Source organism: Neltuma alba, unplaced genomic scaffold (assembly GCF_004799145.2).
Source record: "Neltuma alba isolate B1F8T4 unplaced genomic scaffold, ASM479914v2 tig00010231_pilon, whole genome shotgun sequence".
Classification (NCBI taxonomy): domain Eukaryota; kingdom Viridiplantae; phylum Streptophyta; class Magnoliopsida; order Fabales; family Fabaceae; genus Neltuma; species Neltuma alba.
This window is the reverse complement of record NW_021635163.1, coordinates 3,219-131,442: the sequence shown is the minus strand read 5'-3', so window position 1 is coordinate 131,442 and position 128,224 is coordinate 3,219. Positions and strand designations below refer to the sequence as shown.

General features: G+C 32.8%; 14 protein-coding genes and 1 long non-coding RNA gene across 23 annotated transcripts; 7 read left to right on the top strand and 8 right to left on the bottom strand.

Annotated features, from left to right (window-relative positions):
• The first annotated feature begins 16,311 nt into the window (after positions 1–16,311).
• LOC114755156 (zinc finger protein WIP2-like) lies at positions 16,312–37,202 on the top strand. Of its 2 annotated transcripts, XR_003741278.1 has the most exons (3): positions 16,312–16,924; positions 19,050–19,709; positions 37,189–37,202. XR_003741278.1 is itself a non-coding variant. In XM_028944037.1 (2 exons), the coding sequence occupies exons 1-2, from the start codon at positions 16,340–16,342 to the stop codon at positions 19,497–19,499; spliced, it is 1,035 nt and encodes a 344-aa protein (XP_028799870.1). In that variant the 5' UTR covers positions 16,312–16,339; the 3' UTR covers positions 19,500–19,799. The 2 variants fall into 2 exon arrangements, 1 of the variants encoding a protein (XP_028799870.1); XM_028944037.1 differs by lacking the exon at positions 37,189–37,202 and having other exon boundaries at positions 19,050–19,799.
• LOC114755151 (E3 ubiquitin-protein ligase makorin) lies at positions 22,011–25,567 on the top strand. 2 transcript variants are annotated; one of them, XM_028944028.1, is made up of 5 exons: positions 22,011–22,186; positions 22,858–22,942; positions 23,192–23,940; positions 24,316–24,385; positions 24,800–25,567. In XM_028944028.1, the coding sequence occupies exons 1-5, from the start codon at positions 22,176–22,178 to the stop codon at positions 25,214–25,216; spliced, it is 1,332 nt and encodes a 443-aa protein (XP_028799861.1). In that variant the 5' UTR covers positions 22,011–22,175; the 3' UTR covers positions 25,217–25,567. The 2 variants fall into 2 exon arrangements, with proteins under 2 accessions (XP_028799861.1, XP_028799860.1); XM_028944027.1 differs by lacking the exon at positions 22,011–22,186 and having other exon boundaries at positions 22,208–22,942.
• LOC114755155 (putative RING-type E3 ubiquitin transferase C3H69) lies at positions 27,612–31,907 on the top strand. Of its 4 annotated transcripts, none has more exons than XM_028944036.1 (7): positions 27,612–27,743; positions 28,634–28,721; positions 28,820–29,637; positions 29,939–30,008; positions 30,518–30,786; positions 31,151–31,230; positions 31,460–31,907. In XM_028944036.1, the coding sequence occupies exons 1-5, from the start codon at positions 27,733–27,735 to the stop codon at positions 30,656–30,658; spliced, it is 1,128 nt and encodes a 375-aa protein (XP_028799869.1). In that variant the 5' UTR covers positions 27,612–27,732; the 3' UTR covers positions 30,659–30,786; positions 31,151–31,230; positions 31,460–31,907. The 4 variants fall into 4 exon arrangements, with proteins under 4 accessions (XP_028799869.1, XP_028799865.1, XP_028799868.1 ...); XM_028944033.1 differs by lacking the exon at positions 27,612–27,743 and having other exon boundaries at positions 27,765–28,721; positions 30,518–30,606; positions 30,726–30,786; XM_028944032.1 differs by lacking the exon at positions 27,612–27,743 and having other exon boundaries at positions 27,762–28,721.
• A 5,655-nt stretch (positions 37,203–42,857) lies between the features above and the next one.
• LOC114755109 (malonyl-coenzyme A:anthocyanin 3-O-glucoside-6''-O-malonyltransferase-like) lies at positions 42,858–44,277 on the bottom strand. The gene has a single exon (XM_028943985.1). The coding sequence runs from the start codon at positions 44,275–44,277 to the stop codon at positions 42,895–42,897; it is 1,383 nt and encodes a 460-aa protein (XP_028799818.1). The 3' UTR covers positions 42,858–42,894.
• Positions 44,278–48,659: 4,382 nt separating this feature from the next.
• LOC114755157 (arabinogalactan protein 23-like) lies at positions 48,660–48,907 on the top strand. Its single transcript, XM_028944038.1, has one exon. It carries the CDS (start codon positions 48,660–48,662, stop codon positions 48,903–48,905), a length of 246 nt encoding a protein of 81 aa, XP_028799871.1. The 3' UTR covers positions 48,906–48,907.
• Positions 48,908–53,664: 4,757 nt separating this feature from the next.
• On the top strand, positions 53,665–67,383 carry LOC114755150 (clustered mitochondria protein). 2 transcript variants are annotated; one of them, XM_028944025.1, is made up of 29 exons: positions 53,665–53,820; positions 54,383–54,610; positions 55,650–55,711; positions 55,836–56,025; positions 56,115–56,252; positions 56,374–56,530; positions 56,625–56,818; positions 56,899–57,000; positions 57,381–57,516; positions 57,626–57,754; positions 58,175–58,559; positions 59,344–59,448; positions 59,736–59,854; positions 60,083–60,191; positions 60,270–60,362; positions 60,741–60,878; positions 61,074–61,244; positions 61,416–61,502; positions 62,207–62,341; positions 62,589–62,744; positions 63,119–63,187; positions 63,618–63,776; positions 64,500–64,556; positions 64,632–64,672; positions 64,937–65,056; positions 65,273–65,582; positions 65,655–65,762; positions 65,967–66,038; positions 66,373–67,383. In XM_028944025.1, the coding sequence occupies exons 2-29, from the start codon at positions 54,388–54,390 to the stop codon at positions 66,844–66,846; spliced, it is 4,239 nt and encodes a 1,412-aa protein (XP_028799858.1). In that variant the 5' UTR covers positions 53,665–53,820; positions 54,383–54,387; the 3' UTR covers positions 66,847–67,383. The 2 variants fall into 2 exon arrangements, with proteins under 2 accessions (XP_028799858.1, XP_028799859.1); XM_028944026.1 differs by having other exon boundaries at positions 60,744–60,878; positions 66,373–66,846.
• A 535-nt stretch (positions 67,384–67,918) lies between these two features.
• Positions 67,919–70,657, bottom strand: LOC114755154 (transcription factor bHLH130-like). Its single transcript, XM_028944031.1, has 7 exons — positions 70,580–70,657; positions 69,853–70,429; positions 69,437–69,765; positions 69,175–69,348; positions 68,709–68,774; positions 68,562–68,630; positions 67,919–68,286 (listed from the first exon to the last, which is right to left on the bottom strand). Exons 2-7 carry the CDS (start codon positions 70,418–70,420, stop codon positions 68,230–68,232), a joined length of 1,263 nt encoding a protein of 420 aa, XP_028799864.1. The 5' UTR covers positions 70,421–70,429; positions 70,580–70,657; the 3' UTR covers positions 67,919–68,229.
• Positions 70,658–82,725: 12,068 nt separating this feature from the next.
• LOC114755152 (SURP and G-patch domain-containing protein 1-like protein) lies at positions 82,726–88,743 on the bottom strand. 2 transcript variants are annotated; one of them, XM_028944030.1, is made up of 9 exons: positions 88,548–88,743; positions 87,329–87,757; positions 85,699–85,825; positions 85,505–85,611; positions 84,370–84,528; positions 83,997–84,131; positions 83,681–83,860; positions 83,179–83,357; positions 82,726–83,078 (listed from the first exon to the last, which is right to left on the bottom strand). In XM_028944030.1, exons 2-9 carry the CDS (start codon positions 87,729–87,731, stop codon positions 83,052–83,054), a joined length of 1,317 nt encoding a protein of 438 aa, XP_028799863.1. In that variant the 5' UTR covers positions 87,732–87,757; positions 88,548–88,743; the 3' UTR covers positions 82,726–83,051. The 2 variants fall into 2 exon arrangements, with proteins under 2 accessions (XP_028799863.1, XP_028799862.1); XM_028944029.1 differs by having other exon boundaries at positions 87,329–87,761; positions 88,548–88,742.
• A 1,943-nt stretch (positions 88,744–90,686) lies between these two features.
• LOC114755108 (putative tRNA (cytidine(34)-2'-O)-methyltransferase) lies at positions 90,687–94,129 on the top strand (the record flags this gene model as incomplete). Its single annotated transcript, XM_028943984.1, has 7 exons — positions 90,687–90,885; positions 91,006–91,115; positions 92,589–92,657; positions 92,769–92,827; positions 93,197–93,257; positions 93,342–93,395; positions 93,697–94,129. Coding segments are annotated over 7 exons (831 nt in total), but the record flags the coding sequence as incomplete, so codon positions are not given.
• A 1,060-nt stretch (positions 94,130–95,189) lies between these two features.
• On the bottom strand, positions 95,190–96,214 carry LOC114755158 (uncharacterized). 2 transcript variants are annotated; one of them, XR_003741280.1, is made up of 3 exons: positions 96,166–96,214; positions 95,864–95,961; positions 95,190–95,509 (listed from the first exon to the last, which is right to left on the bottom strand). It is a non-coding gene; the product is annotated as an uncharacterized LOC114755158 (long non-coding RNA). The 2 variants fall into 2 exon arrangements; XR_003741279.1 differs by having other exon boundaries at positions 95,864–95,958.
• A 3-nt stretch (positions 96,215–96,217) lies between these two features.
• Positions 96,218–99,684, bottom strand: LOC114755099 (uncharacterized). Its single transcript, XM_028943974.1, has 4 exons — positions 99,323–99,684; positions 98,174–98,268; positions 97,859–98,091; positions 96,218–97,644 (listed from the first exon to the last, which is right to left on the bottom strand). The coding sequence occupies exons 1-4, from the start codon at positions 99,335–99,337 to the stop codon at positions 96,611–96,613; spliced, it is 1,377 nt and encodes a 458-aa protein (XP_028799807.1). The 5' UTR covers positions 99,338–99,684; the 3' UTR covers positions 96,218–96,610.
• Positions 99,685–101,393: 1,709 nt separating this feature from the next.
• Positions 101,394–105,486, bottom strand: LOC114755107 (peroxisomal membrane protein 13). Its single transcript, XM_028943983.1, has 5 exons — positions 105,345–105,486; positions 103,679–103,912; positions 103,283–103,593; positions 102,590–102,682; positions 101,394–101,923 (listed from the first exon to the last, which is right to left on the bottom strand). Exons 1-5 carry the CDS (start codon positions 105,367–105,369, stop codon positions 101,702–101,704), a joined length of 885 nt encoding a protein of 294 aa, XP_028799816.1. The 5' UTR covers positions 105,370–105,486; the 3' UTR covers positions 101,394–101,701.
• A 4,892-nt stretch (positions 105,487–110,378) lies between these two features.
• Positions 110,379–111,872, top strand: LOC114755106 (DNA damage-repair/toleration protein DRT100-like). The gene has a single exon (XM_028943982.1). It carries the CDS (start codon positions 110,426–110,428, stop codon positions 111,521–111,523), a length of 1,098 nt encoding a protein of 365 aa, XP_028799815.1. The 5' UTR covers positions 110,379–110,425; the 3' UTR covers positions 111,524–111,872.
• Positions 111,873–114,778: 2,906 nt separating this feature from the next.
• Positions 114,779–116,173, bottom strand: LOC114755088 (60S ribosomal protein L31-like). The gene is made up of 2 exons (XM_028943956.1): positions 116,088–116,173; positions 114,779–115,058 (listed from the first exon to the last, which is right to left on the bottom strand). Exons 1-2 carry the CDS (start codon positions 116,171–116,173, stop codon positions 114,779–114,781), a joined length of 366 nt encoding a protein of 121 aa, XP_028799789.1.
• Positions 116,174–124,576: 8,403 nt separating this feature from the next.
• Positions 124,577–125,511, bottom strand: LOC114755093 (zinc finger A20 and AN1 domain-containing stress-associated protein 5-like). Its single transcript, XM_028943964.1, has one exon. The coding sequence runs from the start codon at positions 125,384–125,386 to the stop codon at positions 124,862–124,864; it is 525 nt and encodes a 174-aa protein (XP_028799797.1). The 5' UTR covers positions 125,387–125,511; the 3' UTR covers positions 124,577–124,861.
• Between the last annotated feature and the right edge of the window lie 2,713 nt (positions 125,512–128,224).

Here is a 128,224-nt window from a genome sequence, read left to right as displayed (position 1 = left end):
TCTTTTTTGGCCAGAAACCCAACTTTTCTTTGAACCATGGTTTTACCTCCTAACTATGGTTTCTAGTTCATTAATCACCTTTTTTTAAAATAATTTTTTCCTTTTTTGTGTGTGTTTGGATTGGCTTGTAAAAATGGTTTTCAAATGGTTAATGTTCAACCTTCTGTCACAAATGCATATATATAGTATGTATGTGTATATTCTAAAATCTTATATGGTAGTAGTACATATAATTCATAAATATGCAGTTAACTTGTAGATTTTAATGATTTGGGGTGGAATGGAATGAAGATGATGCTGAAATAATAAGACTCTAAAGAAAACTTTGTCGTCGTATTACAAGAATTTTGTAATCTGATTATAAAGGTTTTTTTTTTTTGGGCAATAGCTGATTGTAAAGTTGAACGATTGTTATATATATGTTTTATATACCCTTCAAGGTATCTATATATGGAGTCACAAGGAGACATGGTGGATCTATTTTAAAAGGCCAATTCATGAACTCAATAATGTCTTGGAAAATTACTACTCGCACCTGAAAGAGGGACATGTCTAAATCTCCCAAATCAACTCCACTTTTGCCTTTTTAAATTTTATGTTTTGTACATCTGAAGATAAAAAGAACTGAATCCTTTGGTCCTATTTTTGGGTTAGAGAAAGAAGATTTTTTTATAAGGTATTAAAAAATTTTTGTATGGATGTATGACTTTACCCTTTATTTATTATTGTGTTGACTTTGTTTATACAAGGCACAACATATATTAAACAGGATAAAACTAAAAAATTGTTGAATTTTGAATGAAGTTAATGAAATTTAATATTTTCTTTGACATGTGTGAAATATATTAAAAATACTTTATAAATAGAATCAAAAGAGTATATACTCCTTTGTTTTGGTATGTACTACCAACTCTCCCTAGTCCCCTAAAAACTAGTTCATCTTGAGGCATAGAAATCCCTGAAGCAGACACTGTCTTTTCCAACAAAATCAGTTTTATACATGTCAAATTAAAAATTGAGAGAAAATATAACTATCTCCAAAATATTTTTCCCAACCGAAAACAAATAAGTTAATTGCATAAAATTAAAAAAATAAATTAGTTTTTCTTGATATAGGTAATATATGTTTAAAATGTTTTATATTATAGGCGGGAGGGATATAATATGCCTCGATTAAATGTTTCTGGATGGCATAAATAAAATAAAATAAAATAAAAAGAAAGAAAGAACGAACGTGGGATGAAAACCTCAAGGTCTTCGAATGCATTAATCCTGCATTAATTTAAGCATTTAAATCACATTGAAAGCATAAACTATTTTGAGTATAATAATCTAAATTCTGTACATTTTGCTTTGTTCATTGCACGAGTGGCTTTGAGATAAGTGTTGAGAGATTTTCAATAAAATTCGACTGTGTGTTTTTTGCTTTGACTATTCAAAGTTTATGATCTTAATTTACACCTTCATATTATAAAATCACTTGATTTTGGAAAGAGCACTTTGTTTTTGTCAATTCGAATTGAGCCGTATCATACTATATGAATTTGAATATATTTTTTTTATTATCATAACATTCGAGCTTAATAATTTTCTTGAAAAAAGTATCAAATGAATTGACCAATTGTCCGCGGACAAAATATAACAACCGTTCAATTTTAATTCTATTTAATACTCATATAATCCTTAATATAAAATCTATTTAACTAATTTGATTGGGTTAAAAATGTTATGATTAATTATAATAAATATGATATGTTTTTATAAAATACTCTAATCATCCTTTCTAATACCTTTCATCTCCTTTCTATTTAGTTATTGTTGAGAGAGTATCATTAAAGATAAATTGAGAAAAATTAATAAATATAAAAAATAGGTTTTAGATTTATAATTAAGATAAACTCCTCAATTATGCGTCTAGCAAAGGAATACATGCATTTTGCAGCAAAATAACAATTTATATAATGATAAATACTTTGGTCCTATTTATAGGGCAGAGAGAGAAAAAATTTTTGTCCTATTTATAAGTCACTTCATTAAATTTTTACTATGAATATACTATATTGTCCTTCATTTATTATAATGTAAATAATTATTTCTTTTACAGGGAGTATATATTAAATAGAGATAAAGTTAAAAAGTTGTTATATTTTAATAAAGAGTTAATACAATTTAAAATTTTTTTAATTTATATGAAACATGTTGAAAGTGTCTTATAAATAGGATTAGAAGAGAAAATAATAGTACTCGTACATTTATGCTACAAATTAATAATAAATTTTCAAAATTTAATGAGTCAATACATCTACGGCGCTTCAGTTCCAAAGCTTCATTGACCAGCAGTTCAGGATGAAAAATTACTTCACATTGTTTTATTATTTTATTTGTTTTGTTTTAATCTTCCAAAAAAATAAATTTGACCTGCTCAGTTTATTCAATCGATATTGCCTCGTTCAAAAGTAACATAATCTTACTTTAACTCCTTTTTTATTAAATAAGAAAATAAAATATATTATTTTTAATTCTAATTATAAGACCTCATTTATAATTTATAAACAAAGTTTTATAATTAAGATTGGAGGTAGTAATAATTTTAAATTCAGTCGCATACATCATGGTTGGAGCTGACAGAATATTGCATGCATAAGCTTACGGTGCGTGATACGTGATAGAAGAGTTAGTTGACTAATTATAATAGATTAAAAAAATTAATTAAATTAATTATTTATAATAAATAAATATTTTTTTAAAATACTATTACTAATTGTATGTGTTAACTAAAATTACTATTTGATAGAATTTTTAAAATTTGTAACTATTACAAAGATTATCTTTAAAAAAAATAGATAAATATAATAGACAAAATGGATTGTGATCTTATAACTAAGACAATATTAAATGTCAAACTAATTCTTATAACAAGTAACTCTTATAATAAGAATAAGAGACAGTGTTTTTTTTTTTTTTGCCTCATCCTAATCTGTTTTCATAAAAAAGAATGCCCACTATGCACACCTATACATACTTATTTCTCCTATATTATTTGAGATTTTTTTTTTTATTAAACACACATTCTTTGGTTGAAAACTTGTTATAGTTGAATATTAAATATGAGCATTTCTTATTCAAATTAATTTGTCATATAAAATCTAATAGCCTCTATTGGTATAATATTTGAGATCTTAATTCTCCTACAGGCATATTCAATTGAAAAATATATTTTTGATTGTTGAACCTTAAAATTATTAGCATTCCATGATGAGTTTAGTAACTTTTTTTTTTAATTTTAATATGTCAACATATAAGAATATTTATCAACATCTAAAATTTCAATATCATCATTTATTATTTAACAGTTTTATGATTAAAAAGTCATAATGTATTTTTAAAGAAATTAATATTTTAAATTGAAATATTATGTAAAGTTAAAAGAACTAAAGTATATTTAGCTAAAAAAAAAAAAAAAAAACTAGGAAACTAACGTGTCTTCGCAACTTGCCGGAAATCGCGGACTTACTCCGATTATTAAATTCCTAAACAAGGACCAATCTTTCTCAGACATTATGTGACGCCCCGCGTCAATTCTTGTAATATATTTATATAAACATTTTTTCTTTCCATACAATTGGAGATTTGAAGGATAAATTAACATAATTTATAGCTGATTAGAGAGAGAGATATATATATATATATATATATAAAGCTATATTTTCTAATTGAAAGCACACAGGGGGGCAAAAAGGAAAATTGAAAGCACACCTAATTTTCAAAAATTAGTTGAAGGGGGTGTTTGGCATTTGAAAAAAACTAGAAATGTCTTCCCGTGCGATGCACAGGGTGGTGTGTAACTACATATGATTAGATTTGAAATAAGTGAAACATCTTTATAAGGTTTATTTCATATTTGATTCAATTAGGATATGTTATTCTATTTATATTCTTTGCCACTTCTTATTGAAACAATTATGATATGTTTTTCTTGAAAATTTATAAAAAATTTATAACTTTCTATGTATTTTCAAAAATATAACATTTCTTTTATAAAATAAAATAATACAAATAAGCCATATGTATATGGATTGTATTCACGGCCCCTCTTATTTCAAGAAATTCTCATTTCTCCCCATCCCAAAATATTCTTCTTTTGCTTTGTATTTTTTAAAAATATAAATTTTTATAAAAAAATAAAATAATAAAAATAAGCCACGTATATATGGAGAGAGAGCATATGCACATATAAATTTGGGTTATCTGGCCATAAAAATTATTAGTTCTGTATTACTGTATAAAGTTGAATGGATTAAATTATTATTAATAACTCACTATAATTACATGAGAAACTGATACAGAAGACAAAAGGACGCATGAAATTGAAATAAATCTAGATATGGATCTTCAACCCGACCCATTTAAGCATTAGCGGGTATTACAAGACTTCATAAATACATTAGATAGATACTTTTAAAAAGCATTTTTCTGCAAACTAAGACAAATTCATCCACATATTTATTTTGTATATCATAAAATCATTTTTGAAATCATAATTTAGATTCGATCTAAACACCCCTGAACACCAAATCGAACTGAGCAAATCTTTTTTTATTTTAGTTTTCTAAAGAGCAAAAGTCAAACCCAACCGGGTTTATTTTATGAGAAATTTGTCTTCAAGTATGGAAACCGACTTTTCAATATCCAAAGAACAAAGAGGAGGGCAGGAGGCCAATCGTTTCTGCGTCCCAATAATGCATGTCTATGGTGATCAAATCAACCATATGGGGATTCCTCTAAATAGCAATATTTAGATAGAAACTAAATCATAATCTTAAAAGTAATTTCACGGTGTATAAAATAAAAGATTAAGGTGCAATCAGTACCCTAAACTATTTTTGAAGGTACACTTAGCATTCTAAACTATTTACTGATGCAATTTTGCCCTCTGTGTATTAAAAATGGAGCAATTTCAACCTCCAAACTAACGGAAGTTAAATAACTGTTATGTGCACTGTTGATCATGACTTGAGACACGCTTCTCTTTTACTGAAATAGAAGGGCTACTAGTGGCATAGGAAGCAAAGACCACCAACAGCTATGGCATCCTTGGGTCTTCATGCATTGTTTGGAAACTGAGCACAAAATTTTAACCAACACTTGTAATCTCTTTACTTTTCCTGCTACACTTCTAGTAACCGATTAATTAATTGGTTATATTATTGTTAGCCTGAGCCATCTATTTACGCTTGCTCAGAGATGAAAAATAAATTTGACCAACTTATTAATTAAAACGCACTCGATAGGATTTTTTATGAGGACTCCATTTTGATTTTCAAATGGAACAATTGTATCCAAGGTTTAAGAGGCGATGAGAAATTTCTCCAAGCAAGCAACTCCAGCAGCCCTCATGAGTCGCCACTTGTTGGCAATTGCACTTTATGCTTGATTAATTTTCTTAAAATTGTCTTTGTCTAGCTTCAGCCACAGTGCCGATCTATCCTCTCTTCCATGCCGGTGGCTGTTATGAAGAAGACGCCATGAGGAGAAAATGGAGGAAGACCCCAAGGACACCATCGCTGCTACTGGTCCTTTACCCTTGTGCAACTCTTAGTGCTTCTATTTCAGTAAGAGAGGGAAAGAACAGAGGCACAATTAGATTGGGGGTGTACATAATGGTGTTTTACTCTGTTAGATTGGGGGTGGGAATTGCTCCATTTTTTTTAATACAATGGGGGCAAAATTGCACCAATAAATAGTTTAGAGTGCTGGTTGCACCTCTAAAAATAGTTCAGGGTGCTTAGTGTACCTTAACTCTTAAAAATAAATATGTGAAAGAGTTTGTCTTAATTTGTCAAAAAATACGTTTTAAAAGTACTTTTAGAATGTTGCAAACAACTCACTAATCTAATACTATATTAATCTTCAATATAAGATCCAGTTAACTAATTTGGGGATATTAAAAGATTAAATAAATTATTTTAAAATATTATATTTATTTTTTTTCCAAATTAATTTGTCTAGCCTATAAACTGGTATATAATCTAATAATATACATTCCGAGAGATCATGTAACACATATTATAATTAAATGATTTTTTTTAGCTTCTTTAATTTTTTTCAAATTAATCAATCAAATCTTATATTAAGGACCGGAGATAGTCTAATAATTTGACTAGACGAATAAGCAACATTTTAATGCATAACTGAATTCAGCTATATTATGCCAAATTGTCAATTGTTTAACCGACTAGTATCATCAAATGAAGGTTAGAGTGGATATTTTCCTTATAAATTTAAGAGTCACTTTCTTCAAAAATTTCAGTCTTAGGTGACTAGAGACAGTATATAAAGGTTAAATTAGATAGTTTCTTACGTGGCTTTTTATTCCAAAACAAAAACATATGGGCATGTAGATATGATCGGAGTAAGTATTCAGTTTTTCGGTTCGGTTATCGGTGATAACCAAATTAACCGAATAACCGAATAGAGTAAATTTTAAACACCAAATCGAAACCGGTTAATCGAACTAACCAAAACCGAATTAACCAAAAATTTTGGTTCGGTTAACCGATTAACCGAAATATATAAATATGGAAAATGATTTTAAATTAAAAATAATAATAAAACACAATTACAACTATTAATTAATAAATATTTCATCATTCAATGTGATTATTATAATAATATTTATTATAACCATATTTATTGAATATAAATATATTTAAAAAGCTCACATATACCCACATATATATTTATTATAATAATATTTATTAAATATAAATATATAATATATTTATTTCAGTTATTCGGTTATAACCGAATTTTTTTTTCTACTAACCGAACTGAACACCGAAACCGAATTGTTTAAAAAATAAAAACCGAATATAACCGAAAACCGAAATAACCGAACCGAAAAACCAAAATTAAATTCGGTTCGGTTCGGTTTTCGGTTACGGTTCAGTTTTGCTCACCCCATAAATGGAACTTCCTAGAGTCCACTTATGGATATTTTTGATCCGAACTATTACATTTGCGATGAACAAATCAGATTTAATTATTATAGTTTGGCACTTTATGGATATTTTTATAAAATTAAATATTAGGAAAAACCAATCATTTAATTGTTGCACTTTTGATTTGGTTATAAATCAGATCCTAAAATTTAACTCACTGAATTCCTTTTTATTCTGCCAGATAACTCAGGGAGTATTTGAATTAACCGTGACAAAACTGACTTTTGTAAACTTATGTTAGAGTAAAAGTCAGTTAATATAATGTGATTTATGTTTAAATTGACCTTTATAAAAAGTTTGTTAAAAAAGTTTAAACTTATTTAAATGATTAATAAAAAAGTAAGTTTAGATGTAAAATAACTGAAAATGACATGAATTTTATTGAATATTAATGTTTTATATTATATGATATTAATATGATAATTGTCAAAAAATAATTAAAATTATAATTGTAAAATAAAAATATCTGTTAGTGAGAAAATTTTGAACATACATAGAATATAATTAAATATATATAATTAATTTGATAATATTAAGAAAGTTAATAAATTATTTTGAAATATGTATATTTATTTTTTTCTTCAAATTAATTTGCTTGACTTGTAAACTAATATAGAATCTAATAATATATATATAAGTATTTTGGAGAGATCATGTAACATAACAAATAATTAAGTAATTTATTTAGCTTTCTTAATCTCTTCAAGTTAGTCTATTAAATCTTATATTAAAAGGCTAAAAGTATTCTCTCTCGGGCAAAAAACTAAAAAATAAAAATATCTTATCATTCACCTATGTGTATCCCATTGAGTTGCGGTGCAAAAGGCAAAAATTACACTTTGGGGCGTTCGAAAGAGTAAATGCATGTTTACTTAAGTTACTCAACAGCAAACCAAACATCTGTAATCTTTAAATTTTTTTTCTAACTTACGGTTTATATTGTCCAATGCATGTTTACTCCTAAAAACGCCATACCAAACATGCACTCACTCAACTCAATCTCCCTAGTTTTAGTCACATAATATATATAAATTAGTTCCTTCACTTTTAAAATATATTTAGTTTCCCCATACAATATAATAACCAATAGATTAAATTTCTTATAAGAATTATATTAGTAATTTTTTAAAAAATATTATATCTGAATAATTCATTATAGATCTGATTAGTGAGTGTTGAACTGATGGCGAATTGCCTCCCTCGCTCTTAAGTTTCATTAGGATATGAAAGAGAGAATATTATTAAAAAAAAACTTGCAAAATTAACATTTCTGTTATTTTTCCCATGTAATCCATTTAACATTCGAAAGTCAAATATGCTATTTGGATTTGGATATATTAATGCCTCCGTTGATGTAGGGTCATGAATTAATTAGCAAGCGTGATGTGATGGAAAGGGAATTCAACAGAATTTGATCTCCACTGTCGGGCGCGGCTGTATATGGTATTTCGTGTTAATCTTAATATAAAATCCGATCAACTAATTTTAAAAAAATTAAAAAAATTAATTTAAAATATTATATTTATAATTTTTTAAAACTAATTTGTCTGTCTTATAAACTAGAATATAATTTAATCATGCATATAAGTATTTTAAAAAATGATGTAATATATACTATGTTAAATAATTTTTTAATATTTTTAATGTTTTCAAATTAAGTAATCAGATATTATAATGGGAAAACTAATACGGCAGTCCTTATAATTTTATCAAGTTTTGAATTAGGTCCTTGTAATTTTTTTCTTTTTTATTAAATCCTTATTGTTTACCCTGTTAATATTGTAAGTCCCTCCGTAACGTGAGCCGTTAGTTTAAGCTAACTTCGTCTTCATCTTGCTCCATGGTATCATCTCCTCTATTGGCTTCTCTCCCCTCTTTCTCACTATTCATAATCTCAGATCCTCTCCCGACCTCTCTCTCCACCGTCATCGTCTTTGTCTTCTCTGGTAAAACCTTCACCTTGTGTTTCGGAAAATTTTGTTCTTGCGGCTATCAAAATCACGAGTAGGTATTTGACATTTTAACGAATACCCACGACACCAGACAAGGTTTTCGAAGCTGGACTTGCAGGATGCCATTATCAGTGACGTTGTAGGATTTGACATTATTGAGAAGACGACCCTTGCGAAAGCCATGTTTGGCGAGCAACTCGGGCGCCATCGACTTTATCATCAAATCGCAAAGGCAAGTTCTAGAGAGGTAATAAGGGGGCATCATATAAGCTTCAGAAAGGGATATCATAATCAGCAGAAGTAGAAGATGAAAGAAATGCGAATCGATGGAGCCATGGATAACATAACACTCTTTAGAGCTGGAATCAACCTTCAATCCATTCTACAAACAGACGGTTTTCATTGTGAATCTGGATCTTCTGATTGAGGATCCGATTTGAAGAGGGAGACGTTCAATTTTGCACTATTCTTTCCCAATCACTCCATGTTTCTCGCTAAGCCTAGATTAGATTCTATGTCGATGATTTGTTTGTGAGAGATTGTTAGAAAAGGAAAGGGTTTGAGAAAATGATGTGCTCGGCAGTAGCCAAGCAAGCAATGGAGATCGGGTAGGGAGGAGTGGAGTAGGTCCTGCTTGATTGGAATGTCAATGCCATCAAGTTTTATGAGGATATGGGGGCAAAGATCTTGCAAGAATGGAGAACTTGCAGGTTAACTAGCGAGGCTTTCCAAGCTCATGAAAAATGCTGACTAATGTTTAACCCAATTATATTGTGTTGAAATATTTTGAGTTGATTTCCTGTTGAAGACAGTGCTTGAAATCAAGTTTAAATGCGCGAATCTAAGGTTGTTTTTACTTTTAGGAGCTCAGTTTAAGATGTTAGCCAGGCAACTATCATCGAGGCGAAGAGTATTGTTAGATGATGATGGGGGAGAGAGAGGGAAAGGATGTAAAATCACGAACAGTGGGGAAGGGAGAGAGAAACCAGTAGAGGAGATGGTGCCACGGGCAAGAGGAAGGAGGAGTTAGCTTAAACTAACGGCTCACTTGACGGAGGGACTGACAATATTAACAGCGTAAATAATAAGGGTTTAATAAAAAAATAAAACTATAAGGATCCGATTCAAAACTTGATGAAACTATAAGGACTATCATATTAGTTTTCCCTATTATAATAAAAACAGAAAGAGGTAGTATCATGTGCAGTGGTCACGTTTTTGTCTTGAAGGCCGCTTTCTTTCTTTCCCTTTCGTGGCTCCATCACTTAGCAATTTGTCCTGCACGCGTCCAAACAGTGTTTTTGCCGACTCTTTTGTGCGTGTCTCCCTTTTCCTCTCCATTTCATTTCCGCTCCCCATGTCCCCAATCACACTTGTAGCCATCATGCAATTCCCAAAATCACCCCCCTAAAAAAAAAAAAAAAGGCCAAAAACCGATTTCTCCAAGTTCAAAACTTTTCAAAGCGATGTGTTTGGATTAACATTAGGTAAGACTTTAGTTTGGTTAAAATTAATTTACAAACAACCAATAAGCTATTGGTTCAAGTGGTAGCACCCTTACACTCGTAAAGGGGAGAATACAAATTCAAATCTTGAAAACACTTGTTGGGATGGCTATTCTTTAACCATTCCAGACTCAAAAAGAATTAGTCTCAAATTCATTATGACTTAGGAATATCTCTAGTTCACCTAAAAAAATTAATTTATAGATATAATTCCTACTATTTTAAAGAAAAACTTTTGTTGCCCAAAAAAAAACTGTCTATGGCCAGAAAGGTTCATAAACAAGTGTTACGAATTAAAAATAGGATATAAATATATAATTATTTATTTATTTCACATGTACAATATTCTAAGTGTCTCTAGATGTGTATTCACATTACCACGCTAACCTGAAAAAATGGAAAAAAAAAATCCTCCCATTAATAATTTCATTAATAACAAATTTTGATACTCCAAATATTTTGTTCACACAGAGTTCTAGGCTTTTTATGTATAAAAAGTATTTGATATTTTACGAATTTTATGCACACAAAACATCAGTATTATAATTTAGATCATTCTCAGCAATAAAACTTTCGACGATAAATTTCCTCCCAATTTCCTGAGTTATTTCCTTGGTGAGTATGAGTTAACAAATTTTAATCTCTTGCTATTTTTTCCTAAATGATTTTTCTTTTGTCATGAAAAATGAATTCTATTATTACTTCTGGTCTTTAATATAAGAGTTAATTAGAAGTTGAATTTAATCTTAAATATAAAATTTACTCTACCTTCTATTTTTCCCAAAATATTCATATTAATTGTAAGAAGTTATCACTAGAAAGTATTTCAATACACATGATTGAATATGATAGTTTAGAAAAACAAACACATATTTATGATAAATAATTAATTTAATTAATTTTTTTAACATCTTTAAGTTGGTTATTTAGCTCTTTCTTGTTAAAAGAGTAGATACAAATAACTTAAAATTATGAGCGAAATTAAACTTATCACTTCTAACTTTTTAAAAAGAAAAATTGTAACAAGATCGCAATCAAAAGAATTAAATATAAATTTTTTTAAAATTATCAAATTATTCTAAAGTCTTAAGGAATTTTATTGTAAGAGATTTTATTTGTTTAATTATTAAAATTATTTTTATTTTTTAAAAATATGTATTGACAACTAAAAAAGCAGTCATTAACAATAATGATTACACTTTCAATTATCAATACATACTTAAAAAAAGATAAAGATAATTTGATAATTAAATAATTGAAATCTCTTGTAATAAGATATTTTGACACTTCAGGATAATTTGATAATTTCAAAAAAAAATTTATTTAATTTTGAGACTTTATTGTATTTTGTCCTTTTAAAAAGCAAAGCTTACGGAATGGTACTATTTATAGGGCATGCCTAGAATTAAAAATTAGTACTATACTATTATATAATTGATGATGATGTATTGATTACTGATCCACCGTCACCTAATTCTGTTCGTTGTCGTTACTACTACGCGCGAGTGGAGTTCATATCAGAATGAAACGACAACCGGCCTTGTCATTTTCTTGTTTCTAAACTATACGGTGGTTCGTTTCATTCAGTACACCTCTTTATCACTGACTCCGTACTGACCCTGTTTAATAAAAATAGGAATTATTATGTGCTTTTAAAAACGACATTTCGTATCAATATTTGGCTGCTTTCCTAATGCTGACATCTCTTAATCCATCCTGTTTATATCTTCAATCTTGAGGAATTATCACATGCATGCACTTTTCATTAATTTTCTGTTCCTACAAAGTAATCTGAATCATTCAAATTTGGTATCAATAGTTTAGATTTAATATTTTTAATTTATATTTTTAATAATAAATTTATTTTTTAAAAAAGTAGTATATAAAGATTATCTTCATTTTAAATTTTGTATCTGTTAAGTAAAAATAGTTTTAAATTTTGAAAAATTAAAATAACTCAAATAATTCAAAATTAATGTTGACGGTCAATTATGACGAGCACTCCGTACTCATCAAAAAGGTGAGGATGAAGTGTGCTCTGAGTTGGCCTTTATTGAAGTCCTCTAATCAATATTCAGTATACATAATGTTAAAATAATAAATAAGATTGTTATTTATATCATGTAAAAAAGCAAACAAAACTTCTTTTATATAATTTAGATTTTGATATTTGTTCTAAAATAACCTTTTTTTGTGATCCTGAGATTCATCTATTCATACTTAGTAGAACTCGTTCTTGTAATCAGATCATTGTGATTATAGGTCGGATGTCTAATTGTCCAGACAGTAATAATAGTATTTTGCACCTGAACTGTTGGCTCACTTTTTCTAGCTAATGAGAAAATGGACCAAAACATGCCATTGAAATATTCTACTGAAACAAAGATAAGTTGTCAAAAACATAACTTCAATTCTAATCTGTAGGTGACATTTTTTTTAATTTCAATAAAGAAGTCACCACATCAACCCAAAGAAAGAATACAATTACTAAAACAAAAATTAACACATTACTCCTTCCGTTTCTTATTATAAGAGACATTTGATGCATATGGCATGTTTTTATATATAAGAGACACTTAAAAATTGTCTCTACTTTTTTGTGTTGATTTCTTATTTTACCCATATTTATTGTCTCCAACTCACACACTCTCTTCTTCCCACTTCTCTTTCTTTTAATAATTTACCATTATTCTCTCTTATGCTCTCTCTTCTTATTAATGAGGGTACTTTTGGAAAAAAAATTATACTTTTTACACATTGATTGTTCTTAACTAATTTTAACTATTTTTTTTATTAACGTAATTCGGTTATTCGTCTCTTATAATAAGGAACGGAAGGAGTATAATATAAGAAAGGATACATGACCGATGCGCCTCACTCATCATTGAGATTTTTTTAAAGATTTTCTTTTTCTTTGGGAATTCATATTAATTTCCCCTTTTCCTCCTCCTTTTGATTGACGTCAAAAGTGTTGTATATTGATAATTTTTTGTTTCAAAAAATATACTCCTCCGGTCCTTATTATAAGACCCAATTTGACTTTTTATTTGGTCCTAATTATAAGACCCAATCCATTTTCTCTCTTATATTTATGCATTTTTTTCCAAGATAATCCTTCTAATAATGATAGTTTTAGCCAATATACTTAATTAGCAAGGATATTTTAGGAATAACAACACTTATTTATTATAAATAACCAATTTAACTTACTTCCTTAATCTCCTCAAATAAGTCAATTGGGTCTTATAATTAGGACCGGAGGAGTACCATTTATGAATCATAAATAGGTTAGCTGATCAAACGCCGTACGATCTGAAAGCTATAATCAGGTCTATGCAAACACACGTGCAAGGAATTGCTGAGTTAAAAGTCCAATGCATATAGATTTTCTTTTAATAAACCTCAAACTAGATTAATTAATTTCGTGCTTAGGAAGATGAACTTATGACTAATTGTAGTCGTAAGCGACACTAAAAAGAGAAGAATTGAAGAAGCAGGTAGTAGAAGCTACTACTACGTACTAAGCCACTAGTGATTTAGAAATCATCAAAACTAATTAAACGGCTCTAAAACCTGTAAACTCTTTAATATATGAGTGTGTCGTTGACTGAAATAGAAGAATGGTGGAATTAACTAAAGTATTAAGAATATGTGTGCAATTGTAAGGAACACTAAACCCGCTTACCCAGGCAAATGCTGGCCTATGTATTAATATCCACATAATCTATACACACACACGCACGCACATATACATACATATATGTATACACACACTTCTTCCCACCATTTTCGTTCTTATTATAATAAGCAACTTTTCAGCATAGTACTCCTCCTATGTTTTAATATTTTAATATTGTTAAGTTGATTTTAGTTTTAAATATTAAACCTATTTTTTATATTTATTAATTTTTTAAAATTATTTTTATTGATATTTCTTCAATCATAATTAAACATGAAAGGGATGGAGGATATTAAAAAAGATAATTATGATGTTTTAGAAAAAACATGTCATGTTTCTTATAATTAATTAACTTACCCAATTTCTTTAATATAATCAAATTAGTTAAATAAGTCTTTAATTAAGGATTGGAGGAGTATTTCATAATATAATAACTGATTACAAAATCTTAATTAACTCACTAAACTACCCTAACTAATATTTTTTATTGAAGATAATTTTAATATTTTATGACAAATAATTAATTTTATTATTTTATACGAAGTTGTTATTGTGCTCTTATAATGAGGATGGAAGGAAATACAATTTATTGTATATATACTTAGCTTAGTCTTGCCAGCTTAGAAGGGAAAGAGCAAAAATTATCATTTCAGAAGTGTTTTTACGGTTTACGAAGTAAATATGTGGAGAAATTTGCCTCGTTTTACGGAAAAGTGCTTCTGAAACTATAGTTTGGAGGTTGCAAAACACCCCCTAAAATATGTGATATAGATGTGTCTTTCTTTTTTATACGCCGTTGCCTTTTACTCCTTGTAACTGTAATGTCTCACTTTCAACAACTATCCTTAACATGATGTTCAAACTTTGAACTTTATCATATAACTGTTCATTTGGGATAGGATATATAATTTCATGCTGAGTCATCTAGAAAATAAAATAGAGACGAATGGTCCCATGAGTCTGGGTTCTGTTGAAATGGTATTAATTTCTTGAAGCATACATAGTAACAAGTCATGAAGACCAAAAAGCTTGGATAAAAAGTTTGATTAGAGCTTTCTACTTCATTTCTTTTAATCAAACCACCTGCTCTTCGGAAGTCACATTTGATTTTAATTAATCTAGCTTGAGTGTAAAACAGAGATATTAACCATTAACATTTTTAACAGTAAGGAATAAAATTATTATGATTTGAAACTTTCAGAATAAATTTGCAACCCACTACATATAAGTAAAAATTTTTAGGGCAAATTTATATATTAACCTTATATAATATTAGATTATTTATATAATTTTATAAGTTAAGTAAATTAGTTTAGAAAAATAATAAATACGAAAGAAAGATAAAATAGATTGAGAGTATTTGAATAGATACCAAACAAGACGTTTTAGAAGTGATTTTACAGTATACAAAGTAAATATGTAAAGGAGTTTGTCTCAATTTGTAAAAAAAAAAGCTTTTAAAAAATACTTCTGAGGATATCCAAACACCTCCTAAAATTTGGTACTCCTCTTGTCCTATTTATAAGTCACTTTCAGCATGTTTTACATAAACTAAAAAAAACTTAAATTTCATTAACTCTCATTTAAAATTTAACAACTTTCTAACTTTTTCCTATTTAATATACATTATACCACATGTAAACAAAGTTAACACAGTAATAAATAAGAGATACAATTGTACATTCATGTAAAAAATTTCTCTTAACACTATAAATAGGACAAAAAAAGATCTTCTTTTTCTGCCTTGTAAATATGACAAGAGAAGTACTTAGATAGCTATTATATTAAGAATAGCATGTTAGAGGAAGAAGCATGTGTTTTTGATGCTGGTCAAGCCATGTAATTAAGGAGTGCGGGTGGTGCAACCCAACAGCCACAATTCTCAAGCTTTTTGGGGAGACAAGCTGCTAGTCTAACCTCTGACTCTGCCCTCCGCTTTTACTTTGTCCCTTTGTTTTCTTTTCCCTTCTTGGTTTTCGCTTTTCCCATCATCGGGTAATTTCTTATTTCCCTCTCTTTCCTTCCCTTCTTCTTTCATCTTCATCATCATCCCTCCCCCCCCCTCTCTCTATGTCGCTGTCACACACACTTCTTACACGCGATATTTATATATAGTCATTATATTATATATATATAACACCTAAAACCATTCATCACCACAACTGGTTGATTTCACCGTTCTTCTTCTTCTTCTTCATCATCATGACAGATCCTCCCTCCAATTTCTTCTCCAAGTCCTTCAACTTCATCCCCCTCCATCCTCACTTCTACCCTTCCAATTCTTACAGTAGTTTCTCCATTCAATTCCAACCCCCTCCTCCTTCTGTTCCTCCTCCTGCTGTAAGAGAAGCCCTTCCTCTGCTGAACAATCTCAGTCTTCTCACAAACCAGTACAAGCAAGCACCAGCTGAACAACCTTCAAGCAATAGTAAGGAACCATTAATTCTAGATAGAGAGGCTGAGACTTCCAGCGATGAAACTGTGACTGTTGCTCTACGCATAGGACTCCCCTCCATTACTGCTACTAATACTACCACTAGCAGTAGCAGTAGTAATACTCAGATTTCAAACTCCTGTTCCTCCATTGAAACGATGACCATGGAGAAAGAAGAAGTTGGTGGTGGTGGTGGGGGTCGTGGAGGTGGTGTCGTTTCTGGGCACTACTCTTTTGATCCCTTGGCCAAAGGCCAATACTGGATCCCTACTCCTTCTCAGATTCTCATTGGCCCTACACAGTTCTCTTGCCCTGTCTGTTCCAAAACCTTCAACAGATACAATAATCTTCAGGTACTCTCCTTCTCCAGTTTAGATATGTGAGAACTGAAAAGTGCTTGCTAGCTTTAAATTTTGATTATTTGTTTCTACTGTTGTGGATACCGTGATGCGAATTATATAATTGTACTTTCGGCCGTATTTTTTCCCACTCATTTACACATACGTCTCCTTTACGACTTCCCGATCACAACCACAGAGTTATATGTTCTAACTGGTATGAAAATACCTATTTTTTACTTATTTTAAACACTACTGTACACTACGGTTACAATACAGTTCCAGGCCATTATTATGTTTTGATTTGTACCCTTTTTTTGCATGTGTTTGTTTGGTTTTCTTTCTTTTCTTTTTTCATATCTAAACGTGACTATTTGTTCGGTCTCACATACCCAGGCTCAGCACTTTGATTACGTTTCATGGAAAGGGTTAGAGTAATTGTTTGAACTTTGAGATGTTAATTTCTTCTGTTTGAAGGTGACCTTGAGAACTGTGCAATATGGGAAAGGAAAACAAATTACTCCCTCCGTTCCTTATTATAAGAGACATTTGATGCTTATGGCATGTTCCTATATATAAGAGACACTTACAAGTTGTCTCTACCTTTTTGTGTTGATTTACTATTTTACCCATATTTATTATCTCCAACTCACACTCTCTCTCCCTCCCACTTCTCTTTCTTTTAATAATTTAATTGTTCTCTCTCATGCTCTCTCTCCTTATTAATGAGGGCATTTTTGGAAAAAAAATATACTTTTTACACATTAATTGTTCTTAACTAATTTTAACTGTTTTTTTGATCAACGTATTTCGGTTATTTGTCTCTTATAATAAGGAACGGAGGGAGTAGTAATTACCAGTTAATGATGATATATATATATATATATATATATAGGGTCTGTTTGAGATGTTACTTAATTACTTCATCAAGCCTTTGTCTTTCATCAGCTCACTTTTCTCTGCCAAAGGCAGTAGTACTACTCCTGCATCTATATGAAGTCATTATTCTTGAAGCCTGTTCTCATCAGAGCCCAGATCTAGAATACAGAAAACCTGTTTGGTTTCTGAACTAAATGAAACTTGTTTCCAAACACCGTACGGAGACTTCAAGTTATCGGTAAAAGCGTATCATGTGAACGTGTGTGTAAATATGGAGTATTATTGACTCATTTACGAAAAAAACAAAACCCCTATATTATCTCATTTCTTTCTAGCTCTACATAACATTATTACTGGTTGGATCAGTTTCTGAATCATTCTTAATCCCTTGAAAAGAAGCTTAAATTTGTGGTTATCTCTTAATTATTGGAAGCAAATAAGAACTATGATATGCGGGTTCCAATAAGCATTACAAGTTTCAACTTATGAAGCCACAAGGACTTAGAAATTGGCTAGCTTTATATAAACACCTTACTTATAAAGCTTACAAAAGCCAACACATTCTATACTGCTTTTGGTAATAATCATCAGACTTCGTTTTAAGATTATAGATGAGGTTTTATAATTAAGACAGGAGGTAGTATATCAGAAACATGTCAGATCATAAACTTGGAAATGTTCTTTTTTTATTATTATTTGAATTGTAAAGGAGGCGAAATTTGCCCTGTGGGGATAGAACACTCTACCTTCCCCCATGCAAGGGGACTAGCTTTACTATTAGAGCAAGGCACCCCGTGCCAAATATTTATTTCTAATTGAAGAATTGTGTCATGTTAATGCAAGCATCTAACATATTTTATCTTTTAAATTAAGCTGGTAAGCGCATAATATATATGGATTTAGAGATGGGAAATTAATTAGAAGTGAGTAAAAAGAGAGAATTAGTAGACTCTAGATATATTTTATTCTCTTTATCTCTTATCTCTAACACCAGTTAGAAAAATATGACTCAGGCGGTATTTCAATGGAAATCAATCCATAATTTCAAAAGTGTTTTTATGGTTTAAGAAGTAAACATGTAGAGGAGTTTGTCTCGTTTTACGAAAAAGTATTTCTCAGAAGCACTTTTAAGGGTTGCCAAACACCCTCTCAATCTTCTACATATCCATGTATAAAACCTGTTATTGGATGCCATTTAGCTTAGACTATGTCTAAAACATGAGAAATGCCACTATGACACTAACACTATAAGGTTTTGCAGATGCATATGTGGGGGCATGGGTCTCAGTACAGAAAGGGTCCAGATTCTCTAAGAGGAACACAACCTACGGCAATGCTAAGGCTACCATGTTTCTGTTGTGCGCCAAACTGCAAGCACAACATAGAGCATCCAAGGGCAAGGCCTCTGAAGGATTTCAGAACCCTGCAAACTCATTACAAGAGGAAGCACGGCACGAAACCCTACATGTGCAGAAAATGCAGCAAAGCTTTCGCTGTGAAAGGTGATTGGAGGACCCACGAGAAGAACTGTGGCAAAATTTGGTATTGCCTTTGTGGTTCTGACTTCAAACACAAGAGGTCTCTTAAAGACCACATTAGGGCTTTTGGCCATGGCCATGGCGGAGCTTTTCCTGGCCTTGATAATTGCAGCTTGCTGGAAGAAGATGAAGCAAATTCTGAGATTGAACATGATGCTGAAAACTCAATGTGAAGATAATTAAAACTAAGGCTCAACTCATTAATTATCCTCTAGCTAATTATCTGCATATGTACATGTTTCCTATTCCAGGAGGTTCTACTACACCTGACTTCTTCTCTCCAAGTTTGATTAAGATCTTGTGAGTTTGAGGTTTGTGAATAAAAAACTGTTAGGAATCAGTGATTTAACTCGGACTCAGACTCCAATTGGTCGGGACTCAGTGTCACTTCTGGAAATAGGAACCAAAAACAATAGAATCATGTATTATATATATACTCTTAGATATTAATTATTGTCTTTTTATATATGTTGTGATATTGCTAGTGTCTAGTTTAATTTCTTCTGCTTAAATATGGTTTTTAAAAAAGGTTTTTTGTACTTTTTCTTCATGCATGTGATTGAATGTACCGTGATTTTTCCTCATGTATATATATGCGTTGATTAATGTATGCTCATCTACACGTTCTTGAGAAAATCTTTATGGTAGATCAATGTTTAATCCCTCAAACATTTTTTTCCTTTTCAAAAATCTTTATGAGCTTGGTTACAAAAAATGACATGATTTCCAAGGGCTGAAGACCTTGGTAATGTTATGTGCTCTCTCAAAATATACATAATCAGGTTTTTATTGCTATAAACTATATATACACTAACTTATTAATATGTAGCTAATTACGTCATTTTTGTGGTATTATATTGTAGGACGTTAATGGGTTATATTCTCAAACTTAAGGGTATTATTATTGCAAAAAACAAACAAAAAAGCTTAAGGTTATAACAATTATAATTTTTTCTGAACATGTATTACAATTACAATTAGAGTATGGAGTCACAAAACCCCATCAATTACGTAACAAACTTTAATCTGCCCTAATGTATGTGTTCCTTCATTTACCTCTATGCATATAACGTTGCAATTCTCGACGGGATGTTTGATTTATTCAAAAAGTACTTTCAAAAATTATTTTCATGCAAATTAAGACAAAACTCTTCTTACGTAATAATTTTCACATCATAAAATTACTTATAAAATCATGGTTTGATTTTCAACTAAACACCCCCATAATCTTGCTATGCACATACTGTTTCAAATAACTAATTTACAGTATTAAAAAATTAATTCAAGTTTATTATTTATATAAAAATATATTTTGATTATTTACCTTAGAAGCATATAGAACCTCTCTTTTAATGTATGAAATCAGTAAGAACAGCTTGAAAAAAATATATTAAGAAATAGAGTAAAATAAAGTCTTCTACATATTTAGAATTAATAAACTTTTATATTTAGGATTAGAAGATCATATTATTTCAAGATAAAGTAATAATACCCCCTATTATTATTAGGAGGAGACATAACATAACAGATCAGGAGAAAGGCCAAGTTCATAGTGCAGGTAGAGTAGTGAATGAAATATACAATAGTGTTCAAAATTCAAACGCTCTCTAATTGGTTGGGGAAAAAACATCTAATTGAAAAGTGCATTGGGGAAAATCACACTAATAATATTTTTCATAAAGAAAATATTTTGGCTTGCTTTTTTTCCTACACATAAATATTTTTTTATTAGATACAATCTTATTCGAAACACTGTCAAAAACTAAATATGAGTACTTCTTCTAATAAAAATTTAAACATTAATTTGTTATACTACGAGGGACTAAATTCTTCTATTAAACTCATCTTCTTGGTTGGCTTGGTTTTTAGCAAACAAGAAAGAGAATATTTAGATTGTAAGTAGACTAAGCAAAGGCCTGATACACCTAATGGGCCGAGGAGCTCCAATTCCAAGCCTTTAAGTATTCTTTTTCTTTCGTGATAAGTTTTTAGAAAAACCATACTTGTGTGTGTATATATTTAGTAAACTTTTTTTTTTGCCAACATATATATATTTAGTAAAATTTCGGTCTTTAATATAAAACCTTATTTAATTTTTATTTTGGTTCTAAATATAAGATCCTAATTCAATTTGTCTCTCATATTTATACATTTTTTTCTAAGATAATCCTTCTAATAATTATAATTCTAACCAATATAGTTGATTAGTAAGGATATTTTAGGAAAGACAACACCTATTTATTATAAATAACTAATTTAACTTTTTTCTTTAATCTCCTCAAATTAGTTAACTAAGTCTTATAATTAGGTCATGAGATAGTATCAATGAAGATAACCATAAATCAATAAGATATCATGGTAAATAAATTTTCAAATCAACATCAAATCGCATTCACTCCGTAACGACGTGACAAATACCAAACAGCCCAGTTTTTATATAATCTGAAAAGAATTAATTAATGCTCGGAAATTTGTATTGAATTTGTTTGTTACGAAAGAAAATCCAGTCCTTAACTTCTTTTTTCCGCCACAGAGCGCGTAGTCTTCACGCGGAAACCGCACGGTGGGGGCGTTTTGGTAACTTCATACGGACGGGAGTGTTCAAGCTTGAAATAAAGCCCTTCTGGTGCTCGTATTTGTATAGGATCCTAACCGCCAAAAACCCTCGCTCATCATCTTTCAAATGGGTCAAGCTTTACTTCTTGCTTAGGTCAAGGCGTCAGGCCTTTAATCTGCGAAATTATCGGCGCTTCATATCCATCTCCATCTCTCTAAGGCCTATTCTTCTTCAATTTTAAACTCCTGATCCTCTTTGCGCTTGCCCGCTCGCTCTTTGTCAGTTGATCATTATGTCTCAGAGGCAAGAGTTTCAATTTATCTTTGTTCTGGTCTTATTTGGTGAAATTTTGTATATAATTGTTAGGTTTAATTGATTAATCCTTCGTTGTTCTCTTGGGAAATGGGGTTTCGAATGTTGCCTACTTTCGTCGCTGTTGGTGTCTTTTCTTGTGACTTTGTGATGTTCATTCGTTCATTTAAGTATTTGCCGTTTATTTTGCATGCTGGCCGTTTGGTTTCTAGGATGATTTAGGCTGCTGATATATGTGGAATGAACCTGGCTTGGGGATATCGGTTGGGCAGTGTTCTCCGAATTCTTGACGGAGGATGGATCCCTATCGATTGACATCATGAACGATGTTGGAAGAAGCGTTTCGTGTAGTTATTTAATTGCTTTTCTTCCACTTTGTTTGATATTAAAAGAATGGATGTCTGTTGAGGGATTATTGTGGGTTAATATATGACCTCATTATTTGGCACGCGTTTGCTGTAACTTTACGTTACTATCGTTGGTTGAAACTTTACAATTTATACTATGTCAGAATTTTCAGCAAGTTCAAAACTGTGAGATTTAATTTGTATGATATCATGTCATTGTGTTTTTTTATATCTTTCCATTGGAATTGCAGACTCCTCTTTGATTATTCGTGCCTGTAATTTATATATTCTAATTCTTTTCTTAATTCCTCATAGGGTCTGTAAGTTCTATGCCCGTGGAAAATGTTTCAGAGGCGAGCAATGTGATTACTCTCATGACGTACAGGATACTCCAGTTGATGTAATTTACTGCCTTACTGGTTTCCTTTAAAGAGCGGATTCTGACTTGGATATGAGACATCATAAAATAAAAATAGTATCTCCGTACGATTGTAATTTGTTACATATCATATTTGATATGTGTCAAACATGCATCAGATATGACATGGTTTCATTTTGAAATATCAGTATCCCATAGCCCATAGTATATGTATCCCATGCAAAAATTTATTTGTATATGTTTCTCACTTGTCTTATTTGCTGAGAGCAGATTTGCACATTCTATCAGAAGGGACACTGCTCTTATGGTAGTCGATGTAGATATAAACATGTCAAAGCTTCTCAGGCAAGTTCTGCATCATCTTCAGAAAATGGTCGGCAATCTCTGTCTTCAAAGTCTGTCATAGATCATACTAGCGGAGGAAAATCACGGTGGATCCCCAAGAATACAAATTCTGCTAGCTTTGGTCATCTTAAGCATGTGAATTCTCCGAGGAGTGGTGATGTTGGTGAATCTAGTAATGCTATGCCTTCAAAGCATATCTTTTGTACCTATGCTGCCGCCAACTGTCCCTTGGGAAAAAAATGCTTGCTCATTCATGGAGACCAGTGTCTGTATTGTAGAAAGTATTGCTTGCATCCTGCTGACCAAAGGGAGAGAGAGAATCATTTGAATTCTTGTGACAAAAAGGAAAAATACAATCAGGCATTAAAAGATAGTCAAGAAATAGAGTGCAATATTTGCTTGGACCGTGTTCTTTCAAAGCCTAAAGCTTCTGAATGTAAGTTTGGGATGCTTCCTGAATGCGACCATGCTTTCTGCTTATCCTGTATCAGGAATTGGCGGAACAGTGCCTCGAACTCTGAAGCGGATGTCTTTCAAATTGCTAATAACAATAATACAGTGAGGACTTGCCCTGTGTGTCGCAAGCTATCATATTTTGTGATTCCAAGTCCTATATGGTACTCCACAAAGGAAGAAAAGCAGGAAATTATTGATAACTACAAGGCAAATTGCAAGTAATTTCTTACCCAGTTATCTTCTTCAACATTATCATTAAACTTATTAACCGCTTAATTTCATTTTCTCTTTAATTGTGGTAACCAATTGTGATTTCTTGTCCAAAAATTTCCCTTCCTATCATGGCTGCTTTATGCCTTTTGCACCCTCTCTTTCAAATGCATGCTTTCTTCTTATCATGCACTGGTTTATATTTACAATGTAGTTCTGGGCACAATATATTAGGTTACCTAGGGAACAATCTGATTACGTGGAACGTTAGGTAAATTCAACAATAAATCATTAAAAGCTAAAGAGCTTTTTTTTTCCCCCTTCCTTTTTTGGGTGATGCGACAGCTAGAATGTTTTATTAAATGTGCTCTTGTCTTGGTCAGGTTGATTGATTGCAAGCATTTTGACTTTGGAAATGGGAACTGTCCATTTGGAGCTAGGTGTTTCTATAAGGTAACAGAGTTATCATCTCTCATCTCCGTGTATGGTTGATTGTCATGATTGCTGACAAGTGCATGAAGCACTCTTCTTTGGACAATTTTTGAAAACCAACCCAACCCCCCCCCCCCCCCGGGGGGAAGGAAAAGATAGGGAATTGTCCACTTAATTAACTGAACAATAATGTTTCCAATCTGATTGTTACTCTATATAAAATAAAAAAAGCCTTTGTGTGGGATTTTTCTGTATTGTTTGTAAACATTTTAGCATGAACCGTTTGTGATACTTGGATCATGAGTTTATGTAATATGGGTTAACGGTACCCATCTGAATCAGGGACTACGGTTTTGCCTAGGATCGTTTCCAATTTCTTATTCATTAGAAGAATTATCGTGGTACCTGTAGTTATTTTGATGGTTGGTCTTGTAGCATACTGTGAAGCCAGGCTCAGTGACATGGAAACATGGCAAGCCACCACGTCGTCGCCGCTCCAGAGCACAAAATAATATGGATATGTATGAAATGATGGATATGCTCAGTGAATTTGATTTACAAAGTGGTGAATTCTATTCCATCATGCGGGAATCAGAGTTTTTTAAAGATATGGATCCTTATGAGATGATGGCTGTATCAGATATGCTGGCTTCCTCTGGTTCAGGACCGAGACTTTTTGATGATGAAGATTCTGATGATGAAATGGGTTTTTTGGATATGGCGGATCTATCAGCATCGCTGGATGACCCTTTTGGGGATGATGATGAATTAAATCCTTCGCAAGCAGCCTTCTTATCAATGATAATGCAATCTAACTTGGAAGAAGATAGTGAAGGGGACGAGGATGACTAGTTTTACTTTATTTAATGTTTATGATTAATTAGGTTTTGGAGGTGATTCCTTACATCTAATGCACGGCATCTACATTTCATATTGGAAAATGTCAGTTGTAACTGAAGGCTTTTGGCTCTTGCACTTCTATTTTGTGGATCCTTTGCCGGTTTGTATATTTTGCTGGTTGCAATCTTTTCGAAGATGTTACTTGTCAGCCTACTTTTACAGGTTGAGATTTCCCATGGCAAGGTTCTTTTGATCCTTACAGCCCTGGAGTTGGTTTGGCATGAAGGAATGTTAAATTTGCTTAATATTTGATGTGAGGTTATATTAAGATTGAAGCTGAAATGGAAAGCTTTTCTTCAGTTATTGACTGTGGTCCTCTTCACAAATAGAACCGATGCATCACGTGAACAGTACAGTTTGTGCTATCTATTTTGAGAGTTATTTAGCATGAAGGAAGTTGGAGTGAAAAGAATAGAAATACAGCTTTATAGAAATGAAGTGTTTGTTTTACTCCTCAATAAGTAAAATCATGCGTAGAATATTTTTAACATTATTTGTTTTTTTTAATAAACATTATTTTTGTCTTTAATCTGTAATATTAGCATGTTCATTTAGAACTGATTTTAACTTTTTGAAAACCTAAAATACTCCTCTGGTCCTTAATATAGAACTTAATTCTTGAGTTGGTTTTGGTCTTAAATATAAGACCCATTTTTCATATTTATCAATTTTCTCTAAATTACTCCTATATATACTCCCTCAACCATAATCAAATAGAAGAGGGAGAGGGGTATTAAAAAAGATGATTATGGTATTTTAGGAATAATGTGTCACTTTTCTTATAATTAACTAACTTATCTAACTTTCTTAATCTAATTAAATTAATTAAATGGGTCTTATATTAAGGACTGGAGGAGTATTAACTATGTTCCCTGCTCCGCTATAAGTCTCGCTCTTTAGGCAGTTTGCATGGTTGACTTGAGTGTTAGCTTATTTTTATATTGCATAATGACCGCACGTCACTTTTTTTCCCCCCGAATTTTTGGGCCAACAAAGAAACAACATTTTTTTTATGACTATTTGATTTTTTTTTTTTTGGCCTGAATGACTATTTGATGATTGTATGAGATTCAAGCATTATTGAACCTAATTAGAATAATTCTTCAAAAGGCAACAAGATATTAATTGCTTAGGCATAACAACACCAAAGTTTAAGAAAAAAGCGGATAAGCAAAACAAAAACATGAAAGAAAAGAGGGGTTAATGTGTATTTAGTATTTTGAAATATTTTTTCAGGTGCGTTTAGCATCCTGGAGTATTTTGTGGTGCATCCAAGCATCCAAAATTTTTTTTGAATGTTGAATGCATTACAAAATACTTTAAGGTATTAGATGCACTCGAAAAAATATTTTGAGATGCTGAATGCACTTTAACTTGAAAGAAAAAGAGACTTCATCTAGCATCTTGAATCCTCAAACATTTTTCTAATTCAATCTACATGACACATCTTCTTAAGTGAAGCCTTGGCCATTTTATCAATAATCAAGTTGCTTTCAGCAAACACTGAATCAAAATTCTGTCACGAGACTCAAATGATTAATTGATTACATTAATCTCGTTTTCAATGGCAGGTAGTCAACGCTAGGTATTAGTTTTGGCATTTCATTTTGATTTTATTCTGTAAAATTTGAAATTAATAGTTTTGATCATAAAATTTAATTTTATTTTGGTTCTGACCCCTCACAATTAAAGCAGGTAATTTTTGTCCTTAAAATTTAACGTTATTTTGGTTTTGGTCCTTGGTTCAAAAGCAAAATTTTTATGCCAAACCAAAATGAATCTAATTTCATTAATCAAAGCTGTTGATTTAAAGTTTTGGAGACTAAAATCAAAATGAGAATAAATTTTATGGACTAAAAATGATATTAATCCAAAAGAAATTTCACTAAAAATTGATATTAAAAATAATAGTTGATGTTTTTATTTTTATTGAGGAAATATTCTTAACCAATAATCAAGTGTTCTACATATCCAATCAATCAATATATCATCAATAAATAATGCACTTGATTTGGTATAATTTCTGAAAAATAATATTTACATATAGATATTAATTTATATGCTATATTAAAAAAATTATGTGCCAGACAGGGACACTGCCCGAGGGAGGAAGGGGACGGTCGGACTCGGGCGAGTTAACCCACCGAGCTGAAACGGCGCTAGATTGGTTTGTTGTGCTTCAACCATTTTTCTGCGACTTGCAGTCACTGAGGCTGTTTTATGCTCACCGTCCAAATCTCTGAGCGCAAATCTATCTTTTCTCATAATTATAATTTTTCTATTTCCTTATCCTTCGCCCCCTACACCGCCCTCCTTCAGGCGGGACTCCAATCATAGTTCACAGAGATTTCTGGATTTTGATTCTTCTTTCTTGTTTTTTATTTCAAAACAACAATAATTTATTCGAGGTTTAGGGTTTTGATCCTCCCGCCTCTCTCGATTAATTTAACGGAATTTCAAATCCCACCATGTCTAAGAGGTGAGGACCTTATAGCTATTAAATGTGTGATTGATTGTTTTCTTGTACGCAGGGGTTTCCATTTTTGTGGCCTGATTCTGGATATTGTGATTTGGCTATGGTTGTTGTTGGTTCTTTATCTGTTTTCGTTTGTGTCATTGGTTCTCTTTATTTCTGGTTTCTGGTGTTTGAAGGAAACACTTTAGTTTTTCTTATTGGTTGGGTAATCTTTCCATATTTCAGATAGAAATGAAAAAGGAGTGAGATTTTGAATCTTTTTATGAACAAAAGAGCGTGTATGAAATGAGTATTGACCATGAAAGTTAGGTTGTTTGGCTTGTTGGATTGTCAAATGCAGGGAAGCCAAGAAACGATGCAAAATGGATAACAATTCGCCCGAAGTTTGTGCTATTATGTTACACCGGGAAAATTTTCAATCGATTTATGGCCCATAAATTATTCCGAAGGCATAAGTTTTTTTCCTTTTATTGTTTTTGATTTTGGGAAGCTATTGTTCGATGCAAATAGCGGTAGGTAAATTGTAGATTTATTGTTGTGTACAATCCGACTTACTTAATTCTTATCATAATAGCCAATGAATATCAAAAATGTTCCTCGGTTGCTAGGAAATGTTCAGAACTCTATACAGGGGTGGAATTTGATTTCGTTGCTCTTGTTTATGAGTTTTATAGTTGGCCTTGGACGTCTTTTTTCGCCATGAATTAATCTTTTAACTAGCGCACGGTGTCTTTCTTTGTGGATATGAGTCTAACTATTTCTAATTCTGACCCTGTTTTCTGAAGTTTATGGGACAATCAATGCTCTTGTTCCCTGTTTTGAGATGGTATGTCGTTCTATTTCAGCTTGCATATTATTCTAACTTCTATACTGTCCTTTTCTGAATCCTCTAGGGTTCTTTGCAAATTCTTTGCCCATGGAGCATGTTTGAAGGGGGAGCATTGTGAATTTTCTCATGACTGGAAAGATCCTCCAAACAACGTATTTGATACAAGTTCTTTGCTTCAGTGATTTCCTTTAAATATTCAGTGATATACATTGCTCTTAATTGCTGCTTGCATCTCGTCTTGTTTTGACAGATATGTACGTTTTATCAGAAAGGAGCCTGTGCCTATGGCAGTCGCTGCAGATATGACCATGTCAAAGCTTCCCGTGAACAGTCCTATCATCCATCTTCTTCTGCCAGTGTACACCCCCTAAATTCAGATTCTTCTATAGTTGGTAGTACTAGAGTTGCATCAAATGGGGCTGCTACAATTCCTGAATTGACTACTCGTAGTGGACTTTCCTTTCCTATTATTCCTGCATGGAATGGAGAATCTGAGCCTCATATTCCTGATTATTTTCAAGCTTGGAATCCAGAACCTGGGCATCAGGATTTTTTAGAGGATAGTGATGCCAGTGAATCCAGAATTAATGATCCTTCTGAGCGTCCTATCTGTTCTTTTGCTGCTGCTGGTAATTGTCCTAGGAAGGAGAAATGCCCTTTTATTCACGGAGATTTGTGTCCTACCTGTGGAAAGCACTGCTTACATCCTTTTCGACCTGAAGAAAGAGAGGAACATACGAATGCTTGCCAAAAAAAGCAAAAGCATCTTGAGGCTTTGAAACGAAGTCAAGAAATTGAATGCAGTGTTTGCCTTGAGCGTGTTCTTTCCAAGCCCACTGCAGCTGAACGCAAGTTTGGGCTGCTCTCTGAGTGTGATCATCCCTTCTGCATATCTTGTATTAGGAATTGGCGTAATAGTAACCCAACTCTGGGAATGGACGTGAATACCACATTGAGGGCCTGTCCAATTTGTCGTAAGCTCTCTTACTTTGTGATTCCAAGTGTCATTTGGTACTCTACAACGGAAGAAAAACAGGAAATCATCGACAGCTACAAGGAAAAGCTCAAGTAATTTCTTAACTACTGAAGAATGCTCTCTCTCTCTCTCTCACACACACACACTCTAAAACCACAGGTTTTTTGTAATCAATCTATGACTTACATCACTAATTAGATTGGGGTGTTTTTACTTCGAATCACAATTGCATATTTCATCTATGGGCGGTTATTGGTAATTCTACTTCACCTCTCATTCTTCATTGGTATGCATGTGTAAGCAAAGTCTGATTTTACATGATGATTCTTGGTTGGAACATTAATATCTCTGTGCGCGCGGGCATGTGTTGTAGCTAATGATTGCTCTTTGTAGATCAATTGATTGCAAGCATTTTGACTTTGGGAATGGAAACTGCCCTTTTGGTACTAGCTGTTTTTACAAGGTAATTTATGAATGTTATTAGTAGTATTTTTTGTACGCTCTTTTTGTTTATTGGCCTTTTCCCCTAAAAATAAAAGAAAAAAGTCATTAAACCTGTATATATGGAATATTGGTTTTTCTTGGTCCTGAGACTTGACATTATTAATTTATCCTTGTGAACAAAGGCCAAATTCAATCCATTTTTCTAAGCAAAACAAATTTGTTTGATTCATGATACAAGAATAGAATAATTAAGTGATTGATATTTTACCTCCTAATTAGATATAGACATGCGGTTTTATTTTGTGGTAGTACCTCTAGTCATAAATATAAAAGCTAGTTCGTAACGTAAATTACACTACAAATTAGGTCTAATGTTTAGGACCTATATGATTTCTACTTCTCCCATGCACCAGTCCATAGAAATGCTTAGATGATGTCCCGACTTTGGCCCATACTAATTCTGATGCTCAAGTTTAAAGTGATGTTTAGAAATTGATGGTAGCCTTCACCTCTGTTCTCTTTTAACAGCATGCTTACCGAGATGGCAGACTTGAGCAAGTAGTTCTGAGGCATCTTGGGGCTGCAGATGGCAACACTGTGATTGCTAAAGACGTCAGGTTTGCTTTTCCATTTTATTACTTATTTTATCTTCTGCTCTGCTCCGTTTGACCTGTCCTCTCTTCCTATAACTTGTTTAATGCAAAAAATTTTACTAACTGAAACATGGGGCGAACAGGCTATCAGATTTCCTTTCTAACATGCATTTAAGATGAAGGGTGATGCTCATACGTTCTCATGTAAGTTTCTAAGCTTGTAGTCTCTCTTCGTATGAAAATGCCTTCTCTAAGTGGATTATGCTTATGATGCTAGTTTAAAAAAAAAAAAAAAAATTCTTTTTTTTTTCTTGGTTATTGTTGAGGATTTTTATGTTTTTCCTTCTCTAAATGTATTTTTTTCCCCTTTGACTTTAATACTCACAGCGGCAACATCTAAACCGACAATTTATTTAGCTCAGATGACTACTTGGTTTACTCTTACGCATGGTTTGAAGTTTGTCTTCACTAACAAATACAAACATCATTTAGTTCCTGCAGGTTTTATAAGGGTCTAGAAGTTTGGCCGCAGTTTGTCCTAATCGCTTCACCTGTCTTGTCTTTGCAGGATACTTGTATAAAGAAAAACGGATAAGCTTCAATGTCAAAGTTCCTTTTTATTCAAGTCAAGCTCTTCTTGTTTTCATGGTTGGTGATTCTGCAGTTAACCGTATATTCTTAAGGACCAAATTTTTCTGAATTATAAGTCATGCTGAAATTGTGTTTTAATTCTTTGTTTTGATTTTATCTTCTTGGATTCTATGTTCTTGCTATCCCTAACATTGCTTAAACAAAAAAAGCTTCACTTGGATGCAAGGCACACTGATCATTTACCAAATTCTGTGAGAGGTTTCTGACTTGTATTGTGACTTTGCAGAAGTATCAGTATGAGGGAAATGGCGAAACCAGCGCATTGTGTGGGCAGCGTAATAAAGTGCACCAGTGTATGATTATGAACGGAAGGACGTATATGACGACTGTAATCTCAATAAGCTCTCTAAAGAAAGCGGCATCATACAGAACTGCAAGTGTGTATTTTTGATGATGGTGTCATGAACTTCATGTGTCCACATTCCTTGTTTAAGCCCTCAGCGAGTGTGAATTGAGAAAATAAGCACTTTGATGGCCCATATATTGATTATGTGAATTGTGAAATAACTGATTTGGGTGATGAATGAAGTTCTGCAGTTATGAGCATCATTTACGTACCTTCTTTTTATGTTGGAAGAAATTCAGGTGCTCATTTATACCTGTTTGGAATGTTTTATGAGTAATTTTTTAGCCGTAATTTACGAAATATGAAGTATGTATGAAGAATTTTATCTCGATTTGTATGAAATGTATTTATAGGTGATTTCAAACTGTGCCTATCGTTGATATATGGCTAGAAAATTGTCAATCATGCAAGTTAAGAAATTTTCAATACTTGAAAAAGTGTTTCGACCCGTCCAAGTTAGGATTGATGGGTCTACACATCGCTTGTTCTGTCACCAACTTTAACGGAAAAATTACTTCAAGCACAGCATCTAAAATACTCCAAAGTCTTACTTTAAATGTAAATAAGTTTTATGTACACTTATCAAAATATCTGTACTTTAAAAAGTTTTTTTTTTTAAAAAAAATCTCTGGTTCATGGTCATCCGCTTCGATGTGCCCCCACTGTTAGCTGCTCATCCTGTCATCCCAAAGCCCTAGTCGTGAGTTTAAGAAGATACTCTTCCGATTTTTAATATAAGACCGATTTAACTAATTTGATTAGATTAAGGAAGTTAGGTAAGTTAGTTAATTATAAAAAATGTGACACGTTTTTCTTAAAATACTATAATCATCTTTATTAATACCTCATCTTCTTCTTCTATTTAATTATGAGTGAGGAGTATCCATAAAGATAATTTAGAGAAAATTGATAAATATGAGAAATGGGTCTTATATTTAGGATCAAAACCAACTCAACAATTGCGTCTTATATTAAGGACCGGAGGGGTAATATCACTTCCAAAAACTAATTGATTAATTTGAGTAAATTAAAAAAATTAGTTAAGTTAATCATTTATAATAAATAGGTATTCTTATTAATTATATGTATTAGCTTAAACTACCATGTAATGAAACATTTAACATATGAACTATTACAAGGACCATCTTAAAAAAAATAAATAAGTATGAGCAACAAAATGAATTTGAGTCTTATATTTAAAATCAAATTGAAAGTTAATTAACTCTTATATTAAGAATTGAGATGAGGAAAATTTTATCTCGTTTTATAAAAATGTCTCTGCAAGACATGATATAAGCAGCTCCAAGTAAACCCATAACCATTGAGTTGCTGATACATCTAAAATTATGATACAAATTATTTTATATGAATGTGTATATGTATACAAATGTAGTCTCCAACCCATTAAAAAAGGCTGACAATTTTATAAAAAAGAGATCATAAATTCTAATTCTAAAAACGTATTTGTTAAGAGAAGCAAAAACTCATTAATGCCCTTCAAATTTTTTTCTTTTAAAATAAAGCTTTAAATTCAATGTCACTTTGAAACGTTATCAGCATGCAGCAAATAAAAAACGATAATGTTCATATCAAAGAAAAGGTGAAAAAAAGAAAAGAAAAAGAGGGGGACAAAAATGGTCGGAGGGAGCAGAAATCACGTGGAGAGAGAGGCAATCCAATGAGATATGCAAGTATTCCAAATAAGTTGACAAACATCATGTGATAGGTTCCGCCAACATTCACGTTCACGCCCCTTTCAACTCTCTCCCCTTTTTTCTTCATATTCGATTTTACTACTATTTGCAGCAGCAGTATTCCTGTTCAAAGCCACAAAAAAAAAAATCCTATTTTTAAATTAAAAAAGAACAAAAAAATAAAAATTAATTAATTTTAAATCAAACTTGGCAGCAATATTTTATTTAGTATTGATAATATTAAATTTAAAAATGATAATAAATTTTTGTTGATATTTTTTATTTGATATATTATAATTTTCAGCTTTTTTGTCAATTTTTTAAAAAACATTTTATTTGGGGTTGACAACACTGAATTTACAAATAGTAACAAATTTTTGTTGATATTTCTTATTTGGTATTTTATAATTTTCAGCTCTTTTTTTGGTTATTTTCTCTTTTTAAATTTGCAAACAAAAATATATTTATTCCTTAATATTTAAAAATTTTAGGATATAATGAAAGAAATAAGGTGTTTAAATACCCATAAATATCTACAAACAAGCACTAAGCACTTGAAGGTTCTTTTTGACCCTTATATATCTTGAAAATTTATTTTCGTAGCAAAAATATCCTAATCATTATCTGTCATTAAATTTGACTATTAAATTATGATATTTGACCAATATTTTTAACAGTTAAACTTAACAATAAATGACCGTGCAAGGCAAAAATACTACAAAATGAAACTTACAGAACATTTAAAAGTCAAAAAAAATTTCAATGTTAAGTGCTCTTTTGTAATTCTATTGGGGTATTCAACTTATCCTTACAATAAAATGTCCCTTCCTTCAAAAGTTTATCTTCTTTGGGTAAAAGAACATTCACATTAAGTCATGAATAAGAAGTAAACCATGATAAAATATCTATCACTTATCACCTTAAAGTATTTTTTCAGGTACATTTAATATCGTAAAATTTTTCTTTTTGCCTTCATGCTCGGTGTATCAAAAAGTATTTTAGGATATTAAACACATCTGAAAAAAATATGTTAAGATGTTAAATGTATAAAAAAAATACTTTCTACATTGGATGCATTTAAAAAAATATTTTAAAATGCTTAATATATTTAAATATTTTAGGATAATAAATACACTTAATAAAATACTTTGCTGGATGCATCTTAGCCTTTTAGTAAATCTATGGTTAAATTTATTAAACTAATATATCTATTTCTATTTATTTATTTACATATTATACGGTTAGTTGTTGCCAGTTGCGTGATAGCTCCTTTTCAACTGTACCACCAAATATCTTACGCATCATGCCGTATGTGATAATATAAATGTTTTCATTAAAGTTTTCTGAAAAATTAAAAAATATATAGTTTAATTAAAAATTATATACTCAACGTCAAAAATTAAAAATTATATACTGCTATGTAAGGTATTGTAATATTTTTTTTCAAAAAAATGTATATTCCATAAATTAGGAATAATTATGTTTTTCAGCCTAAAGATAAATAATTTGATATAGAATGAAAATGTAAGAGAATTTTAAAAATAATTTTTATAACAAAATTTTTTTAGATGAATTAAATCATTTGGGTTCAATGAGTTCAAGTCTTTAGTCTCAATAAATACGAATGGAGATGCTCACAAATTATTCACTGATAAAATCCTTACATTTGTAGCTAGATTTAAAAAAAAAATAGTACTATTTACATTTATATATTTGAAAACCTATTTACAAAAAGATCTTAAAAATTCATGTCTACAAATAAATTTTGAATATATATAAAAATTAAACTTGTATGTTTACAAATAAAATGTAATTAAGTTATGCTTGTAAGTTGTAACTTAAACTTTCGTATTTATAAGTGGAGTTATGTTCTGGTCAAAAAAAAAAAAAGTGGAGTTATGTTATTTATAAATCATGATTATAAAATTGGTAAAAAGAAAAAAAAGGGTTGAATTATTTGAACTCTCTATTTATTTATTTTTTTACTTGAGATTTATGGGTTTTTTTTTTGCAGAAAAAAGTTGTAAAAAAACAAGAAGTAGAAGACTGAATGACGATTGCAATCAAAAGTAGGCAGCCAAAAGAGAGCACAACAAATGCGAAAGGGCATTATTTCCACCGAAAGTTATGGTCCAACATCAAGGTAGGGTCCCTATTTGTCTCTTGCCGTAAAAGAAGCATTCATTATTGCCTCCTCCCTCCAATTTCTACCTTTGTTTTTAGGGGTAAGCATTCGGTTTTTCGATTCGGTTATCGGTGATAACTGAATTAATTGAATAACCGAATAGAGTAAATTTTAAACACCGAATCGAAACCGAATTAACCGAAAATTTCAGTTCGGTTAACCGATTAACCGAAATATATAAATATGAAAAATAATTTTAAATTAAAAATAATAAAACACAATTATAACCATTAATTAATAAATATTTCATCATCCAATGTGGTTTATTATAATAATATTTATCATAATCATATTTATTGAATATAAATATATTTAAAAAGTTCACATATATATTTATTATAATAATATTTATTAAATATAAATATATAATATATTTATTTCGGTTATTCGGTTATAACCGAATTTTTGTTCTACTAACCGAACAGAACACCGAAACCGAATTGTTTAAAAAATAAAAACCGAATATATAACCGAAAACAGAAATAACCGAATCGAAAAACCGAAATTAAATTCGGTTCGGTTCGGTTTTCGGTTACGGTTCGGTTTTGCTTACCCCTACTTGTTTTTGCTTCTCTTTTCGGCTACTCTCTTTTTTTGCCTTCTATTTATGAGAAACCAAAAGGCACAGCGTATTAGAACATGTTTAGATTGCTGTTTCTAACGATAAAAATGTCTTAAAAATGATAAAATTGAGATTGTAAATTGAGTAGGACAACAAATATTATTTGGTTGGGTTAACTTTTCCAATCAACTTATGGCCTTTAACTTCAGTTAAACTCAACAGAGAAAAATTTGACTTTTCAAACTGCAGTTTCAAACGGTAATCATTAAAAATGAACATTCCAGATTTATACTTACATTTCTCCCTCTGCCTCATCTCCTTTGTTAGTATAATGAGCTTTTATTCAGACTAAATGAATTTTAATTTATATTCATATTTATCTATTATATATTTAATTAATTATCTACAATGTGTTTTCAAATTTTTTTCCGTAACAAATATTTTTATTTTATAATTTTACAAATAAACTTTATATTTTATAATAATTTTATGTATTTTTTTAAAAATTATTATCACATTAAAAACATAAAATTTCAAACACTATTATTCAATAAAATCTATATCTTTTTCAATTATTTTTCGTTTTACAACTAAACTAATTTTTCTATTAATTATCTAAACAACTTTTAATTTTTTCAACTGACTTTTTAAAAGTATCTATACAAACATACCCTAACTAACTTTTACTATAACTTTAGTTAGTTATAAAAATCAGTTGAGTTAGAAATCAGTTTTGTTCAATACCAATTCATAATGTACAACCTTCAAATTGCCATCCTTAATGTCCCTAGTTAAGCTGTAAATTTGCTTCAAAGACTCGTATGAAATTTATTTTGTCCTTCCGGATATCCAATGTTGTCGAATAAATCAAGGCAAATTCGTTCAATTCTGATAGACATTCTCTCGTTGGAAAAATAAACATTTTTCTTAATAACTCATAAAATCGTTTATATCTGATACTATTATTTTTAAGTAATTAACAAATTCGTTGATTTTTCACTGTCATGCTCAAGCGGGAATGGATGAACACCCTGCTTGAGGTATCAAAATTTGAAGTGCACACATCGGACTTTTGCGTCAATCCCTTTTGCCACGCGATTCATCCGACCTCACCCCTCCCTACTTCTTTCGATCAAACTGAAGATCCATCATGGTCAAATTCCCGAAGCTCAGACTCTAATTATTATATCTTAAAGAAAGAACATAGCATTGACCGGGAAAGGAGCGCATCAAGACTTCAGAATGTAACAAAACCATCAATCATAATCATCAAATAATATTACATACACATACATATAATATAAGAACAAGCTAGCACAGAGAACAAACTCTGCAGATTATTTCCCCCTAACACCTACAATAAATAATAGAGTATCAAATATAATAATACTGCTAATAGCATCGATCAATACAAATAAAAAACAGTAAAAATCACTCTCTAACTCTCTCTAAAGTATAGGTAGATCCACTCGCTCGCTCCATGAAAACAATATAAATCTCGAGAAAATGAATGGACTAAATCTCCTCCCTCAGATCTACACCTAGTGCTTCAAGATGGCCGCCATTGACATGACGATGGTAGCGCCGATCATGGCCAAAGAGGCGGAGACAGATCCCGCGGCACCGGCTGCGGGAGCTGGAGCAGGCGAGGGGCTGGACTCCTGCGCCAGAGCGGCGGCCGAGAAGAGAACGACGGCGAAGACGACGGCCAAGGCCTTGAATGTAGTCACTGGAGCCATTGTGTTAAGCAAGAGAGAGAAAGTAAAGCGGCTAGAAAGAGAAACTTTGTGAAAACTGCAAGGCTAGAGAAAACAGAAAATTCGGGAAGTGGGAAGGGTTTGATTGGGAATGGTTGGTATTTATAGGAAGGAGGTGGTGATAGGGAGGCGCGTGGGACCCAGTGAAAGCTGGGACAGCTGGCAAGAGGGGCTGGCCACGTGGGTTACAACAGAAATAATAGAGAGAGAAGGTTAGTGTATGTGTGTAGGTGTGGGATTGGTGGGAAATGTGAACAGGTGAGGAAGTGTGTGGGCGTTTGTGTGCTGGGCATGCCTGTGCTGGGACGCGACCTTATTTGATTCCTTTTTCTTTCTTTTTCTCCAAAGTACAGAAAAATAGTTATTAAAAAAATTTAAAGGTGTAACGTCAATCAATCAGTGTATATATAATTAGGACTTTGAAATTTCTGTTGGCTGGCTCTGGCTGGCTGGGAGTCTGGGAGATTACCTGTGCTAAATGTCTTTTTCTTATTTTTTAATTTATATATATAGTTTTTTATTTTAATTATAAAATCTTATTTATAATTTATAAATAAAATCTTATAATTAAAACTGAAATGAGGATATATTATTTTTTTTGCCAACAGGTGTTGAGAAAACAAATAAATCATAATTTTAAAAGTGATTTTATGATATACTCTTCCGGTCCTAAATGTAAGACCCTTATACAAACTAGTATAGGAGTTTTACATTTAGAACCGGAGGAGTAATAAATATATGTGAAAAGAGTTTTGTATTGATTTATATAAAATTATTTCTTAAAAGTGTTTTTTTTCTAAGTTTACCAGACACTTTTTATAATGTAAGATATCCTTAAATTTTGAAAAATATACATTTTTTCACCTAAAAATATATTACACCTGGGAGCCATGTGGTTAATGCAAATGAACACTTCATGTTTGGTGCTTACACCGTGACGACAGGTCTAAGTATTTCTCTTTCAAAGGAATGTACAGGTAATTAAGCAGACATTGTTTAAGAATTAAGAATAAGAATTCCGAAAGTATACGTAATTTGAGAGTGTAGTTTGTTTAATACGATAGGTTGGCGTGTCTGCTTGGCGTTCAAGGAAAGCAAGCTCATGCAGTAATGTGTGAATTTGGGCCCTTTCGCTTTTCACATAAACTCTGTTCTTCCTAATAATTATTCTAAAACCCGACACCGAATTGATCTAACGGAAAAAAATTAATCACTTATACTCTCGTAATATAGCAAATTAAGGTATGATCAAATCCCTATTGAAAGAAATACTCATATTTAGTATCTATCAGTAACTCGAATAAAATTGTCTCTAATAGGAATATAGTACTTCACAAAAAAAAATGATTCTAAAAAAAACAAGAAAGAAAGAAAGAAACTTTTGGTTGGGCGGTCTGCGCAGCATGCAACAGTGTTTTTCTTTTTTGTTTTTGGTTGACCAACTGAAGAAATAATATATGGTGCCTTGGTCAACTTTCGATTCATGAATCTTCCATTTTTAACCACCTAGAAAGACATACGCTTTGTAATGAGATTCATTATATTGACACTATTATTTGAATTCATGGTTTTGCAGGGTGTTAAGTTATGTACTTACCTATTAAACTAAGCATATTTTATGATACACTCCACCCGCAACTAAATATGCAAGTCTGTTAAGAAATTTGTTTTGATTATAAATAAATAAATACATGTAATACATTTTAGACTATATTTCACTCCATATGTGTGTCGTTTGGTCTTTCACTGGAATTATGCGCCTTTGTGGTGAATCATTTCCCCCGAAAAAAAAAGTGCAAAAAGCTTTCACTTCCCATGGGTTTTTCAAGTTACAACCACACACACCCCTTACATTTCTTTTGTAAAAACAAAAAAAGAGTTTTGATATTGTTAATACTATTTTCGATCCTTAATATAAGAGTTTGTTTCACTTTCAATTTGATCTTAAATATAAGATCCTCATCGGTTTTATCTTTCATATCTGTCTTTTTTCTCAAAATAATCTTTATAGTAATTACACATGTTAAAGGTTTCATCAACTAGTAATCCTAGCTAACATAGATGATTATCAAGGGTATTTTAAGAAAGACAATATATATTTATAACAAATAACTAACTAAACTAATTTTTTTAATATCTTCAAATTAGTCAACTAGATTTTATATTAAGGACCGGAGGTGATATCTTCCTCGCCTAGAGATATTTAAGTTTTAATATGAATGAAAGGTCATGGATTTGATCCTATTTTCAACTTTATACTGTTAGTGTTTATTCTTCTTAATTATGCAAAAATAAAGAGCTTTGCTGTCACTAAGCTATTAAGAGTTTGATATTTCCGCTTTGCCAAGAGTTTATTGACACCTAGTTAGGACGTACATGTTCATTCATTTGGGTGAGACTAAGCAAATTTATGAAAGAGGTGAGATTGACGGCACATGGGGTTCATTTATTTGGGTTTTCAATATGAGTCTAAGCAAAAATAGAGGACCACACACTAGAAAATAGAAACACACTTCACATTGTGATGATGCCCCAGAATTGATGGCGCTATAAGTTGTGCTTCACACTCTATTCCTAAATTTAATTTGATGCTATTTGTAAATTTTTATGGTGTTTCTGTTATTGCCCTTGGCCATGCTTGCTTATTGCGGATGCTTAATAAATTAATGAGGGACCATATCGTACACAAGCTTGGGTGATTCTTCTTTACATGGTAGTACGTCCTCTTCACAAGTTAATGGCAACACTAGATTCTGGAAACTGGCAGCCAGACACACACCTATTAATTGCTCGGTATGTATTCCTCAGTACTTAATATAAGAATTAATTAATTAATTTGAATAAATTAAATATGTTAGTTAAATTAGTTAATATCATATGTTTTTTTCAAAATATTATAAGCATCTTTTTAATTTCCTCACTCCTTCTCTTATCTGATTATTATTGAGGAAATATCAATATGGCTATTTTGAAAAAAAATTAATAAATATATAAAATAGGTCTTACATATAAAACTAAAATTAACTTTATAATTAGATCTTACATTAACGACCGGAGGACATACAAGTCATCTTTTATGATTTTCAGCATACAAGTCATCTTTTACGATTTGAGCATAGCTCAAGAGGTGTTTGAAAGCACCCAAAAGTGCTTCTCAGAAGTTTTTTTTTTTGTAAAACGAGATAAACTCCTCCACATATTTACTTTGTATATTGTAAAAGCATTTTTAAAATCATGATTTAGTTTCTATCCAATTACCCTGAGTGAAAGTACTTCCATCCATTGTGCTATGTTTTTTTTGTCCCTTCTGGCAGTTAAAGGGATCGTACATCACTAATCTGCTTGCTGTAATTTAACTTAGTTGTAATTCGATTCATACATTTTAATTCAATATAACTTATTCCCTATTATTTTGATTTGGCTAAAATTTAGTTTCTTAACTTTAAATCGGTGAATTCAGTTCTTGTAGTTTTAATTATTTAAAATATTAGTCTACTGTTTTAAAAAAAATTATAAGGAACAAATTTATTTTTCAAAACGCAGGGTTTATTGCTTTAAATGACTAAAATATAAATATTGAGTTATATTTAAAAAACAAGAAAAGATTGATTTTCTCATTTTCAAACTTATCATTTCACCAAACCTTTATCACTCCAACGGCGCACAATAGAGATGCGCATGAAATCCTGCATTGTTCTCCACTGTTTCAGTTCTCTCAAATGTATGCCTACGAAGGCTTATACATTTATACCTCTCAGGCTCTCACGATCACAATTGTTTGTGGTTTGCTTCTTGCACATTATAGATTGAATTGAGAGGGTTTTGTGTTGTTTGTCTCCAGCAATTACAAGAGCAGGAGTTTCACACATATGGGCATATATTGTTATTTCACTTCTGGACTTGGGCTCAGGCCCACAATCCCATCACGGTCATATACTAACACATACGGGGTCAGTTAACAAGAGCATTGTATGCCCAAAAAAACAAACCAAGAGGATACCAACGTTGTACAAAAGGGGTTAAAAAAGAACAAGAAGAGGATACCTAAGGGATTAGTTATTTCTACGGAGAGGTTCAACCCGGGGGGGGGGGGGGGGGAGAGGATACTAAGGGATGTGTTTGATAAAAAAGGTTAATTGCTCACAACGTGACAAATTAAGATTCGAATCCACGTTAAGAGAAATATAATATTGTCTCTAATAGGGAGATACTTGTGCCTTGTGAAGAAAAAATCTTTGCCTCCAAAAAACAAGAGCATCTAATGTTTTGCCAAAAAGAAAGAAAAAGAGCATACGGTAAAAAGGATTGGTAATAAAAAGCTTTTTAATTCTTTCAAATAAAAAGTTTTTTGCCTGAATAAAATGAGAAGTTAAAGAGAAATAAACCTTCAAATTATTTAATAGTCAAATCAAAAAGGAAAAAAATGAAATTTTTGGCACTCAAAGTTTTACCTTTGGATTTTAAAATATCCAATAAATGGTACTCATAATTTGATTATTATACACGTATATTAAATAAAATTTTAATGAATATGCAATGCTCTTTTGTCGATCATTACTTATTAGAGAATATTACTCTTGACATCAAATTTATTTAATATTTCAAAACCCTTCATTACAAGTTTATTAGAATGGTAAAAATATATCTTTAGCCCTTTAACTTTATAAAATATTTAATTATAATGCCTTACTCTTACGAAGTATTTTTTATTTTTTAAATGCAACGCCGTTAACAAAAAAAAAGTATCACATTAAAATTTTAAATGTTGAAAGAATATTATTAAATGCTAATATATTAAGTTTAATTTTAAAAATAACAATGGTTGATATAAAAAAATAATAATTAGAGATTGAAAATGTTAGGATTAAATGAATAAAACATAATTTTTAAAATTAAAGGATGAAATTGAAACCATATTAGCAAATTTAAATATATCTAAAACATGACCAGTGTTCATTTAACCTCTTAAGATTCTAGAGACCGAGTTCATGCCAAATGAAACGTAAGGATAAATTGTAAATGGGGTGTTTTCCCAATAAAATAAAAGGTCGTACCACTCATTTATTATCAACCACACAATTGAAGAAAATTTAAAAAAAAAAATTTACATTATCTTATTATGAAATTGCATTCAGGCCTTGGTTGAAGAACATGGTGAAAGATTCCATTTTCTTATGAGGCAGGGCCAACCCTATCTCTATCCCACCATCAACTTCTCTGCTGTTAATAAGTGAAATGGCTCTGCTCTTATCAATGGAGATTTCCTCTATCTTCCTTGGCCTCCCCCATCCAAAATCTGTCTCATAAAGCTTTAATTTTGGAGACCATGTTGCAACCACATGGAGCTCCGACCCGTTCATCACCTCCCAATCCGATACCCATTTCTCTGCCCCCACTAGCATCCCATGATCCAGCTTCTTAACTGTGCCTCCAATGGCTCTCGCTGCAACAACAATCCCACCTTCTCCAAGTAACTCCTCCCTCATCGCTGATGCACGGCCGAACCCCACGCAATTCCCTAGGTAATTTGCCGGCACCGGAAATTGCAGCCGGGTCATCCCACCGGCGATAAACCCAAAATAAGCCGGATCCTTGTAATGTACATCTTCATCATTGTCAGTAAGTTGATGAGTTTTGAGCAAACAGACCCATAGAAAAGCGCAAGTTAAGACGTAAGGAGATAGGTGCTCAGGCTGGGACTTTTCTCTGCATAATGAAACAATGAAGCGTTTGATCTTCTCCATTTGAGTAGGATCCATCAAGAACGTGGCTCGAACCAGGTCGCTTAATGACGAAGATGATGACTTGACCTTTGTTTCGTCGATGAAAGACGTTTTCTTGCGGCGCCATTGCTTCAAGAAAACCTCTTCAAGCCCATGAGAATCCACAATCACACTTCGATCATAAAAGGGTGGAGATTTGGGTGGAAACGATGAAGCTTGCTGGGAGGAGCAATACGCAGCCCAGGTGTTCATGAAATTGTGGAAGGTTCTTCCATCTCCAAGAATATGCAGATAAGCGAGTCCAATGCAAATACCAGAATCTGGGAAAACAGTAATCTGAATTGCCATCAAAGGAATCTTCTTCTTTCCAGATTTCAGCTTCGGAACAAGTGAGTAGAAGCGATTGGCGTCTCTGGCATGGTTGCTACATAAATGGCTAAAGTCGTCGGATGATTCAGCGACCACCAGAGAGACTGAGCTTGTTTCGGAGTAAACAATGTGGGGTTTGGAAGGTTCCGGGGAGGGAACGAAGGTTCCGGCGAAGGGGAAGTAATGTTGGAGGGTGAGGGAGAGGGAGAGCTTGAGGTTAGGGAGAGTGAAGGTGGTGAAGTGAGAGAGAGAGAAAGGGAAGGGGAAGAAGAAGAGAGGTTGGTTCGGGGAGAAGAAGAGCCATGGAAGGTCGAGGAAGGTGAGTGGAAGAGAGTTAGGTGAGGCTGAATGTGGAGGAGCAGAGACTCGGCTCTGCTCCATAATCTTCACTCTGAGACCTTCGCACATGGTTGTCACCTGAGGAAGCAAGCCCAAGAAGAAGAAGACGATAATAGGATGGCGGACAGCCTATTTCAGTATCAGTGAAATCTAAACCATACAAAAATTAGATTTAATGGTTTATATTTAAAATTTTTAATTAATAATTTTTAAATAAAAAAATTTATTTTTTAAAAACCTTACTATTAAAAGACTGCATTTACTTTGAATTATGTACTTATTAAATATTAATTTTTGACTGTCCATATTAAATTTAAATGGTTGAGATATACTTATCATTGTGATGAATATTGAAATTGATTTCACTTTTACACTGATTTGATATCAACTGTTAAATAAGGGATTAAGAATTTTTATTTATAAAGTGCTTAAATATCCGGGAAGTATTTATAAATAAGCACTCAATATCTAAGAGTTTTTTAATGGCTCTTATATGCTTTGAAACTGAAAGTTTTATTCCTAACATTTGTGTCATGAACTATAATTTGGCATTAATTTTATGGTTAAAGAGGCAAGATCAAACTTAATAACAGATAACAGCTAACATATTTTTATTACCAAAATAAATTTTCAGGACGTATATGAGCCAGGAAAAACTCAAGGTGATGTTTTCATTTGTAGTCGCTGATTACTTGTTTTCATCATTAATTATATTTTTCCTAATTAATAAAATTGATGGGTGCGAACAAAATGGAACCCAGACGCTACTGGAGAGGGGAGAAGACGACCGACACAGACAAACGGCAAAGCAGAGTCTCAGGACAATGATCCGTTTTTCATGGAGCCGGAAGGGCAGGTCCCTCTGCCATTCAGTGACAAATACATTAAATTAAATTCGAAATATCTTTTCTCCGCTACCCTTTTTTCACAAAATAATATTGCCAATAAAATGAAAGTTAACTAGTGACATGAACAATATCAGAAAATAAAAATGAAGGACCCACCCCTAAAGCTATCTTAGAGAATCTAGATGCCTTTGATATGAAGTATTAAGAATTAAAGGTAAGATAGCTTTAGTTTTAAGGGGGAGAAAGAAGCAGGATTAAGTTTCTTCTTATTAATACACATACTTTTCAGAAGAACTTTAATATCACTAAGACGGTTGCTTTAGAAAATGCTGTCTCCAGTTCAGAATATAAGCTAAACTTTAGCTATTACATTTATCAAGAAACTAATTAAAATCAATTTAAAATAATAAATGTGTAAGGCATATATTTGTTTTTTTTTCTATACTCTTATTAATGAAGAGAATAAGTAAAAGATGTAAGAAATGAATTAAAGAGGAGAGAGAATATACGGGATAAAATTAAAAAAATTTCATTAAATGCTTAAACAAAAATAAATGTTATCTTATAAAAAAATCAACCATTTTAAAAAAATTTAGTTTATATTTTCAAGTAGAGGGAGTACAAGACAAAAAGGCAAAAATGGGTTTGCCCAAACATCAGAGTAAGACGTGACCAGCTTGTTAGGGACCTTTGTCTTTTCTTGAATGGCTCTGGTGGCTATCAGGATATCATTACCAAAGGAGGAAAAAAGAGATATTTTATGTGCTATAGATAACAGACGCAGCAAACTTTAATTTAATCTCGCAAGACTGTCAAAATAATTTAATTAAAAAAAATGCTGTTTTAATAAATTTGAATGATGACTGTGCTGCTGGTAAAAAAAAAATGATGACTGTGCAAGTAAATGCTTATGTTCGAATTTAAAAATAAATGATAATAATAAAGAATTAAAAGTTAGAACATGTTTTGTTAGCACTTAATTATAAAGTCACCATTTAAATTTACTCTGTTATTTTTTTTTTTGTGTTAGGGCTAATACGATTTTTTATCCTTTAAATTTGCATGAAATTTAGCTTTAGTCCTTCAAGTTTTAAATAATGAATTTTGGTCATTTAATGAGCAAAATAGTCTAGATTTTATTAAATTATAGGGACCAACATTTTAGATGGAAATAAACTTGAGATACTAAAACTTATAATCTGAAATTTGATGTAACAAAACCAAAATAAAGGCAAGGCACTAAACATTATATTAACCCCCTTTTTATTAGAAAAATTATATTAACCATTTTAAAAAAAATAAGATTAATGGTGTTAGCATTAAAGGATTGAAAATACACTTCATAAAAGTTTAAGAGAAAAATGATATTAATAAGTTTAAAAGAGATGCTTAGTATCAATTGATATTAAGATCATAGACATAGGATAAAATTTTTCTAACATAAAATTTAAAGACTAGGTTATATTATTTATTGTTAGTGAATAGAAAATTATTATAAATTTTATATTTGATATTAAAATGTGGGTGGCAATAAATATCGAAATAATGTTTGGTTTCAATGGGAAAAAAGTGCTCCATCCAATGCAATGGATGTTGAAATAAAATAAAAAGCGAAAATAAATAAATGAGTAGAAGAAAAGTAAAAGCATATTTGTCACGTTGTGTGCAATTTTTAAATATTTCTGTCATTATTTCATGGTCCACAGCGCAGTTCTTTACATCATGTGTTAAAATCCACCAAACATGTCATTTTCCCTCACGTCCCCTCTTTCTCCTCTTTCTATTTCAGTGGGAGGGACTCCGATTAAAAATTCCATTAAAAAAACACGTTCATTAAATAAAAAGCCACTCAACATTTTAAAACTATTTCTTAGATTCAAATCTGGGGACTGGGGTAATCAGTAATAATCAATTATATAAAACCTCAAATAATTGATCATATTTTATGTAGAATTGTATTATAATTAAAAACAATTAATAAGTAATCATCAGCAAAACATTTTGATCAATGATCTTAAACTAAATAATCATACGTGATACGGGATCATTTCACAATCAGAACATGATACTATTTTAAATTTGTAATATAAGAACTAGTTTGAAAATTAAATTTAATTCTAAATATAAAAAATATCAATCCATTTTATTTCTTATAGTATTAATTATTTTTTAAACTAATTTATCTAATTTACAAATTTATATATATATTATATTATATTATATAAAAGTGTTTTAGAGAGATCATATCATGTTTATTATATATAATTAATGAATCAATCAATCTAATCTATTCAAATGAATTGGCTAACTTTTTATATAATAAATTAAGTATATCATGCGGGAACATATCAAATATGCTGGATCCTGTTGCAATCATGAGTGTATATTTAATTTTGATGAGACAAGAAAAGATTGATGGAACAACTAATCCCACTTCTCATTCGTTTTGTCTTGAGAAAATTAGGAAAAAAATTGTTCAATCAAAATTTTATTAATAAGAGGGGCGGTTAATTTTTATATACGGAAAGTGTTTTACTTTATAAATTTTATATACACAGAATATTAGTGTTTTGATTTAGGTCTTTTTTGTCAATAAAACTTTTAATAGGAGTTTTCCCCATTTTTTTATTATATTTCTAACTATAATGTCTCAACCAATTCTGTATTTTGTACCGTCTGAATTTTATTTAAACTCTAAAATGTAAACTTGTGTATTTTCTTATAGAATGGCAATTAAAAATTATATTTATTTTCTGTCACGTATTTATTAAATAAAAGTTATTAATTTTTTAAAAAAGAATTAGGGTATTTCAGATTTCAGATTTATTCCAGGCGAATGAGAACTGGCGCCCCAGATTTACCACTTTTCTTCCTGTTCAATTTTGTTTCTTTTGCCTTTCTAGCTTATATCACTTAAAAATTCATTTTTCCTAATCACATTAGAGTGCATATATTTTGCATCCATGATTTATCTTTAAACAACATTTGTTAATAATACTTTTATGAAGAGGTGGCTTAATAATCATCCTTAATTTTAGCACAAACCACCAACTGGTGGTGAGGGGTTGGAAAGCTTCTTCCTCTTCTTTTTTTTTTTTTTTTGAAAAGGTATTTTTATCATTTTTTTTAATTTCAAAATGGCATTTTAGTTTTCGAAATTAAAATTTCATTTTTCTTTTCATTTCCCCCTTAACTTTAATATCGTATGCATTTTCTGTTTTTAGTTAAAAAAAAGTAAATAATTATATACGGCCCAAAATATAGTAAAGCTTTTTATATGAAAATATTCTAATTGACTTGAGAGAAATGAGCCCCTGATAAAAGAAGAAAATTTGAGAACCATAAAAAAAAAATCCCAAAATACTCGGTCAATAATAATACCGAAATTGTTTCTCATGCAAAGATAAATAAGCAGAGAATTTTGAGCATTAATTTCTATATCCAAAAATAACAAAAAAAAATCATCCCAAAATTAGTCCCAAACAAACTATAAAATCCTCAGGTAGCTTCTGCAGATTTAATAAAGTAAAAAAGATTAATAATAATAAATTATATATTTATTTTTTTCCCCCTCATCACTACACGATCAATCAAGCCATAATAATGGAGATGAAGAAGCTTGCTTGTGCCGTCATCTTCGTCGCTGCCTCCCTCAGCGCCGTCATGGCAAACGTTCCTCATATCCCTGCCGTTCCGACAACCCCCGTCGGATCTCCCGATGCCTCTCCCGGCATCACCGTCACCAGCACTCCGGCAGCCGCTCCCGGCCCGTCAAGTGGAGCGGCTGGTCTTGTTCCTTTGATTGGTGCCACCATTCTCTCTTTCGTTGCCTACAACATTCATTTCTAAGCCATGAACAGTATGATCATGGCTGGAAATTGAAGGGGGAAGAAGGAAAAAGCAAAAGGATATTGTGGTATATATATATATAAACATTATATATAACATATATGTGTCAAAGACATTTATTTATTTATTTGTTAGACGACGATAGGAATGGCTAGTGAAAGAGAGCTGGAGAAAGAGAGGGTAATGAAAAATCATTCTCTTTTCTCTTTTTTCCGTTTGGTTTTCTTTAAATTTTTCTGTTTTGTTTTCTGATTATATATATGTATGTCTTTTGATCTATCACTTCCCCTCTACAACCATTTTTTGTTGGCTTAATAAATAGTTTATCGACTTACTTATTTATTATGTTATTTAATTTTTTTAATTTTTAAGTTGTGTTATGTATTCTTTCTTCTATACATTGAGAATTGTAATGGAAAGCTAAAGGAACCATATTTTTGAAATAGACTAGTGAATATCATTGTTCAGCACAAACAATCAGCTATCCGTTGATCAGGTGATCCAATCTTTTAATGTTAAACTAATTGTCTAATTATGTGAGTAAGTTTTGTTAATCAGTCCAACAGCCTCAGCCACATTATTTTATTACAATCATATAAGAGAGAATTACAATAAGATCCCAAGTAAAGAATATAATTGCTAAAAATTTGAATGATAAGTGTGTAATTATCATTTACTGTTCTGAAACTTGTTATTGCTAACTGCTCGATTGTCATTAACACTTTTTAGTAATCATGTTCTTTACTTGGGATCTTATTGCAATTCTCCCATCAAATAATTGCAATGATATGTACCTAAGAGATGAACTTTGAGGGAAATCACTTCATGATGAATCTGCAATGGGTTTATGTTAAATGCCTTGGATTGCCTTTAAAGAAACTTACTCTAGCTGCCCGGGAATGGAAATCAAATGGCCACTTCTTTTCAAAAAAATTCATCTGTCATTAGTTACGTGGACGTGAATGTGTTTTTGGTAGATAGCTTACAGCCACGGAAGGTCATGAATAATGAAAGGAGAGAGTTGGAGCTCATAAGCTATCTACTCGGAACAATCAAAAGAACAACTGAGTTGAAGCACAATATACCTTGGATTTGAATTGAAGATGACAAGTCAAATTTGCCAAATCTCACTCCTCTCGTTCTTTCACATGTCAAATTTGAACAGGAAATTAAATCACCACTAGTCTCTTTGTAAATATCTGATACTCCGAGGACCTAATTATTGAGTTAATTTTGGTCTTAAATATAAGATCTATTTTTCATATTTATCAATTTTTTTTAAATTAACCCTATTAATACACCCTCAACCATAATTAAGTGGGAGAGGGAGATGAGATATTAAAAAAGATGATTATGATGTTTTAGAAAATGTCATATTTTTTATAATTAACTAACTTACTTAATTTTTTTAATCTAATTAAATTAGTTAAATAGATTTTATATTAAGTACCGGAGGAGCATTACCCATTTTGATCTCACTATGAATACTCTTTTGAACATGCGATGCTGCTGCAGCTTTTCTATAATCTTCTCATCTTTATGTCCAATTTAATTTGTTCATATGTTTGTTTTACTGTCTGCTAATCAAAAAACCAAACTAATCATGGCTCCTCAAGGAACTCTGTAAATTCAACCTCGTTTGCGGATCCTGCTGGGATTGCTAGCCTTTAATTACCAATAACCCCCATAAGTTATTAAAGCCTTGCTCCGCTTACTGAACCCAAGCCATTCCTAATATGAAGCTTCTGCAGTAACATGATATTTTCTTCTAATTTTATTAGTGATGTCGCAAAATTACAAGAACAAGGGTGATATTAGATTCCCTGCACACTATGGTAACCTTCTCCAGAGAAACCAATTAACCTTCTCCTGACGTCGGCTGCAATGCTTCTAAAAATATTTCATCTTTATAGTCAAACATGTTCCCTTTCATGGATCAGCAACCCCAGTTCTCCTGGAAAACTCAACCTGTTCCGTGTTATCCCTCTGATATTTCTGGTTTTTGATTTGTAATTTCCCTCTCAATCCATTAAGCATTCCCAATTCATGGATCCTTACTCTATTGAGAGTCCTTTAACGGTCCAGTACGAATCATTTCAATGTTTGCAGCTGAGTTAATGACAACCCTCGTGCCATACAAATCAAAGAACTTCATCTATCCTACTAAAGAAGTCTGAGACTTGCCATTTTGTTAATATCTCTTGGCTTTTCTACCAACGCTGGACAAAGGGAAAAAAACGGTTTTAAGGCTTTCAAGGGTGACTACAACGCAACTGATAATGTCTTTTCCTATTTTGAACCTGTCGTCCTTTTCAAAAAGCCACGGAGAGGAAGTTCCGATGATTATTTCTAGACCTGCTAAGGAAATAGACAAATCAGCATCTATGATTCTTGCTTATGTTCCTCCGTCCATCAAAAAGTTTTCCAATTTGAGTCATAATAATTCACAATCTTCATTCCATATGTTATCTTCTTGGAGAATACAAGGCAAGCAAAGGCTTGATCAAAATAAAATTAGGACAGGTTCCTAGCAAACATATAAAGACTAAGCAAACTGATTGCTTATCTTCCAAAAACATGTCCAATCAGCCATTCGATACATACGGTACCATCACGATCTCTGATGTATCGGTGTGTCCTTCGCGAGCCACATAGTCAGCGTACCTGATGGTGTCTCTGGATTAGTGTATCTTTACATACCAATGTTCATATAACGTGTCTCTAATCTCTGTGATGAGGGACTGTAATGGATGGCCAAGATCTCAATCTCTCATTAAGGGATTAAAAGAGCCTAGAGAGTCATCGTACATCAAAACTTGATGACAGCCCATTGCTTGCAAAAAAGACCTTTTTTTGGTAGCTATCAATTCAGCTTCTTCCACCGAGCACACCCTAATATTCCATGTTATCCAAAGTCAAAGCAAGAATCTCTTTCCTTATCAGTATCGTTTCTGAGATCCTATTGCACTTGCTCTATCTCATTTCATATTGTCTGGCCCAGAATCTTCTGAGCAATTTTAGAGGAAAAACAGATTAACCTTACACACGAACGCACATTTTCATCTAAGAATCATGTAGAGCAACCTCATTGCTGCGAACGAGTTGAGCAAGTGTAGTACTTCCCAGTCGTCCAATTCCTCTAAGGAAAGTACTAAGACATTGTCCTGAACACTAGTATCTATCATATACCTCATGATATGATTCTTTTTCTCGTCCCTTCCAATAAATTTCAAATCTTTCATAACTTAAGTGATGTGATCTAGCCTTTTCATGATTCATTTAGCTTGACAAGTCATTTTCAGAAAGCATAAAACTTGGTTCTATATAGAGAAGAAAAATCTGTGCCTCTTCAGCTTCCCCTATTTTCAGTCATCACTCGTCTTCTCAGAGCTTCAGCAGAGCAGACAGATCATCAAACAGGTCATCAGCATCAAGAAACAAGCCTTTCACTCTGTATTATCAAGCACGGAGTTTATTTCAGACACAGTTTACTTCATGGCTTCTAAGTCATCAGAGTAGGACTTACGAGCTGCCTTGCATCAACAATTACTGTGATACTGCTCTCTTCTTGAGGACTGAGTAATCCATCTCCATCATAGAGTTGGTACTTCATTGATTTGTAACTTTCCAAGTAAACAAACACAGGAAACACTTCTAAAATCAGCAAGTTCTTTAATTTTTTTCCCCCTTCCAACTACACTAATAAATTAGTACAAGGGATTCATTTTGCTTCAAAAACTTGCAAGTAATATCATTCAACCACAACTTTCAAGTAAAAGATTACGGGTTCAACTTAAGACAATAATTACGAGACCTTGTGGTGCACTGATGATAATAATATGCAAACATTGGTGAAAAAAACACTACCTCCATTACTTATTATAAGAGCTTATTTGACTTTTAATTTTATTCTAAATATAAAATCCCAATCTATTTTGTTTTTCATATTTATTTATTTTTTTCAAAATAATCCTTGTAGTAGTTATATATGTTAATTAAAAGTTTTATCAAATGGTAGTTTTAGTTAATGTGTATGATTAACAAAGGTATTCTAGAAAAGACAACACTTATTTATAACAAATAACTAACTCAACTAATTTCTTTAATCTCCCCAAATTAGTCAAATAAGTTTTATATTAATGATCGGAGATAGTAATATGCATGCCAAACTTCAATAGATTTGTGATATACTACTTCTGGTTCTTAATATAAGATATAATTGGCTAATTTGAAGAAATTAAAAAAAATAGTTAAATTAACTATTTGTAAGAAATATGTGTTACCTTTCCTAGTTTACTCTCACTAATCATGTGTATTAGCTAAAACTATCATTTAATGAAATTTTTAATATGTGCAATTATTACAACGATTATTTTGAAAAAATGGATAAATATGAAAGATAAAGTGAATTGGGGTTTTATATTTAAGACCAAATTAAAAGTCAAACAAGTTCTAATATTAAGGATTAGAGGTAATACTTTTGTAACCAAAAAATAGTATAATTGTATTTATGTATACATTTAAAACAGTCCAATTAAAAGTAGGTAAGTCATATACATTTTATATAAATTTTAAATTTAAAGTTTGTTGAAGGAAAAATAACATACGAGATTTTCTCAGCCAACAAAAACGGCATTGCGCATGGTTAGAGTGGTTTTTTTGATGAACGATCAAAAACAACAGAAGGCCCAAAGCCCACATTGAGAAAGCTGTTTTTCCCATAAGAGGCAAACGAGCTCGCCGCCCCACAGGTTCACAGCCACTTCCTTCCTGTGCCTCTCTCCGTTAGTCCCTCCAAAACCTCAGCCTCCTCTCATTTTCTGCTCTAAAACCCTCCCTGTATCTGCTAATATTCACTTTGTATGATTCTTCTTTAATCGGTGAATTCAGCTGCCATTGGAACATTTCCTCTTTGGTAAATTGCACTTCCATGACCAAGTGTCTGACCTTCAATCTCTGTACTAATGATAAAACTTTGAACTTGGGTTTGCTTTTTGATTAGGTTTTTATGTGGGTTCTTATTTCTTCTGAGAATTAACAATTCAAGTGCTACTGAGTGGACTGGTGCGGCTGAATGAATTTGTTTTTGTTTTTTATCCCCTGTTCTGTACAAAGGGTGCTTGTAGTTCTTCGTCTCGAAATGTTGCCAGCCTGTCCTTGACGCTGGAATTGATTGTGTTTGTTCATGGGCTTATCCCTTTATGTCATTTTATAGGATTTTACCGGACTACAGAGTTGTTTTAGCTGCTATCTGTACTGAGAATTCCAATATTTGCGTTTTGCTAGAGAGCTGACTTGTGTATCTCCCCGAGTAGTGGTGGTTTTCCTTATTGCTCATTGGTTAATACTGATTCTGAGAGAAGGGATATAATCGCTTACATATTATGACTTGTCAATCATGCTATTTGCTACACCCACCTCTGTGTATCTCTTTACTCCTGTTCCAGATACACTGACATAGTTATGGGATCCAACAGGAAAAATGGCTGGAAAATCGAACAAGGGGAGGGGCAAGAGAGGGTCTCACAACGCTTCAAATTCTTCCAATCCTACAGAGACAGCGGTTCTATCTGATGTTCCTGTAAAGGATAACATTGAAAATGCTTCAGAATCTGCGAAACCTGAGGCAACGGACGTTTCAGCTGCAGATGAATCAACCGTTGCTGATTCTGTGGTGAAGGAGCAAGAATCAGCCCAAAAGCAAGGTGAAATTGGCTAGATAAGTTGTTATTATTACTTTTTGTTTTGTGTGTTTGACATGAAAGACTGGAAACTCATGTTGCAGTGGCATATCATTCTTATATTTCTTATATTTTTTTTACCGGATGTCGTTGGTTTTGGTTGTCCATGTGGCCCAAGTTGCTTCAAATAAATTCCAAGCATTAATGATGTAGATGCCCTTTTATGTTTGTGGAAGTTCCTGAATTTTAATGGTGCCATTTATAACTAAAAATCTTATTTTATTCAAATCGGTTTCACATTTATCCTTGTATTTCTACTGCAAAAGGTCATAATTGCTAACAAAATGTGGGCAAAATAAACCACTAGCAGTATTTTTATATATTATTTCTGTGTGTAAGGCTTATTGTTTCAAAATCATCCTTCTTGAATAAATTCTTGCAAAAGTTTGACTTTACAAAGTTTAGAAGCGAATGTTAATTCTTGATATCATTGTATAAAATTTGCTTGATCTTCGGGAGCAAATCTCATAAATGAGGGATTTTTTTTCATAAATTATTGGTAATAGTTTGATATTTTGATGGTGTGGTAGCATTATGTTCATAAAGAGTTATAGTTGCATTATTTTCAGTTAACCGACTGACAGCTATAAGCTCACCTAGCGTTGCTATGAAGCTGATATATTATTTTGTTGTTGTTTCTGTGAATTTATTTCTTTATTTAACATATTTTTCCCCTTAGGATTGTAAGATGAGACAAGAATTGCCATATCTATGTGATCAAAGACTTTATTTTCCCAGTCGTTGGGTGATTGTGTTTTTTTGGTGAGTTTAATCCTCTGCTGCTCAATTGGAACGGCAGGGGAGCAGGACCCCTTATCAAACACACTGTTGTACATGTGCTATTCAGTATTTTTTTAAATACAGTCCATTCGCAAAGTTTTTAAATATAGTGTCTAATTGTGAATATTTGGTGAAATTTATATCTTTTTGGTTGGTAATTCTAGCAGAATGACATGAACTATGCACCATAAGCAAAATCTTTTTCCCAACCTTAACTGTGCAGGTGATCTTCAACTGTACCCTGTCTCCGTCAAAACACAAAGTGGGGAAAAGCTTGAGCTACAGGTGAGTTATTGGTTCATTGACAGCAATTGAAGATTCAAGAAGTTCTGTGAGCAAACATTTTTCTGCTCCAGTTTTACTTGTGCATCCCATTTGTTCTGAGTTGTTTCTGTTCATTGATTCACAGTTGAATCCTGGAGACTCTGTTATGGACATAAGACAATTTCTTCTTGATGCTCCAGAGACATGTTTTATCACATGCTATGACTTATTGCTTCACACAAAGGATGGTTCTACTCATCATTTAGAGGATTATAATGAAATTTCTGAGGTAGCTGACATTACTACTGGTGGTTGCTCCTTGGAAATGGTACCTGGTATGTTAATAGAGCTTTTGCTCTTGCAGTAATAGGATAATTTGACATCAGAGGAGCAATGAGTTATTGTATTGAAATTGTGTTTGCAGCATTATATGATGATAGATCTATAAGGGCTCATGTTCGCCGTACAAGAGAGTTGCTTTCCCTTTCTGCACTTCATGCATCGCTATCTACATCACTCGCACTTCAAAATGAGATGTTACAAAATAAAGCTGCAAGTTCAGGTGGTATCAAATGGAATAGTTCTTTCCACTTCATTGGATTTTGTTTTATTTCATTGTTGTTTCTTTATTCTTGTCATGGTAACGTGAACATTGGTTGGCTTCTGTATTTTCCTAAGAACAGATAATTTGAAAACTGAAATTCCCGAGCTTGATGGGCTTGGTTATATGGAGGACGTCTCTGGATCACTGGGTAATTTGTTATCATCCCCACAGAAGGATATTAAATGTTTAGAGAGCATAGTGTTTTCATCCTTAAATCCTCCTCCAAGCTACAGAAGGTACAAATATTTTTTCTCTGTAGCAAATCTCATTTTTATAGAATAGGGGCTTAGTCATTTCAAAGTAATTAAACCAGAGTTCTGTGGTCTACAGGCTTGTTGGAGATTTGATTTATTTGGATGTGGTAACATTAGAGGGTAATAAATATTGTATTACTGGAAACACCAAGATGTTTTATGTCAATTCAAGCACGGGGAACACATTGGACCCAAGGCCAAGTAAAGCTAGTTCTGAAGCAACAACTCTTGTTGCTCTCTTACAGAAGATTAGTCCCAAATTTAAAAAAGGTAATCAAGTGTGACTGAAGTACACATTGTATAGGACTTTAATTTGACTTCTCCAGTAATCTAAGCTTCCATTATTGAAGCTTTACGGGAAATTTTGGAGCGGAGGGCTGCTGCTCATCCTTTTGAAAATGTGATGTCTTTGCTGCCACCTAATATGTGGCTTGGATCGTTTCCAGTGCCAGGTGAGCTCAGTCTTTGGAATTTTGTCTACTAGCATTTTTTTCCCAATTTTTTTATGTAGCTATACTTTGTTCTTCTGCATCTAAATATTAGTGTTGCTTTTCCTTTAGTGGTAATGTCATAATTTCTCTATGCATTGTAGTTGGCCAGTTAGCTTTCACATATTCTGTTCATTTATGGTCTGTTTCATTAACTAAATAACAGACATGCCTTTGGGGCAGTTATGATATTTCTTGCTAGAATTGTCAAATATCTACTTGATATTTGAAATCCATAATTTGGTTTATAGCGCCCTGAGTTTGAGTTTTAAGTAAGCGTCATTGTTTGAATCGCAGGGCTTTATGTCTTCTCTAGATTGTAATGTTGTTCCCTTTGTTGCCAGATCACAAGCGTGACTCAGCCAGGGCTGAGGATGCTTTGACTCTTTTGTATGGCAGTGAGCCGATTGGAATGCAAAGAGATTGGAATGAGGAGCTGCAGTCTTGTCGGGAGTTTCCTCATACAAACCCACAGGAGAGGTACCTGAATTTTCTCATCCATGATTTGATGATTGGAACTCTTCACATGTCTATTAACTTGTCTGTTGGTTGACTACTTTATATATTAATGATTTTTTTATTATTGCAGAATTTTGCGAGATAGGGCTCTTTATAAGGTGACATCAGATTTTGTTGATGCCGCAATTAATGGTGCTATTGGAGTTATCAGCGGTTGCATTCCTCCAATAAATCCAACTGACCCAGAATGCTTTCATATGTTAGTTGGACTGCACTTCTAAAGTTTAGGCAATTTTGCTAGGAGATATTCTTGTTTTTGTTGGAAACTCAGATTCTTGAGTATTTTCTTTTCCATCACTTTTCTGATAAGAGTATTTAGATATTGGAAATATGTTTTGTAAGTATGCTAGCCACTGCTTGTAATTATGTTTTAGTAATGCATGTTAAATATTGCCGTGGCTGAGGTGGGGGATCGTCCACAAGTGACATCTTTCCATTCTTATTTTGTGAAAAACCTGGTAGTCTGTCTGTAGTGCGTAATATTTTATCTGTTATAAATCTTGATCAGAATTCATAATTAGATGGTGAATTTGATGTGTATTATTGGATTGGCCAATTTCCTTTACAGTTGTTAGTTGTTGGCTCTGCAGTATAATTTATGTCTGCATTTCTATGATAGGTATGTGCACAACAATATATTCTTTAGCTTTGCTGTTGATGCGGACCTTGAGCAGCTGCCAAAGACCCGTGCAGAGGCTAACTCAAAAACATGTAGCACAGGCACTTTGCATTGTTCTGTTGAAAAATCTTCTGATAGCTTGCCTTGTGGAGGCGTTAATGGGGCAAAAGATGATAGTTCAAGTTCAGAAGTCCTTACCAATGGTGTGGATATCACTCAAGATATTCTTCCTGAAACACAGTTGGCAGAGAATGAGCAGGCAACATATGCTTCTGCAAATAATGATTTAAAAGGCACGAAGGCTTACCAGGAAGCTGATGTCTCTGGACTTTATAATCTTGCTATGGCTATAATTGACTACAGAGGTCACAGGGTGGTAGCTCAGGTGCGTAGCGAAGTTGAATATCACTTATTGATTATATGTATCTTTTCCAAGAACGTGCAATTATTACTTATGGGATCCAAGTCATAATCCATTTGGCTGCTAAGCATCAGAGTCTGATGCACATATTAGAGGATTCTTTCTGGAATATTTGTGCAAGGAACTTTTCTAAATATAACAATATGCATTGCTACTTATCAAAACAGCCTCCAAGACGTTAAGAAACTGCTTTGAAATGCACTGTTGAAACATCCCCGAATATCCCAATTCATATTTTTATTAGCTTTCAAATTGGGTGTCTGTTTCAATGCTATTTCGTTTTAATTCTCCTGAGTCAGTTAAGAAATTCTGGTAATGCGGCATGAGAATACAGAATTAGTATTATTAGATTTCTTACTACGTTCTCATGCAATTATGATTGGCATGATTTAGGATGTAAGTACGGATTCGAACAAAGTGTTTGACCTAGTTATATGTTACCTTACACTATTGTATCATAGTAGATTAGGATATTAGGCATTGATGTTTGAGCAGCATGAAGATTTCCTATTTCATTTGCCTCTAATGGGCATGTCATCAAATTAGATGATTAATTACCTTATTATTGATAGATTGAATTCAGCTTATTCTGAGAGATTTTGTATTTTTTAATCTCATCGCCTGTGGGGTAAGTGCTGGATTATCTGATGGAAAGTATTACTGCATATGTTGTATATTAAACTGTAAATCATATGAACTCTCTTTTACAATTTCGCTTTTGATATTTTTCGTGCATATTTTGCTGCAGAGTGTCCTTCCAGGAATTCTCCAAGGTGACAAATCAGACTCTCTCCTGTATGGCTCCGTTGACAATGGGAAAAAAATTTGCTGGAACGAAGATTTTCATTCTAAGGTAATTAAGCTTTTGTAATTTTATTATATGCTTGTGAGGATAGCTGGTAGAGACCAGCTCTGATATTTTGGAATGTGAATTGAGAACGGGAAAACATAGGTCTGGATTGGATCTGAATTTCCTATGAACCAGTATGTTTGCCCTGATCTTAGATTTATAAAAGTACAACAGCAATGCTGAAAAGAAATTCAGGAAAATGTATGCTCTAGCACAATTTTGGGCTTGTTATATTCTGCGGTCCAGGTCATATAAGTTTCTTTTATATCCCTCATAAACTCTTATTTTAGGTTTTGGAAGCGGCAAAACGCCTTCATCTGAAGGAACACTCTGTCCTTGATGGATCTGGAAATGTTTTCAAATTGGCTGCACCTGTGGAATGCAAGGGCATTGTTGGTGGTGATGACCGGTATTCTTCTGAGTTAATTTTTTGTTTTTATATGACCCTTGTGATTTGGACATAGCTGACATTATAACTTTCTATAGCTCTATTCTGGCTTTCATGTGGATACAGTATATAACTGAATATAAAAAAAGAGAATTCTGTTTAGCATATTTTATTTGTTGCTTGTAATTGTTTATATTATTCTCCAGCAATCTATACGATGATTTGCTCCTTTTTTTGAAACCAAATCAGGCATTATCTTCTAGATTTGTTGAGGGTGACTCCTCGTGATGCAAACTATACTGGACCTGGATCTCGATCATGTATCCTAAGACAAGAATTAATCACTGCCTTTTGCCAGGTGAGTGTTGCGCTAATGTCAAGATTTTTTTGCCAGGTGAACTGTATATTGAGTTTCCTTTATTCTTTCTTGGCATAGGCCCGTGCTGCAGAGACGTCAAAATCTAAGGAGACTAGTCCTCAAGGAGCAGACACAGCTGCTGATTCGCAAAATGTTACTGACGACAAGCAGGTGAGCATTGCAGCAGTGTAACATATTATATACTGAGCTAATATTTCTGAGAATTTTGAGACACAGTTTTCTCCCATCCTTTTCCCTTTGACTACTTTATCTTCAACTCTGTTTGATGCCTGTCTTGACTTCATCTGACGTTAGAGCTACTTTCTTGCTTGTGCATGTGTGCGCACATCACTTCGCACTGGTCATAGACTTCCTCCTTCTAGCCTTAATGAAATTGTGCTCTTAATTGCTCCACTTCTTTTCCATCATGTTTCTTAAGAACTATGTTAACAGCATCCTTTCCCCCTTCTTCTTTCGTTATGAACAATCTCATAGTTTTATGGCTTGACGACCTAACGTTGTTGGTTATGTTCCTTGGATTACCTTCAGCAGGATTTACCAAAGGAAGAGGTGAGTGAGGAAGTCAAAGAACTCACTGCTGCGTCTGCTGAAGTTTCAGACTCCTATGAGGAAATAGTTTTTAACCCTAACGTCTTCACTGAATTCAAACTAGCAGGGAGCCCAGAGGTTTTTTGAATTTATTTTTACTTTGTCTTCGCCATTTAAAGATTTTCTCCTGTTCGCTTTGTGTGTGTCGAATTGTTTATTTGCTCAATGATCTCTTTCCCTGGCTCACTGTGTCTGAGCTTCCTTTGTGAATACATTGAGACCTTTCTGCATTCAGGGTATTCATACATTGCTAAATTTGATCCTGTTCACCAGGAAATAGCAGCTGATGAAGACAATGTGAGGAAAGTTAGTCTGTATCTAACTGATATTGTACTTCCCAAGTTTATACAAGATCTCTGCACTCTTGAGGTTTCGCCTATGGATGGTCAGACATTAACAGAAGCACTCCATGCTCATGGAATTAATGTCCGCTATATTGGAAAGGTATGCATACTAGAATTGGTCAATACTCAGTGCTTTTGAAAGGGTTCCCCTTGGAGATTGTCTACCATAAACTATTGAAAATTAAGTGCTGTTTTGTTTTGTGTTTAAATTCTTATTTTTATCATCGTGGAATGTTTATTTTGATTCTAACTTGTCCTTATATTTTAAAAGGTAGCTGAAGGGACTAAACATCTCCCTCATCTGTGGGATCTTTGTTGTAATGAGATTGTTACCAGATCTGCTAAGCACATTATCAAGGTGAACATTTATTATCTTGCCTGTAACAAGAAATTTATCTCTGGACTACTTTATGCCTTCAATTATTAAATCTGGAAGTGCATTTTCATCTTTTACACTATTGCTCTAGCAATATCTGAATCATTGGAAGCATTCCAAAGTGAATCTCTACTTACCTAGAGGTTTGTTCATCTCTATATATTGATCTAACATGAGTGCTTAAGAGTCTCGTTAGCTGGTCCTTGTTTGGAGCACTGCTTCCTTCCCAAAATGAACGTGTCTAACTTTGGCCAGATGTTCTCTTCCCTCTCACATTGTCAAAGAAGTAGTCAAAGGAGCTCAGTTCTAAGTTGATCTTTTCTTCAATGAGCCAGTTTGCAAATCCGCAGTCACATTTAATTCCTTGAACACTTGAAAGAGACTATGTGTGTCTAGATGGACATATACCCTTTGTTCAACACCTCAACATCTGACATTCCTCTTGTTGAGTGTAATCTTATAAGGGGATGCTTCAATTGCTTCATTAATAGAAGACGTTGAATTAGCATGAAGGACATGATGATTTTGTTGGTTTCAACTTATTTATTTACATCGTATTGAGGATACGCTGTCTCATGAAAAGCACTGAATCCTCTTGCATTGAGAATGTTGCCTGCCTGTATTCCTAGTAGTGTTTTGGTTATGACATCATGTGATTTTCTTTTGCAATCATCTATAATTTGCAGGATGTACTGAGAGACACAGAGGATCATGATCTTGCACCAGCAATATCCCATTTCTTGAACTGCTTGTTTGGAAGCTGTCATGCTCCTGGTGGAAAATTAACTGCTAATAGCACTCACTCCAAACCTCCTAAAAGGGTATGTCCAGTAAGGTTGAGTTTTGTTAAGTAGCCTTCCTACCGTTCAACTGTAATATGCTTTTTCATGCATCAATTTTCTCAGTTCATTTGTTCACTTTACCTTCTCCAAGGTGTTGCGAATCATTTGTATAGCATTTTCTTTCCTCTCTTTCCTGTCAAATTCATTTGATAAAGCATACTAAATGGTTTGTAATTTGTAATGTAGCATCTTAATGGGGAATTCTTGTTTGCATATGGATTTACAGGAACATTCTGGGCATCAGTCATCAGGAAAGCATTCTAGAGGGCAAGCAAGATGGAAAGGCAAGGCATCCTCAAGAAAGTCTCTACCTCCATTCATGAATATGAGCTCTGAAACTCTTTGGTCTGACATTCGAGAGTTCTCACTGGTCAAATACAAGGTATCAGTTATCACCCAACTTGACTGTATATTTTTCTCCGGAACAATGTGATGTTGCTAGAAGGTTTGTTTATTTTCTGTTTGTCTAAAACATTGTGAACTTGTTTACATTGAATCATTTGAAATGCCTTTTTTTCCTTTCATGGGCAAACATTTGAAGCTCTTTTGGCAAAACAAGAACGATAGTTATAGCAGTTCTCATATGGAGTTATCTTAGTACTATACTATAGAGCATTATATGATTTACATTCTTCTATGTGGAATTTAAACAATGTCTTTTCATGCTGTGAACTTTGACATCATGCACTTCTTGTATTTCCTTTATCTCCTAATCTGTATTGTCGGTATAAATTTGAATGATTCACGTCAATGCAGTTTGAGTTGCCAGAGGATGCAAGGTCACAAGTGAAGAAGATTTCTGTTCTTCGTAATCTCTGTCAAAAGGTAAGCATAGCATTTCGCTCGTTGAACTGACTTACTAGTATTTGAATTTTTTAGGGATCCAAAAATCCTACTTCTTGCGATTTGCTCTAGATATATGTGCACTTGGTATTTGTTATTGTACACATTTCATAAAACATTGCTTATGTCATAAAGGAAAGGTCATTTCATTTTTCCATCACCGGAAAAAAATTATCCTTATTATCTTCCAGGAAAAATGTTAGATTTGTCATCATAATCTTGTTTTAATCCTTGACGTTGTATGTGTTGTGCATTGAATGAAATATGTTAGGTTAGTACTTAGTAATTACCGGAAAGGTTTTGCTTTATCCACCCCTATGGTCGATGTGAATAGTTGCTGAGTGATTCTTACCTCAATTTATTAATTGTGCGTGAATGGGTTTCATCACACTTAAAAAATGTTGGTTTACAGGTTGGTATAACAATTGCAGCTCGTAAGCATGATCTTAATTCTACAACACCCTTCCAAACATCAGATATCTTGGATCTCCGTCCTGTGGTCAAGCATTCAGTCCCTGTGTGCTCAGAAGCCAAGGAACTAGTGGAAACTGGAAAACTTCAACTAGCTGAGGTATTTATAGTGTTTATAGTTTGTGATACTAGTTGTAAATGTGATCTCCCCCCCCCCCCCCCAGCCAAAAAAATATTTTAGATGATAAAGTGATGCTGCTTATTTTTTATGCATTTAAATTTGATTTTTTTGGGTGAATCTTTGTGGAAGTTATCAGAATTTAAAAAAAAAAAAGTTGTGCATTATTTCATGGTTGAACCCTAGCAAGTTACTCCCTCTGTTCCTTTTTATATGGGACGATTAACCAAATCACATTGATAAAAGAGTTCGTTAAATTTAGTTAGAGAAAATAAGATGTGGAAAAAAAAAGAAGTAATTCCCCCCCCCCCAAAAAAATACTCTTATTTATTGGAAGAGAGAACATAAGAGAGAAATAAGCAAATTAGTAGGGGAAAAAAAAAAAAAAGAGTTGTGTGGAAGAGATAATAAATGCAACGATATTAATATGAGTAATTGAATGGGGGAGAAATGAACAAATAAAAAAAAAAAAATGGAGATAACCTCTAAATGTCTCTTATAAATAGGAACAAGTTATACCCAAAAATTGTCTCATAACAAGAAATGAAGGGAGTAAAGCATAAGCTATTATGTTACCTGACATGGGATTTTCTAATGTTTGTTAAGATGCTAACGTTTATGTAGCATTAAAATGGTTACGCCTTGCTTGACTTGATTTATTTTCTGACAAACTGCGTTACATTGTGTAATATTTTTCTGTTACAGGGCATGCTCAGTGAAGCTTACACTTTATTTTCAGAGGCATTCTCAATTTTACAACAGGCATGAAATTTGATTTTGTATCTCTCTTGAAATAGTTCCTTGTGCTTAAAATGATGTATCGTTTATTGGCTGCAGGTTACTGGTCCAATGCATCGTGAGGTTGCCAATTGCTGTCGGTGCGTCAATATTTGTTGTTTCCATGTTCTTGTTTTTTCCCCTAAAGAAGGGTTACTTTAAACATAAGTTTGTCTTGTTACTTCAGATTTCTGCGATAGATTTGATACAAATTCTCACATTAAATGATTTTTTATCTACTGAGGCTTATAAATTTGAAGAAGCTAACAAAGATTTGCATTGCTTTGCTACAACGCCCAGCCTCTCAACTAATTTAGTTGTTTGTGGTTTATTAACGAAGTTTTGATGTCTTCAATAAATTTCAGGTACCTTGCCATGGTTTTGTATCATGCTGGCGACTTGGGTGGAGCTATCTTGCAGCAACATAAGGAGTTAATTATAAATGAACGTTGCCTTGGTCTAGATCATCCTGACACTGCTCACAGGTATTCCCTACTACACTCATATATGTTGATTCCCTTGATATTTTAATTTCTTATATTTTCTTGTAGTTTTTTTAATATTTTATTTGCTCCAACTCAAAAGGAATGTTAGAATGGGCAAAGAGATAAATATTGAGATGCCAGGTTACAGGAATCTGAGTTACATTTTCTGAAGTAGTTTTCTCGAACATTTTTTGATCTAATATATTGTTGTTTCAGTTATGGCAATATGGCTCTGTTCTACCATGGACTTAACCAAACAGAACTTGCCCTTCGACACATGTCACGTGCTCTGCTCCTGTTAAGTCTGTCATCAGGCCCAGATCATCCTGATGTTGCAGCAACTTTTATTAACGTTGCAATGATGTATCAGGATATAGGAAAGATGAATACGGCACTTCGTTATCTGCAAGAAGCCTTAAAGAAGAACGAAAGACTTCTTGGAGAGGAGCACATTCAAACTGCTGTGTGTTATCATGCTCTAGCTATAGCATTCAATTGTATGGGAGCTTTCAAGCTCTCTCACCAGGTACGTATAGTGGTACTGCCAGATCCTAGTATTTAGCAAGTAGTTGTCTGATTCTGGCGTTTGGTATGACAGCATGAGAAAAAAACATATGATATACTCGTCAAACAACTTGGTGAAGATGACTCAAGGACACGTGACTCACAAAACTGGATGGAGACATTTAAGAAGCGTGAGATACAGGTATAACTGTGCACTTCTTTTTATTAGGCATTGAAGTGGTGTTTTAGATCCTGGACTTTGTTGAATCCAAATGGCTACGGAAAGGAGGACTTCTAGGATGCAGATAGTAACTAATTCTGGCGTGCCACCTAAATGGCTATGAAAGTAAAACCTTTCATTTCGTCATGCATGACTCATATTTCTGTATCTTTTTTCTTTTGGCAGATGAATGCGCAAAAGCAGAAGGGTCAAAGTATGAATGCTGCTTCTGCTCAAAAGGCTATTGATATCTTGAAGGTTATTCTTTATGATACAGTCTTATGGTATTTGTGGCTAATACTGAAAACATGTTTGAGATTAACCTTATGGGTTAAAATTAGGAATATCAATATCTTCAACCAGCTTACTAGTTTTCTGGTCAAAGCGTGCTTTAAATATGCATTTGCTATTCTTTTCATAGGATTTGATTCTTTCATTTTGATGCATTATTTGACTTGGTAGTTTCAGTGTAATGTTTAAAATTTGTCCTTTTGGACTCACTCCAGGAGGCTGTTAACTTGCGAAGTATATCTGATTCTTTGGTCCATACTTTAAGGATCTACTGACGTCTAGAATTTTCATGTAACAACAGGCAAATCCAGATTTGATGCAGGCATTCCAAGCTGCTGCGATTGCCGGAGGGTCTGGAAGTTCAGGCATGGCTACCAACAGATCCCTCAATGCTGCCATGATTGGTGAGACTCTTCCTAGGGGAAGGGGAGTCGATGAAAGAGCTGCACGAGCAGCTGCCGAGGTCAGAAAGAAGGCCGCAGCAAGGGGCCTGTTAGTACGTCCGCATGGTGTCCCGGTACAAGCATTGCCGCCCCTTACTCAGCTTCTCAACATCATAAATTCGAGTGGTGTAACTCCAGATGCTGTGGACAACAAGGATGGAGATGGAGCAAAGAAGGAAGCTAACGGCCTTCCTCCAAATGATCCAACCGATGCTCAGAGCAACCAATCAACACAACCTGTACAAGAAGCAAATGCTCCTGTTGGATTGGGTAAAGGTTTGGCATCATTGGATTCAAAGAAACAAAAGTCAAAAGTAAAGGCTGGGGCTTGAAATTTTGAGCATCTAACCAATATTTATTTGAGATAATAAATTCATTTTTATGATGGTGGGATTGACCAGGTGCTCTGCTCAGCTATTCAATAATGTTGAGTAGTAGTAACAAGTAATTTTGTTTCTCTTTCCCGTTTCTTACTAGGTTCCTAGAAACAATTAGGCGTTCAGAGTGATTGCAGATGATTGTGTAGTGCAGTATATGAATACACAATTATTTTAGGTGGCCAATGGCTTATCTTTTGACTGCGTGTTTGGAAAAAAAAATTGGCCCAAAAAAAAAGAAACTGTATTTGGAAGTGTTCTTGAATTGTTTGTGCGAAAGATGAGTAGATCAAGTTAATTATAACTAGGCAAATAAGCATGTTAGAATTTTATATATAACATGCCGATTTGTTCATTTGTAAAGCGTGTCTACTTTATGCTGGCTAGGTTTATTTACTCAAGAATGTCATGTGGGAATTCTTGCATTTTGATTTGAATCATTGTATCTGATAAATTTTAATCCCAGTTGGAATTGAGCGAGTAGTCCTAAAATTTTGTTAGTTTTTTTTTTTTGGGCTGCAGTGTATGACTTATAATAGAAAGCCGAGGGTAGTTTTTTCTCCCTGCCAATTACTGAATACCCCCAAAGGCCTATGGCTTTGTATGTTTGGATCATCTGTGGAATATGTATGTTACTGAAGCAATAAAACTCTCTGCATATTAAATGCTTAAATCGTGGAATATGAATTGATTCAGTTGGAGAAATTCTAGAATGAGACTCCTCATTGCTCTCATGATGTTGTAAAGGCCTAGTTTTATTTTGGGTATTTCTTTAAAATAATTTGTTTCCATGCAATGGGCTGCTTTAGTGAGCGTTGAGCCAATCATGCAAAAAATTTGGTTTACCCAAAGCAGTGGTCTTAAGACCTAATGGCACCTTTTGGAGCCTACCTCTGTAATTAAAGAGAAAATTCTTATAACAAAAAAGGAAGTTAATTGCCAACTTGTTTATCAACAATGTTGTTGGACATGGCAATTACATTATGGTCTGTAAATCAAGCAAGAAAGATCAAACATTGAAGCGAGGTTAGAAATTTTCTTCTAATAAATATCGAAAAGACAGAGAAACCAACTAGGAAACATTAATTTCCTCGTTCCTTTTTCAAAGATCATGATGGTCAGGAAGCTAGACGCGTGAAATACAAAATATTTGAAGTACTGACTTTTGGTCGTTGGACTTTTTGTTGGGTGAAAATGTAATCTGTCACGCGCTCTATTTATATAACCTTGGTTAGGTGACATGATCTGAACTATCTTACAAACCCAACGGTTAAAAATAACTACTACGAAAAGCTTTGTAAAACCCTAACTTTCAAGGACCCGCTTCAATTTTCATGATCAATATTGCTTTTGAACACTTGAGCATCTGCATTTTGCCCTTGTATCTGTTAGTATCTGCAAGAGCAGGAGAGGAGGAGACAAAGTTCAGGTTATTTAAAACTCATGATCTTATGTAAGGAAATTTTTTTACTTTTTATCTTCTTTTTTAAAGAATGAATTTCCTTTATAAAAAAAAAAGAATGAATTTTATAATGTTAAGCTATAAAAGGATAAGATATTCATGTGCCATCATTATACTATATAATCTGACAGCAGATGATTAAAAACTACATTTTTTTTAATAATTTTTTTCCGGAGGAAATAGTTATATGTATATATATTTTTTGTACCTTGACTTGTTTTTGCAGGTCTTTAATATAATCAACCGCCAAATCCAACATATCTGCTGTGTTTGTTTGCTGTAAACATAGAAGCAATAAGTTACACACACAAATATATATATATATATATAGAGAGAGAGAGAGAGAGAGAGATACCTTGTCGATTTTTGGGAAAAGCTCTTGCAGCTTCTTTATTCTTTCACTAATCCTTGTTCTTCTTAACTGATAACATGAATAAAAAGGTTCAATAAGTTGTTTATGGTGGAGTGAGGAACCTTTTCTTTCTTTCTTTGTTTTTCTTGGGTGAAAGGAGTAATTATATTTTAAATAGATAAACAGGGGTTTTTACCTCTAAGAAAAGTTTGCCTCTTTAATTGATTAATTTTTTCTGAGAAACCTAGATCTAAATTTTATGCATTTAGTCAGTAAATAATTTCCAAAGTAGATTTTGAGAGAAAATAATGAAGGCATAAAATGAAACAAAATAAAGCACATATACTTTTGTCATTTTGTATTGCAAGGAATCTGAATTGTCAAGTATAACAAAAATGTAATTTTTTTTTTTGGGCAAATATCTTCATGAGAATAACTCGAGTAAAGATTTAAGTTTTGAGATTTTTACCCTCTCTGCAATGCTTCTTGGATGAGTAGCAAACCCTCTTTTGGCCCTAATTTTACAAGGAACAGATCCTTGAATATGCAAAATCCTCTCTATGCCACCTGTCTTAGTTGATGAACTAGGCAGACTCATTTGATGAGTTAAGCCAACATTCTGATATCCAAATTGATCTCTTTTCTGTTAAATACCATCAAAAGAGACATTAATTAAGATCATATGAAGACGATATTGAATTGAAAACCTTGCCAGGTTTTGGTACACCAACCTGAGTTTCCAAGGCATCTGAAGTAGAAAACAAGAATTCATTACTGTCACTGGCTGTTTTATGAGCTGTGAATGAAGAACCTTCCCACAAGTCACTTGTAAAACTGGGCACATAACTTTTTTGCTGGCTTCCATTATCATTTCTCAGGTTTCTAGTTTCAACACAGGTTCTTGCTTCATCTTCTTCTTGTTCTTCTTGGAGTTCTAGGGTTTCATTTCCATTTTCTGCAATCTGTGGCATCCTTCTTGGGCAAGAGGAAGATGGCTCAGATGAGAAGGTAAGGGCACCATTCAACCCACTAGTGGATGTCGCAGCTTGTTCTCCCAGTGCTGCAAATATACGGAAAACATGCATATAGTTTCTAAAATAGTAAAATAATAATAAGATATTCATAAAATAAAGATTAAAAGGAATACCATTTGTGAATGAGAAACTGGAGAAAAACCCAGGAGGTGAGGTCTTCTGCCTGATGAGAAGATTGTTGGAACAATTCACAGAAGCCATTTTGGATTGAGCGGAGTTCTGAAAACCCATAACATTATTCATCATCACACTTGAACATGACCCACTCACTGCAAATTCTTGGAATCTCTCATGAGAATTGTGAATCAGCTGATCAGCCTCATTACAGAAAACAGAACCTCCTCCTCCTCCTCCTCCTCCTTCATGCTTCGCATTGCTCCATCCACTGTCGGAACCAGAATCTAACATTCCTTCCATTTCTGCATTAAAGGATGGAACATCACCTCTTCTCTCATGTTGTTGCCGTTGATCCAAACCTCTGCAACCTCCTCCTCTTTCCACCAGGTTTGCCAGCAGTGAGCTTGGAGCAGAACGGTACCTTAATAGCCCAGAAATTTGCTGCTGCTGCTGATTATGATGATAACAACGTTGCTGCTGCTGCTGCTGTATATGGATGCTTCTAGAATCCACTTCTAAGTAGTTTCCCGAGTATCTGAGAGCAGGGCTATAGACAGCACTCATGGCGCTTTCCTGACAACAAACCCAGAAACATATATTCAAACACAATATAAAATGACCAAGGGCAGGAGTTCAGCTCAATGTCCATGAATGGCGAAAAACACAGGAAGAAGAAGATTAGAAGAAAAAGATGGATTTTTTTTTTTTTCTAGTTAACCTTACAAGTTGGGTAATTCGATATGTTTGAAGTATTGAGGTGGGTGAATATGAGCTCAGAATAGAGTTTACAGAAACAGAAGAGAAGAGAGGAAGAAGGTGAAACCTGAAACAATTGTGTTCACCTTGAGGCATATTTATATATACAGTTAGATATGTAATGTCTTGTTTTGTAATTACCCTTTTCATTCCTCATTATAACTATAATAGAACCTTCCATTTGCATTATTCAAATAAACTTCCATTCTCTTCGTTTTGACCAACAATCAAATCCTTGAAACCGCCAAACTTTAACTTACCTACATCATTAATTTAGAGAAAAATACAAAAATAAAAACCAGCCTTTAGAACGAGGTCTTGAGTTTAGTTTGTATCAGTGGAAATCTAATGAAACTTTTAGAAATTAGTTAATATTTAATTTTGAGAAAAAAAGCATGCATAATTTCTTCTTCTTTTTTTCCTCATCATGCATCTTTTTATAATTATAAAATAATTAATTTATATGATTATATTAATAGGCGTAATAACAATATATCATGACAGTGTATTTCATGCGCTAATTAAGTAAAACAAAACAAAATAATTGGATCGGGATAATTAGTGATGCTTGACTCATCATCAGTCCAGTCATAATAAAATCTTCTATACATCCTTTTACAAATAGATTCATTATGATGGAATCTTTGTATTTTATGTAAAAGGAGGTAGAAAAGTATAGAAAAATATTGCGGTAGATACTCAAAACCTGTGAACTTGGAGGATACAAGGGTTTAAGGACGTGTTTAGATTAGTGGTGAGAGAATATATTTTGCATAAAATTGATTTAAAGTCATGATTTCAAGAGCATTTTTTTTTTAAAAAAAATGATAATATTTAGAAGATATTTTCTGAAAAGTGATATTTTTTTTAGGTGAAAATGAAAAGTGATATTAATAAGTACATTTAGACGTGATTGAAGTCAAGCACTGAATAACATTTTCAGTTGGTGACGGAATAATGATTTTTGTGAAGTATATTTTTGCAATTTTTTATTAAAGAAAAATTGTTTCTATGTTATGATAAGGATTTCGACAGTCAATTTTTTAGTAAGTAAATAGCATATATATATATTGACCGAGTTCCCACATTAGAATATAATTTAAACGAATGATATAAAAAGAAAATTCAAAGATTGTGTTTTCAAACTTTTTTCTGATATTTAATTTGCGTTAAAGTAAAATTGCGTTGAAGATGACCAAAATTTTCACAGTATAAATGGGAAGACAAACAACACTTACTGAATTCGTTAACCTCCTGCAGCTGTATGATTGACCAATTCATCATTTTGCATAAATTGCACGTCAAAACTTATTTATTTATTTTTTAATTTCATATATTCATCAAACAGCAATAAAAATTAATAATTGTCAAATAATTTAATAATAAATTAACAGCTTTAGTCTGTTAAATAGCATTTGAAAGTCCTCATTAAAATACTGTTTTCTTTGATTTGATATTTTAACAAGAAATGTGACGATATTATTTTGAAGAGGTTTCAACTTTCATATGTTATTTTTAAAAAAATAATATTAACATTAATTATAAAAATTATATTATTCGTAAGTTATGAGTCATGAGTTGTTTATTTTTTAAAACTTTAAACAGTGCATGAGTGACCATATTTGAATGAATAATAGTACTATTATTTTTATTATATAAAAAGTCAACAAACCAATAAAATTACGAAGACATGAAAATTCAATGTCAACGGAATTCACATTTACACGCGTTCCTCGTGGATAGCTTTGAAGTTTAGCGTTTGACATTTTGTATAAAAAGTAAAAACTAAAAAGTCAATGTCGTTGTCAACGCAATACCTTCTAAGAGTAATCTTGGACTGAAATTTTTCTAACTTATTTGTTACGCTTCAATTATTCAATCTCAATCAATCATCAAATTTACCATAATAAAATCCGCCTATGTTGCATAGCCGGTCCCAAGCCTGAGTAAAGGAGAAGAGTTGTGTTAGACCCTCACTAGTCAACGTAAAACTCTGTCAAATCTTTTATGACATGGATCAACAAACAAATTGTGTTATTGCTGGGTCATTGCCCAGAAGTAACACGTTGTATGGCTCGAGCACAGTAAGAAGTAAGCAAGAACTGTTGCATTGTTACCCGAATATAGTATTAAATGAGCAAGGGCTACTGTACTCTTATAGACGAAGGCAATTAAAGAAGTTAGCTCAAGCAAGATCAAGTTTGGAACTTAGAACATTGGGACCTTGTGTGGTAAATCAAGGGAGGTGGTGGAAGTAATAGAGAAACGGAAGATTAATATTTTGTGCCTTCAAAAAACTAAATATGTTGGAGAGAAGGCTTTCGAATTTACTAATGGATTCAAACTTTGATACACGGGAAAGGTAGGCACAAGGAATGGAGCCGGTGTTATCATCGATAATGAATGAAAAAAGAATGTGGTGGAAGTTAAAAGGATAGAAGACAGAATCATTTTTTTTTAAGAATAATCGCGGGGAGGGATACTATCAATGTGGTTAGTGTTTATGCACCTCAAGTAAGGGCAAAAGACCATCTTAAGGGGAAATTTTGGACAAATGTGGAGGGTTTGATTCAAAGCATACCACTCGTGAAAAAGATTTTTATTGGTGATGATCTTAATAGACATGTTAGTAAAGAAGCGGGACAATATGCAAGGGCTCATGATGGTATGGGTTTTGGAGTGCTTATAATGAAAGGCAAACTATTATTGATTTCTCCCTCCCGTACAATCTCAAGATTGTTAACACTTGCTTTAAGAAGAAGAAGGAACATTTAATCGCTTACAAGAGTGAAACCCATATGTCGTAGATTGATTTCTTTCTGGTAAGGAATCCTGATAGAAAACTCTACACAAATTGTAAAGTGATTCCTAGAGATGATGTGACAACACAACATAGGATACTGGTCCTTGATGTGCATATTAAATGTATAAAATAAAAGCATCAACAAGTGTCAACCTCAAGGGTCAAATGGTGGCAGTTAAAGGGAGAGAAGCGAGAGATTTTCAAAAGGACTCTTTTAAAGGAAGGGGTTTGGAAGCTATAAGAAAATGCTAATCTTATGTGGATGGAAATTACTAATAAGGTCTAGAAGGCTGCTAAAGCAATCTTGGGTGAATCAAAAGATTGTGGTTGTCGAGATAAGGAGACAAGGTGGTGGACTGAGAATGTGCAAGGAAAAATAAAGCATAAGTGAGATTGTTTTAAAGCGATACATTTATGTAATAATGCTAAAAATTAGGAAAGGTACGTTTAGCTAAAAAAAAAAGACTAGGAGAGTAGTGGGTGAAGCTTGTACTGAAGCTTTTGAGAAGTTATATAAGGATTTAAGAACTAAGATTGGTGAACGCAAGATTTACAAGATCGCAAAGAATAAAGAAAAAAAAAAAGAGATTTGGACCAAGTAAGATGTATAAAAGACGAAAAAGGTAGAGTTTTGTTATTGATGGTGATATTAAGGATCGATAGGAAGCCGACTTTTATAAGCTATTTAACAATGGGGGCGAAGGATTGACTTGTGAGCCTGAAGATTTGATAATTAGAGAAAAGGAACATAATTTTGCTTTTTATCGAAGAATTCGAGTTGGTAAAGTCAAGAAATCTTTCAAGAAAATGGAAAACAATAAACCAGTTGGACATGATGGTATTCCTATTGAAGTTTGGAAATGTTTGGGTGAAGGTGGTGTGCTATGGCTTACTAAGTTATTCAAAAAGATATTGCGCTCCAAGAAAATGCCTGATGATTGAAGAAAAAGTACTTTAGTACCTATTTATAAGAATAAAAGGGATATTCAGAACTGTACTAGCTATAGAGGGATTAAGCTCATGAGCCATACCATGAAATTGTGGTAGAAGGTGATAGAACATGGGCTAAGATTGGAGATTTGTGTTTCTGAAAACCAATTTGGGTTCATGCTAGGAAGATTGACAACAGAAGTAATTCATTTATTAAGAGAGTTAATGGAAAAGTATCGAAGCCACAGAAGAGGCTTGTATATGATTTTTATTGATTTGAAAAAAACTTATGACCATGTGCCTAGAGAAGTGCTTTGGAGAGCCTTAGAGAAGAAAGGTGTGCGTGTCGCTTATATCAAAATCATACAAGACATGTATGAGGGGGTCACAACTAGTGTTAGAACGTTGGGCGGTGAGACAAAGGACTTTCCTATAAGGATTGGCCTACATCACGGATCATCTTTGAGCCCTCATTTGTTTAACTTAGTTTTTGATGTTCTAACTAAGCATATCAAAGAAGAAATCCCAAAGTACATGTTTTTTGCTGATGATATAGTTCTATTGGCCGAGTCAAAAGAACAGATTGTCGCTAAACTTGAGACATGGAAAAGAACCTTGGAATCAAAGGGTTTTTATTTGAGTAGAAGCAAGATAGAATATATGAATTGTATTTTTTATAAGAGACAAGTTAGAACAGACTTGGAGGTCAAATTAGGAGATTAAGTCATTCCACAAGTAAAAAAGTTTAAATATTTGGGATCAATTATACAAAAAGATAGTGAAATTGATAGAGATGTTAGTCATAGAATTCAAGTTGGGTAGTTTAAATAGAGAAAAGCAACAGGAGTTATCTGTGATAAGAAAGTATCTAATAAGGTTAAAGGAAAGTTTTACTGCACTGCTATAAGACCGACAATACTATATGGCAGTGAGTCTTGGGTTTTAAAGGGACAACATGAGCATAAAGTGGTAGTTGCTGAGATGAGAATGTCGAGATGGACGTGTGGTCATACAAAAAAAGACGAGATCCGTAATGCACATATAGGAGAAAAAGTTGGAGTGGCTGCTATTAATGAGAAAATGATAGAAAACCAATTGAGATGGTTTGATCATGTACAAAGAAGGTCTTTGGACGTGCCGGTGATAAGAGTTGATCAAACAATATGGAGTCCTCTAAAAAGGAGTAGTGGAAGGCCGAAGACAACACTTAATGAAGTATTAAGAGAGATCTTTCAATTAACAATATATCCAAAGATTTGGCTTTGAATAGGGCTCAATGACGTCGTGTGATTCATGTAGTTGACTCCGCCTAGTAGGATAAGGCTTTGTTGTTATTGTTGTATCAAATTTAGCATAATAAGATAATTTTATATGAAATTTGAGGACTCAACCATATGTTCATAGAGAACTTTAACCTCAGTTTTGTAATTCTATATATTAGTATATTAAATAATTTACTCCATCTTTTTCTAATTATAAGTCCTTTTTAATTAGCTACACAAACTATACATTTAATTAAAATTGGTTAATATTATTAAAATTATTTCATCTTTTCAAAAATACCCCTAGCGAGAGTATATATTGTTTGTGATATGTAAATAATACAGCTTACTATATATTTTTAATAGAATAAAGTGTTTAAATACTTCAAAAGTATCTATGAAAGAGCACCTAGTATTGGGGAGTTTTTTTTTGGGGTCTTATATGCCTGAAAGTTTTATTTTATAGTAAAAATATCCTGACTATTATCTACCATTAAGTTTAACTATTAAATTATACAGTTTGACTAGTGTCTTTAATAATCAAACTTTTCAGTAGATAACGGTTCAGGACAGAAATAATGCGAAAATATATTTTCAAAGCATAAAAGAGTTTAAAAAAAAAACCTTCTAGATACTGGGTGCTCCTTCATATATTCTTCTGGGTATTTAAGCATTTTATCCCTATTTTTGATCCATACATATTATATGATAAAATTTATAATACTGATACTCGAATTCGGGGGAAGCTTGTTCTTCACATTGTCGACGTATCCACAAATGCCTGAGAAGTGACCAACTTTTCAGATACAAGTTAAGGGAAATTTTCGCTATATTACCCAAATGTGTGCAACTTGACTAAATAAATAAACTAATTTTACTTGTAAGCATGGAAGTAATTAAATGTTGGATAAAATTTCTAATGCAAAGTAAATTGGAAAAAAAAAATCGTTGACATACATGAGCATTGATTAATGTGGAGATTAAGTATGGTTACCTTTGAAGAAAAAGAAACCTTTAACCTGTCTGATTAATTCTTGAGCCATCAGTTTGATTTTGATTGTCAAATCATTTTTTCAACACAAAGTCTTATGGTATACTTATTATATGCTGCTTTCATCCCTTATTATTTATATACGCATCCAATAACAACTTTACATAAATTAACGAAGTTAGTTAAAATTAGTTATGTTTTGTGAAACATCAAAATTACCCTCAATAAAAATCATCAGTTAAAAGAATTTGGTTAATTGGTTAGAAAATTTTATAGTTAATTAGGAATAAAAAAAATTAATGCTTTAAACAAAACATGTTATAAAAATGGAGGGAAATCCAAACCCAAAAAAAAAAAAAGGACCCAGAGGGAGACAAGTATGTTTCATTAAGAGAAGGTGTTTTATGCATCAAAGTGGTAAGTTGAAGAGGTTTAATATCAAATTCTAAAGATTAAGGAAGTTTTATAGACATGATCTCATGACCTCAACTCAGTTTAGCCAAAATCTTAAAAACCCTTTTTTTTTTTTTGCATGTAAATCTTAATGATAACTATCTTTCATTTATTATGTGGAATTATGGATCTTGTCCATCGACTACTTTCCAATTCAATCAATTAAACCCAGTCAATTCAACTTTTTTTTTGGGTATACCAATTCAATTTGATTCTTTTAATAACGCAATTCAATTTGATTTTGGGAACAAGGTTTCTCAACTTTTTTTTAAATAAAACCAGTTAATAATACTGTGATTCTGCACAAGCGATTAACCTTCTTTTGCATATAGAGAAGCTAATTGTATTGATAATTCTTTAGCTAGGTCATGAAATTAACAATGTCTCGAATATAATAAGCTAAAATATGACTTAAATTTTTAATCACTAAAATGTCCCAATAAGTATCTTATTTGAGATCAAAAAGGGTATACTAGGGAATACGAAAAGCTTCCAGAATGACTCTTAATAGAAGGTAGTACATCTTTAAAGGGGGAAAGAATTAAAATAAAAACTCTTGGATAACTTAATCATGATTTGTTGGGTTTGGATGTTGCAGTACTAAATCTTGACCAGTAAGTGAGTATAATGATGGGCTAGTTGAGACCTAAACCTTTTCTCTTTTATCTTTTCTGCATTCATTGGTGTAAAAGTCGTATTCAAATTAAATTAGGCATTGAACTAACTTACTTTTATTTTTTGAGTTTTAAATTTGAATTATGATGAAAAGGAGAGTATTAAAAAAATTAGTTAAAGTAGGTATCTATAAAAAAAATTGTTGTAAGATATACCTTTGTTAATCATCTGCATTAGAACTATCTACCCCCCCCCCCAAAAAATAAAAAATCATTTGATGGAGCTCCTTAACATATGCAATCAATAAAGATATATTTTGGGAAGAAAATTATGAATTTAAAAGATAAAGTAGATTAAAATCTTATATTTAGAATCAAAATAAATATTTTATTTAACTCTTATATTAAAGATTAGAGTTAATATCTTATTTGATATGTTTATGGGGTTTGAGTCCTGGATGGTAGACTTTTTGACATGGAATTTATTGCTATGGTTAGCTTTCATTATTTGGTTAAAATCTTTTCTATTGTAAAATTATTTAATAAATTTTATTTTTTAATCATAATAGGGTCATTGCTTGAAGAAAATGTTGAGTTTTTATGGTTTTGGAAGAAAGGGCGGCATTACATTAAATATCCCTAGCCTATAATCAATGGACAGTTTTTTCTATATAACTTTTACTTCAATTTTTTTTCCTCCTAACCTTTTCAAATACTTCTGAATGAGTGGATGATACTAAAGTTTGATTAATGACCTAAGTTGATGCTACATATTTATTAGGTACAAAATCGAACACTTAGGACAAAGCCAAAAAGGTTGGCTCTTTTTGTTCCTTCCCTTTGCCATTTAAAAAACGCATAAAGAAACAACCAATGAATGGCCATAAATTGGCACTTGTCTCTTTCAAGAGTCTTGGGTGAAAAGAAATTAAAGACTAAAAGATAATGTTAGGTTTTCCCAATGGGTGTAAAAAATGAAAAGAAAAAAGTCTAGCTGGCATTTGGTGATTGGATCCCTAGAATCTGTCTTTCTAATATTAGAATCATATAAATACTTTGTCCTGAAATTCGACAGTAGGTGGTGGGGAATCTGCTGCCTTATGAGACCAAAAAGAAATTGAAAAAAATGGAATTTATCCAAATAATAATGATAATACAGACTATTCTTTATTCAGCTGAGTGAGATATGCAGCGTAAAGCACTTCCCTAGACTTCCTATGGCCCTCTTTATTTGATTTGAGAAGATGTTATCTTTAACATCATATTCATCCTCCAATGAACGTGCCTCCTTTGGAAAAGATAGATGTCATCAATTTAATTTTTCTTCCGTATATATCTAGTCTTCATATTAGTCTTTACTTAAACCACCTATAATACCACTTCACTGCCGCAAGAAAGACTTTTTACGTCAATTTGGGAGGGCTGTTCACGTTGATTACTAAAAGGTAGTATATATTAGTATCGTAATTTGTAAAAAATCTACTACCTCAGGTCCAAATTATAAGACCTCGTTTGTAATTTACAAATGAGATCTTATAATTAGAACCAGAAGTAGTATATCGATAAAACAAACGGTGTAAAAAAGACTTTCTATATCAATTGAATTAAGTAACTAAAATAGAAAGTTCATTTTCTACGTCCGTTAACCTGTAAACTTAATAAAGCCTTTCCAATCAAAGGAAAACGAAAGTACTTCAAATTTGTGAATCTCTTTATCTTTTCTTAACCTAATAACTCTGTCCAATATATTATGACTTCTTCTTACTCACACTTGACTCCCAACATACTTAATAGCCAAGAGTATAGGTGAAATTGAATCCGAACCACAAACGGGTCATTTGGCATTTAAGCAAAACACGTATTGCTAAATGGCTCTTGGAAGCTGCATGTAGTGGTGGTGGTAGTGGAAGAGTACAAATTCTGATTCCCACAATGGAATAAGGATTCTAATCATTTGATTTGAAGTCTCCGAATAATGGGAATGTTGTGTCACTGCTCAGGCATAACTGGGCATTAAATCTGGATGCAGTTTGTCTCCAATAATTTAGTGGAGTCAGGAATCAGAATTGGACACAAGAGAAGAGATACATTTATAAGAATCTTCACGCAAGCATTCACTTAAACAAACACTTTTTTTGGTTAAATGTTAAAGACATCACTAATCACTAAGTTACTTAATATCAACATGCATAGCAAGCATGCGCACTTGTGTGTGTAAGCTATTGTGGCATATTCTCCAACATTTATATACAGTTCCAACAATCGATCAATCATTGTATAATTTTTTAGGGAGTTAGTGGCTTATAAATAATGTCGTGTGCATGACTTCATGAATATCTGTAATGATAAAACATCCAATTAATTGTGTGGCTTATAAAATCTATTAACAAAAGTTAAAAGTAATAAATATGTAAAAAAAAAATGTATTTTTTCTAAATATACTCTTATTTGTAATTGAGTAAATGTGAGTGTGTAAGAGAGAGAAAGAGAGAGAGAAATAGTTGAAAAAAAGATAACGGAGAATGTATGTGGAAAAAATAATACAATTAGAGATAAAATTTATAAAAAAAATACATTTAATGTTCAGATGACCTTAAATTAGATCTTATAAAAAGGATTGAGGGGAATATTAGTTTTTGAAATATTTATTTTATTCATAGTAATTATAGTTTGTCATGTGAATAGGTTCTGCGCTTGTGTGATCACAAAAATCAATGTCTAGAAAACACATGTACAATATATAAGCCAATAATTTATTAACTATGCAACGCATGAGTAAGCATTTTTAATTTACTCCCTAACCAAAAATATAAGGCGCTTTCTAGAGAAAATTCTTGGTCTATAACACAAGTCACATAGGAAGTCACTAGCTACCATTTTCTATCCTTAGACTTGTTTATTAATTGGTATTACACCTACACCAAGCTGCCAATAGATAGCATTCCATTCACTTGGTTCATCGTACTATACTATATGAACCGTAATCCTTTCATACGCTATTTTTGATCCAATCTCATGCTTGATACGAAAGCAATAAATAGCTATACTCATTAGATATTGAGAAAGGGAGAGGTGAGATGTATTTGGGCAGGAGCAAACCTAGAAAAATCTTTCAACTCAAGATAAATTTAATGTCTTTTTAATTCCTATTAAGTGGTTTGATGTTACCTATATTTTGGATTGGAGAGAGTATGTATGTTAAATCTCATTAGACATCACTAAGTTGATTTTTAAATTAATGCTAGTGAAATATTATTGGTCAGGTGATATGAAATTGTCGTTTGCATGCTTTTGGCACACGTGGTAATTTTATACACCATGATGATCCATCAAATCTTAATAGCATATAAAGTAAGACTTGTATGCACACACATACTGGTGTGATAATGCTTTGGTTCTTGCAAGTGGAACAAGGCCTAAGATTATAGTTAAATGGGATTGGCTGATGGATTTGTTGGCTGCCTATGAATGAAGTGATTGGAATGGATGTGTGACTGTCTCCCATTGCTGGAACTGAAAAGCAATTGCAGAGGAAGACCTAATGGAGCTTCTTGCTTTTGCCTTTTCTGTTATTTTTATGTGGGTAGGAGGATTGTTTTTGTCATATTATAATTGTGTTAGGCACGTCAGTGGCTTTGTGATTGGAGGTCATTTTCTAGCGGCTACTTGTGCAACTTTTTAATCCTTTTGCTCTGCGTTTAGTACAAGAATTGAACTAGTTGCTGAATTTGATGATATTGTGACGAAGGAGGAGGATATGCCCTTGTGTGAAGCAACATTCTCTTTTATTCAATGTTTTAAAAGCCGGACCGGAAGTCGAGCCGGAAAGATCAACGGGTCATGGTTCAATCGGTCGGATCGGTCGGACCGTTTGGTCAGACCGGTGATGCAATAATTAATTTAAAACAATATTATATACATATAATTAGTATATATGAAAAATATCAAATTATTAAATAATTTAGAATGCATTTAAATAATCTAAAATTATAATGAAATCATTGAAAATGGACTAAAACCTTATATATTTAAATTTATGTATGTTTAAAATATTTAATGATATTACAAATTATCAATTCATTCAAATCAAAATATTTTTTTAAACGATAGACCAAATATCAAAACAAAAAGACTAGCGACTTATGATTTTAACACCACAATATATGAAATTTCAATGAAATAATACTCTATGGTTATAAATAGTCTAAAAATATATTAGGATACTTAAGGGGATCAATTTTTTATTTTTCTTCTATTTTTTTTTAAATTTTTAGTATTTTTTCAGTCAGGCTAAAAACCGTCCGGTTTTCTGAAAACCGTTCCGGTTCCCGGTCCAACTCCGGTTTCCGGCTTAATAACAGCTCAACTCCGGTCCAATCCGGCTCAACTATATGAACGGTTTTTTGGTCCAAACCGAGCCGTTAACGAGTCCGGGTCACGGTTCAACCGGTTCGACCGTTCGGTCCGGTCCGGTTCTTAAAACATTGCTTTTATTAATACAAATTTTGTTTAGTTGATAAGAATATGACTGACGGGCTGATGACAGAGTTATCCTCACAGTCATTTCAGATTCATGTGCTGGTCTTATAGTCTAGCGGCATAAATATTTTCCTGTGAATGAGATGTCAGATTTAATTTCGCTTGTAATATTAAACGGTTAGTATCTGTTTCTCTAATTCAAAAGAAAATTCACCTGCTAAAAACAAATTCCAGGGGTACCTCGTTGCTGAATTAATCGGAAGAACATGTTAGCTAAAAAGTAATTTTTGACAGGCTTGATGACTGAAAAGAAATTTTACTGTGTGTGTATGCGATGTAATTAATTTGCAGTAATTTGTACGAGCGCAAAGCTTTAAGCTGCTTTAATTTTACAGCGACGAATTTTTAGTCCTTTATATTTCATAAATGACATGTTCTCTTCAAATTTTTCCGTTATGATTTTTCCCAACTCATTTGTGAATACTGAATCAGAAAGACAGGGTTTTATATTGTTTCTCAGACCATAAACCAATACTCGAGCATGTACTGCACGCCAATATTCCAATTTGCTTTTGATAACATTCGCCTAACAATTTTGTTTATTAAGAACAAGCTTCATTAACAAACGTGAAACACAGCCCAATCCCTTCTCGATAAATAGTGTGCAAAAGGATAGCTCAAGACGGATAAAAGCTTAAATGAAAATTCTAACACAATTCTTTCTTGGCTAAGTGTAATTATAATAGAAGTAAACAAATTTCACCAAGGCAGCGGGGACCCAAAAAAAAAAAATTAAGCCGGGAGAGTCGCACTGCTGATGGAAGTACAGTACAGAATGACCCATACATGCTCATCCAACAACACCAACCATTTTTCCTAAACAAGACTGACGTTTATGCTTCATGCCTCAGTAATAAGCCTTGCGAGGATTGTTCTGTGGATACAAAAACATGAATATCAGTAAATCGCATTACATTATACTGGCTGAAGTAAGACAAACACAAATGAGAAAAAAATGGAATAGGTGTTTGTACCAGAGGATTGGGTCTGTAACGATAACCAAGCATCATCCTCTTTTTGTACTGCTCGTATATATCATCCTCAGGAGTCACCTCCCCAGGGTTGTTTGCACCAACCCCCAAGTTGTTCATCTTAACATTACCGGCCATGATTGGATCTGAAATACCAGTCCTGGAGCTGCCCAGACCCTCGCCTGGAATTTAAGATAATCGTTGGCAAAAGAAGAAATAATAAGCGCATCAACATCATAAAAACCACAATTCTTTCATCAACAATTTCACATCATCTGAATACATAAAAGTGGACCTCAGAAAACACAACCCAATGGCAGATTCAGAGAACTAACTTGTCTTACAATCCATTTATACTCACTTCACACAAAGGAGTACACAGGTGAGGGAAAAAAGATGCCTTAATATAACAGCTGGAGCTTGAGCTTCAGTTGAATGAGAATTTTTTGAATGAAATGCACTCAAGCGCTTGAAAAGAAAAGAGAATAGGAAAAGCAAAACACACCTTCTTTCCATCCCATTTTAGACAAAAGCTTGTGACCCACATTATCAGCCTGAATTTTAGCCTTCTCTGCAGCCTCCTTGGCAGCTTTCTGCGCTGCTACATCATTACAGGTAGCCAAGAACTTCTCTAGTTCTTCTTGGGGAATGTAATCACCCATGTGATGACCTTTTTTAGTAGAAGCTGTACTACACAAAAGGAAGCAATTAGAAGAATATTCCACAGAAAGCAAAAGTGTGATAGGAACTGCTTTTGAATGGTAAATGCATATACACCAAGAAACACTTTTTCAACACCGCAACTCATGCAAAAAGCAAACCTTGAAGAGAGGCAGGAGGGGGCATCTCATCTTTAGAATACTTAGGTCTTTTCATCTTCTCTTCCTGTGCAGCTTTCTTCATGTAGAACTCCATTAATGCTAAAGAATCAGCATTTGATGATCCGCCAGTTTCATCTAACACACATGGCATACATCAAAAGGATTGCACACCAAGCACATGAGAAGAGTTTAAAATATTGAAAACACCCCACAAGTGCTCAGATCTTTGATTTATTTAGACCAAGTACGACACAGACAAATGCAGTTATTTCTGTCTACTTCATATTCAAATTCGTCACATTGACAGATGAACACAGATCAAAAGGTGAACACTGAAGAAAACCAAGAACAATTAAACAGATACAGTTCTTACTAGCACTTCCTCCTGATGCTGCTTGACCTGAAGATCCATAACCTCCAGGATCTTCAGAACTGTCGTATAGAGCAGATGCAGGAATTTGGTAAGCTGAATGCTGCTGAGATGATCTCCGAGGAACATTGGTCGGTCTAGATGAAGAGGAGCTTGTACCCACTGCATGTGAAAATGTTCACCATACTTCCCAGTGAGGTAAGAAAACACATGCCAAGAATTACAGAGAACAAGAGCCACATGATTTCTCAATAATGTTAACCTTGACAAGACATCTCACATCTAAAAACTGATTTGTTATTGAAGCAATATTCCTACGGGCATATTGCTATTTACTAATCCTTTAACATGTCATATGCGCAAATAAAATCCAGCACGAAAACAGATTTTTTTTTGGGGGGGGGGGGGAGCATGAATTCCAGAATAACAATTAACTCTAATACCATTGCAATTGTATTTATGACACTTTGTCACAATTGTAAAATTAAATCCATGACCTCTAAGCTAAATTGTTAAGTCCACCAACATCGTCATCTACTACTCAGATCTACTATGAAATTGACAATATTATAGATCTCATGATGAATCAAATGATGAATTTATAAGCCCAAAACATGCCTGACAAATAACCAGATTGACATCATGATTATCTACAATTATAATATAATATTATTAGTTAAATATTAGTGTTTCATACTCTTAATAACAGTCAAAAACTGCTATGTTAAATAAATATGGTAATTTGCAAAGGTTGTAGTATTTTATGCCCTTGGCAGTTCAGAGTCACTAGCTTCTACACAATCAATTTGGTATGGAAAAAGTGGAAGAAAGGGAAAGAGCGAGAAACGAGATGAATAGCAGAAGAGAATCGACAGAATTAGATACAGAAAGATGAGAGATGCCCAATTGCACTTTACTCAACATCAATCAACAGGTACAAATGATTTAGATAGAGCCTACTTACAAGTGCTAATCTTCTACCTACTCCCCTAACGGCTAATTAAACATAACAGAACAATGACTACCGGAAGATAACTAACTAACGACTACTCATGTATTTTACCTAACACATATCTTCAAACATCAGCCAAATCCTTCAAAAATTGACTTGGATAAGAATATATAATCAGATACAAACCATTACGTGATGTCTGTGATTCCCGGGGCTGCACCAGAGCCTTTTCTTCCTGGGCTAGTAGATACTCATAATATTTGTAGTCAGCACATTTCTCGTCAAATAAAAACCTAAAAAATGCATTAGCATAAAATTAAAATTTATAGACCATGAGCGAAAGAACAGTTGAATATGGTCAAGGTTCACCAGAAACTTACTTGAAAGGTGTATCCCCTGGATTTTTTTGACGTGTAACATCCTCAAACTGCCTTCCATTTTTAGCCACAAAACTTGCTAGTTTCTCAGCAACTTTCTTCACTGTAGGATCACTTGGGGAAGGAGGTGCTGCATAGCACTTACAAAACTCATTAATACCGAGAGCATGAACAAGAGAATGCAAATTACCCTTGTAGCAGGCATGCCAATAGACCATTCTCGATAGGAACTTGAGGAATAAGCTGCATTCATCAGACAAATATCCAAGATATTTTATTTTCTTTGCTACAAAGTTCCAATGAGCAAAGATTGTATACACCGAGACCACCTCTTCAATAATGAAACTCTGCTCATGGGGAGAACAACTCTATTTTCAAAATGAGAAAGCAGAGGGACAAATATTGCAATTTCAACTGTATGCCTAGACAGGATGAGAAGGAATGACATATTTTGATCATGTTTTACCGATATATATCTCAAAGAAAAGCTCCAAACATGCTTCGCAGTTACAACCAAGTTCACATCCTCCTTACTCTTCCTCTATTCCATTGCATAATTATTGTAAAGATGACAAGTGCCTAATAAACTGTTTTACCCTTAAATCCTCCTACATTCCTCAGGTAGGAAAGTATATCATGCTTAAGAGATTTCATCAATTATATATCAAAATTCATTGATCAAATGTCGCCTAAGAGGCAAAGACAAGTAAATGAAAGATAGTTCCTTGAAGATATATTGAAAACATAAAATGCGTTCTCATTCATGAGCCAGATCCCAGCAGTAGACAAGAAAGGCGGCAAAAGGGAAAAGGACAAAAAGACTCTGAGAACAAATTGAAAATTTTAATCTACCATGATGGACATCAAATTCATAACCAACACTGAAATATTGACTTTGTCATGGATCTCATTCAAACTCTTTAATTTTTATAAATATCTTTCTGATGATGCAGAATATCAAAATTCATTGATCAAATGTCACCTAAGAGGCAAAGACAAGTACATGAAAGATAGTTCCTTGAAGATATATTGAAAACATAAAATGCGTTCTCGTTCATGAGCCAGATCCCCGCAGTAGACAAGAAAGGCGGCAAAAGAGAAAAGGACAAAAAGATTCTGAGAACAAATTGAAAATGGAAGTGGAGGAAGAGAATCAGAAAGCAGATCAGTACTATGGCAAAGCAGAGGAGGAGTCTCTCAAATGCTATATGAATGAACAATATTAATCAATAAAGGAAAGGACAGAAACAGTTAATATATATATTCCTCTAGTCCTATTTATAGGACAGAGAAAGAAGGCATTTTTTGGTTCTATTTATTTAGCACCAAAAGAAATTTTTTATATAGATGTACAATTTTACCCTTCATTTATTATTGTGTTGACTTTGTTTACATGAGGTATGATATATATTAAACGGGAATAAAGTTGGAAAGTTGTTGAATTTTAAATAAAAATTAATAAAGTTTAAGGTTTTTCTTGATCTGTATGAAACATGTTAGAAGTGACTTATAAATAGGATTAGAGGAGTGTGTGTGTGTGTGTGTATATATATATATATATATTTTGAGTACCCTAACTCAGCACTTTACAAGCGCATTAGACACGGAAAGAGATTATGTGAAACGTAATTACCATCATCAGATTGTCTAGAAGATCGCTCAGTGACATCTTCACGCCCCAACTTTTGCCGTTTTAGAGGTGCCTCATTCGAAACATTACTACCATCTGTTTCTTCTTCATCATCTGCACTTAACTTAACAGGTGGAGGCACTAGCTTCGACTTTTGTTTTAAACTGAATGCAAGCTTGCCACTGGAAACAGCCTGGGATGTTTTCTGTGTATTAGCCTTCAAGTCTGCAGAGATCTTTTTACTACCAGAAAGATTAGGAGTCAAAGACCCTGAAACAATTTTAATAGGTTTAGAATCCTCTAATTTTTCATTTTTCTTCTCCTGCTCTTGTTGAAGTTGCTTGAACCTCTCCATGAATGAACCATCATTAACAAAAAGGCTTGGAGGCACTCCGTCATCCATCATCAAACAGCAAATAATGCAGCAAAACACTGTCTGACCATCAAGTTTAGAATGCTTGTAAGATAATGCAATTAATCCCAAGTATGATTGTTTATTTTTAAAAAGGAAACATTTTATTTGACAAGTGAATACCAAACAGACATCATTATTCATTAACACCTTGGATTAACAATACATACAACATAACAACAATGATTACATCATAAATCATCGAGAAAAATAGTGCTTGACAGAAATTGAACTATAGCGTAAATAACGACAGATTCTAGAGGATAATATCACGGCACCAGTTCTTGAATCAAACCACCTAATACAACAAATAAGGCACCTTTTGAATCCAAAAGGCTTCAGTTTTAAAGATGCCAAATAGTCTACACATTCAATTGTTGAGTGATCAAAACAACCAGCATCCAGCATATGAAAAAACCACGACAGACAATCTACGATTCTGTGATGGTATAAAAAGTGACATTCTGGCTCTTAATTAAGGTTTGCACAGCGTGATTTAATGGTTCACAATCTGTTCTACTCCACCATCCCCTACTCTATGCTTCAATTACTTGCCGATATCAAATTCAAACATATAATTGTCGAAACGAAAACGCAAAGATGATATAAGGAACAACCACAATTAGCTAAGCATTTGCGCTATACACTGAACCCAATCCCCCCAATAAATATTTCACAACACAGACAAATCAAACAAAATCACCAAAAACAAAATAAGCCTTAGGGATCCTCTGTCCGACGAAGAGAAGAAATGAAATTTGAACAAAAAAGCATAAAACTTCATGGCGATAAGAGAGTATATTAGAGTACCTAATCGCCTTCCTCGTTGAACAAGATTAATAGGGAAAAGACCGATCTCCTCCTACAACTGATGAATTGAACAATAATTCCACCTTGATTATCAACGTCGGAGGCCGATTATGTAATATTGGATCGATGGCGCGCACAGGCGGTGACGCTCTCTAGTTGGAGGAACGTGCGGGCAAGAGGAAGAACGCCTATCGCACCGAACCAAGCTGGGGCAGCCTTGGGTATAAGACTACAAGATGATAATTGTCAAAATAAAATATTAATCCTCCTATTGTTAGATATTTACAATTCGCCCATTGGCTTTATAATTTCACTCTAAAACCCCCTCTCACTGTCTTGTTTATAGACAGGTCCCTTAACATCAAACGAGGTTTTTCCCCAACATTCAATGTTTCAATTTAATCATTCAATTATCCCATCTTTTGAAAAAAAATCCTAATAGTATTAGTCTCAAATAAAAAAATTTATATCATAATTATTATTATAAATATTAAATTTAATTTATGATCATTTATAAATATCTTATCAACATTTAAGATTTAATGTAGATATTTTTTAACAGTAGAATTAACAGTGTTAAAATTAATTCTGGTCAAAACAGTGTTAAAATTAATGAACTAAAAAAATATTTTATAAAATTAAAATAAAATCATGTGTAAGGTTCATAATAAAACTGTACATTTACCTTTATCTTTATGTGTTAGTTTTAAGAGTTAGTAATTGAGGCGAGATGGACTTATTAAGGGTGAATGTATTTATATCTTTATACTAATTAAAAATATATTTTAACTTGTTTTGGAAATTATCAATCTTGACAAAAGTTATTGCAACCTCCCACACAAATGTATTTTAAATATTCGACATTCGAAGAATAGAATAACATACGAATGAATGATATTTTGCGGTTGGACATCAACTTAATTGTTCCTATCATATGAAAATAAGATTATAATTTTATATTCCAAATGTGAGTAAATTCTGGATTATATATCTAAGATAAAGATAAGGAAATCAGAATAAGAATTGATTAATTAGGCTACGGTTAGGATATCATGGTTTTTTTTTTTAATGGATGGGATTTCATTACAAGTAATATCGGCATTTGATATTAAAGATTGAATAAATAATATATTACTTTATATTTGTGTATAAACTCCCTCCCGTTCAAAATATAAACTAAATTTTATCTATTATATTTATCAAGAAACTAATTAAAATCAATTTAAATAAATGTGTAAGGCATATATTTATTTTTTCTAATATACTCTTATTAATAAAAAGGATAAGTAAAAGATATAATAATAATTAAAAAAAAAGATATACGGGATAAAATTGAAAAAACCTCATTAAATATTTAAACAAAAGTAAATGTTATCTTATAAAAAAAATCCAACATTTTAAGAAAGCTTATCTTATATTTGAATTGGAGGGAATATATGTTAACTCCAGTCTTAAATATAAAAACTAGTTTGAGATATAATATAAAATTTTAATTTACCTTGTCTATTATATTTATTTATTTATTTATTTAAAATAATCCCCATAATGATTGTAAATGTTGAGATGTTTTCATTTCAGTACATATAATTAATAAGAGTATTATATGAAAAACAACATCACTTCATTTATTTATTTTTCACATTCAGAACTCATTTATTATAAGTAATTAATTTAAATAATTTTTTAATATTCATAAATCGATTATGCAGTTATTATAAGGGAGTGAGGTAGTATATCAAACCCCAGTGGCATTAGGATTTAGGAGGTTTGATAGCCTGAGTTTATTATATTTTATTTTCTGAATTATTGAATTTGCTTATATTAGTAATTAGTAAATTATACAAATTTTTGTATTCATAAGTGTTCCGCTATTATAACTACCGTGCCGGGTTCAACATATTGAGTAGGGGGTCGAGTCTATCTGAATGTTGTCAATAGCCAACTGCCGAGTTTTAACTATCATCATGCTCAAACTATAATACCAATGTGTTGACTTTTAAGCTTAAAAATGAAACTTTAGGAAAAATTTTGGAAAAAGCACACAAATTTTGTAAAAATGTTACTATACAATTACATAACGGAGGCTGCAAACTGAAATCAGAGCACAAACGACTGCCAGAGCGGAGAGAAATGGCTTAACGGATAGAGAGCAGAAAGCAGAACAGGAACTCTCTTACTAATGGACTCCGCTGGCCCAAATCACTGAACATAGTAACCCCTTTCCATTTCTCACCAAGAGCTTCTTGTCTTTCTCGTCCCTTCAACTTTGTTCCGTTTAAGCACACGCTTCATCTATCGCTTCCCTCTTTCCGCCTCTCTTCTCCCCGATGCTCTCTCAGTAATCACTCATATCTCTCTACGCACGTTCTCTAATCACAGATTTCTTGCTTGTTTTGTTTTTTCGGGGTGAGTTGAGTTCTGTGATATGATGCAGTGTAACTTTTGTGGTTACTTACAGATGGAGCAGCTGCGGTAAACAAGCAAGGTGCTTTGCCTCGGGGGGCTGGCGAGGCATTGGGAGGGGCATCCAATTCGAAGGTTCTTCAGGTTGTGCTGGTGTCTCCTCAGGTACATTTCAATTCAAGTGGAGATTGTTATTTTCTATTAACTATTTGTAACTTTTCCTTTCTGTTTGATGTTGTGCTAGCATACACTTCAAATGCTCCAAATTCGGGGCTCAGTCAAAAGCATATCATCCATGCCAGGTCCATCAGGAAGAAAATTCCTTATAGTCGAGCACTCTAACCCTGTGAAATTTGCAAGATTGGATTTTGAATCTGTTGGAATGCACGTAACCATACACTTAGGATATCCCCTCTTTCAGATTTGATAATAGACGTCATCAATTTGCATGGTTGATGTATGCTCATCGATGGTTTTCTGGCGGCTGCCTTTTATATGTCAGACTCGTGGGTAGTAAATGGGGATATCTGTAGTTGGGAGCATGGTGAATAACTTGCAAGATGATTAGAAAACTTTTGCTGTTTGCATAAGTGGAATTGAGTATAACTTATTAGCATTGTGACTGAATTGGCAGAAGAACAAGTTCTAAATTCTAACCTCCTAGGATGGAAATTGTCACTCTATGGAAGTATCAAATAGGTCTAGTACCGAAAAAGAACTATCAGATAGAATTTGTCTGCTAAAAGAACTGCCTTTATCTAGGGAAAGGCACAGCTACTACTCCATCTCTTATTATAAGATCCTTTTAACTAAATTACGCGGTTTAAGAAAACAGTTAAAATTAGTTAAAAGCAATTAATATGTAGCAAATATAATTTTTTTCCAAATATACCCCTACATATAATTGGGTAGATGTGAGAGAGTAATAGTGAGATAAATGAAAAAAGAGAATGTATTAAATGCATTAAACTAGGGGTAAAATAGGTAATAATACATTAAATGTTTAGACAAACTCAAAAAGAATCTTACAAAAAGGGACAAATCTATTCAAAAAATTGGATCTTATAATTGGAGATGGAGGGAGTAAATTCCAACAGTGAAACAGTGACAAAAGGATGGTTTAATTCATCCCATGATAAATTCTTTTAGCCTAGAATGACAGTCCAATTAATAGAAAAGTATCTATGATAATTGTGATTTAAGTTTAACCATGATCTCTATGACTTCTGGAAAACATTTTGACAACATTTTGGTATTACCTTCATTCAGGATTGACCGATTCCTTTCATAGATTATTTTTCTGTCTAGATCCTCGGGAAAACATTTTGGTACTACTTCATTCAGGATTAACTACTGAAAAAACCATGAGTTTGATGCAGAGTCAATAATCTGATTGGAAGTGATTGCGCCTTTCAATTTTGGTAAACAATAATGTTTATACCACCAGAAAAGCGTAGTAGTTTGGCTCTAAAGATCCTTGTTCCTTAGATGTGATTAAAATATCACAATTGCACTGAGCATCTTATCTGGTGCAATTTGGATGACTTAGATATTTATAATGTTTCCATGTTTTCGTTTCGGGTTGCAGACAACCTCAATTTCTGAAGCTGGCTCTGAGATTTATATTGTTCTTGGCAGATACCAGGAAACACTGGGTGCATTGCAAGAACTTGTGCAGCATCTGCTGTTGGACTACATTTAGTTGGGGTAGGTATTAATGTGATCTCTTGCACTATTCAGTCTATGATTGTTTTCCATTTTTGTGCCATATTGCAAAACTTTTCAAATGATCGTGGTAGTACTTCCCTATCTTTTCAGCCGTTGGGATTTCAGGTGGATGACTCAAAGCTGAAGCGTGCCGGACTGGATTACTGGCCGTATCCTTGACATATGTTTATATTTTCTTTTCTTTTTTTTCCCAGAATATTTTTTCTACCTATATTTCATTTGCAACTCTCGTGTTATTGCAGAAAAGTTATTGAAAATACAGAGGGCTGTTTGTAATTCTCTATTACTGCACAATTTAAAGGCTGACCTACTCCCTCTGTCCTCCCGCACCCCACCCAGTAACCAAAAAAAAAAAAGAAACAAAGAAAAAGAAAAACTTGCTCTGACATGATAGGATTCGTTGTGTTTCAAATTTAGCACATCTAAGAGTTTTTAACATTTATATGATGGCATCAATGCTTTGTGACTTTGCTGTAGGCACTGCAGTTGTTTGTTTTCCGACTTATTCATGTTTGTAGATATGTGGTTGTTAAAGTTCATGATTGTTGGGAAGATTTCCGTGATTATTTCAGGCAACAGGTAATTATCATTCCAAAAGGCGAAAGCCAGATAGTTTCATTATGATCTTTCTTTGACTCCACGATTGACCATTGTTTGGAACAGGAGGGTGAAAAGCGATTACTTGCATTTACAAAAAGGGGAGCAAAAGTTCATTCTGTGAGTGTCGTTTATGTTGAATAGCTTACTCCCTTCAATAATAGCATCTCTCTCCAATGCATTTTCGCCTGCTAATGGATAGACCTGTAACTTCTGTCGTTAGTTCTCCAAAGGTTTCATCCCTAACACTATAAATATTTTTTCTGTCTGCTTGGAGAGCCAAGTATTGGGAAGAAAGAGAGCAAAGGGGATTACTTCTGCTTAACATGATTATATTTTTTTCACCTACAAGGGAATACAGTTGTGCAGATTGACTTCAAGAAAACCATAATTTTGATTTGGCTTCTTTTATACCTTGCAGGAGTTTTCCTATAGAAAAGGAGACTACCTTTTATTTGGTTCTGAAACTAGCGGGTTGCCAGCTGAAGCCCTGCAAGACTGCGCCTCTGAGTCATTTGGTGGCGGGACAATCCGGATCCCAATGGTAGAAACTTATGTCAGATGTTTAAATCTTTCTGTGAGTGTTGGCATAGCACTATATGAAGCTTGCAGACAGCTAAACTATGAACACATTCAGGTGCCTTCTGTAAGTTGTACTGATACTGAACAAGCATTTCTTACTGAGGACATTTTTGCTTGATCGCATATGCTGTAGCCCATAGTTGTTCTAATTTGACACAGGTAGAAAATTCTTTGTACAACCTCTGCTCTATTAAGCATGATTCATGATTAGAAAAAGCTGTACAAGTATTTACTATCCAATTATTTATCTCTACCCCTCCCATTTTAATGAACAAATTGTCTCTAGGTTGATAATTTTTGGGAAGTTGGAGGCTTAGAGCCTTCCCTACAAGAGATTCAAGCTCTTTCTAAGTACAGTGAGACTAAACTAATATCAAATAGGATTGCTTTCAATAAAAAAAAGTAGGAGTTTGAAATTAAAAAAAAAATGTCTGACTACCTACCAAAAATTCTTTTGTGATTAATTATGCGGTAATAAAAAAAACTGCCATCCTTCATTTAATAGAGGGAACTCATACACCTATAATATCTATGAAAAATCAAACTCACAACCTCACACTCAAAGAGAAATGGGAAAGTGATTAGTTAGTATCATTGCCTCAGAAGGCCCCCACAATTTGAACTAATAACTCGAATGCAATATTTGTTCAGTTACATTCTTAAACTTGAGTCAAAATTTTAATCAAGTTCAACGAGCATATTCTTCCAGACAAACTACTGATAACTAAATTGTTTGTAAGTTTAAGAGCTTAGCATATGAATATAGTTTGATTCAATTATTAATTCCATCCTTAAACTTTGATCCAAAATATAGTTTAGTGAGTTCGTAAATTATAAGGACTAAGTTGTTGTAAATCAAAAATTTACAAGAAGTAAATTGTTTAAAGTCAAGATTTTTTTTTTTTTTTTTTTTTTTGCCAACATAAAGTCAAGAATTTATAGGGGAAGGGCTTATTTGATCATTTTTCTCATTTGAGTCGTTTCTCATTTTTAAAAACTATTACTTTTGACCTTTAATATAAAACTAGAGGGAATTGAGTTTAATCTTAAATATAAAATCACAATCTCATTGTTAAAAACTATTACTTTTGGCCCTTAATATAAAAATTAATAAAGAGCTGAGTTTAATCTTAAATATAAAGTCTTAATTTATTTTATCCTGCATGCTCATCATTTTTTTCCAACCACATTACACAATGTTATGAGAGTTTAATCAAGATTTAGTTTCAATGCAAATGATTTATAAGGAGGACAAGCCACGATTCGTTAAAAATGTAACAATATTTTCAAGTTATCAACATCATGGCCACTAAATGGCGAAAGTAGACATGATGCACCGAGTCAAAATAAAAAAAACTATCATATAATCATATCGTAATTTTTTCTTTGCTAACACTTAACTTTCGAAGTGATTATCACAGTATTATGCGACTGATCAGACCCCCATACAATATGCGACTGATCAGACCCCCCATACAAGGAAATGCCTTAAGGACAGGCAAAGCTAAGCTCGAGCTTGCTAAAATCTCAAAAGTTGGTTCGACTAATACATAGGGAAAACTATTTAAAAATTCTTCTCCTGTTGACACTGGTAATCCAGGGCTGAGGAACATCATCATGAGCCAAGCAATTTCTTCAGTTTTTCCATGGCACTGTATTGACAATGGTCAACATACTTGAGATTTTCAGCCAAAAAAAAAAACAGAAAGAAGAGAGAGAGAGAGAGACCAAAAAAAAAAAAGAGAAACGGTGAGAGAACGGAGGTTTCAAAATTTCACTTGTTTACAGTAGACCCTTACAATCAACAAACATCTATAGTGAAAATTCTCGTCAAAGAAAGCTATAAGTTGAATTTAAATCGGAATTGCCGTCCACAAGTTCTAATATGAGTTAGAAATATTCAAGCAAGGATCAACAGGAAACGTAAAACCAAGCCATTTATAAATTTCCTATGACTAGGCTGGGCATGGATGAATCTATTAGGGGAAAGAATAAAATCAAATTACCTATCTGAAAAGGAAGGAACCAGGTCTTCAACTACACGACAATAGCTGAATTTCTGACATCTTTTTCAGATGAAGATGAGATGACTGTTCTGCTGCTGCTGTATGAAATTGAACATTAGAAATCATGTGCCTAAATGTGGATACAAGTATTGCAGTGCAAGAAACTCAACCGAAAAAAACATTAATTACATACCATGACATGTAAATACAGAGCAGTGAGTAGGGTATGCTCAAGGGTAATGATGAAATATTTCAGTCTTTATTAACAGGCAAAATGGTAGAAAATTAGAAACTGAAAATACCTTTGACATCTTTAATTTCATCATCACCTCTCAAATATAAACTCTGATTAGCAAACTCCCACAACAAATGACCAGTAAGTTTATGAGCATGCATACTCGTCTCATCACAAGCATCTTGAATGATAAGTATTGGTTCTCCCTCTTATCGTTATTGGTGGGCTCAGGTTCAACTGCCTCACAAACAAAATTTGTTGCTACGTTTCCGGAACCATCCCAGCATTACATTCCCACAAATTATGTCTTTCAACAAAATTTTCACCTAACACTCTCTCAGGCAAAACAGTTGAAGAATTGCAATTTTTCTCATCAGACATAGAGGACGTTGGATGAAAACCAAATGGTACAAACTGCCCAATGCTTTCTGCGTTGTAGTTTGAATCCATTGAATCAGAGTTACCATTTATCAAGTGTCTATCCTCCCCTATTGGACAATCATCAGTCAATTTCACTTTCTTCTAATCTCTTCCCCATATGCATCGTTAAAATCTTCATCAAACCCATGGTCAGGCAACAAATCCAAAACAATTTGTTTTGTCTGAGCACTGAAACTTAATATGTAATCAATCTCTTCTTCAATTTTCTCCTTCTTCTTCTCTAATAATTGTAGAGGGCTCTCCCCCAAACTCCCATTAATAGAATCTAAGATCTTAAATAGACTCTTTGGTATTCTCTCCATATCATCACACCCAAAAAGAAATTCAGTCAAAAATTCTGTAAAAGCTGACCGTAGTATCTTCCTTGATATTTTAGCTTTTGGTTCTAAGAGGGTCTTCAATTTTCTCAGCTTTGGTATTCCCACTTCATTTTCAACTAACCATATAGCTTTCATAATATCATTCTGCAAGGACTTTACTTCAGGTGAGAACTGGTAAAATTCCTCTGAAAAAATGTCATTACAACGTGTTACAAGTTTTAGTGATAAGTCAGCCACTGCCATAGCTTTGGCTAAGGGCTCTTGCAGTTCATCCCCTTCACCGAGTTGAGAAAGCATTTTCCTACTGATATTCCTCACTGTTTTACTCACCTTTTTTCTCTGTCTCCATTCCTTTCTGCTGGTCCGTAACTGAGGTATGGTTGCTTTCACTCCCTTGAGCTTTCCACGCATTGCAATCAGGGTTTGATGTGGAAAGCAATTTAAGCCATCCAATACCTTTTTTACGGCAGAATGGTTACATTGGGATCTTGAAGCAGACAAGTGTTTGCAATTATGTCGAAAATGCTGTTGATTATTGAAAAGTTCAAAAAGCTGTCTGAAAATTTCCACTTGATAAGAGTCACGGTTTTGGTTATTAAGAGCACTTGAAAGAAAACTCTTGACAATCTTCTTCAATTTGCAACGAGTTTTCTCATACTTGATTGAACCACCAGTAATTGTCATGGCAAGAAGATATAGACCTCTGGTAGTCATCTCGTCCAGGCATAATATCATCCTTTTAATGGTGGGTATGCCAACCGACATAGTCATAAAGAAACATACCTCTTCATTCAGAAACACAGCCAGTAAAATTGGTTATGATAAAGAACGAGAAAAAATTTTCCAATTTTATTAGAGGAAAGCAGCATGAAATTTCCAAACAGTTTTTGAAGTTCTGAAGCCGCCTCTCAATTCAAATAAGTTGCATATGTATACATAAGAATGTTCACAGGTAATAAAGAACAACAGGTTTATTTTATGCAAAAAGCACAGACTAATTCAAATCAAGAAGAGACGAAAAAAATACCATACTAGAAAATAAAAATATAAAACATATGATCCATGCAACCATGACCTTAAGCTTTCTTAATAGAATATGTAGATAGAAGAGAATGAGGATATTTACATCGTCTTCTCTAAGCAAAGACTCATCCAAAAACCTATCTTCTAAAAACTTAGACTTCTTGAAGCGCTTGTGATCAGACTTTGAAGCGGCAACACCCAACAACCACCTACACCAGATCAAATTCTTATGCAAAGTAAGAAAGGAAAATTTAGTTTAAAAAAAAAAAAATCAATGAAGTAAGGAAATACCTTCTCTTAAGTTGAATCTGCTTCTCGTCATACTTGATTCCAGACATAATGAATCCAGCATCTGATCGATGAACCACAGTTTTGAAAAGAGGAGCCTGGAAATTGAATCCATTCACAATACACCATTATATCAATTGTTAAGCTCCTTTAAAATACTGGCCAAAGATAAAAATTCCAATTCTAAGCAACAATAAATTTGAGGAAAAAAACATTTTGGCTGTGTCCCACGCTAAAATCTGGGCCTGGTGACTTGCACAGGTACCAGAAAAAATCTCATTTCATAAGCCTAAAAGGATCACTAGAATTACACTACTATTACACACCATTGAACTTGTTGGGAGGCCTTCGTCCATTGAACCCATTTACTTTGGAACCCCAGTTTATCTGTTTTATTTTACTATAGCTATTATATTATTGTTAGTATATTATGTAATTATCTCTTGGGCTGCAGAATCACATCGTTCTCGTTTATTTTATTTTGTCGACCATTGAGAGGAAATTTTATGGGACTTAGTCTACCTCTCTCTCCCTATATGTGTATTCTAGGAGCTTGACGAATAATACATCCATTTTTGCACGGGAGAATCTCAGAACTCAACTACTAGCACACTCAAAGGAAGAATCAGATGAAATTAAATAAATCCCAAATCCGCACTATAGTGACTCTGATTTATTAATTGAATCACTCAAAAATTTCCACAGAAATTTTGGCCGTTTGTCCCCTGAGAATAGAACATCAAAGATTTCTCTGAAGCACCAACAGCAACACGATAGGAGAGCTCTGTTTTCAGTTATTATCAACTACTGTAGCCTATGGTGCTGCAACTAAATAGGGAGACCATACAATAAAAAGGAATAATTTTGCCATGCGAAACAATCATCTGCAACAGTGACCACCCTCGCTCAACCCGTATGTCATCAGCCAAAACAGAACACAAAAAAAAAAAAAATGGTTTTCCTTTAAAAAATGGGGGTGCTGCAACTAAATAGGGAGACCATACAATAAAAAGGAATAATTTTGCCATGCGAAACAATCATCTGCAACAGTGACCACCCTCGCTCAACCCGTATGTCATCAGCAAAAAACAACAGGACAACAAAAAAAAAAAATGGTTTTCCTTTAAAAATGGGGAAGGACTCAAGGCTTACATTCTCCGGTTCCATTAGAGCAAAACGAGAACGAGCTGCTAAAAAAAGTTCAGAGGGGCCAAATAGACTCCTTCATAGGAGCGGTACTCAAAAGGCCAACGCTCTCGGAGCATGGAGACTATTGCTTCTGTTTCTTTCCGTACGGAGCCGCCTTCGTCGCAAGGCTCGCCGCAGCTACCTACGCCGTCAGCGGTTTTACTATGTCAATGTTAGCCTTCCAGTAGCCGACGTTTATCTGAAGGCTCCGGGAACGAGCGGGGCAGGGCAACCTTTTACGAGTGGATGGCGGGAGGAGCGAAAGCTGGACGGTGAGCCGTGAGTGGGCACGGCACGGCTTCTCTGCTGGCGCTGGGCCAATGTTTCACCTGATGACTGGTGTGATGGGCATCGTACTGCACTAAAATTCTAATTTCTACGCGGGGTAAAAAGTTATCAATATTATTTTAATCAAAACAGATGAATTAAAATTAATACTACCACCGGTCTTTAATATAATATTTCATTTAATTTTTATTTTGGTTCTAAATATGAAATCCTGATTCATTTTGTCTCTAATATTTATATTTTTTTTTTTAAAATAGTTCTTCTTATAATAGTAGTTCTAACCAATATATTTGATTAGTAAAAATATTTTAGTAAAGACAACATTTATTTATGACAAATAACTAATTGAACTTCTTTTCTTAATCTCCTCAAATTAGTCAACTAACTCTTATAATTAGGATCGGAGATAGTACTAGTATATTTTATTTAATAATTTAATAATATAAAGAAATCATATAAATTTTTTTGCCCACGAAGAAATTATATAAATTTACTACTCTTTCTCTTCCTTATTATAAGAGACATTTGATGCTTATAGCATGTTTCTATATATAAGAGACACTTACAAGTTGTCTCTACTTTTTTTGTGTTGATTTTCTATTTTACCCATATTTATTGTCTACAACTCACTCTCTCTCTCCCTCTCACTTCTCTTTCTTTTAATAATTTAATTGTTCTCTCTCACACTCTCTCCTTATTAATAAGGGCATTTTGAAAAAAATTATACTTTTTACACATTGATTGTTCTTAACTAATTTTAACTATTTTTTTATCAACGTAATTCGGTTATTCGTTTCTTATAATAAGAAACGGAGGGAGTATTACTCATTCATCTTTTTAAAATATATATATATATATATATATTAACTGTGGTTGAGGTAATTGATCAACAAAATTATTTAATCCGTGGTCAAAAAAAATTATTTAATACATCAATCAACAGTTAATATATATTTTTTTGTTAAATAATTTTTATGCTTAATTTGAATTATTTGAATTTTAAAGTTTTATAATTTGTAATAAATTCTTAATATACTTATTTTATTTTATACTGTCCTTACATAAATCAGAATCTTCAAATCACCCCCACTCTTACCAACTTATATAGAATTTGAATTTAAATTTATTATAAATTTTTATTTAATATTAGTAATATTTTTAATTTAGTTTATTACACTGTTAGTTTATGCTTTCATTTTGATTTTCTCTTGACACTATTCTTTAAGTTAGATAATGATAATAATTCAACCACAATTTGTTAACATTAAAAAAAAATAAGCATGAAAGAATCATATATTTCAAATGTATATATTTTTCATACCAAAATTATATTTTAAAAAAATTATCAAGTAATCTGTCATCTTCCAAAATCAGATTTATAAATCATTCCATTTCAACAGAATTATTTAAAGATAAAATCTAGAACATTGTAGCAATGCTAGCAGTTGCAGTCAGCAGAGCCATACCCTAAAACGATGGCGACTTCAGTTTCATCAGTATAAACTATACTTCTCCGTCTTTAATATAGGATCTAATTGTTGCGTTAGCTCTAATCCTAAATATAAAACATATTTATCATATTTATTAATTTTCTCTAAATTACCCCTATAAATACTCTCTCAACTATAATCAAGTAGAATAAGAAAAAATGATTATGATATTTTAGAAAAAACATATTATATTTTGTATAATTAACTAAGTTACATAACTTCATTAATCTAATCAAATTAGTTAAATGAGTCTTATATTAAAAACCGAAGGAGTAACTTTTATATTAATGAATTTTTTTAACTACACATGCAAAGACACACCCTGCAAACATGCTACTAGAAAAATATGCTTATAAATTTATTTATGAATTACATGATAATCCTGCTTCAGCACCATTCCTTGTACATCTTTCAGAATATCTATGCTAACACAAAAGCATTACCCCAGCGAAACACTTCGAACTCAAATCCCAAAACCATATGAAGTCCTCATTTCCTTTGAACAGTTGTGTTGCTTCTATAGGACGGCTGCCATAGGATGTAAGCAAAACCAGTTTGAGAGAGATCATTTAGTGGGGTCATTCTCCCATACGTTGTCCCAAGAAGCACTTGGGGCAGCCTTGGGTCCCTCAATGCTGTTCATATTTTCATAGGAATTTGAGGGTCCTGGCAGAGCAAGTCCATTTGGACCTTGTGGAAGGGGGGGCCTAGGCTTTGTTTTAACCCCAAGTAGCCTCAACACAAATCTTGCTAGTTCTCCATACAACATACCCGAGCGATCAAAAAGCTGCAAAAGAGAAAAGAAATAATTAATATCATACTGGAAACACAGAAAGCAATCTTCGGGCATGAGATCCGTGAATGGCATGTAATTGGATATGCTTTCAAAACACCCATGACGAATGAAAGGATTTGGTTACAAACTCCAACTGTTGGAATACTTGGAGATATCGAATATGGAAGTATCAGGTAAGGACTGGATTTTTATTTTGCCCTAATAATTCTAGACATTCCCTGAAAATATAACCTAAACAACTCAGCAGTTCTGAGAAAACACTCCCGGACATAAAAACCAACTTATACAAAATGAATCCTTCCGAAAATAGTTTTGCTCAGGCTATTTCCCTATTCAGAGCAATGGTTTCATGGCAACCTCGAACACTAATGCATACAAGATTTTTATGACTGCAATTTAGGTAAAACTCCTTTAGTGTTGGCTATTAGGTTCTCTAATAGAGACATGATCTATGAAGAATATTCTTTTGAAAAATATAATCCGGATGTTGAGCTGGAAAAAAGATTCCGCTCATTTTTTTCTTGGAAAAATTAATCGCAAACACCACATGTATCTCAGTATTATCTTTTTATTTTACACGACCAGCATCAAAAAAGATACAAAATTAGAGATTAGACAAAATAATGTAAATGGACGGAGAATGGCCAGAGATAAAACCTGAAGAAGAGCGGTCATGAACATATGGAAAGCCTGCGTGTTCTGGTCTATGAGGATTGATATCCGACCAAAGAAATTAACCACGCCTTGCATCTGCCATTAAAATAAGTAATAAGTATTCAAATCGGTTCCAAAGTAACATGAGTTTTTTTTTTTTTTTTTGCCTCCAAAGTAGCATGATATGACCACATTTGTATTAAAAAAAAAAATCAATATAATGGGAAAAAACACAGAAAGAGGATGGAGGGGGGAGAGAGAGAATGGGAATGCATACAGAATATCAAGTACATTTCTTCCACTTTTTTACGACACTTTTCTCCTGATTCCTAATGACAAGATGTTCCATATCAAATCTCTAACCCGGCAAAAATCAATCACATTATCCCAGTCTCTTGAATTTGGACACAACTCACTCACACGCCTAACTAATATCTCATCAGAACTCAAACATGGGTTTTGGAATCCTCGTTATGGCAAATCAGCATGCAAAGACAACATGGATTGTACCAGGCAGAGGTTATCATAAAAAATAGAACGCAAACACACGCCTGTATTGTGCAATAAATTGTCAACAATAAAGAATTATATAACTTCATGACTTAAACATCCAAAGAGGAAGAAATGCAAGCTTATGTCAGATGTGCATATCCATGTTGCAGGAAATTAATTTAGCCAAGGCATTATATGGCTCACCACACGAAGAACAGAAATCCAAAATCCCGGTGGAGATGGAGGAGCACCATAGGGATCATTGGGATCTTGACCCCCCAAAGGACCGCCCATGCCATAACCACCCATTGGGCCACCAAGGCCACCCCCATACATCCCGCCTCCATACATCCCTCCACCATACATCCCACCAGATGATCCATAAAGCCCACCATATCCTCCCCTGTACATACTGTTACCATACATTCCTCCACCATACGTCCCTCCTAATCCACCATAAGATCCATACATTCCAGATCCATAGCCAGAATTGCAATTCATTGTAGAACCATAACCTGCAGCATAAAAGAAAAGTCAAAAATTTGTAGAAATAAATGACAAAAGAAAAGTTCATAAGGAGATGAAGGAAACCAAATATACCTCCATAGCTGTTGTTTCCGTAGTTCTGCTCCCAAGGCCTTGTGGGGACTGGCCTCCCAAGAGAATTCCTGTTAGCAGTTGCAGTCCTATCAGAACTAGAAACTATTTCCCCAGGTTTTGCAGTCCCTGAAGCCTCAACTACAGCACTTGTGTTGCCGTCTGATGGGGGTCTAAAAGGTGCTGGGCCAGATGAGGATCCTGCACGTTCCCACGGTTTTGGTGGAGGACTACTAGCTGCAAAACATATATTTATTCACATTAAGAAAATGTCAAGTAATTCTTTAGGAGTTTTTTTTTTGGGGGGGGTGTTAAGCATGATAGTAAACATAAGCATAACAAAATAAGGAATTTTCAAACCAAACAAATCAAGGTATGTTGACCACGACAAGTAAAGCAAGCAATCCTATCTACAGTAACTATTCATGTGCATAGTTCTGATCGAATAAATCCAAAGATTTGCAGGAGAATATACTAGATCCTTTTGCTCATTTTATATGGAAAGCTCAGATGAATAAATCTCTAGTTTTAAACTCTATCTTCTCAATCCAGCCACAAACACCGCAAGTCAGAAAAGGGAGTACACTGCCAAATAATATCGTGGCTACCAAAGCCTCTAAACCGTAATGATCAAAATAGTAGAGGGTCAGCAAAGCCCCTGCTCATAAGAAAAGCAGTTGCAGAATTAAGTTGTGTTATAAACCCAGTGACTTGGAATTGGAGGACTGCACTGCCAGGCCATATTTTTCAGATTCAAGTTAACTGTATTTTCTAAGTTTATTATTACCCAAAACAAGTTTTCTGTCTTGGACAGATTAACCACTAAAACCATTTCTCCCTTTTAAGTAAATACATGGAATGACGTGATCATCTCATTCGATTGTATAGACCTAGTATAAAAACACATGTTTACAAATAACAACGAGAGTTAGATGCGACATGTTTACAATGTAGCCTAAAGATCCTTCACTCAGTACCACGAGGCCTTGATATATCATATTACATATAAATATGTATGGGGAAAAACAGAAAACAAATAACAGACGCACACTGAAGGCCAGATTTCGCTAATATAGCAGATGTGAAGTTAGCCTGTTACAAGTTAACAAGAGAAAAACGTTAAAGGAAACTTTAGAGTTTAGAGGATGAATATTCATGACAACATTCAACAAAAAAGAAAATCAGCATGTTCAGCCTTCGGGATGCGAATTAAAAGTACATAACACATCCAGGCTTCTAATATTTGAGACTAGCAGGTAACAAAGTAATTATTTTCAGAACCGCACCCGGGAACAAAATGAATTAGATTAAACGAGAACAGCAAACCGTTCCAGACACATCTTTCATGCTGTGCAAAACAAGTAATAACCATCTTCTCAGAATCAATTACCGCCTAAACAATTAAGTATGAACAGTCTAAAGTCAAATTAAAAAAAGAAATCTTTATCGGCAATGAAGTGCGCCCTAACAAACAGCGCCAACATGCAGAATTGCTTGAACTAAACAATCTAACCTATATGTGATGGAAAATTCATCAATATCCGACTAAAATCGATCCCCTAGCTAAACGAATTAGACCAGATAATAAGGATAAACGGTACATAGAAAGATGAGAGAGGTCGCGAACAAAAGTTTCGAACTTCGTGAGAAAAGTTGCGGTCTTACGAACCTGATGACTGGGGCTTCGATTCCATGAGAAATCAGCATAAGATTGAGATGAACGAGCTCCCTCTCTCTCCCACCTCTTTCTCTCTCTAAGTTGTTGAAGACGCCGAGGCTTGGTTTATCGTCGCAGGCCGCCCATGAGGTATATCCTCTGGATCTCACCCAATAAATGTTTTATTACGAGGAAGACGCGTAAGGACAGTGAAGTCTTATAATCCCTCAAAATTAATTTTTAAACTAAACTATACATCTATTCTTCTAATTTTATATCATATTTTAATTTTAGTCACTAACTTTAAAAAATATATTTTTATTTATTTAATTTTAAAATTATTAGTATTAAATAATAATTTTTTATAATAATCATGTCTGTTTTAAAAACTAAACTAAATATATTAATATTTGAAAATCTTTTATTAATATTTAAGATCTCAGTATTATTATTTTTTGTTAATGGTTTTATAAGTGGCTAAAAATATATCTTTTAAAGTTAAGGGATCAAATTAAAATATTTTATAAAATTAAAAGATTAAAATATACCTCAACCAAATTTTATTAAGATTTGGGGATTATTCTAAAATTATTTTTTTTAAAATCACATAATTAATTTTATTTTGCGCCACTTTCCGTTCCAGACTGAAATACTGATAACAGCCCTCTAGTTTCTCTATAATAAATCACAAATCATTCAACGTTGAAGGCCTTACTTGATATATTCAAAAGATTTTTAGTGGGATAGATATAGGAATCACAAAATACTTTTTATATTCGTAAGAATGGAAACAAAATATGAAATATATTTGGTGAAATAAAAATAAATTAAAGAAGAAATGGAAATAAATATGAGTAAATGATCATCATAATAATCTTACCAAAACTACCTTTAACTCAATGTAGAACAAGTGTTTATGGTAGACTAATTATCTTGCTTATCTTTCCAGGATGAAGGTTACTTCCCATCCATTTTTGAACAAAAAAGTGCATAAGATGTTTAAAAAAAACAAATGGATCCAACTGACTCCTTTCTATTAACATGAACCATGTGAGATTGTTGTTCCGATAATAACAGTAACAAATAATTAGAAAATATTTGGATAGAAACGAAATCATGATTTTAAAAATGATTTTACAATATATAGAGGAGTTTACTTCAATTTACAAAAAAAATGTTTTTTTTAATAGCATTTTTATGGTTTTTCAAATACCCTCTTAATTCAAGTCTATATTTGCTTTTGGTAACCCGTTGTTGTGCACATGAGCCCATTCCCCTCGGTAGCTTATTTACTAGCCCAAAATTACATATTAGTATTTACACTCTATAAAATTGAGTGACATTGTTAAAAGCAACTACAGCAGAAAATTAGTTAATTTTTGAATAAAATTGAGTAACATTATTAAGCACCAGTAACACCACCAGTCTTAACCAAGATCCATCCTGTAAATCTAAAGTGGAGGCTGATCAAAAATACAAAAGTTTTCTTCTCATCTATAAGAGACTTTACCCGTCCAATCAGCAACTATTAAATGTTTCGTATCCATATGCCTAATCAAAGCCTGCCAATCCATATTGATAATGGCTCTATCCACATGTCTAATTGGAAGTATAATTTTACTCTTCATTTATTATTACGTTGATTTTGTTTAAATGAGATATAATGTATATTAAGTAGAGATAAAGTTAGAAAGTTGTTAAATTTTAAATGAGAGTTAACGAAATTTAATATTTTTCGTGGTTTATATGAAATATGTTAAAAGTGACTTATAAATAAAATTAGAGGAATATACTCTTATACTTCCACACTTTTAAACATGGGATTTTTTTTTGTTTTCACACACCCACACATACACCATAATGATCCATTGCAGTCTTATTCTTATCTACTGCATGCAAAATCTTTCGTTAACATTTAGGGTATGTTTGGATTGGCGTTGGGTAAACTTGACTTCTAACCCAACTGACTTTTGTAACTGAAGTTAGAGTAAAAGTCAGTTAAGGTATGTTTGGATAGGTGCTTTTAAAAAGTCAGTTGAAAAAGTTAAAAGTTGTTTGGATGATTAATAGAAAAGTAAGTTTAGTTGTAAAATGACTGAGAAGGACATAGACTTTATTGAATAATAATGTTTGATATTTTATGTTTTCAATATGATAATTGTTAAAAAAATACCTAAAATTATTATGATAAAATAAAAATAGTTTATTTGTGAAATTATAAAATATTAATTTATTTTGTTCTCAAGTAATCCCTGTAATGATTATACATATTAAGGAATTTTTATTAATGGGTAGTTTTAATACACATGATTAACAAAAATATTTTAGACAATATAACATCAATTTATTATAAATAAGTAACTTAATTAATTTTATTAATATCTTCAAATTAATTATCTAATTCTTATATTAAAAATATATAGTATCAAATTATTGGGTTTGTTAGGGGTAATTTTGTCTTTTTCCATTACCATCTTTTCTCTCTTCACGTTTGTGACAGCAAAAGCTCAAAAAATTAGTTTCAGCATTAGGCGTCTTTTTACTCAAAAATTCATTTGCAAAAACGCTCATCCAAACATTTGTTTGAGTATTTATCTGCTAGTAACGCTAGTTTGCGCCATTCCAATGCACGTTTTCTGTTGAAAACGTTGATCCAAACATGCGCTTAGAGTTTGCAATAAGAAAATGAAAGAAATTTAATATAATATTTGGTCTCTCAAACTTCAAATTACAGATTTTAGTTTTTTAAGAGATCAAATGGTTTAAATTTTTTATTAAGTTATAAGGATTAATATTTTAAATAAAAAATTTAAAAAACTAAAATTTATAATTTAAAATTTAGAGGATCAAAATCAAAATGAATATAAATTTAACAGACCAAAAGTAGTATGTGTTAGCCCAATGAACGAGATTACCCATTGATGTGTAAACAGTTGTTAGGAGACACGAGCAATGCTTTATCTGCCAACTCGATCATCACGTATGATTGCGCATCCATGACCTGATAATTAATTAAAAGTCAGGGAAATCAATTTTAAAACTATTTAACTAAGATACCAAAAATCCAAAATACTCATCAACATTATTGTACCACGTTTTCTGCTATGTAATGATGTTATGCGATTTCCTCTCTCTTTATGCATATAATCATTTGATCTCTCATGTTAACAAGTTAGAATTTAATCCCTCTTGTGTTAAAATACAAAAGTTAGTCAAAACATTTACTTTAGATTTTAATTTATTTTATTTCTTAGATTTATAATTATCTTCTCAAACTACCCTATTGCACATATTAAAGAAATTTTAATCAAAAGATTGTTAAAATACAATTTATTAAAGATGATATATTAAGAAAACTAACATTAAAAAATCAATACAAAACTTATTTCATATACTTACCTCATACACTAAAAAAAATCACTTTTAAAAAACTAATCCAAACACTTATTAATAAATCATTAATCCTATGAAGAGAAATTGTGTTCATCACAATTACCAAGCTACATTTAGTTAAGCAATATGCTGGTTTATATGTGAATGTATGCTTCATCAAATTTTGAGTAAGGGTCTAATCATAATGTGGCAAGAAAACATCATAATGCGTGAAAAGGGCACTTTAATGATTGGATTTTGGATTTCAAGGGGAATCATCATGGGGTGATCACCGATTTTGGGTGACCACCGATTTCCACTCTAAAATCACGCATCAATAATTTACGGATGCCACTTTGTAAGGTTTTGATATGTGACATGCATTAACCAATATTAGGGGAAAAAGGCTTTAATTAACATTTGATCATTATAAGTGAAAAAACAATGGGGCATCTTTTTTTTTTTCTCTCTTTATATACATATATAGTATTTCTTATAACAACATTGATGAGTTACTACTATAACCCTATTTATAAGACTTCTCTCATTTTTTATAATTCTACCTGTTTTCTCAAAGTATTGTTAATCTTGATAGTTTTCAAGATAAGGACCTAGACTCTTCTCAAAAGTCATGTAATATTTAGCTGATATTTGTGTGTATGCATAAAAAAAAAAAAGGATCCTATTAATTAGATTAAGTTTTTAATCCATTTTATTAGTTATTTTTATAATGTTGAAGAGAATTAAATTTTTTTCATATATGCCCATATTAAAATCATGATATTAGAGTAGAAAGAGTAAAAATTATTATTACCTCTGGTTCTTAATATAAGACCTTGTTTAAATTTTATTTTGGTCTTATTTTGTCTCTCATATTTATCTATTTTTTTCAAAATAGTCTTTCTAATAATAATAGTTCTAAATAACAAATTTAGTCAGTAAGGATATTTTAAGAAAAATAATATCTATTTCTTACAAATAACTAACTTAACTAAACTTCATAATCTCTCCAAATTAGTTAATTGGGTCTTATAATTAGAACCTGAGGTAGTATAACAATAGAGTTTGTTTAGTATAATTATTAAGAATAATAATAAAAATAAACTCAATTTTACAACAACTTTAATACTTTAACTAACTTTTGAACATTTTGTCAAGTTAAAAGTGACTTATGTTTTTATATTGATATTATTTTTGAAATATATCATCATTGTCAAACATTAATGATTAATTTGTTTTAATTATTCTAAAAATGTCACATTTTTAAACTTTACGTAATTAAAAGAAATTTAACGAAAAAGACATTTATAAAATCAAATTCATTCCTTTAACATTTTTCAAGACATCAGGATGATGATAGGCATAGGCAACTCAATTATATGCACACACATTTTACTGTTTTTGGGCCATGATTAAGATCAATCCATTTTACTGTTTTTGATAGATAAAAACACACACACACACACATATTAGCTTTTCATTTTAAATTAATCCCACCTAGAGTTCTTGACCCCACCAATTGCATGTGGCATGTGCAAGACATTGATGAGACTCAATGGTAATAACAGTCACCTCATCAGGGGTATTTTAGTCACTAAACACGTATATAATCTTCCAAAGTTTCGAGCTCCCTACAAAAGCGCAAGCTCTCATCCTCCTCCTTCGTCCAGAGAAGCCTTAGCCTGCAAAGCGCGAACACACACTCTCTCTTCATTCAAGTCATGGCTTTCTCGCCCTTGTTAGTAGTTACTTTGATCCTTGCCGTTACTTCCGCCGTCAGTTCATGCTCGTCGTCGGACCGGGAGGCACTTCTGTCCTTCAGAGCCGCACTCACCGACCCTTACTTGGGCATCTTCAACTCCTGGAATGGCAGCGACTGTTGCCTCAACTGGTATGGCGTTCATTGTGATCCCACCACCCACCGCATCACCGACATCAACCTCCGCGGCGAGTCTCAGGACCCGATCTTCCTGAAGGCTGGCCGCTCCGGCTACCTTAATGGAACAATCTCGCCTGAGATTTGCCGCCTTGATAGCCTCACGAGTCTGGTCCTAGCGGACTGGAAGGGAATCTTCGGGGAGATTCCGTCCTGCATTACCTCCCTCTCCTCCCTCCGCATCCTCGACCTTGTCGGCAACAGCCTCACTGGCGAGATTCCGACGGACATCGGGAAGTTGCAGGACCTCACCATTCTGAACCTAGCTTACAACGCTATCACCGGCAAGATCCCGGCGTCGATCGTCACCCTCGCAAACCTCAGGCACCTTGACCTCAGTCGCAACCAGCTCACCGGCGAAGTTCCCTCCGATTTCGGCAAGCTCCGCATGCTGAGCCGCGCATTGTTAGGCCAAAACCAGCTCACTGGTCCAATTCCGACTTCCCTTTCCAACATGAAACGCTTAGCGGACTTGGATCTCTCGATGAACCGGATCTCCGGTTCTATTCCGGACCAACTCGGCAAAATGCGGGTCCTCTCCACCCTCACATTGGATTGCAATTCACTTTCTGGTCAAATACCTTCAAGTTTATTAAGCAATCGGGGCATGGGCATCCTAAACTTGAGCCGAAACAGTTTGGAAGGCTCCATACCCAACGTATTCGGGTCAAAATCATACTTCATGGTATTGGATTTATCCCACAACAAATTATCGGGTTCAATACCCGTTTCGTTAGCATCATCCAAGTTCGTCGGCCACCTAGACTTCAGTAACAATCACCTTTGTGGAACCATCCCAATCGGGTCTCCATTTGATCATCTCGATGCGCCATCGTTTAGCAACAACAATTGTTTGTGTGGGAACCCATTGAGAGCTTGTTGAAGAGCACAATCGGGCCCCCTAATAAAACGGGTCGGGTTTTCAGGATCAAGAATGGCTTGTTGATGATGATCTATTAGGCCAGGGATTAAAGTGCAATTAAGTGTGATGTAAATCTTAATGTTATTGTGTTTTTATTTATTTAATCAAGAGGATAAGATTAGAGAAAGGGCATATGCCTGCATGTGCATTAAGATCAGAAGGGATTGATGAAAGAAAGATGTTTTAGTGATGATGTGAGAGCAAAGGTCAAGAAAGTGATGAATATTATAGTGTGTGTGGCATGTGAGGTTCACAGGTAGATACTTTTTTTTTGTAAAATATTTGGATTATGATGGATTGGATCCATTAATTGTTGTTGCACTGATTTCAGAGTGTCAATTATTTTGACCATAATTGATTAATTAAATAATCAGAAATTGAAAAATAAATATTGCCTAATTATTGATTAATAATAGGTGTTAGTAATGAGTTTAGCATTTAAATAATTAGATGATGAGTTGGCATGTTAACTTGATTCATGCATCAATTAAACAAGACTTGATTAAATAACATAATAAATATAGTTTGTGGGAAACATTTGCTTGGTTATCAAGTCAGTTCATTGTCAAACTCAAAATCATTATATGTTCATTGTCTTGAATTTGATTCTCCCAAAGGTTACAAGATTATGATACCCTTTTCAATTTAGTAATTTTATTAATGAAACGTATATTAAGTATTGAATTGTGAAAGACTATGGGAGACCAAGTTCACATATTTTCAAATAAATAAAGATATGAGGAGCTAAATCATATATATAACGTTTAAACATTATATAGACTAAAATCTTCTACAGGATATTGTTGGCCAATTAATTAACAATTGGAGACATCTGGATTCCATGCTGTATTAATTGAATAATTAAGACTGTTGTGCCCTAAAAAAGAGGCACAGTGTTCTTTTTTAAATGAAATTATTTACGCAGCACAATAATCAGGCATCAGTGGATTCAATTCAACATATAATTAGGTTAAACCTTGAATTAATTTTGCAAATGAAGCAAACCCTGCTAACCCTAGTTTTTTTTTTAATATAATTTTTTATGAGCTGGTTTGATTCAAATGTTATCTTGTCGATTTTGGTTCTATCATGACAATTTTGATTTAATATTTAAGTTATTTCAGATTTTAATAAAATCTATTATCAAATCAGTATTACTAATAAATAATATGAAATTTATGTCAATAGCTTTGTAATTTGATAACGTTAAAGCTTCCTTGTAATTGGGAGGTCACAAGTTTGATTTCTCTTATTATCTTATGCTGACAGGGCCAGCCCCTAATTTTAAAAATTATTATTCATATTCAAATTTTATATAATGTATGGATTTTTTTTAAAAAAAATCACGCTAAATCTCAAAGAAAATCAAATTTAAAGAGAAAATAATAATAATAGTAGTATAATTCCAATATTTATTAAATTGGAAGAAACAAAAGACTTAGCTAACTACTCAGGAAGCATATTCAATGGAACTAGATTTGTGGGTTCATTAAATAGCAAGCAGACTTGTGTGTGATCCTAGATTCCTAGTCTAAGCATAAAGTTCCCAGTTCATGATAATTGAAATTGAAATTTTGGCAAAAGCTGTTTTGCTCTTTTTCTTTTCTTTTTCCCTCCCACCGTGGGCCCTAATAAAATACAAGTTGCACATGGGTATACATGAGCTGAGAATCGTATTTGTTTATATACAGAGACACACATACATATATTACCTGACAGAATTGTATTTGTTTTAGTGGCTTCACATGCAAAATTTAGCCCTTCGGATAGTAACTACAATGAACCCAAATTCCATAGAGAGCTTCTAGGAACCTTCTTGTGATAAATGATAATACGAGCTCACATGCAGTGCCTCACAGGTCATCAGTCATCACTTATTCCTCTTTCTTCTTTCCATTTTTAGGTAAGTTCCTCTTCCTTGGTTGCATTAACCAATCCACAAATCTGGGCGCTATTAAATGTCTCTGTAGGCGCCTCTCTATATAGATATCAATAAATTAGGCCAACTCATTTGCTTGAATATATTGCTGCCATGGCCACACGTGAATCTTCTCTGCAGTATAGGGTTTAGACGCCTCCCTCTATAAAATACAATGAAACATTTTAGAGTTGCTTTTTTTAACCTTGTGTTAATCCTGAATCAGAGGAATCTAGTCACATCTTGGCCCCAGGCTGATCAGTTTGTGATAAACATAAATTGCATCTCATGTATTGCCATGAGAAGTCAGCAATCTCTCATTTTAACTGTAAGATTTTCGGGCTTGGTTCCATTCTTGATGGGTCAAACTATTTGATTAGATATTAAGAGAATATTTCAATCAAATATCCAAATAAGATTATGATATTTTGACTCGGTCAAACATCTTGAATCAAATCCAGTCAGTTACAATATAAGTTAAATTAATTTATATTGTACAGATTAAATATATATTAGAGATATATATATTGAGAATTAATTAAGGTTGATTTTGGATTTAAATTTAAATTCATAATTGTATCAGTTAAGAAATATTTGAATATTCGAATTCAAATTTAAACTAATGGACTTAGTGGATATTTTGCCTTCTCAAAATACCCCTAGCTAAAGCTATAAATAGAGGCCTCCATCCATCAGTGCAACTCACCCCAATAGTTGAGTTTTCTCTCTTGTGTGGTGCTCTGGCATCTAATATTCTCTCTTGTGTGTTGCTCTGCTGTGCCACTCAAGTTTAGATTCCTGTAGTTTAAACTCTGCATACGCATCGGTAGATCAACTTGTGGAGTTTTGGAGGAATAACCCGGATCCGAACATGGATCCAACCTGGTATGCGTTTTGTTTTCGTTTATATTTAACATTTCTAACATCATCTAGTAACATGAAAAATCTCCTAAGAATGAAAAGTCATGGGTTCAATCCACTTATAATTTCGAACCTTTAGATGAAGTTCATCATTAGCCCATCCAAACGCATAAACATGCCACGGGACACAGATGACTGCAAAAAGGGAAGGAAACCTTCGAAATATTCAAAACAGAATAGTAATTTATATTCAACTTGTTGATTATAGGGAAAACAATAGGAATGTTGAATACACTGCATCTGTAATTGGAAGTGAAACTATTCCTACATGGATCCAACCCAACCAAATATGTGATTTAGAAATAATATTTGAAAAGAAAAGAAGAAGCCAAAATTGAGCAAAAGGAATTACTATCTACTCTAGCATGTCGATCAATTCAATCCTCTTCATCAATCACCTTAGTGCCCAAACCTTTCCATTCTTCTCGAGGAACATCTGCAACAGTGACTAATGAATAAAACTCCTCCTTTGCATCTTCTTCATGGTTTCTTTTGCGAGCTATGCGAACACGCATTCTTCTTCGGACACTTCGAATTCCTTGGCTCCACACAAGTTTGTTAAGCTTGACATCCACCCTCACATCACTTGTTTCCATTGCTTTCTGGGCAAACTTCCTAATTTCCTTGATTGCCTTTGGAGCCTTCTTTTTGAATGTGCTGCATAAAGTTTAGCCATAATAAAATCCATTAAGATGACACAGAGGTACATAAGATCCACAGGCAAAGTAACCAGACAAAATCCTCATCCCGAAGCATATCAAATACTGTTACTAAAAACTTATAGCAGAAACTTGACAATCAATAAATTTTCCAGAGCTGATGCCCTTGCTTCTAGTGCAACATAACCAACAAAAGGCATGTCTTTACTCATAATTTGATTAGAAAATAACCGCAGAATGCAAATACCGGAATACTGCAACAGCATTCTCATACACAACCAGCTTGAAATCTCGTACTGAAGTCCATTATGCTATATTTTTCCAATCTCCCATAGTAACAAAGTAAACTGATCACTGAAATCAATACAACAGCGATACCAAAAACTGAAACAGAGATGAAAGCTGTCAAATGCACTCGAATGGAACAATAAGGATAAAGTGTAGATGTCAATATTAGCTCTGAATATGTCACCATCAAACAAGTCGCTGAATCCTTCCTGCCAATGCTTTCTACAAGGTATAAATTGGCTCATTTTCTAATTTTAAGTCAGAAAGCAATACAGATATCAGCCATGTCAAATAATGGATCACTTATGAAGCCGAAAAGTGACCTAGGAACGTCCTTGTTTGAGTTTCAGTTTAACATCTCAGAATTGCTAGAAACAGGGCACCCTGCAGGTGAACACACCCAACTTCATCCCGCATTGCCAATTATTAAGGTCGATCACATAACCAGACAAACGTTGTCTATGACTACCATGATCAGGGCGGCTCATTAAATGTGTAATGAAAATTGTTGCTTAAGAAGATTTTGATGCCAAACCTTGGGAAATGGGAATCTAAAACCAGCAAAGCTATAAGCAACATCGAACAATTGAAATGGAAAATTGAAAATTCTATCTCAAACCTATTCACCAAATTTCTGAGTCACAACTCACAGACTCCAGATAACTATTCACAAGCAAAAACTCATACAGACAAATCGAATTGGATAACAAGAAAGATAGAAATGGCCAAGTCAACTAACCATCCATGCAAGCGCTTGTGAAGGTTGACCGTGTACTCTCTAGTTAGCGCCTCCTCCTTTCTTCTGTTGGCCACCTTCTCCACCATTTTTAGTAGCTTCACTAATCCCAGGCCTCACTGTCTGTGGTGGCGGCAACACCCGCAGAAAACTGTTAGTCCGAGTCACGTCCTACAAACGCTGTCCTTAAGAACTATTCGGCAACCACTGACAAGTGAGGAAGCGGCACTTCCTAGGATTACACGGACTCCTCCTGCAAGAACAAGGTGAACAGAACAACAGAAGGAAAACATAAACTCAGGCAGGCAGAGGAAATTTCAGAGGAGGAGAGAGGTGCACGAAAACTCAAGTGCGAGATGCCTAAGCTTCCGCCCTGAAGCACCTTATATAGGCCTCAACCCATTGTTTCGTTAAACACAGATTAATCACGTTTAAATGTGATTAATATCACCGTTTCAGACGTTGCAGCAATGAAGGTGCTTAATGCAGCGGTTTCTGAATGTTGGATGATTAAGGCATGTTAAGATCAGTTTAAACAAAACCGTTTCTGCAATTAAAGGATAATCCGTTCAGATGGAGACCTTTACGTTTTTGAAGATTTCAAAAATTCAAAAGGCAATAAATCATGTTTTCATGTAAGCTTCAAAATTATTAAAATTAATTTTAGATTTTGTAAAAATGTCTAATTAAAAAGGTGCCTTATCCTTCTTTAACTTGTGCGCAGGGTGGAATCGTCAGATTTTCACTGCGTTTGCCTCCGGTGGCCCATGCTTATGGGCATGAGATTCTCCTTCTCCTCTAGGCCCATTCACTAGCCCAAGAACACAAGCTTGTATTTATGGACTTGTGTCTTCACTCTCTTAAGCAATGTGGGACTTTTCCTTTTGACACACCGAAGAATTCCTAGAACTCGATGTGGTATCAACGTATCGCTATATTGGGCTTGGGCAACCGCTCAAAAACTCTCATGTTTTCTTCGTATCCTTTCTCCTTCTCTTTTTTATTTAATCATTACATTAATATTTTAATGGTTTATATTTAAATCTTTTTAAAATTGTTACTAAGACATTAAATTCTAAAAATAAATAAATAATAAATTAAAAACTATATTAAAATATAATTCTGATGGTTGGCAAATGTACTGCATGTTTTTAAAATTTTTTATAAATAGTTTATAAAATATTAAAATCTGAACCGTTAAAATATGTTAATCTAATTATTAGAAAAAGAAGAGGAGCGAAGATGATGGGAAGAGAAATGGAGAGGTTCCAAATTGATTTTGCAAACCCCTCAACATTTGGAAGAATTACTGAAATGCCATTCCTCAGAATTGGCAATGGGTCGAATTGGCCCAGTATAAATTTCTTGTTAGGCCAGGCCCATTAGTAACTAACTTGGCTTAAATAATTTTTTTTAAATAAAAAAAAAGCATGTTGAAGATTAGCTTGAGTTGAGTGTAGCAAAAGAGGTTAATCTCTCAAAAGTTAATGTATCAATAAAAAATGGTATTACCTTCGGTTTTTAAGATAAAAACTAGTTGACTAATTTGAGTAGATTAAGAAAATTAGTTAAGTTAGTTATTTGTAATAAATATGTGTCATTTTTCTTAAAATATCTTTACTAATTAAGTATATTGGCTAAAACTACCATTATTCTAAGGACCACTTTGAGAAAAAAATTAGAGATCAAGTAAATTGAATTCTTATACTTATGACTAAAATAAAAATCAAATAAACTCTTATATTAAGGACTATTAATAACTAAGGACCTTGTAAGAAATTTAATGTAAAATAAGGATATGTTTACATTCAAAATTTCAAAATTGATGACTCAAATTTTTATATTCATGGCTTGAAAATCCTTATTTTATATTGATATTTTTACAAGGTTTTTAATTATCTTTTTTTATAAAAAAAATATACATTCCGTCATGAGAATCAGCACCCAAAAATAATTGTATACAGACGATTTAGTTTAGAAAATCCGTCTCCTATTTCTACCCACTAATAAGATATTTGTGTATATCTATGACTTTTTTCAAGGATTAAGGGAAATTCAAAGGGGGAAAAAATGAAAGAGTAATTTGATAGTTCAACAAGATCCAATGGAATCGTGGTACCCTTTTTCCTCCACCCACTCCACCTCCAGAATAACTAATAATTAAAGAATGCCAACTTGACCTTGTAATAGCACAATCATTATGTAAAGAATCTTAAAAAGTGGCAAAGCTTCTTTTGCCAAAAGAGGCAAGCTCTATGATTAGGGCTTATGAATTGTGATACTATAAAGAATGCTTGCTAATACTTTGTTAGATAGTTAATATAAGAGTTAAATAATTAATTTATGAATATTAAAAACATTATTTTTTACCAAATTATGAAAATTATTTAAGCTACTCACTGTAACAAATATGTATTGACTTATTTAGAATGATTTTTTTAATCATGTACGTTAGAACTATTTTTTAACATAAACTTACCATGCACAATCAATACTGATGTTTTGAAAAATAAATATGAATTTGTAGGACAAGTTGAAGTTTTTTTATTTAAAACTAAAATCAATCTCATGTCTAACTCAAATATCTAAGATTAGAAATAGCAACGCCATTGTATCAAACTTAGAGCTGGTAATATGGGCCAACTCACTAGTTATGGGTTGGCCCATGGCGGGCTCAAGAACCGATGGGCCGGTTTTAAAAAGACTGACTTTTGGCGGGTTGATATTTTTCTAACCCAGATTTTTTTTGTGCCTTTTGTTTTCTTTTAACAAAATTTATTTTAGTTCTTAAACACATAAAATAAAATATTCATATAGAAATTATAATAAATAAAATATGAAATCTAAAGTTCCAAACATTCCAAAATAGTACTATAAACATACATGATACATAATCCTAAATGATTAAATATACATCCCAAATTAAAACATAACAAATCTAAATTAATAATAACATAAATACAATGTTACAAATCACTATTAAGTGTTCAACCACGAGCCACCATTTAATGTTGATATAGCTCAAAGAATGGTATGAAGATGTGAAATTATTTGGTTAAGTTTTATAAGTAGAATCACCTTTTTTTTTACTCAACTAAATTTGCCACAAGTAAAATTCATAATACAAAATAAAAGATATATTATATTTTGATAATTTTAAATAATAAGAATGAAATAAAGGACAAAAGGAGTAAAACGTAATTATATTTGAAAGAGGAAAAAATTTTAAAAAATAAAATAAAATAAAACGGGCCAAGCCTGACTGAGCTGCCAACCCTGTGGATTAGCCCACCATGGATTTAGTCTTGACTGTTACGAATTCAAAAGATTTGTTTTAAAATGTACCTAATTTTCATCAACCTAACCTCCACTTCTTGGCGAGTTGAGCTTATATTATCGGCTCTAGTACTAATAATAGTGGTGTGGAATGACTAACTATAAAATATTAAATATTTGTCGGGAGAGTTTAGTAACAGAAGCTAGCTATTCAAAATGTGACAAATAATGTTCAATTTTTATTAAAAGATGTGCTAGTATTTCTTATATGAAAGCAACGTTAATTTCGGACTAATTGGAACGGAATTGAAAAGAGCTATAAAGTCGATAAACGCTCCAAACAAATATTTAATATTACTTTCAGTTTTAATTATAATCTGTAAATAAAATCTTATAAGCAGGATAAAGGTAATATTTTATAGTTAGTCATTCCGCCATCGTGTACCGCAATCATGCATGGTTTTTTTCATATAGAAATACATTAATGCTGATGTCCTAATAACTTGACATTTTAATAATCATCACTAGCAAACATATAAAAAATTATGAAATTTACAATTTTTTTATTGAGGATAACAACCAACTAACCGAAGACTTTATTTTTCCTATAACTTACTTTTAGTTATCTCATAAAGATTAAGAAAAATAAATGAAAATGATTTTTTGGTGCAAAATAAAAATGACTTATATCTTACATGTTTTTCAAAAAAAAAAAATCATTGCCTTTAGTTTTTTTTATGAGAGAGAATCTAATTGTTAGTGGGGTTGGTGAAATTACGATTATTATTGAGACTGAAACACCCCACAATTAGCTGCATCTCGGCATGTCTTGTCACTAATTACTGTAATTAACGATGCTTTTATTAACCAAATCCTGTGATTAATTAAAATACTAAAAGCAAACCCCCCCCCCCAAAAAAAAGGTTGAAATCAAGAGACAAGAGAATCATAAATCAATTAATCAGCACCTAATTGTTCGATCTATGTTTTTTTATGTTCCAGAATCCTATGGTTATTTTAATTAATTCTCAATGTGTTTTTTTTTTCTGGTTATTCAAAATGTCACGTCTTTATTCTAGAAGCAGAGGATTTATGATGATAAATATTACTCCTCCGGTCCTTAATATAAGACCCATTTAACTAATTTGATTATATTAAAGAAGTTAGGTAAGTTAGTTAATTATGAGAAAAGTGACACATTTTTCCTAAAACACCATAATCATCTTTCTTAATACCCCATTTCTCTCTTCCACTTGATTATGGTTGAGATAGTATTTATAGGGGTAATTTAGAAAAAATTAATAAATATGAAAAATGGGTATTATATTAAGGACCAAAATCAACTCAAAAATTGGGTCCTATATTAAGAACTGGAGGAGTAGCATTTAATTCTTTTTGATGTTTCATTATTTGGTCTAATTAGTAATTAAATTACGGTTTGTCGCCTTTCCTTTGGCTCAAGAGTAATTAGCATTCCTTAATTTATAGTTGGCAGATTTGGCTAATTCTAATTTTTTTTATCACAGAAAAAAGTAAGTCAAGAATTGTTTTGCCTATTGACCAGCAACCAATATATAAATTAATACACAATAAAATAAAAGCATTTATCTGTTTTGTATGTTCTTCATGAAACAGTAATACGTTCATAATGATATATGACTTTTTAAGCAAAAATAATTATATATGAAATCAAAAATTAATTATATATGACGGAGAAAATATTTTTAGAAAAGTTATTTTCAATTAGATAAAATAATATTACCTCTAGTTCTAAATATAAAACTTTGTTTGACTTTGATTCGATTCTAAATATAAGATCCCAATCCACTTTGTCTCTCATATTTACATATTTTTTTAAAATAATCCTTTTAATAATAGTAGTTCTAACAAATACATTTCATTAGTAAGGATATTTTAGACAATACAATATCTATTTATTACAAATAACTAACTTAACTTAATTTTTTTTAATCTCCTCAAATTAGTCAACTAGCTCTTATAATTAAGACCAGAGGTAGTACTTAAATACTATCTCTGGTTCTTTATATAAGACTTCTTTTGAATTTTATTTTGATATTAAATATAAGATCCCAATACACTTTGTCTATAATATTTGTACTTTTTTTTTCAAGATAGTCCGTCTAACAATAGTAGTTCTAGCCAACATACTTGATTAACAAGGATGTTTTAGAAAGGACAATATTTATTTATTACAAATAACTAACTTAATTTATTTTTTTAATATCCTCAAATTAATTAATTAGTTTTTATAATTAGAAAAGAAAGTAGTATTAAATATAACAGTTTTTTTTCTCAAAGAATTAAAAAAGATGGAACACTGAGCGTGCGATTGACGCATGAGCTGGGCAGAGAGGCGACAAACGACACAAGCTCGCAGCCTTCTTTTACTTCTTTCCGGCTCTGTGCCTTGCGGGTTGCGCCTTTGACGTGGAAAGACGACATTAAAGAATATCACAAAAAATATCTTAAAAATAAAAAAATGAAAATAAGTTATAATATTAATATTGATTTTAACAACAATTAATAAACAGGTGGTAATAATTTTACAAATAGGTCCTTATATGTAATTTATTAATTTTGAAGATTTTTGTTTGCAATTTTATCTTTTCCTTTTTTTAAAAAAAAAGATCCAATTCGCATGTTTTGTTTTTTTTTTATTTCTGTTATATATTATTTTCATTACGGGGGTGTTTGGATAACCTCAAATCATGGTTTGGAGAATAGCTTCTGGAGAATAGATTTTGGAGAGAATAGATTTTGAAAAAATAGCTTTTCTGAAGAAGTGATTCTGATAAAGTGATAGTGTTTGGATAGTTGTTGTCAGAAGTGCTTTTTTATATGTAGAAATTAGTAAGAAGGACGTAAGTTTAAATGATAATTACATATAAGATATATTTCATAATATATGTTTATTTGAAGTAAATAAAAATATTAATAAAAAAATTAATACGTATATATATTAATAAAATAAATAAATATGTTTTTTTTGCAAAATAATTTAAGAAATCATGATAAATATTTCGAGTGAGTTTTAACACAAGATGTTTTTGAGCTTTTCAACTTTTCTCTTTCCTTTTTGTCCACTCTCCTACTTTTTTTAGTTATCTTTTTATATTCTATAGAAAAAAAAAGGAAAAATTACATTCAGATTTCAAAAAGAGATTTAATTATTATAAATTCCATCAATGAATGAAGAGTAAGTAATGACAAATTTTAAAATAAAAAATAATAATATATTCAGGCTGATCACTTGTCATTGAGATTTTTTTATAATTAAATTTTTTTTGAGACTTCTGAAAAATTCTCCTTAAAAAAATTCGTTTAATTTTGAGAAGCTGTTGCATTCATTTTTATTGTGTCGCGGAATAACTTTAAAGAATTGTATCCTCGTAGCCGGACTTGAGCCAAATATTTTTGGGTAACTCCAGCAAATTTTAATTGTACAAACAGATAGATCTATTTTTAAATTAAACATATTGTTAATGGCGTGCCGGAGAAATCATTAGAGCCCCTGCTAAAATCCCAGACCATAAAACCTCGAACCTAAATTAAGAAATAGGGAAATGTGAAGAAGTGAGAAAATATAAGAAGATCAAGGGAGAAAGATCAAGTAATTAATTTCTTATTCACTTGAGATTAAAATGTGAAGCTTGGGTCATAGGCCTCCAACCACTCCTCCAACTACAGACCAATAACATTGTAAGACACTGAAAGCATATTCCCCAAGAATTGACTTTAATTTTTTCAAATACTAATAGGATATTTGAATGGAAACCAAACTATAATTTTAAAAATATTTTTATAATTTATGAAGTAAATATATGAAGATAGTAGAAAGTTTATCTCATTTTATAAAAAAATATTTTTGAGAAATACTTTTTAAAGTTACCAAACATTTTTTTAAAATAACTTATTAAGCTGTTATATCATATGCATAAAAAGTTAGAATTCCAGCATCCGTACGTCTCTGGTCCCATCAAGGTAAGGAAAAAAAAGTTTTTTAATCTTATTTAAAAGTCAAGTTATTAAATTTTAACATGTAATATAATAATTAGGAATAAAATTATATATTAAATTTATTTAGAAGTTAACAAGATTTTAATTTTTTTTATTTCAATAGAACATGTTAAAAATAACTTATGAATAGACTGGGAGAAATCTTCAATATTTGCAAATTATCATAATGTTCACAATGTTTCTCAACGCAAAAAAAACCAATATTAATTTATTTATTCAGTTCTTAGTATAAGATCTATTTATTTAATTAATTTTAATCCTAAATGTAAAATATATTTATAATATTTATTAATTTTTTTAAATTATCTCTGTGGATATTTATCAATCATAATTAAATAGGAGAGAGAAAAATGATATTAAAAAAATGAATATAGTGTTTAAGAAAAAATGTCATATTTTTTATAATTAATTAATTAATTTAATAATTTTTTTAAAAAAAATCACAATTAAAAACCCTAGAATTTGGAAGAGAAAAAAAACCCTTGACACAAATAGTAAAATTAAAGTAGTTTTTTTATCTGTGTTTTCCAAATTTCAGGATTTTTTTTGGATTTCTCCTTTTTTTAATGTAATTAAAGTAGTTAAATAAATATTATATTAATAGGAATTAGATGAGCATTAAATTATTGTCCATTGGGAGGCCATGGGCTCATGCGCCCAACGAGAGAAACCTCACCCAACTACAGTCGTTGGATAGCGATATCCCTGAGATTCCCACTAACGATAATTTTATTTAATAATTTTTTATCTAATAATTATTCAATAAAAAAAAGAAAAGAAAGAACCCAAAGGCCAATCCACGTACGTTTCCCACTTGTGGGAACTTCCACTCTCAAGTTTTACGTCATTTTGGCTTCATGTTGCCCACACCTGGCGCAACATCATTGGTCCCCGAAAGCGACCACAAAACGATATATCGCAGACCAACTCGCCATATCGTGAATATATCGGGATATCATCGTCGCATGTCATTATCCGTGGGCCCACCCAACTTTCTATCATCACCATTATCGAAAATTCCATTTTCAAAGTACAAGCCGAATGACAATTGTGCCCTCACACCCTCATCGAATTTACTCGTCGATGCCCCTCCATCCGGCGTCGAATTTCCCAGAAGCAGCATCAGAAATTATGGGGGAAAATATAATTTAAAAAAAAGCCAGAACGGAGACAAAGAATATCGTAAATAGCAATAATTTATCATTTCCAAACCATGGAGGAAAAAAATAAAAACATTTAGAAAAAAAAATCGAAGTTTCATCGGAAACAGGATCACAGAATTAATTCATCTTGGTTACAATTCCTCCGTCCCACACACGTACAAACTTTTTTTTTTCTGCTAACAATTTTCTAAATCTCTGAGCAAGAGAGATTGGAGGACCAGAACTCGATCGCTTAGAAACGGATCTTGGTTGTGTTCGTTCAATATTCCCTTGGAGATACTTAATTTCCTTTACCGGTTTTCAAACTTTCACGATCTTTGCGGCTTTGACCACCGGATTCTCCCTTGCGATCGCCTCACGTCCGGCGGCTTTGTAGTCGTAGCTGCAATCATGACGATCGGAGTACCTATGCTCAGCACAGAACAACTCCCCGCACCGGCACCGGAACCCCGTCAACCCGACCTTCCTCCGGCATCCGGAGCACCGATTCACCACCCGCTTCGCTTCAGACGGCGCCACCTCGTCCGTCTTCACCCGATCTGTTGTTTGCGTAGGCTCATCGGAAGGATAGGATCTCTTAGGAGACCGAGACAAGGTAGATCTAGAAGCCTTGTCATCGGCAAATTTAGAAGGCGCTGAAACGCCGGCGGCAGAGGAAGAGGAAGACGAGGAGGAGGACGCAGCGGCGGAGGTGGTGGCGTTGAAGCACTTCTGACACATGTTATTGGTGGCCGGATTGCCGGTAACACCGCAGTTGTTGACGCAAGGGATTATGGTTTCAGGGACCTTAAAATCGGTTTCTTCCTTTTCAGTTCTCTGAGCCATAATAACAAAAATAGTAATTCAATGCTCCGACGAAGGGAATCAAGGACGTGGAATCAGAGGGAGGGGGGGGAGGCAGAGGGGCTTCAGAGGATGAGAGAATGGCGGATTGGTGGCGTTGGTGGGGGGGATATGAAGAGATTGTAAGGTGGGTAATGGCGATGGAATATGAGCCTCATAGAGACGCGTATCCAACAACTTAACATCTTTATGGCGGCTGTAATGACCAATTTGTCCAACTGGTTTTGTTGATATTGTCAGACTTTTTTCTCCTTTTCTTTTTCACGTCCCTGTCGCCCAACCCCTTTCCTCTCTCTCTCTCTCTGCCCTTTTTTTTCCCCAAAAAATATATTCCTCCAATCATTTCCCTCCTCTGTTCTGCGCATAAATTTATGGGCCCTACGATGCGACGACGTTTTGTTTAACTAATGCCTTTTACAGAATAAAAAAACCGGACCGGATGGCTGGTTCAACCAGAAAACCGATAAACCGGTCAGTAATCCAATTTGGTTCATGGATTAAACCGGAGATTAGTGCGAACAGGATTGAACGGGTAAAAATTGGTGTGAATTGGTAATGAAACGGTTTAAATGATTATATTACTATTTGTCATGTTTCTCTTATTCAACTCCTAATATTTTAGTTATTATAAATTTAAATAAATTTTAATAATAATTTTGGTATCAATAACTATTAATTTTAGTTATTGAGGAATCATAAAGATCAAAATTCTCAATATTGTTGAACTTTATTATTATTACAATCAAACTATTATTGTATTTTCTTATATTTTGTTATTAGTGATTATTAGTATTGTTATATTTTATTATTTTCAATCAAATTATATTATTTTAATAAGATTGGTTTGATCCCGGGATAGTCCCGATCTGACTCATTGACTCTTAAACTATTATTTCAACCGGTTTATGTTCGGATTGATTTTTTGTTCCTTGGCCTTTTACAGTTTTTTTTTTTTTGGATGAAGCAGTAACTAATCATTTTGTACCATAAATTTTTTGAAAGAACTTTAGTACTGGCTACGAGACTTTCTACATGCACATCCTCAGTGACTGAACCCCTAATTATATGCTTAAGAAACCCAACAAAATGTTTTCTACTTTAAAATAAGCTAGATTTGTCAATAAAATAGTGGGCAAATTGTCTAGTGTTCTGTGGCTAGTGCAGTTTTATTATTATATTCTATGATTACTTCGTTAATTGTTTGTATAATCGCTTCCTATCATATCCAAGTTGTGACAAAATCAGCGTTTTCTGACCACATGTGATCCTCATTTGTTAATTTGCTTGCCCATAATTTTTTATTAATATATTTGTTAAGAATCTCTTGCCCTGTTGGTGCTTTTTTTAAGGAGAAAATATCTACCATTAATATAAAAACACAATATAAAGTCTGATAACAAACATAATTCAACTTGAAAAATAGACAAAAGCAACCAAAAAAAAAAGAAGAAAATGGGTTAACTATTGGTGCTTGTTTTGAGCTGCATAATTTTCGAAGGCAGGTTGACAATTAACATCAAGTACATTACATTTTTCAATAATAGTGTCGAGTGTCCCCAGAGAGAGCAGGTATTATTAGTATGGCCTGGCACCTAACTTCATAAATGAAAAAGGCTGTCTCATTAATTTCAAAACTTAAAAACATTATATTTTCATTTTGAAAGTAAAATACTTACATATAGTGGACTTGTGCCGATCTGAATATGAAAATACAAAATTTACAACAGATAAAAAGTATGCTGTTGTTAACAAATGAATACTTGAATGGGAATAGCACAATTTACCCTAAACTTTGTATAATAGGCACCATCTATAGTACTTGCTTTGGCTTAAAAAAAAAAAAAGAATTAGTTGAGTAACTTGTTTTTATTTTAAAGAACAATACTTAGGTTAGTTTATTATTTTAGTATGGAACGTTTTTTAATCATATATGACTATGTGTCTTATTTTGTACGTGTGTGTTTATAGTTAAATCATAATATTTCAAAAAACAAGACATGTAACTATGTGTGACTAAAGAATTTGACATAATAAATATAAACAACTTGATATAAGTATAATTTGATTCTAAATATAAGATTTCAATTCACTTCATATTATAAATTTATATATCAAATAATCTGCATACATATTATAGAGTTTTCATCAATGAGGGTAGTTTTCAATACAAATGATTAAAAATTATTTTAAAAACAATATATATTTATTACAAATAACTAACTTACCTAATTTTTTTAATTTTTATAGTTAAGACTATATGGTTTTTTTTTCTGTCTAGCATCTACTATATTTTTTTCTCTCTCTTTATCTTTTATCTTTTCCCAACATGATATTATCATGCTGATGAGATCCAAAATTTTTGTGCACTATTTTAAATTAGAAGTTGCAGACTTGCATGGGTTTTTTCTCAGAGTAGCATTGCCCCATGCAGGAATAGTTAAATGCTTTAGAGTTTCGCAAGCATCTCCTTTTTCCAGGCCAGCAGCGCATTAAGATGAGAAAATGAGCTAACCCTTGTATGATGCACTGATCACTATATATACTCTTTGGGTCGTTAATATAAAACCCATTTAACTAATTTGATTAGATTAAAGAAATTAAGTAAGTTAGTTAATTATAAAAAATGTGACACATTTTTCTTAAAACACCATAATCATCTTTCTTAATACCATTTCTCCTTCTTCTACTTGATTATAGTTGATGGAGTATCCATAAGGGTAATTTAGAAAAAATTAATAAATATGATAAACGGGTTTTTTATTTAGGACCAAAAGCAACTCAACAATTAGGTCATATATTAAGGACCGGAATAGTATATAT

What these genes read in the sequence shown, in the direction of transcription:
- LOC114755156 (XM_028944037.1), top strand. Translation starts at nt 16,340, where the DNA reads ATGACAGATCCTCCCTCCAATTTCTTCTCCAAGTCCTTCAACTTCATC. An exon ending in ACAGATACAATAATCTTCAG is followed by an intron (nt 16,925 to 19,049) that starts GTACTCTCCTTC and finishes AAGGTTTTGCAG; the next exon opens with ATGCATATGTGGGGGCATGG.
- LOC114755151 (XM_028944027.1), top strand. Translation starts at nt 22,745, where the DNA reads ATGATATCATGTCATTGTGTTTTTTTATATCTTTCCATTGGAATTGCA. An exon ending in AACTACAAGGCAAATTGCAA is followed by an intron (nt 23,941 to 24,315) that starts GTAATTTCTTAC and finishes TGTCTTGGTCAG; the next exon opens with GTTGATTGATTGCAAGCATT. An exon ending in GAGCTAGGTGTTTCTATAAG is followed by an intron (nt 24,386 to 24,799) that starts GTAACAGAGTTA and finishes TTGGTCTTGTAG; the next exon opens with CATACTGTGAAGCCAGGCTC.
- LOC114755155 (XM_028944032.1), top strand. Translation starts at nt 28,569, where the DNA reads ATGTCGTTCTATTTCAGCTTGCATATTATTCTAACTTCTATACTGTCC. An exon ending in GGAAAGATCCTCCAAACAAC is followed by an intron (nt 28,722 to 28,819) that starts GTATTTGATACA and finishes TTGTTTTGACAG; the next exon opens with ATATGTACGTTTTATCAGAA. An exon ending in GTACTAGCTGTTTTTACAAG is followed by an intron (nt 30,009 to 30,517) that starts GTAATTTATGAA and finishes CTCTTTTAACAG; the next exon opens with CATGCTTACCGAGATGGCAG.
- LOC114755109 (XM_028943985.1), bottom strand. Translation starts at nt 44,277, where the DNA reads ATGTGCGAAGGTCTCAGAGTGAAGATTATGGAGCAGAGCCGAGTCTCT.
- LOC114755157 (XM_028944038.1), top strand. Translation starts at nt 48,660, where the DNA reads ATGGAGATGAAGAAGCTTGCTTGTGCCGTCATCTTCGTCGCTGCCTCC.
- LOC114755150 (XM_028944025.1), top strand. Translation starts at nt 54,388, where the DNA reads ATGGCTGGAAAATCGAACAAGGGGAGGGGCAAGAGAGGGTCTCACAAC. An exon ending in AGAATCAGCCCAAAAGCAAG is followed by an intron (nt 54,611 to 55,649) that starts GTGAAATTGGCT and finishes TTAACTGTGCAG; the next exon opens with GTGATCTTCAACTGTACCCT. An exon ending in GACCCAGAATGCTTTCATAT is followed by an intron (nt 57,755 to 58,174) that starts GTTAGTTGGACT and finishes TTTCTATGATAG; the next exon opens with GTATGTGCACAACAATATAT.
- LOC114755154 (XM_028944031.1), bottom strand. Translation starts at nt 70,420, where the DNA reads ATGAGTGCTGTCTATAGCCCTGCTCTCAGATACTCGGGAAACTACTTA. An exon ending in CAGTTTCTCATTCACAAATG is followed by an intron (nt 69,766 to 69,852) that starts GTATTCCTTTTA and finishes GTATATTTGCAG; the next exon opens with CACTGGGAGAACAAGCTGCG. An exon ending in CAGATGCCTTGGAAACTCAG is followed by an intron (nt 69,349 to 69,436) that starts GTTGGTGTACCA and finishes GGTATTTAACAG; the next exon opens with AAAAGAGATCAATTTGGATA.
- LOC114755152 (XM_028944030.1), bottom strand. Translation starts at nt 87,731, where the DNA reads ATGATGGATGACGGAGTGCCTCCAAGCCTTTTTGTTAATGATGGTTCA. An exon ending in ATCACAGACATCACGTAATG is followed by an intron (nt 84,529 to 85,504) that starts GTTTGTATCTGA and finishes TTTCACATGCAG; the next exon opens with TGGGTACAAGCTCCTCTTCA. An exon ending in GTTACAGACCCAATCCTCTG is followed by an intron (nt 83,079 to 83,178) that starts GTACAAACACCT and finishes TTGTATCCACAG; the next exon opens with AACAATCCTCGCAAGGCTTA.
- LOC114755099 (XM_028943974.1), bottom strand. An exon ending in CAGATTCAACTTAAGAGAAG is followed by an intron (nt 98,092 to 98,173) that starts GTATTTCCTTAC and finishes GATCTGGTGTAG; the next exon opens with GTGGTTGTTGGGTGTTGCCG. An exon ending in TTCGTCTCTTCTTGATTTGA is followed by an intron (nt 97,645 to 97,858) that starts ATTAGTCTGTGC and finishes TTCTGAATGAAG; the next exon opens with AGGTATGTTTCTTTATGACT.
- LOC114755107 (XM_028943983.1), bottom strand. Translation starts at nt 105,369, where the DNA reads ATGGAATCGAAGCCCCAGTCATCAG. An exon ending in CGGAAACAACAGCTATGGAG is followed by an intron (nt 103,594 to 103,678) that starts GTATATTTGGTT and finishes TTTATGCTGCAG; the next exon opens with GTTATGGTTCTACAATGAAT. An exon ending in TCATGACCGCTCTTCTTCAG is followed by an intron (nt 101,924 to 102,589) that starts GTTTTATCTCTG and finishes TCTCTTTTGCAG; the next exon opens with CTTTTTGATCGCTCGGGTAT.
- LOC114755106 (XM_028943982.1), top strand. Translation starts at nt 110,426, where the DNA reads ATGGCTTTCTCGCCCTTGTTAGTAGTTACTTTGATCCTTGCCGTTACT.
- LOC114755088 (XM_028943956.1), bottom strand. Translation starts at nt 116,173, where the DNA reads ATGGTGGAGAAGGTGGCCAACAGAAGAAAGGAGGAGGCGCTAACTAGA. An exon ending in CACAAGCGCTTGCATGGATG is followed by an intron (nt 115,059 to 116,087) that starts GTTAGTTGACTT and finishes AACTTTATGCAG; the next exon opens with CACATTCAAAAAGAAGGCTC.
- LOC114755093 (XM_028943964.1), bottom strand. Translation starts at nt 125,386, where the DNA reads ATGGCTCAGAGAACTGAAAAGGAAGAAACCGATTTTAAGGTCCCTGAA.